Source organism: Aquarana catesbeiana, linkage group LG01 (assembly GCF_042186555.1).
Source record: "Aquarana catesbeiana isolate 2022-GZ linkage group LG01, ASM4218655v1, whole genome shotgun sequence".
Lineage (NCBI taxonomy): Eukaryota > Metazoa > Chordata > Amphibia > Anura > Ranidae > Aquarana > Aquarana catesbeiana.
In genome coordinates this window covers 971,912,699-972,056,877 of record NC_133324.1, presented here as the reverse complement: position 1 = coordinate 972,056,877, position 144,179 = coordinate 971,912,699, and the positions used below count along the sequence as shown (strand labels likewise).

General features: G+C 45.3%; 1 protein-coding gene across 1 annotated transcript; it reads left to right on the top strand.

The window, feature by feature from the left end:
- Nucleotides 1–32,303: 32,303 nt before the first annotated feature.
- LOC141123171 (uncharacterized) lies at nucleotides 32,304–132,555 on the top strand. The gene is made up of 9 exons (XM_073612034.1): nucleotides 32,304–32,570; nucleotides 68,040–68,156; nucleotides 73,776–73,868; nucleotides 83,338–83,671; nucleotides 101,317–101,582; nucleotides 108,644–108,676; nucleotides 113,088–113,242; nucleotides 129,334–129,419; nucleotides 131,836–132,555. The coding sequence occupies exons 1-9, from the start codon at nucleotides 32,513–32,515 to the stop codon at nucleotides 132,017–132,019; spliced, it is 1,326 nt and encodes a 441-aa protein (XP_073468135.1). The 5' UTR covers nucleotides 32,304–32,512; the 3' UTR covers nucleotides 132,020–132,555.
- Nucleotides 132,556–144,179: the final 11,624 nt, after the last annotated feature.

Below are 144,179 nucleotides of genomic sequence, written 5' to 3'. Positions count from 1 at the left end.
AGTGATCGCTGCTGTCTTCTAGGTCCTGTGCCAAGCGACTGCCCTGCTGCATAACACACCGGGAGTCACTTGCTCGGCACAGTCACCATTCACAGAACACCAAACTTTTTTCTCAGTGAATACAAGGTGATCTCCATGGAGGGGTGGGGTGGTGACATCATCATCTCCACCTTGTCCAATCAGAGAACACTTTGCAATCATTGAGAAACACCAGGTAGGTCCACAGCTATGGCATTTGCATACTTACATTGGTCTGAGCTCCATACCAGGAGTTCGTTATTTTTAGGTTTTGGGACAGTTTAAATTTTGTAAGTCAATATGGCAAGAAATGTCTTACCTGTTCTTATGTCTATAAATGAAGAGAATTTTCTGTTTCTCTATAAATCCTGAGGAAAAGACCTGATTGGAACAATTATCAGTTGAACTGTCTAAAGTTAACCTTTCTTCATACCTTTTGACTCTGCAAACTACCAAACGGATCAAATGAGAACCAAATCCTGGATAAAATATGGACTGGGAGGAGATTCTTCTATTTCATGGTTAAATACTTGGGGGTCAATTTTCAAAACATTTGCAGCAAAAATGTCAGAGGCATTGTTGCAAGTTGCACGAAATGTCCAGTATTTTTTCTAACGGATAAATACCTGTATCGTCAGCCCCATATAGTGGCCACCATGCAGTATATACAGTACTTCTCTGAAATACCTCAATGAGGAAAATATTCAGCATTTTGGCCACTAGATGGAGCTGATGATGATACAGACATTTATCTCTTGGAAAAAATACGGGACATTTTGTTCAACTTGACCAATGCTTCTGATATTCGTGCAACAAATGTTTTAGAAATAGACACCATAGCCAGGTTGGAAAAAAAAAAGTTGAATTGAGTTCAAACCTCCTGCAGTTTATTTTAAAGGTTTAGTTCTATATAAATGATCCATTGTACACATTCTGGAATTCCATTCATCTGATCACAGGGAAGTGACATTGATTAGTTGGAGGTTCATCAATAATCTTCATATTGATCAGATCAGATGTCAGATCCTCTCCTGTAACATGTTTATCGAGACAATTTAAATCTTTGTTCTGCTTTTCTGTCTCTATAAATAAATGGCTTTGTATGCCAGTGATCTGTGTGTGTCTGTGTATGAGATATACTGGGCTGGGATATGAAGAAAAGAATCCCTGGGGGGGACACACACAGAAGGACAAATGCACACTCACATACACACCTTGATTTTTTTTATTGCACAGCGTATTGTACTTTGGTAAATGTAGCCAATCTTTCCTTTTAACCTCCCTGGCGGTATGATTATGTCAGATTTTTGCATCTCAAAGCGGTACAATTATTTTGCATAGAAATTTGGCGTTTTATATTGTAGGCCTGTAATTCTTAGCAATAACACACTTAAATCTGTCCAAACCAGAGTCTAGTAGATATCCCGGGTATGATAAAGATTGAAACACGAAATCATAAATTATAATATAATAAAGAACTATAAATAATTATCAAAAATAATAATAATAAAATGAATTTCCCCACGATTCACTATCGCTCAATTCTGCAAGTGTTCCAATTTATTATTTATCGCTGTTTTCTAGCTGGTCTAAAACCACTTTTGACGTAAAGGGACACTTTTTGGTTGCTATGGAAAATCTCCAGTTTCCAGGCAGAAAGAACCGTATATATCATATAAAACTGCATGCAGGGCATTGGGCAAAGCACTGGGGACAAAAGGATGTGAAATGATTTCATACAGTAATGTAATCTGTAAGATCACAGTGTACTGTATGTGTTATGAATTTGAAATTTTTTGAATTTGCCGCCAGGCTCCGCCCCGTGCGTTGTGACGCTCGCCTGGAACGGAGCCCGACACACAGAGCTTCAGGCGGAGGACAGATAAGTAACCTGCACCAGGATCCTGCAATGCAATCCCGAGTGTAGCTCGGGGTTACTGCTAAGGTACTGAAATTTAACCCCGAGCCACACTCGGGATTACCACCAGGGAGGTTAAATAAAATAACTGTGTCACCTTTGGGTTGATTTCCCTTCACTTCCTATCCTGTAGGATTAACAAAAAAGTAAGAGGAAATCTCACGAAAGTAAGGAAATCCTTTCACTGGAAGGGCTGTTCTTCATTGAAAGATTTGCCTTCTATTCCAATTCTAAGATGTGGTGGCTGCATTCGTTTTTCTCTTTTAGCCTTTTTTCCTTTTAGGTCTGCTATGTATTTTTGGGGGGACTTTAGAGGGTTCTGTGTGCTTTCAGAGGACTGATAGTTGGGGCCCTCAGGGGACTCATATTTGGGGTCCTCACGAGACTCATAGTTGGGATCCTCAGGGGACTGATAGTCGGAGTCCTCAGGGGACTGATAGTTGGAATCCTAAGGCAACTGATAGATGGGTACTTAGTGGACTGATAGTTGGAATCCTCAGGGGGGCCTGATTGGATTGTTGCAATTCTCAGGAGACTCATAGTTGGAATCCTCAGGGGACTGATAGTTGGAATCCTCAGGGGGCTCATAGTTGGACTCCTCAGGGGATTGATAGTTGGAATCCTCAGGAGATTGATAGTTGGGCTCCTCAGGGGACTGATAGTTGGAATCCTCAGGGGGCTCATAGTTGGACTCCTCAGGGGATTGATAGTTAGAATCCTCAGGGGACAGATAGTTGGAATCCTCAGAGGACTGATAGTTGGGCTTCTCAGGGGACTGATATTTGGACTCCTCAGGGCACTGATAGTTGGGGTCCTCAGGGGACTTAGAGTTGGGGTCCTCAGGGGACTGATAGTTGGGGTCCTCAGGGGACTGATAGTTGGGGTCCTCAGGGAATGTCCTGGGTAAATGAATCTAATCATACATCTTCTGGTGCATGTGGGTGGCGCGCTCTGTGATTGCCGAGTCCGTGAGACTCAGCTGATCACAGATCGGGTAAAGGGCCAATCACAGCAGGTCCTTTACCACGTGATCAGCTGTCAGCCAATGACAGCTAATCACGGAAATAAACAGATTCCGGGTATCTTTTTTTTTTTTGTTCACCCTGTAAGGGTGAAAGAAAAAAAGCTGTGGCTTCTGTTAGAGGGATTAGAAGGTCCCCTTAGCGCCCACATGTGCTGCTAATCAGTGCCATCTATCAGTGCCCATCAGTGCCCCTATCAGTGCCCACGAGTGCCACATATTAGTGCCCACCAGTGCCACCTATCAGTGCCCATCAGTGCTGCCAATTAGTGCCTCATCATCAGTTCCACCTAATAGTGCCTATTAGTGCCACCTATCAGTTCCACCTCTCTGTGCCGCCTATCATTGCCCATCAGTGCCACCTATCAGTGACCATCAGTGACACCCATTAGTGCAGCCTCAGCAGTGCCTCCTGGTCAGTTCCCATCAGTGCAACCTATCAGTGTCCATTAGTGCCGTTTATCAGTGCAGCCTATTACTGTCCATCAGTGCAGCCTCATCAGAGCACATCAGTGAAGGAGAAAAATTACTTGTTTGCAAATTTTTATAACAAAATATGAAAAACGTTGTTTTTTTTTTCAAAATTTCGTCATTTTTTGTTTGTTTAGCAAAAAATTAAAAACACCAGTAGTGATTAAATACCACCAGAAGAAAGCTCCATTTGAGTAAAAAAAAATGATAGAAATGTCATATAAGTACAGTGTTGCATGACCGTGCAATTGTCATTCAAAGTGTGACAGCACTGAAAGCTGAAAATTGGCCTGGGCAGGAAGGGGGTAAAAGTGCTTAGTAGGCAAGTGGTTAAAGGAAAAAGAGGAAGAGAAAGTCATATAGTAAAAAAGTAAAAATCAGGAAGTGGGGAGGTAAAAAACCGCTGACAGCAATGATAAAAAGTGGAAGAGCTCATAGCGGCAGATACTCTTCATGCTGGATGGTGAAGACTCGGAGAAGACAGACTCATCTTGTGGTCAGCGGTTGGAGGTTTTGATGTAAGATGATCTCATTCTGGATTTCATCATATCTTGGTTGTGATAATCTGAGTTCTAATGTGTTACGTTGTGGCTTTTGGCTTCTTAGTCATTCCCACACATACCGTGTACTGCTGTCCATGTACAGACAGATGTAGGTTATTCATGGTCAGAATTACAGCTCTTGGCCATGTTTGGTCGGTGATGTCACTATCATCCTCACCCTTTCCCTTATATAGCTGTAGAGAGGTTGGGGAGCTGTCATTCATCGATCAGTACCATCAGGATCAGTTGTGTACACCGTCAGCAGGTGGAGGGGAATTGTGATTGACGATGGATTTACAAAGGACCTTTTTGGGGATTTTCATTCTTGACAAGGACTTGTCAAACATTTAGGTGCCTTCATTTCTAGGTCACAATATTTTTTGTGAATGAGTATATACCCCTTACTCATTCAAGTCATGGGGGGGGGGGGGGGGGGGGCTTCAAGCTTTCAATAAGCTCCTTGCCTACAGACCCCAACACCTACCAGGCAAAGGTTGTGATAAGGGATGGGCGAACGGTTCATTGTTCGGACGTTTGACGAACAGCCCAACAAACGGGTCGTTCGCCCGTTTGTTCGCCCCCCATGAAACCAACCACAATGCATTGCGGAGCTGAACAGTGCATTGCAAGCCCTGATTGGCTGAAGAAGTGAAAGTTTCAGCCAATCAGGGCACAAAGCACTGTCCGAGTCATGATTGGACACGGTCATCATGACTTTATCCAATCATGGCTCATTCCCGCCCCACAGTATAAAAGTATTCCTTTAATGGCAGCCACTTTCAGTGTGATTTTGGTGTGGAGAGAGATAGAACAGGGCTCTGTTCAGTGCTATTAGTTAGTGTGCTATACTGTGCTATTTTGCTTCAATTGTCAGATTAGATTATTCGTTTAGTCTAGGGTGAGTGTGAGTGTAGTGAGGAGGACCATCATTTAGCTTTGCATAGTGTGCAGCTAGAGTAGGGATAGCTCAGATAGTTTCACTGTAGTGATGGTTGAACACTGTCTATTTCATTGCGTTACTGCCAGTTTACGCCATTTACTTCTGTGTGCGTTACTGCCAGTTTAATGCCATATAGTTCTGTGTGCGTTACTGCCAGTTTAACACCATATCGTTTTGTGTGCGTTACTGCCAGTTTAACGCCATATCGTTCTGTGTGTGTTACTGCCAGTTTAACGCCATATAGTTTTGCGTGCATTACTGCCAGTTTAACGCCATATAGTTCTGTAAGCATTACTGCCAGATTAACGCCATATAGTTTTGCATGCGTTACTGCCAGTTTAACGCCATATAGTTCTGTGTGCATTACTGACAATTTAACGCCATATCGTATTGTGTGTGTGTTACTGCCAGTTTAACGCCATATAGTTCTGTGTGCGTTACTGCCAGTTTAACGCCATATAGTTTTGCGTGTATTACTGCCAGTTTAACACCATATAGTTCTGTGTGCGTTTCTTCCAGTTTAACGCCATATAGTTCTGTGCGTCACTGTACGTTTGGCGCATTATATTGCAGTATATAATGTATAGTATATTATATCCATGGAGTGTGTCTGTGTAGTGTGAGTACTCAAATTAAAGTGCACCAAACACCTCTTTACATTGATTAAAATGCATCTACGTACAGATTTCAATTTCTTCTTTACATTTGCTTATAAGCACCGCCCCCTCCCTCCCAATAATGTAGGACAACAAGGAGAGGCAGACGTTCCCTTGGCACTGTAAGGGGGCCAGCAACAAATGTGTCCACAGGCAAAAGGTGGACGTGGTGGTCAGTCCTCAGGCAAGGCATCATTTCCTCTGTTTAGTGAGTTTGCCCGTGCTATCCAGGGTGCTTTCAGAGCGGGCATTCAGTGCTGCAGGAGGTTTCGTTACTGATCATAGAATGCGTCTGTCAATAGTCTCCTTGGACCGTTTGACTTTTATAAAAATGAATCAGTCCTGGATTAAAAGCTATGAAGCCCCTGATGCCGATGTCACTGATTAAGTCTTTTTGGGATGTGGAATCTCTGCAGGACTTCGAGGCTGCCTGGCTTTGAGGGTGTTCAATCATTTCATCTGGAAGAATGTTTTTGGTATAGGTTTCATGGGCACAACTAACACCCAAAGACCAATTTTTCAGTACCCATTTGACAGGTGCATATCATTGCATATTTTACAGCTAAGCCAATTCTTGCTTTCATCGGGATTACCTCTATAGGGTTACGGTGGGAAGGCGCCACCGACACTCAAAGACCAATTTTTACACACCCGTCACTTCTATACAAAGTCAAAGTGACACCAGAATGTATCTAAAAATCTCTAATCTTGTTCCCAGTGCACTACATTGTGGCCTCATCATACACACTGGCTCCCCAGATGTTGCTGAGCAAAATAAAGGCAGCTTGCAGGGAAATTTTTCTTTTCATTTTTTTTTGGCTTTATAAATGCAATTATTTTGATGCAGAGGATTCTAGACATGGTACAGATCTGCCACTTTACAGGTAGACTAAGGGGATCTCCCAGGCACATTATTCAAAGGAATTTTTCATTTTTATGCTTTCACTTTAAAAATCTAAAATTCACTGCTCATTTAAAAATGATGTTTTTCACAAACTTTATTTTTAATGATACATGCCCCCCGGGGCAGGACCCGGACCCCTATAACCAGTGTATGCCCAATTACTTGCATATAAGCCTTCAAAATGGGCACTTTTGATTTTTTACGTTCAACTGAATGAGTTAAAAAAAACTCTTATCAAAACAAGGCAGACTTTTTGGGCATATCATGAGGTGGTGATTTCTAAAATATAATAACTTTATTACAAAAATAATTTAAATAACATTAGACAGACAAAGACACCTTAATAACTGACAAAATCAACAGATACCCAATAGAATGGACAGTATGGATCTAAAAATCTAGTACATATAATCTGTGATGGATACAGACACACTATATAAAGATATCAAAAAATTGGAGCTATAGACTTCTCCATGTCTTCTTGTCAACGCGTTTCACAGTTTTAATAGCTCCCTCAGGACATATTCATCACCTAAATGACACAAAATATTTGGTTCATTTTCTACCTCTGCAAACTCTATCTATGGGAAGAATTCATCTTGATCCGTAATCTATCTTATGTGGTGTCACCCCATACCTGGTCTCAAGGTTTATCAGCACCTACCCAGTATGTCCTGAGGAAGCATTTCACTAAAAAACTGTCAAAAATGTTAAAAATGACAAGAGACAGTTTTTGACAATTCCTTTATTTAAATGCTTCTTCTTTCTTCTATCTTCCTTCATCTTCTGGTTCTTCTGGTTCTTCTGGCTCTTCTGGTTCTTCCTCCGGCGTTCTCGTCCAGCATCTCCTCCGCGGCGTCTTCTATCTTCTTCTCCTCGGGCCGCTCCGCACCCATTGCATGGGGGGAGGCTCCCGCTCTTCTCTTCTTCTTTTCTTCTCTTCTTCTCTTCTTCATTTTCTTCTCCGTGCCGCTCCGCACCCATGCTGGCATGGAGGGAGGCTCCCGCTGTGTGACGGCGCTCCTCGTCTGACAGTTCTTAAATAACGGGGGGTGGGGCCACCCGATGACCCCACCCCCCTCTGACGCACGGTGACTTGACAGGACTTCCCTGTGACATCACGGGGAATGCCACAGGGAAGTCCCGTCATGTCCCGTGCGTCAGAGGGGGGCGGGGTCACCGGGTGGCCCTGCCCCCCGTTATTTAAGAACTGTCAGATGAGGAGCGCCGTCACACAGCAGGAGCCTCCCTCCATGCCAGCATGGGTGCGGAGCGGCCCGGAGAAGAAAATGAAGAAGAGAAGAAGAGAAGAAGAGAAGAAAAGAAGAAGAGAAGAGCGGGAGCCTCCCCCCATGCCATGGGTGCGGAGCGGCCTGAGGAGAAGAAGATAGAAGACGCTGCGGAGGAGATGCTGGACGAGAACGCCGGAGGAAGAACCAGAAGAGCCAGAAGAACCAGAAGAATAAGAAGATGAAGGAAGATAGAAGAAAGAAGAAGCATTTAAATAAAGGAATTGTCAAAAACTGTCTCTTGTCATTTTTAACATTTTTGACAGTTTTTTAGTGAAATGGTAGGGGTAAGTACCCCCTTACCATTTCACACAGGGGGGGGGGGGCCGGGATCTGGGGGTCCCCTTGTTAAAGGGGCTTCCAGATTCTGATAAGCCCCCGGCCCGCAGACCCCCACAACCACCAGCCAGGGTTGTGGGGATGAGGCCCTTGTCCTCATCAACATGGGGACAAGGTGTTTTGGGGGCTACCCCAAAGCACCCTCCCAATGTTGAGGGCATGTGGCCTGGTACGGTTCAGGAGGGGGGGCGCACTCTCATCCCCCCCTCTTTTCCTGCGGCCTGCCAGGTTGCGTGCTCGGATAAGGGTCTGGTATGGATTTTTGGGGGGACCCCACGCCGTTTTTTTTTTTTTTTTTGGTGCGGGGTTCCCCTTAAAATCCATACCAGACCTGAAGGGTCTGGTATGGAATTTAGGGGGAACCCTACGTCATTTTTTTTTTAAATTTTGGCCGGAGTTCCCCTTAATATCCATATCAGACCTGAAAGGCCTGGTATGAAATTTAGGGGGACTCCCACGTCATTTTTTTTTTTAAATTTTGGTTCGGGGTTCCCCTTTGGGGAATTCCCATGCCGTTTTTATCAATGAACTTCTATGTGTATTGTCGGCAATGCAATAGCCGCGGGTAGTTTTAAATGAGTTTTTTCCTTCAAAATGTCATTTTGCTGTCAGACTGTTCTAAACACGGGAAACATGCGCCCCTTTACAGGCATACTATAGACACCCCCCAGGTACGAAATTTAAAGGGATATTACACTTTTATTGTTTGACTTTAAGCATTATTAAAATCACTGCTCCTGAAAAAACGGCCATTTTTAAAACTTTTTTTTGCATTGATCCATGTCCCCTGGGGCAGGACCCGGGTCCCCAAACCCTTTTTATGACAATAACTTGCATATTAGCCTTTAAAATTAGCACTTTAGATTTCCCCCATAGACTTTTAAAGGGTGTTCCGCGGCATTCGAATTTGACGCGAACACCCCAAATTGTTCGCTGTTCGGCGAACTTGCGAACAGCCAATGTTCGAGTTGAACATGAGTTCGACTCGAACTAGAAACTCATCCCTAGTGATAGACCAACACAAAGTGGAACATAATTGTGAAGTGGAAGGAAAATGACAAATGGTTTTCGACATTTGTTACAAATAAATATGTAAAAAGTGGGGGGGGGGGCAATTGTATTCAGCCTCCTTTACTCTGATACCCCTAACTAAAATCTAGAGGAACCAATTGCCTTCAGAAGTCACCAAATTAGTAAATAGAGTCCACCTGTGTGTAGTTTAATCTCAGTATAAATATGGCTGTTCTGCGAAGCCCTCAGAAGTTTGTTAGAGAACCTAAGTGAACAAACAGCATCATGAAGGCCAAGGAACACACCAGACAGGTCAGGGATAAAGTTGTGGAGAAGTATAACGCAGGGTCAGGTTATAAAAAAATATCCTAAGCTTTGAACATCTCACGGAGCTCTGTTCAATCCATCATCCGAAAATGGAAAGAGTATGGCACAACTGCAAACCCACCAAGACATGGCCATCCACCTAAACTGACCGGCCGGGCAAGGAGAGCATTCATCAGAGAAGCAGCCAAGAGGTCCATGGTAACTCTTATATAACTCCATATAATAACTTATATGGAGAGATTAAACCTTTGTCTATGCAAGAATTAAAAACAAATGATAACAGTGCGAAAAGGGATAACAATCTAATTTATTCAAACTTACTATTGTACAGAAAAGAAACTGGTAATATTGTTATAAAGGACATTCAAGTGCTATCAGTATATCAGGACAAATTGTAGGATAGGAAACGTTATAGAAAAGAAAAGACATAAGATGATAGATTACCCACACAGCCCTTATGTGACCATGTTATCCAGACCATGAGGCTAAGAGGCAGGCCAAATGATCTGTGTTCCAATATATACACGCTTGTAAAACCCCACCCCTCCTCACCCCCCTTCCATATGCAAGGGTGGGGGGTTGCACATAAGCCAGGTGGCCACACTTGGCCAACTGGAGGTCTTTACATGTCATAAACCCCTCTCTGCCCAACCCCATTTATGTAACATTACTACTCCCAGTCAGTCTCACAACCCCAAAGTGATTCCCTCCAGGCAAGGGCCAGTACATCTATAAACCAGGTGGTAGACGGACACTATAAACAGAGCTTAAACCAGAGCTGTTTTATGATGTCAGCTGTTCTCAGAATGTCCAGGCAATTTCCTGACATACTGCTTTAAGTCATATTGCATGTCCATTTATAAATGTTGATTATCATTGAAGGTGAAAATCATAGGCCTCACATTTCCACATCAATGGGAAGATGGATGGAGCCAAATACAGGACAATCTTAGAAGAAAACCTGTTAGAGTCTACAAAAGACTTGAGACTGAGGAGGAGGTTCACCTTCCAGCAGGACAACGACCCTAAACATCCAACCAGAGCTACAATGGAATGGTTTAGATCAAAGCATATTCATGTGTTAGAATGGACCAGTCAAGGTCCAGACCTAAATCCAATTGAGAATCTGTGGCCAGACTTGAAAATTGCCATTCACAGACGCTCTCCATCCAATCTGACAGAGCTTGAGATTTTTTGCAAAGGAGAATGGGCAAAAATGTTCCTCTCTAGAAAGCTGGTAGAGACATCCCCAAAAAGACTTGCAGAGAAAGGGGGTTCTACAAAGTATTGACTCGGGGGGGGGGGGGCACCATACAAATGTACCCCCCACACTTTTCACATATTTATTTGTAATACATTTTGAAAAAAAAAAAATGATCATTTTCCTTCCACTTCACAATTATGGGGCACTTTGTGTTGGTCCATCACATAAAATCCCAATAAAATACATCTATCTATATCTATCTATCTATAGTACATATATATATATATATATACATATATATAGTACATGTCTATCTATCTATCTATCTATCTATCTATCTATCTATCTATCTATCTATCTATCTATCTATCTATCTATCTATCTATCTATCTATTATGTGTCCTATAGAAGGAGCTCAAACAATACATATTTCATGACAATGCTTATTAGAGGGGGAGGGGCTCAGTGCTGTGACATCACATTTATCTGTATAAATATGTTCCATAGAGGGAGCTCAGGCAGTACATATTTCAGGGTGACACTTATCAGAGGGAAAGGGGTTCAGTGCTGAGTAGAGAATTTTGGCAATCTAGGAAAGACTATGACTGCCTTTAGCCTAGGTTCACATTACAGCGTGTCAGGAACATGTGTGAAATGCGTTCCCGACATGCAGAGAAACGCATTGCTCCTCAGGGGATGCACAGGGGTGCCATTAATTCTTTAAGGCACTCTCACACATCAGCAGCCATGGTGTGTTTTTTGTGCATGCCTGTCAGGGCTGGGCTCAACCCTTGCTTCTCAGAGCTCTGTTTTCAGTTGTCGGTTAATTGCTCTTCCTTCCACGGTGACTCACCTGGTCTTCATGTCCTGCTCCTCAGCTAGAGCTGCTGGTTATATAAACTCCCTGGATCAGATCGTCTGTGCCTGTGCCTTGGCCAACATATCCGGACTCTCTCTGCTGTATTTTCCTGTGATAGACTTTTGCCTGGCTGGCTTCCCTTTTGGTTCCTGATCCTGTTTGCTGCACCCGACTTCGCTGATCTCTGGACTCCTGTTTCTCTTTCTTGTTCTGACTACCCGTCCTGGTTACCAAACTCTGGCTATGTTTTGGCTACGTTTGCTCTGTTTATACCATTTTACCATTTTATTAAATAGTGTGATTTTTACTGTACTTCTGTCTCGGTCTGATTCATGGTTCCTGAAAATGCCAAACACAGAGCCACCAGGCAGTTTGGTGTGGTGTGTTTTCATAAAAAGGGTCTGGGACTTCATCTTACAGGTAGGGCAGCTCATTGTATTCTCCTTTGCAGAGATGTGAACCGAGAGGGTTATAGAGCCGTCTGGCTGTCCCACAGGACTAGTAATGACAAAGGTCGTACTTCTGCTACTGGAATACCTGTCCTATTTTGTGTGCTATTTTTTGGTTTCCTGCCCCCCTAAACCCTCTCTTCTAGAAGTAAGTTCAGAAATAAAAGGCAGAAAGAATGAAAGAGACCAGAGCCGCCCCCCCCCCCCCTTCCCCCATAATACACCCATAACTGGACCCTGAGATGGAAAAGTTTTCCTCCACATCACCCCTAGAGGAAGAGAGCTACACATGAGACCACTACAGGTCACCACTAATACCTCCAGACACCAATGCCTCCAAATTTATGCTCCTTACAGACCGCACAAATGGGTAATAACCAAGGAAAACACAGACTGCAGTCTACAGGGGCACTGCAAGGTAATCCCCAGGCTCTCAGTGCTTTATTCAGCCTGCTCTATACGTTGTGGTGTATTCCTTGTACCATTCTAACACTGCCATTGTTGTAGCTGCTGTAAAAGTAAATTAACAAAGATGACCAGCCGGGATATCATCCCATAAAATAACACTGCATTCCCCAGAAAGCTGAAGGTTCCCATAGGTGTCTATGGAGGGGAGCAGGAGTGATACAATGGCCTTCCATGGGATGAGATAAAGATATAGGAGGACATAAGGATCATTCCAGACAGAAGGATAAGGATGACATATCTGTTTGTAGGCAGGTGGTGCTGTCTATTCTCTCCTCTGTAGGTGGCGCTCGACCACAGCAGAATTGCAGTTGGAGGGGAAGTCAAAAGGAATATGGTTCCTCCATGGTTTCCGTGGTCCGATTGGATGCTGCCTCCGTAAGTGACTCCAGCAACCATTTTGGATCACAGAGGCTATTTAAGGTCCTGGCTCCCATGCTTGGCATGCATTTCGCATGTGGGTAGTGTAGGGATAGGTCACCCATCCAGTAGGGACAGGAATTAGCGGCAGGTTGAGGTTCCAGAAGAGTAGAGAAAGGATAAGGACACGCCAGCCTTCCTGGAGACCTTCTCATTTGGGCAGACCGGCCAGGCCTCATTCCTCTTCTCAAGACAAATGCTGTCAGCACATCAGAGACCTGCTCTGCTATACATAGCAGTTACATCTTGTGAGTGTTCGCGGTCAGGTGCCTTCCCGCCGGGCTTGTTGTCAATTATTGAACTGTGATATGAATACAAGTTCTATTCTCTGCAACTGGAATTGGAGTGCTTAATGCCACTGTTCTGTGCTACTCCTCCCCAGGTTTGTGAACTGCATATCTTCAGGAGAAAATTGTCATGAGACCAAACACTGTAAGGACCTAAATGCATTTGCTGCATGAAATTGTGTTCTGTGTGAATGAGGCCAAAATCGAATGTTTTCAGGCTATACCCTCTGCAGAACAAAACAAACTCTCCTGAATTTATCTCCATGAGAAACTGGCTAGCATCTTACAAGATAAACAATCCAAGTTCAATAAGATCTGGGACCCTTGGCTCTGTCCGATATATGCAGTCTACGGATGAATGGGGGAAGGCAGAAGGCGGGGGGGGGGGGTCCGGCACTGGCAGCACCACTGACTGAGGAGGAACAGCTACTGTATATTAATCTCATCTCTACCCTACTATGCTTTTTTTTTTACATCCCGGGACATGGGTACCTATTGGTTACATTCATGTGTTAAACACTTGTCTACCTCGCTATAGCCGAATGATGGCTACAGCACGGCCGTCTAGTTCTGGGACAGTGCCATTTGATGGCGTCCCGTGATCGCGTCCACTGCGCACCTGCTGCTAGGCGCAGGCGGTATACACTATAATCGCAGTGTCCTCCAGAGAGTGCCGATCACAGATTGAGGTAAAGAGCCAATCAACAGCTCTTTACCATGTGATCAGCTGTGTCCAATCACAGCTGATCATGGAAGTTAACAGATGCCGTTGGTCAGCACTCATTTCCTCAAGCTGATAGCCTCAGAATCAGAGAGGAGAGCTAACCGGCATCTCTAAAAGGGACATGTACACGGATAATCAGGACACTGATTATAAGTGCAGTCCCACCAGTGTCCACCAGTGCTGCCAATCTATGCCCACCAGTGCTGCCAATCTTTGCCCACCAGTGCTGCCAATCTATGCCCACCAGTGCTACCAATCTGTGCCCATCAGTGCCTCCTCAGTGTCACCTTGGTCTGTGATGGGTCTGCTGTCTCTGTGGACTGTGATGTAAGGGGGAGCTCTGTGGACTCTTGTGTAAGGAGGGGGCTGTGGAGACCAGAGACTCCCTTACATCAGAGTTTCCCCCTTATGCCAGACCCCAAACGACAAATCTGCAGCAACTGCGTGATGCCATCAGGTCACTATGGATCAAAATCTCAGAGGAACGTTTCCAACACCTTGTTGTATCTATGCCATGAAAAATGAAGGCAAAAGGGGGTCCAACCCTCTACTAGCAAGGTGTACCTAATAAAGTGGCCAGTGAGTGTATATACAGGGTATATACTTATTTCGTTTTGTCAGTGGTATGATTTATTGGTGAAAATTATTTCAGGTTTGACTGTGTTATCTTACGTGCCCCCTATATATTGTTCCTAGAGTCCCCACTGGTGTAGACTATTTGGCGCCTCTTTCCTTCTTTACTTTCTTTCCCTGAGGAAAGGCGGGGTTGGGGGGCGGTTGGTTGGTCGGGGAGGGTGAGTTCCTGAGAAAGAAAGCCCTGCTTTCCCCAATATGGGAAACACATGATCAGAAGGACAGAGAGAAGCTTTGTAAGATATCAGAATAAAGGAAAAGAGGAAGAGAAAGTCTTAAAGTAAAAAAAGTAAAAATCAGGAAGTGGGGAGATAAGAAACTGCTGACAGCAATGATAAGAGGTGGAAGAGCGGCAGATACTCTTCATGCTGGATGTGAAGACTTGGAGAAAAACTTGTGTTATGGTCAGCGGTCGGAAGTTTTGATGTAGGATCTCATTCTGGGTTTCATCATATCTTGATTGTGATAATCTGTGTTCTAATGAGTTACGTTGTGGCTTTTGGCTTTTTAGAAGGCATTTCCACATGTACAAAATGCTGTAAATGAAGAATGCTTTCCGAAATAGAAGTGTTAATAGTTTATTTTTAGCAATTAACAAAATGGAAATTAAATGAACAGAAGAGAAAACCAAATCCAATCAATATTTGGTGTGACCCCTCTTTGCCTTCAAACCAGCATCGGTTCTTCTAGGTAGACTTGCACACAGTTTTTAAAGGAACTCGGCAAGTAGGTTGTTCTATGTACATCTTGGAGAAATAAGCACAGATGGTCTGCGGATGTCGGCTGCCTCAAATCCTTCTGTCTCTTCCTGTCATCCCAGACAGACTCCATGATGATGGGATAAGGGCTCTGTGGGGGCCAAATCATCACTGTCAGGGCTCCTTTTATTTATTTACACAGTAGATACTTCTTAATGACATTGGCTGGATGTTTGGGGTGGTTGTCCTGCTGCAGAATAGATTTGGGGCCAATCGCACTCCTCCCTGATGGTATGGCATGATGGAGAAGTATCTGCCTGTATTTGTCAGCATTGAGGACACCATTGATTGGGTAACACTGAGAAGCGTAGACGCAGTGGACGGCCAAGGAAACTCAGTGTAGCAGATGAAAGACAAGTCATGCTTACTTCCCTTCCACATCGATGTCCAGCACTACCATCAGCACAGAACTGGCGGAAACCAGTGGGACCCAGGTAACCCCATCTACTGTCCAGAGAAGTCTGGTTAGATGTGGTCTTCATGGAAGAATTGGGACCAAAAACCTCCGACATGGAAACAAGGCTAAGTTACTCAATTATTTAGGAAAACATAGGAACTGGAGTGCAGAAAAGTGGCAGCAGGTGCTCTGGACTGAGGAGTCAAAATGTGAAATATTTGGCTGTAGCAGGAGGCAGTTTGTTGGCAAAGGCCTGGAGAGTAACTGTGAAGCATGGTGGAGGTACCTTGCAAGTTTGGAGCTGCATTTCTGCAAATGGAGTTGGAGATTTGGTCAGGATCAGTGGTATCCTCAATGCTGAGAAACACAAGCAGACACTTCTCCAACATGCCATACCATCAGGGAGGTGTGCGATTGACCCCAAATTTATTCCGGACAACTACCCCAAAGGGGAGGGGCTCAGTCCTGTGACATCACATGTATATATATGTCCTATAGAGGTAACCCAGATAGTACATATTACAGGATGACACTTATCATAGGGGGAGGGGTTCAGCTTTGTGACATCACATGTATCTGTATATATAGTTATACACATGGGGGAGGAGCTCGGTGGTGTGACAATTTTTATATATATATATATATTTATATTTATTTATCCTATAGAGAAGGCTCAGACAGTACATATTTCAGGATGACATCAGAGGGGAGGGGTTCACCACTGAATGGGGCCCAACTAAATATTCTCAGGCACTAATCTCAGCACATTGAATGTTATATTTATATATATATATATATATATATATATATATATATATATATATATATATATATATATATATAAAAATTATGGCCACTAGATGGCACTGAGTATCAAGGGAAATAATAAACAAATATAAATACAATACCCCTACTCTACTTTAAAAGTCAAAAACAATTAAATTTACTAATATGCACAATGCATCAGGATGGAGAGGGTTCTGACGTCACCAACTGCAATTGGACAGATTAACAACCGGATTGTATTGTATGGGTCTTGACTCTTTCTCTATGAAGAGATTGTATATTCATGTATAACTTGCAATTCCTTTGTTAGAAGTTGAATACATTCTGCAGTGAGCACTAAGAGGCTTTTATCTTTTCTATGAGCCCATGTGGTTTTTTGAACTTGAGGGGGGAGTGTGAAGGAAACCTACGCAGGGCCATCTTAAGAGCATTATAGGCCCCCGGGCAATACAGTGCACTGGGGCTCTGTCTACACAATCACGCACGAGAATAAAAATGCAAATTATCAATAAGGCTATATTTATTGGTACTTCCAACAAAATCAGTGTTTAAACATTAACACAACGTTTGGACAATATAACTTTTGATGGGCACAGTGGCAGAGTTTAATGGGCACAGTGGCTGCGTTTGATGGGCACAGTGGCTGCATTTGATGGGCACAGTGGCAGAGTTTAATGGGCACAGTGGCTGTTTGATGGGCACAGTGGCTGCGTTTGATGGGCACAGTGGCAGAGTTTAATGGGCACAGTGGCTGTTTGATGGGCACAGTGGCAGAGTTTAATGGGCACAGTGGCTGCGTTTGATGGGCACAGTGGCTGCGTTTGATGGGCACAGTGGCTGCGTTTGATGGGCACAGTGGCAGCTTTGATGGGCACAATGGCTGTGTTTGATGGGCACAGTGGCAGAGTTTAATGGGCACAGTGGCTGTGTTTGATGGGCACAGTGGCAGCTTTGATGGGCACAGACAGTGGCTGTGTTTGATGCACAACTTGAACTTACTTAAGTAGACAGTGTTAGACTTACTTGAGGCCGTCGGCCTGGTGCAGTACAGTGTGTCACTCACAGCAGCAAGGCAGCATCAGCTATCAATCAGGGCCGTCTTTCCACTCTCCTCCCCCTCCACGCTGTCTGAAGAACATGGCAGAGGTTGGTGGAGCTTGTTCACTAGCCACTATGGGCGGCCACGGCGCGCTATGAATGCTGGGGCGGCCGCGCCCTCTGACTGACGTCACTGGTTGCTAGCTAGACACCCGGCGATTCTAGCAAGTGAGCAACCAGTGCAGTCAGTCAACTTAAGCAGCAGATTGCAGCGCTGAGGATTGGCCCTGGATGGGGCCCTCCAGGTAAGTGGGGCCCCCGGGCAACTGCCCAGCATGCCCAGTGGAAAAAACTGCCCTGAACCTACAGGACTTGGAGTGGATTGTAGATATCGCCACCAAGCAGGAGCCCTGGGGGAAGCCATTTTATTATTATAAAGCTTGTTCTGACCTCTCCTGACCTATCCCTCAAAGAAGAAGAAGAAAAAAATATAATATATAAAAGAGACATATTTTATAACATGATTCTAATTTATACCATAGTCATAAAACATAACGCATGACCTGATCATGTGATACAAACAGAGTATGTAACCTAATCCTAATATAATATAATATAATATAATATATAATATAAGAAATTCTCTGAAATATTGCTTGTGCCATGCGTAACACGGGAAAGATGGGGGAGGTTAGAGAGCTGAATGCATGGCTAAAGACCTGGTGTAAGGAGGAGGGATTTGGGTTTTTAGAGCACTGGGCTGACTTTTTATTGGGTTGCAACCTATATGCTAATGATGGTTTGCACCTAAATGGAAGGGGGTCTACTGTGCTGGGGGAGAGGTTTATGGGAAGGCTGGAGGAGTATTTTAACTAGGATTGTGGGGGAGGGTGAATTTTATTATAATGGGGCAGACTGGTCAGACAGGTGTAGCAAAATCCCGGGCCCCTCGTGGCTCCATATGGTGGGCACAAGTGGCTGTATTTCATAGGCACAGTGGCTGCGTTTCATGGGCTTAATGGCGGCGTATGATGGCCACAAGTGGCTGCATATGATGGGCACAGTGGCTGCATATGATGGGCACAGTGGCTGCATTTGATGGGCACAATGGCTACATATGATGGGGCACAAGTGGCTATATTTGATGGGCACAAGTGGCTGCATATGATGGGCACAGTGGCTGCATAAGGTGGACACAAGAGGCTGCATATGATGGGCACAAGTGGCTGCATATGGTGGGCACAATGGCTGTATATGATGGGCACAGTGGCTGCATATGATGGGCACAGTGGCTGCGTTTGATGGGCACAATGGCTGCATTTGATGGGCACAGCGGCTGCATTTGATGGGCACAGCGGCTGCATTTGATGGGCACAATGGCTGCATTTGATGAGCACAGTAAGGCTGCAATTGATGGGGGGGTTTCAGTATTTTTCAGTTTGTTTGCGCCCCCCCAAAAAATTCTGAGCACCATCCGCCACTGACTCTGGTCATTTCTGATTTTTATATATTACCCCTTTATAACACCAATTCTGGCTCCGTCCCCAGAGACTAAAGCATGAAATCTCTCAAAGCGACTATTTGTGATTTCATTTTCTGTGATACAAGAAACTCTTTGAAGTTTAAAGTCTCTATGAATTTACATTGCAAAACAACAGATGAAGTGAGAGCGGAACCTTCAGAGCACATCTGTGTAAAGCAACAAATGTTTCACTTCCTAAAATGTCTCCATATTTTATAAAAATTCCCCAAAGCTCAGTATTGGTGCAACATGGGGGTCGGCAAACTTTTTCACATCCAGTGCCATTTTTCCAAGCGTGCCAGGGAACAAAGGTGCGCCAAACCGTCACTGGTTCGTAAGACGGCCTAGAATGCACTATCCCGCTTCCTGATGACTTGTTAACAAGACGACGGGTGGCATCCCAGGTGAGGTCATAGACCATATATGGTAATCACAATATTTATTCCATGACATCAGCCAGCTCAAAGAGCAAGAAAAATCCTGGACGGCCGCACACCGATACAACACCTTTATTGTGAAATATAAAATCCAAAACAGTCAGTCCATGCTATGCAGAGGTAGAGGCAATAACTAACGCATTTCACAAAGCAGGTCAGTGCATAACCACTTGCCGCCCGCCATATAGCAATATGACGTCGGCAAAGTGGTTGAGATATCCTGACCGGACGTCACATGATGTCGCCAGGATATCAAGGCGCACATCGCGGCGATCGTTGTTGCTGTGTGCCAGTCTGACACACCGCAACTCCGATCTAGGTAAAGAGTTTCTGACGGAGACTCTTTACCACATGATCAGCCGTGTCCAATCTCAGCTGATCACAATGTAAACAGGAAGAGCCATTGATCGGCTTTTCTTCTGTCTGTGAGATGTGAGTAGAGGAGAGCCGATCGGCTGCTCTTCTGACAGGGGGGTCTGTGCTGATTGATTATCAGCGCAGCCCCCCCGAGGATGCCCACACTGGACCACCAAGGACACCACCAGGACCACCAAGGATGCCCACCACCAGGTTTGCCAATCAGTGCCCACAATGGATGCCAATCAGTGCCCACAATGGATGCCAATCAGTGCCCAAAATGGGCATCATTGATTGGCAGGCATTATTATTTGGCACTGATTGGCATCTATTAGTACCATCCATTAATATACATCAGTGCCACCTATCATTGCCCATCCATGCCCATCCATGTCACCTATTAGTGCCCATCTGTGCTGCCTATCAGTGCCCATCTGTGCCCCTTATCAGTGCTCATCCGTGCCGCCTTTCAGTGCCCATCCATGCCACCTTTCAGTGCCCATCAGTGCCACCTATGTGTACCCATCAGTGCTGCATATCAGTGCCACCTATCAGTGCCCATCAGTGCCACCTATCAGTGCCCCATCAGTGCCGCATATTAGTGCCCATCATCAGTGCCACCTCATCAGTGCAACCTCATTGGTGCCACCTCATCGGTGCCCATCAGTGCCGCCTTACCAGTGCCCATCAGTGCAGCCCCATCAGTGCCCACCAGTGGAGGAGAAAACTTACTTATTTACAAAGTTTTGTAACAGAAACAAAAAAAAACTTTCTTTTATTTGTTTAGCAGAGAATAAAAATCCCAGAGGTGATCAAATACCACCAAATGAAAGCTCTATTTGTGGGAACAATATGATAAAAATTTAGTTTGGGTACAGTGTTGTATGACCGCGCAATTGTCATTCAAACTGTGACAGCGCTGAAAGCTGAAAATTGGTCTGGGCAGGAAGGTGTATAAGTGCCCGGTATTGAAGTGGTTAATCATAGCTAGTGTAACATTGTTTGACTGTGCAGATAAATAGGGGTGAATGGCCAATCAAAAGAATTTTTATCAAGACCGTCCATCCCCCCACACAATCAAGTCAAAGCAAGGAACACATGAAGGAGAACTCTGAAGCAGGAGCAGGCATGTAAGGCACCTTATCAGGGAAACCATCCACAGTCTGCATCCCCTTCAGAGAACATCCCATATGAAACAACAAGACCATAAGTAAATAATGCTTTTATAAGGAAATAAGTGAAGATTTAAACCAATATTATACCAAATTACATTAAATAAAATTAAATTAAAGATTTTGTATGTTTCAATGTGACAATATATAAAACAATTAATATGCAGATCATAAATGAATTGATGAACAGATCATAAATCACAGATAAAACAAAAATGTATACCGTATACACTCGAGTATAAGCCGAGTTTTTCAGCACATTTTTTTTTTGTGCTGAAAGTGCCCCCCTTGGCTTATACTCGAGTCACTGCCCCATCTTTGCCTACCTGATTCAGCCAAGTGTCATGCTCAGACGGCAGCTGACCAGTGTAAAAAAGCCACGCCTCCTCCTGGTCCGTGATAGGCGGAACACTCAGTTTCCCAGCAGTGAGTCAGTGTTCAGTGTTCCGTCCTCGTCCGTGATAGGCGGAACACTCAGTTTCCCAGCAGTGAGTCAGTGTTCAGTGTTCTGTCCTCGTCCGTGATAGGCGGAACACTCAGTTTCCCAGCAGGGAGTCAGTGTTCAGTGTTCTGTCCTCGTCCGTGATAGGGGGAACACTTAGTTTCCCAGCAGTGAGTCAGTGTTCAGTGTTACGTCCTCGTCCGTGATAGGCAGAACACTCAGTTTCCTAGTAGTGATTCTGTGTAGTGTTCTGCCTATTACGGACATCCTCTCGTCCTCATCCCACGGACGAGGACGAGGGGATGTCCGTGATAGACGGAACACTGACTGCTGGGAAACTGAGTGTTCCTCCTATCACGGACGAGGAGGAGGCACAGCTTTTGTACACTGGATGGCCTGCCATCTGAGCATGACACGGCTGATCGGGAAGGCAGATCGGTGCAGTGAAGCATGCACATTTTCGTTCTAGCAGCACCTGTCTGTCACGTACCTGGTGGTAGAGCCCAGAATGCAGGGAGCGGCCTCTCATATACCTCTGACTCAGGAACCCCTGGTAGAGCAGACAGGGACTCGAAAGTACAAAGGGGCACAAGTGCCTGACTGGTTAGCTGATGTAGAGGGCTGGATACTGTAGACAGCAGGGAGATGTATTGTAGTCCAGCAACAGGATACAACAGCAGACTGGATGCAGCAGACAGCAGGGAGGCGTACTGTAGTCCAGCAACAGGATACAACAGCAGACTGGATAGTGAAGACAGGCCGGGTCAAACACAGGTGGGCAGATCAGGTACAGGAACGGTATCCAAAAGAGTAGTCAAGTCCAAGCTGGAATCGGAGGCGGGCAGCAAGCAGGGTAGTCAGGAACAAGCCAAGTCAGATGCGGATCAGGTAAATAGAGTAACGGATAGCAGCGGTCTCAGGAAACGCTGTAGACTGGACAGCAAGGCAGCAAGGCTTCAGCCCCCTTTAAATAGCACATCTGGCGCCAAGTGTTGTGTGCGCGCTCCCGAGCGTGCCGGTGCGCCACTATTTGCGCTATTGCGCATGCACGTGTGCCTATCGGCCCTTCTGCACACAGGTATTCTCCTGACACCCAGATTGCTGGGATGTCTGCTGGAATGCTTTTCCTGACACTGTCGCATAAAACTGATCTCAGCCATTACTGCTAGAGGTAGATAGGTTGCACTGTGCATATGTGCAGTTTGAACTAGCTAGAGCTGTTGCTGCTGAGGGTGTGCTTCTAACCTCAGGCCTGTCCTGCCATTTAGGGGGGTCAGCTATCTGGAAGTTTATGTGGACAGGCAGAGCACGGCCTATGGAAACGGAGTGGAAAAGGAGCACCTGAACAGTGGTATGTTGTGAGCTGAAGATGCTGGAATGCTTGGGGGTTTTGTTGGAAATGTGCAGGAAAGGTGAACTAACCCTTTAAACATACTGATGGGTCCACTTGAACTTTTACTTTAATCACACCTACTAATGCCGTGTACACACAAGCGGACTTTTCGACCAGATTGGTCCGATGGACTATCCAACAGACTATCCGACGGACTTCCAACGGACTTTCCGAATGAATGGACTTGCCTACACACGATCACACCAAAGTCCGACGGATTCGTACGTGATGACGTATGACTGGACTAAAATAAGGAAGTTGATAGCCAGTAGCCAGTAGCTGCCCTAGCGTCGGTTTTGTCCGTCGGACTAGCATACAGACGAGCGGATTTTTCGACCGGACTCGAGTCCGTCGGAAACATTTGAAACATGTTTTATTTCTAGGTCCGTCGGACTTTTGGGGAAAAAAAAGTTCGCCGGAGCCCACACACGATCGAATTGTCCTCGGGAGTCCGGTCCGTCGGACCAGTCTGCCGGAAAGTCCGCTCGTGTGTACGCGGCATTAGAGATGATATCAGATGCTGGCCACACACATGTACACAGTTACGTAGTTCCCAGATGTGTATTCCTCACTGTGTTTTTAATCTTTGTACATCTAGTTATAATTATGTTTAATTTGAATGTGGCCCTGTGAGATACAACATTTCGTTCTACTGTATGTTCTTACGTGCAGTGGAATGACAATAAAGCTTGATTTGACTTGAGTATATATGGTAATTACAATAATTGTTGGAAAAATGTTTTTGTTCCAATGACATTTTGTTACAAGTGGTGAGTCGGCTATAATTGAGCATTGGGTTGCGCCACATCCAATAATATATAGAAAAGAAACAAAATTCCCTTGTGGTGGACTTTTAAGGCACAGAAATCGTTTGAGAAAAATTAATCTGGTTTGAGAAAATGTTTATTCAATATAATAAGTACAAAATATAAAAAACGCACAAAAAAGATGCAATAGAACAAATTTACAGTGCTGTCATCACAACATAGTACAAGTAGTAAACCGGTAATTCTTGCAGACGACGCGTTTTGGAGCACATATGTGTATCTCCTTCCTCAAGGGTAGAGAATACTAAGTGTTATATATATAGTGAGATGACATCCCTTTCAGACCATGCAGATTAAAAACATATGAATGCAAAAAGATGTTCCCAGTTTGCTTGAGCCGGAGATCCAACACAGGTGGCGTGCCTCAAAAAGAGGGGTGCCTGGCCTGAAAACCTGACCCAGTTCTCCCACACATAAACTAGACCAGGAGGGGAGGCCAGGGGACCCACTGGGGCCAAAAAGAGGAAAAAGACCCTGCCAATGGTGAGTAAGAATCACTTGAGTGTGCAAAGAACGTTATTTGTTGTAGAGAGCACAGTCACCACAACTATTGCACTTGTGACCGTTCACTCCAGCAACCAGCCAGTGGGTCCCCTGGCCTCCCCTCCTGGTCTGGTTTATGTGTGGGGGAACTGGGTCAGCTTTTCAGGCCAGGCACCCCTCTTTTTGAGGCACGCCACCTGTGTTGGATCTCCGGCTCAAGAAAAATGGGAACATCTTTTTGCATTCATGTGTTTTTAATCTGCATGGTCTGAAAGGGTTGTCAGCTCAATATATATAACACTTAGTATTCTCGCTTAATTATACCCTTGAGGAAGGAGATACACATACGTGCTCCGAAACGCGTCGGGTGCAAGAATTACCAGTTTACTACTTGTACTATGTTGTGATGACAGCACTGTAAATTTATTCTATTGTATCTTTATGTGTTTTTTTATTTTTTGTACTTATTATATTGAATAAACATTTTTCAAACTAGAATAATTGTTCTAAAACGATTTCTGTGCCTTAAAAAGTCCACCACAAGGGGATTTAGTTTCTTGTTCCAATGACATGTTCACAAGAAAAATGATGGAGAGTGACTATGAACATATTGTGTTTAACGCATAAACCCCCTCACTTGTGGGGGGGGGGGACCTCCGATCATCAGCCAGCTCCCAGTCCCCTTTGTTTACATTCAGCTGAGAGGTCCAGTTGCGATAAGAAGTCCTTCAAAAGCAAATCTTCCGCAATTTTTCCGCAATTTTTTTTTTTCCGACGTGGTCGTTGGGCGTCATTCATCCTGATTTATGATGTATCTGGATCGCTAGATTGATGACAGATTTACATTGTGAATGTAAACATTTTTAGGGTTTTTTATTTTTATTTAACCATTTCAATACCGGGCACTTTCACCCCCTTTCTGCCCAGACCAATGTTCAGCTTTCAGCGCTGTCACACTTTGAAAGACAATTACTCAGTCATGCAACACTGTACCCAAATGAAAATTTTATTAAAAAGTTTTTTTTTATCAATATGACTCTCTAAGTTGCGTTCTGTGAGAGGGTTTCAGGACCATTAATGAATGAATCCATTCATTTTTCATTTTGTCAAATTCAGTGTATATTATTTACTCTAAAACTTATAGCCTATAATCTATGTTAAAAGAAAGGAGATGTAGTGCTAAGAAATAAGCATACCACAGATTTGCATCAAAGGAGTAAAGTATAAAATATAAAGTACAGTGAGCCAATGAGTGCATAATATACTCAATGAGTAACCTTAGGAAAATTGCAAATATTAATGAAAAAAAAAACATGAAGAGTTCATAGTGATGGAACAACATGAAAAAGGTATATGAACCCACAGCAGGTAGAAGATTTAACATATGTTAACAAAAATGGAGAACCGCCTGAAAGCAGAGAATGTAGGTACCGACATACAAACTAAAGAGTCAGTATAGCAACATAGAGTTCATCATAATAGATGTCTCACCTTCAACCCCTTTGACATGACCCCAGAATTATGTTATTCCCAAGGTGTAGTTATATGGCTGGACCATACAGAGGGGTATTATCACACGACACCCAGGATTGTGTTGCCAACACCAGGGGGAAGGGGATGGGTACTCTTATGCCCTGTACACGTGGTCAGACTTTCCGACGGAAAGGGAGGGGGTTTGAAAAACACCCCAGGGACTTTTAAGGTGCTTAAATTGTGTAATAGACGAAATAGAAAGACATGTATGATGTATCCATAAAAAAATATAAATTTTATTGAAAATTTACTTTAAAACACGTGTCATTATAGACAAGACACCATCATAAAACGATAATACATATATCTCAATATTTAAACCCTTCATGGGCATACGATTAGAAGAAAACACTTGGTTCAATAACAATCTACCACTCAACATGTTTCGCTCAATACAAGCTTCTTCAGGAGTTTTGACATGGATTGTAGTGAGCTCTAAACAATGAATAGAAAGAACATATATGAGACATAATATTAAATCATTTCACAATGAGGCTAACACTCTAAGGTTAGCAAAGTGGTGTATCAAAATAAATGTGAACATTAGATCATACATGCACAGGGAAAAAGCAGTCCTTATAATACAAGATATATACAAAGGAAAAATGATAAAGCATTGGTATTTACAATCTTACCAGGCTGTCATTCGTTGGAGGTATATTAAGAATAAATAAAAATAGCTTGCTGCAGCAGTGTCATCACTGTAAAGGCTCTCATAACATGTGTTTTCCATCTTAATATGGCCACAGAGGGATCCAAAGTTTTGTATACCCTTAATAACGGAAAATAAAAATGATCAAAAATTAACATGACGAATGTTTGGGCAAGGCATCCAAACTGACCCAAAATTTATTCATGAAAAAGATTTTACCTTTAATAGAATCAATAATCGATTGCTAGAGGTGGAAACACCTCCTGGGCAAAAGAAAAGGGCAACAGCAGGTAAAACATTTGACCTTCGCATTGCATAATGTATACAATGCCTATTGATTGGCATGTTACTGAAAAATTGGGTCTAAAGAGGCTTCCGAATGGCTGCCTCATTAGACCCAATTTTTCAGTAACATGCCAATAAATAGGCATTGTATACATCATGCAATGCGAATGTCAAATGTTTTACATTGGCAAGACTAAGCGACCTTTCTTCTGCCGGATAAGGGACCATGTTTCTTTGATACATAAAGCTATTTTTATTCATTCTTAATATACCTCCAACGTATGACAGCCTGGTAAGATTGTAAATACCAATGCTTTATCATTTTTCCTTTGTATATACCATATTTATCGGCCTATAACACGCACTTTTTCCCCCTGAAAATCAGGGGAAAATCGTGGGTGCGTGTTATAGGCCGATCCCCGCTGATTTCTGTGTCATCGGAGCGATCGCGGCAATTGCCGCGGTCGCCGCCGACATACACAGCCGTGGGTAGATTCAAAAATGGCGCCGAGACTGCAGGGAGCCGAGATACACATACTCGAGTGTTCTCGGCTTTTTCCGGCGCCGCCGTCACGCCCAGTCCCGCCCCTGGACCTGTGTTATGTCCATCATAGGGCGGGACTGGGCGTGACTGTGAGCGGCGCCGAAAAAAGCCGAGAACACTCGGGTATGTGTATCTCGGCTCGTGTCGGATCCGAGATACACATACCCGAGTGTTCTCGGCTTTTTTCGGCGCCGCTCACAGTCACGCCCAGTCCCGCCCTATGATGGACATAACACAGGTCCAGGGGCGGGACTGGGCGTGACGGCGGCGCCGGAAAAAGCCGAGAACACTCGAGTATGTGTATCTCGGCTCCCTGCAGTCTCGGCGCCATTTTTTGAATCTACACCGAGTGCACAAAGCTGCACTGACATGGCTGGACTGGGGCAGACCTGCACTAACGAAGCTGCACTGGGGAAAGGCTGCACTGGGGCAAAGCTTCACTGACAAGGCTGCACTGGGGCAAAGCTGCACTGACAAGGCTGCACTGACAAAGCTGCACTGACACTGAAAAGGCTGCAGATGGACAGATAAGGCTGCATTGATGGGCATTTTAATGTAAGTTTTTTTTTCCTTAAACTCCCCTCCTAAAAATTTTTTTTCCTTAAAATTCTCTCCTAAACTTGGGGTGCGTGTTTTACGCCGGCGCATGTTATACGCCGATAAATACGGTATCTTGTATTATTTTGGCTGCTGTTGCCCTGTGCATGTATGATCTAATGTTCACATTTATTTTTATACACCACTTTGCTAACCTTAGAGCTTTAGCCTCATTGTGAAATGATTTAATATTATGTCTCATATATGTTCTTTCTATTCATTTTTAGAGCTCACTACAATCCATGCCAAAACTCCTGAAGAAGCTCGTATTGAGCGAAACATGTTGAGTGGTAGATTGTTATTGAACCAAGTGGGTTTTTTCTATCGTATGCCCATAAAGGGTTTAAATATTGAGATATATGTATTATCGTTTTTATGATGGTGTCTTGTCTATAATGACATGTGTTTTAAAGTACATTTTCAATAAAATTAATATTTTTTATGAATACATCAAACATGTCTATTTCGTCTATTACACAATTTAAGTACCTTAAAAGTCCCTGGGGTGTTTTTCAAACCCCCTCCCCTCCTCTATTTTTTTCATATAGTATGGGATGTGGTGCTGTTTGCTGACTATTTCTGCCCTTATTATTGTTTATATTTTATACTTTACTCCTTTGATGCAAATCTATGGTACACTTATTTCTTAGCGCTACATCTCCTTTGTTTTATGTTTTTTATGCAATTACTCTTATTGCTGATGTTGGCAGCTTATACACACTAGTAGCGCAATTTTTCCCCCTCTATATTATACTGTATACAGTATATGAAAACTAATCAATCCTGATTGATGGTCTATCTCATTTCTTGACAAATGAGATAGACCCCTTTTTGCAAAGTAGACACCCCAAGTGACCCCTTTTTGAAAAGTAGACACCCGAAGGTATTTACTAAGAGGCATGGTGAGTTTTTTGAAGTTGTCATTTTTTTTGTCACAATTTTTTTGAAAATGAAGAAATTAAATAAAATTAGGGGTTTTTTCCACATTTTTTTCCCATTTTTTTACATAGTGTCACCAGTGCAGTACATTATCATATAACAGGTGTGGTGGTGATCAGGGACACTGACTGGTGACAGTACGTAAAAAAAAAAAACATTTTATTGACGATAGAGTCTGTAAAGAAACAACTAGAAAGGTAAAAAGGTTTTTGAAATTATTTTTTAGGTATGCTGTATTAGTGGGAACATGTAACAAATATAGCGTGGAGATATAGTGTTCCCTGGCTGGCGATCGTGGGCTTAACCATGACATGGAGTCTAAGTGGCCTTGGTCTTCACTGGGGATGAGCCAAAAATTCGGTCCAAACTTTTTGCCCAGTTGGTTCAGAGCCAGACATCATATATAGAGGTATTCCTACCGCTTCTATATATACGAAAAACTTCTGTCTGTCACTGGTTACTAAAGAAGCATCCCTAGCAACCATTGATGTCTCCATCATCAATGACTTACATGGTTGGGAATGCAAGGCCACATAAAAAAGAGGCAGGGATAGCGGTGACATCACTGTCCAAATATGGCCACTGGCCATATTTGCTCATTGATGTCACCACTATCCCTACTCCTTCCCTTATATAGCCGATGAAGAAAGCTGTCATTCAGCTAGGGGTAGGTTCCAATGATCCACATCATGTCATACTGGGGAAGAAAGGGCAAAAAGATCCCCCCCCCCACAAAACACTGCTCCATCTTGAATCTGTGTCTCTGTTTTTTTGTGAATGTTTCTTTAGTCTAGTGACTACTACCTTTTTTTGTGAATGTTTCTTTAGTCTAGTGACTACTACCTTTTTTTTGTGAATTTTTTTTAGTCTAGTGACTATTACCACCTAAAAAAAATCTATAGTAAGGATTCACTAGCCCAGGACATATCTCCTATGTTAATGAAGCCTTCAGTAGCCTAGGACATGTCTCCTATGTCACTGAAGCTTTCAGTAGCCCCAGGGCATGTCTTCTATGTCACTGAATCCTTCAGTAGCCAAAGAGATTGTCTCTGATGTCACTGAAACCTTCAGTAGCCCACAACATGTCTCCTTTATTATGGGAAGCTGTCAGTAGCCCAGGAAACGTCTTCAATGTGACTTAAGCAGTCAGTAGCCGAGAACATATCTCCTCTGTCACTGTAGCTTTCAGTAGCCCAGGACATGCCTCCTATGTCTATAAAGCTTTCGGTAACCCAGGACATGATGCCTACAGTATGTCACTGAAACCTACAGTAACCCAGTCCATGTCTCCATTGTTACTGAAGCTGTTAGTAGACAAGGATACATCTTCTATGTCACTGAAGCTATCAGTAGACTAGGACATATCTCATATGTCACTGAAACCTTCAGCAATCAAGGACATGTCTTCTATGTCACTGAAGCTGTCAGTAGCACACGGTACATCTTCAATGACACTGAAACCCTCAGTAGCCCAGGACACATCTCCCATGTCACTGAAACTTTCAGTTGCCCAGGAAATGTCTCCTATGTCACTGAAACTTTCAGTTGCCCAGGACATGTCTCCTATGTCACTTAAACCTTCAGTAGCCCAGGACATGTCTCCTATGTCACTGAAACCTTTAGTAGCCCAGGACATGTCTCCTATGTCAATGAAACCTTCAGTTGCCCAGGACATGTCTCCTATGTCAATGAAACCTTCAAAAGCTCAGAACATGTCTCCTATGTCACTGAAACCCTCAGTAGCCCAGGACATGTCTCCTATGTCACTGAAACTTTCAGTTGCCCAGGACATGTCTCCTATGTCAATGAAACCTTCAAAAGCTCAGGACATGTCTCCTATGTCACTGAAACCCTCAGTAGCCCAGGACATGTCTCCTATGTCACTGAAACCTTCAGTAGCCCAGGACATGTCTCCTATGTCACTGAAACCCTCAGTAGCCCAGGACATGTCTCTCGTGTCATTGAAACCTTCAGTAGCCCAGGACATGTCTCCTATGTCACCGAAACCCTCAGTAGCCCAGGACATGTCTCCTATGTCACTGAAACCCTCAGTAGTCCAGGACAGGTCTCCTATGTATTGGAAGCTTTTAGTAGCCCAGGACATGCCTATATCACTGAAACCTAAAGTAACCCAGTCCATGTCTCCTATGTTACTGAAGCTGATAGTAGCCTAGGATAAGTCTTCTATGTCACTGAAGCTATCAGTAGCCCAGGACACATCTCCTATGTTTCTTCCCTCTGCTGTTCCTTTTTTTTATAGATAAACCCCAGCCAGCTGATTAACCCATTGCTCTCATGTGTTCCCATATCTCTGTTCGGTATCCCCATCTCCCTGGACTCTAAAGTTTTGTATTATATATATATATATATATATATATATATATATATATACTCTCCATTTCTGTGATTATTCCTGCAAATTATATTCTACAGACATTATATGAATATGATACTCCTTTGTCATTATCAGTTCCTCCTTCTGTTCTTGTTCCCTCCATTTGGCCCACACAGCTCATCACAGAGCTACGATAGGTTAGTGTTCAGAGAAAGAATCCCTTGGTGTGCTCTGCCGACTTTATAAAGCCACAACCAAATGTTTGGGAAGCAAAGAGCTCAGGAAAATGTCACTAAATCCGTCAGTGGCCAAGGAGATGTCTCTGATGTCATTGAAACCTTCAGTAGCCCACAACATGTCTCCTTTATTAATGAAGCTGTCTCATCAGACCACAGGACATGGTTCCAGTAATCCGTGTCCTTAGTCTGCTTGTCTTCAGCAAACTGTTTGTGGGCTTTCTTGTGCAGGATCTTTAAAGAGGCTTCCTTCTGGGACGACAGCCATAAAGACCAATTTGATGCAGTGTGTGGCGTAGGGTCTGAGCACTGACAGGCTGACCCCCCACCCCTTCAACCTCTGCAGCAATGCTGGCAGCACTCATACGTCTATTTCCCAAAGACAACCTCTGGATATGACGCTGAGCACGTGCACTTAACTTCTTTGGTCGACCATGGCGAAGCCTGTTCTGAGTGGAACCTGTCCTGTTAAACCTCTGTATGGTCTTGTCCACAGTGCTGCGGCTCATTTCCAGGGTCTTGGTAGTCTTCTTATAGCCTAGACCATCTTTATGTAGAGCAACAATTCTTTTTTTCAGATCCTCAGAGAGTTCTTTGCCATGAGTTGCCATGTTTTAAATTCCAGTGACCAGTATGAGAGAGTGAGAGCGATAACATCAAATTTAACACACCTGCTCCCCATTCACACCTGAGACCTTGTAACACCAACGAGTCACATGACACCGGAGAGGGAAAATGGCTAATTGGGCCCAATGTGGACATTTTCACTTAGGGGTGTACTGACTTTTGTTGCCAGCGGTTTAGACATTAATGGCTGTGTGTTGAGTTATTTTGAAGGGACAGAAAATTTACACTGTTATACAAGCTGTACACTCACTACTTTACATTGTAGCAAAGTGTCATTTCTTCAGTGTTGTCACATGAAAAGATAGAAGAAAATATTTACAAAAATGTTAGGAGTGTACTCACTTTTGTGAGATACTGTAAGTAACAGTAGACCAAAAGGGCCCCAAATATAACTGTGAAATATTCTTTTTATAACAAGAATCCTGGTTCTGAGCATTGACTGACATGTTCTGCTTCCCTTTTCAGATGTAGAGTTTGTTTGTTTTGGTGACCTTAGCTGAATTATTTGCACCCACACCAGTGAAACTCACGAACACAGGAAACTGTGCCTGGTATGTAAATCAAAGTTTCCACATGGCTGCCCACTGTGAGTTCAGCTTCACAATGTCTGAAGAATGAAACCTACCCTAAGTATTGGTATAACCACCAGAGACGAGCTGCCATTGATGAGCACAGATGGCTGTGGTCTACGCTGACCTGAGGTTTTCCCGAACTGCCCTCCCACCACAGAAAGGTCAGTATGTTCAAACGGGGCCAGTTTCAGGGGTATTTCTAGTAATACTTGCAGGGGGAGATGAATTGTCATACAAGTGGTTTTCATATTGGGGCCATTCTTCATTGGGATACCAACAAATATCACCAGAAGGTCAGAAGCTGGAAGGCAGATGTTTAGTCTTTAGCTGTAAAATTGATACCAGGGGCGGATCCAGAGCCTAGTCTCGGGAGGGGCACTGCCATAAAATTTTGCGGGCAATTTGTCAAGGCAATGGCTGGTGTTGGCGCTTCAATCATCACAGCACCATGGTTGATGTGGTGTCAGGATGATTGAAGCGCATTATTTATATTATTACATTGTAATGTAAAATGAAATTGTTCAACTCACCATAATGCAGAATCATTGGGAGCCCTGAGCGTGTCACTTGCTACCGTCGCCTGCCACCAGATGCAGCGTGTCACTTGCCAATGTCGCCTGCCACAAGATGCGGATTGTCACTTGCCAATGTCGCCTGCCAAAACATGCGGATTGTCACTTGCCAGTGGATGTGTCCCAGAGTGAGGGCGGGCAGTGAGAGATTATGTAACTCATTTCCTCATGTAACTCATCAGAATATGCATGCAAAAGCATGTTGCATTGCGGCCATCTTGGTACACCCTCACTTGTCAGCAGTAAGACTAGAGTTAGCAGTCGGCAAGCAGACATCTTTATACACCCACCGGAGTCTTGCTTTTCACAGTTATTTTTAACAGTAAACTCAGCTTATTTAGTGAAATATAAGTTGAGTTTACTGTTAAAAATAACTGTGATAAGCAAGACTCTGGTGGGTGTATAAAGATGTCCGCTTGCCGACTTACAAACACTAGGCTTACTGTGGACGAGTGCGGGAGTACCAAGATGGCCGCGACGCAACGTCCCTTCAGTCACATGTTCAGAAGGGGAGCGGCTTCAACACCTGCCTGCTCGCTGCCTTGCTCAGCCTCAGTCACGCGCCAGCCGCCCGGCCCCGCCCCGGGGCGGCGGCATGATTACTCACTCACCCGCCGGCAGGGGAGGGCTGGCAGCCTTAGGCCTGGGGGGCAAGTCCAGTCAAGTGGCCCACAGAACCACCAACCCACAGGCCAGCTCCCAGCAGGACCCACAGCCCATTGGAGTTACTGAATTACTACCAAACTTCCAGTGCTGCAAATCAAATGTACAGTGCAAAGCAATACACTTAAAACAAACAGTCCACAAGAGAGCTACTGCTCTTGTGCACATTGCTGGATCAAGATGAGGCTCAAGCAAGTGGATGACAGATTCCTCCCTTCACACGAGTGGGTGGATGTGGGAATCTCCCCTCACTGGGACATTGTATTCTGACAGTAGGGACTGTCCCCTTTCAGAATACACTGGTGCTGTTTGGCTGCAAGCAGCTAATTGAGCAATGATTTCCAGCAGAAGATGATATAACAATGGGTTCCTGCCTAACAGTGAGGGCTACACACAGATCAAAATTCAGCCCCCGCTGAAACCGGTGAATTCTGATCTGTGTTTACCCAACTTTACCTTATCCCTTGCTTCAGCGGGCTCTCTGCAGTTCTGTCCCCTGCAGCTCCTGTGTATGTTGGGAATGACATTGGTCACACTCCAACCTCCACTTCATATATGTGATGATGTCTAGGGAGGAGAACACTGGAGCTGGCTGGAGCATAGAATCAGGTAAGAAAAAAAAGACTATACCCCTTCTCCCCCTCCCCCACACTGCAAGAGTGGACTTCTGTACTTTTTTGGAGTTGAGCTGGGATATCATCACATCCTTTGCTGTGCATTCTTATATTCTTGAATAGTTTAGGAATTAGTGTGACACTTCAGGTGCTACATAGATGTAATCCACATACACATTATATCTTCTAAAAATAATTATTTTTAGAAGATATAAAGTGTATGTGGATTACATTTATGTAGCACCTGAAATGTCACACTAATTCCTAACCTATTCAGAGAATTTTACTTTCACTTTCAATAAACCTGCACTGAAAAGTACAGAGCAGGCTCACATTACAGTATGCAGGGCAGTGGAGACTTACAGTAGCAGAGGATCCAGCCTCCCATCCGTGCTGTACACATCTTCACTCCGCCCTGGAGGAGGTCCCTGCTGTGTGCTGCTGGGCGGGACCCAATAATCGATGCTGAAGTGTGAGGTTCTTACTGCCCCGCCCACATGATGTACTGCCGCTGGGACTGTACCAGCTCCGATCTGGGAGGGGGGGACTCAAGAAGGGAGCCTGGAAAGGGGTGTATCTGCTGGCACAGAGCAATGAGAAGGGGTACATAATCTTTGTTTTTGGCAGGAAACCGGGGTATACAAGTGTTACAATTAGATTTTGTTGACAGAATTTCCTGCTCACAACCTGGCGCTCCTCCCATTCCTTGTACCGATCCTGCTTGCAGCTATCCAGTGCCCTGCCCAGCCCGAGCCAGTGACTCACGCCCCGCCTCTGCCTGCCTCTGAAGACTCCGTCTCCGGGAGTTGTAGTTTCCGGGTGCTGCGCACCGCTGCTTAGTTCTCTTCACCCATCGCCACCTGGAACTTGAGCGCGGTCCGGACTACAACTCCCGGAATGCAGCGCGAGAGGAACACAGCCAATCGGCGGCCGCCGTGGTCGACCTCCTGCATAAAAAAAAAAAATGTCAGCAGCCATGAAAGTGCCCGTTTTTAAATATAAGTTAGGAGGCCTGAGGGGAAATTTCCACCCTGCCCCCCGGCCCTGCCCGTAGACTCACCTGCTCGTATGTTCTCGGGGGGTGCAATTGCCCCATTGCCCCCCCCCTGGATCCGCCCCTGATTGATACTTTGTAGTTAGATACTTTTTATTATTTTAACCACTTCAGCCCCGGAAGGATTTACCCCCTTCCTGACCAGAGCACTTTTTACAATTTGGCACTGCCTCGCTTTAATTGCTAATTGCGCGGTCATGCAATGCTGTACCCAAACGAAATTTGCATCCTTTTCTTCCCACAAATAGAGCTTTCTTTTGATGGTATTTGATCACCTCTGCCATTTTTATTTTTTGCGCTATACACGGAAAAAGACCGAAAATTTTGAAAAAAAATGATATTTTCTAATTTTTGTTCTAAAAAAAATCCAATAAACTCAATTTTAGTCATACATTTAGGCCAAAATGTATTCGGCCACATGTCTTTGGTAAAAAAATGTCAATAAGCGTATATTTATTGGTTTGCGCAAAAGTTATAGCGCCTACAAACTAGGGTACATATTCTGGAATTTACACAGCTTTTAGTTTATGACTGCCTATGTCGTTTCTTGAGGTGCAAAAATGGCAGGGCAGTACAAAACCCCCACAAATGACCCCATTTTGGAAAGTAGACACCCCAAGGAAATTGCTGAGAGGCATGTTGAGCCCATTGAATATTCATTTTTTTTGTCCCAAGTGATTGAATAATGACAAAAAAAAAAAAAAAATTACAAAAAGTTGTCACTAAATGATATATTGCTCACACAGGCCATGGGCATATGTGGAATTGCACCCCAAAATACATTTAGCTGCTTCTCCTGAGTATGGGGATACCACATGTGAGGGACTTTTTGGGAGCCTAGCCGCGTACGGGGCCCCGAAAACCAATCACTGCCTTCAAGATTTCTAAGGGCGTAAATTTTTGATTTTACTCCTCACTACCTATCACAGTTTTGAAGGCCATAAAATGCCCAGATGGCATAACCCCCCCCCCCAAATGACCCCATTTTGGAAAGTAGACACCCCAAGCTATTTGCTTTGAGGCATGTTGAGTCCATGGAATATTTTTTATTTTGACACAAGTTGCGGGAATGTGACACATTTTTTTTTGTTTTTTGTTTTTTTGCACAAAGTTGTCACTAAATGATATATTGCTCACACAGGCCATGGACATATGTGGAATTGCACCCCAAAATACATTTAGTTGCTTCTCCTGAGTATGGGGATACCACATGTGTGGGACTTTTTAGGAGCCTAGCCGCGTACGGGGCCCCGAAAACCAATCACCGCCTTCAGGATTTCTAAGGGTGTAAATTTTTGATTTCACTCTTCACTGCCTATCAAAGTTTCGGAGGCCATGGAATGACCAGGTGGCACAAACCCCCCCAAATGATCCCATTTTGGAAAGTAGACACCCCAAGCTATTTGCTGAGAGGCATGGTGAGTATTTTGCAGCTCTCATTTGTTTTTGAAAATGAAGAAAGACAAGAATTTTTTTTTTTTTTTTCTTTTTTCAATTTTCAAAACTTTGTGACAAAAAGTGAGGTCTGCAAAATACTCACTATACCTCTCAGCAAATAGATTTGGGTGTCTACTTTCCAAAATGGGGTCATTTGGGGGGGTTTTTTGCCACCTGGGCATTCCATGGCCTCCGAAACTGTGATAGGCAGTGAAGAGTGAAATCAAAAATTTACGCCCTTAGAAAGCCTGAAGGCGGTGCTTGGTTTTCGGGGTCCCGTGCGCGGCTAGACTCCCAAAAAGTCCCACACATGTGGTATCCCCATACTCAGGAGAAGCAACAGAATGTATTTTGGGGTGTAATTTCACATATTACCATGGCATGTTTGAGCAATATATCATTTAGTGACAACTTTGTGCAAAAAAAAAAAAAAAAATTTGTCTCTTTCCCGCAACTTGTGTCACAATATAAAATATTCCATGGACTCGACATGCCTCTCAGCAAATAGCTTGGGGTGTCTACTTTCCAAAATGGGGTCATTTGGGGGGGTTTTGAACTGTCCTGGCATTTTATGCACAACATTTAGAAGATTATGTCACACATCACCCACTCTTCTAACCACTTGAAAACAAAGCCCTTTCTGACACTTTTTGATTACATGAAAAAATTATTTTTTTTTTGCAAGAAAATTACTTTGAACCCCCAAACATTATATATTTTTTTAAAGCAAATGCCCTACAGATTAAAATGGTTGGTGTTTCATTTTTTTTTTTTTCACACAGTATTTGCGCAGCGAATTTTCAAACGCATTTTTTGGGGAAAAAACACACTTTTTTAAATTTTAATGCACTAAAACACACTACATTGCCCAAATGTTTGATGAAATAAAAAAGATGATCTTAGGCCGAGTACATGGATACCAAACATGACATGCTTTAAAATTGCGCACAAACGTGCAGTGGCAACAAAATTAGTACATTTTTAAAAGCCTTTAAAAGCCGTTACAGGTTACCACTTTAGATTTACAGAGGAGGTCTACTGCTAAAATCACTGCCCTTGATCTGGCCTTCGCGGTGATACCTCACATGCATGGTGTAATTGCTGTTTACATTTGACGCCAGACCGACGCTTGCGTTTGCCTTAGCGTGAGAGCAGGGGGAACAGGGGTGCTTTTTTTCTTTATTATTTTTTTGCTTTTTTTATCTTATTTTTAAACTGTTCCTTTCATTTTTTTTTTTTAATCATTTTTATTGTTATCTCAGGGAATGAAAATATCCCCTATGATAGCAATAGGTAGTGACAGGTACTCTTTTTTGAAAAAATTGGGGTCTATTAGACCCTAGATTTCTCCTCTGCCCTCAAAGCATCTGACCACACCAAGATCGGTGTGATAAAATGCTTCCCCAATTTCCCAATGGCGCTGTTTACATCCGGTGAAATCTAAGTCATGAAATGCTCGTAGCTTCCGGTTTCTTAGGCCATAGAGATGTTTGGAGCCACTCTGGTCTCTGATCAGCTCTATGGTCAGCTGGCTGAATCACCGGCTGCATTCTCAGGTTCCCTGTTGAGACAGGAGAGCCAGAGAAAAACACGGAAGATGGTGGGGGGGGGCATTCCCTCCCATTGCTTGTAAAAGCAGTCTAGAGGCTAATTAGCCGCTAGGATTGCTTTTACATGAAAGCCGACCGCTGTCTGAAAAGAATGATACCAAGATGATATCTAAACCTGCAGGCATCATTCTGGTATAACCATTCAAAGTCGTGAATGGCGTACCTGAAGACAAAAAAATGGTTAACAATAAAGCACAGTAAACTGTAAAGTATAAAAAATTGCATACCTGAAAAGCAAACATGATAAAACATAATAACAATAAAACATTGCAGAATAGAATACAGTAAAAAAGAGCAGAACAATAGAGAGAGAATAGAGAGAGAGAGAATAGAGAGAACAATAAAACGACAACTATTTTTTTTTTATTTTATATTTTTGTTTGTGTTTTTTTTTTTTTTTTACACTTTTTTTTTGTAACTGTAACTTTTATAACTGTAACTGGTTCCAGGTTCGGGTCTCTCAAAATGCGATGGCATCTTGGGAGACCCTGTGAAAGTGTGCCCAGTCTGTGCAATGATGTACCCTACGCTAATACTCAACTAGTGTATGGTAGCGTTCAAAACATTCACCAATGCAAAGACCAGGATTGTCAGGACAGGAGGGACAATAATAGCGGGTGTCACGCCTATATCCGCACTTGCTGCAGACACGACATCTTTTTTGGGGGGTTCGTTGGGTAGGGGTACTCGGGAGGACATAAAGAAAATGCCTCTCATGCAGCCGACTGCATTTGGTTGGGGATGTGAATGGGGGAAGTACGGGCGCTGCAGAAGCGGTGGGTTCCCAATTAGGATTGGCGAATGCAGCAGGAAGGGCATTATGGGCACGACGGGCCTGTGTTTGTCTTTTTGGTGGCAGCGGGACATTACTTGTGCTTGCCACCTCACCAGCTTGAACTGCACTTATGGGCTCGCCACGTCACCAAGTGTTACTGCAGTGCTGGTTTGACTACGACCGGGGTGTACTTGGCCACTGATGCTTGCCAGTTCACCAAATGCTACCAAAAAAACTGTTAGCAATCACAGGGATCAGGCCTGACTCTGCGAACGCTGCAGTTATGCGTTTAGTGTTTTGTAAGTGACAGTGATCGATCGATACTGCACTTGGGTGGGCTGGGCTGGGCCGGGCGGAGGGGCAAAACACAGGTGCTAGCAGGTATCTGGGCTGATCCCGCTAACGCTGCATTTTTGGGAACCCTAAACTGCTGGGGACGCTAGTATAGATCTGATCGGATCAGATATTGATCTGTTCAGATACTCTACCACTAAGGGAGGCGTATGCTGCGTGCGTGGGTGTTAGCGGTACTGGCGCTAATCTGACGCTGCCTGGGGCGACGCATATCACCGCCGGGCGTTCAGGGGGCTAAACCTTTATTCGGTAATAAACGACGGGTGCCCTGACACTATAAAAAATAAACGAACTAACCAGCGTCACCCGTAACACTTATACGGTGATCAGTGGTGAAAGGGTTAACTAGGGGGCAATCAAGGGGTTAAAACATTTATTAGATAGTATATGGGGGTCCCTGACGCTATAAAACGCTGACGGCGAACCTAAATATTTACGTCCCTAACTAGCATCACCAGCGACACTAATACAGCGATCAGAAAAATGATCGCTTAGCGACACTGGTGACGGAGAGTGATCAAGGGGTTAAAACTTTATTAGGGGGGGTTAGGGGGGTACCCTAGACCTAAAGGGGGCTAACCCTAACTGCCCTACCACTTCTAACTGTCACAAACTGACACCATGCAGTAATCAGGAAAAAAAAAAAACTGCTTGACGGGGGGGGGGGTGGTGATTGGGGGGTGATCGGGGGGGGGGATCAGGGGTGTAAAGTGTGCCTGCCATGTTCTACTGTTTGTGTGTGTGTTTGTGCACTCACTCAGTTGTCTTCTCTCCTCGGCACTGGAACAGAAACTGCCGAGTCGAGGAGAGATGACATCACATCCTCATTGGCTGGGAGCGATCGCGAGGGGGGGGCCACGAATGGATGGCCTCCCCCTCACCTCTGATCGCTCCCAGGCCAAAGCCGACCGCCGCTGGCACCGGAGGGGGTCCGATCGGACCCCCCGCCCGCGGGAGGCAATCACGTACCAGGTACGTGATTTTGCCTGCCCGTGCCATTCTGCAGACGTATATCTGCGTTAGGCGGTCGGCAAGTGGTTAACGACTGCGAGTCCAGGTTAATTTTTTTTATTTTTTGCCCGTCTTTGTTTGTTTTTTTGCTAGAAAATTACTTAATACCCCCAAACAATTATAGATTTTCTTGGCTTGATAGTTGTCTCATGATATTTGGACAACTGTTTATCAGACTCATTTGGGGTTTTAGAGTACACAAGCACAATGTAACACCCAACTTTTGGGGTAAAATATAAAAGATGGAGTTATATTGACTAAGTAGACTAAACATGCCAAGCCTTAAAACTGTGCATGCCTGGGATATGGGGAAAAACCACAGCACCCCAAATTGTCCATAGGTGACGCTTTACCCACTTAAGGACCGAGCCTCTTTTTGAGATTTGTTGTTTACAAGTTAAAAACTGTTTTTTTTTGCTAGAAAATTACTTAGAACCCCCAAACATTATACATTTTTTTTTCTAACACCCAAGAGAATAACATGGCGGTCATTGCAATACTTTCTGTCACACCGTATTTGCGCAGCGGTCTTGCAAGCGCACTTTTTAAAAAAAAAATACACTTTTTTAATTAAAAAATAAGACAACAGTAAAGTTAGCCAAATTTTTTTTTATATTGTGAAAGATAATGTTACGCCGAATAAATTAATACCCAACATGTCACGCTTCAAAATTGCGCCCACTCGTGGAATGGCGACAAACTTTTACCCTTAAAAATCTCCATAGGCAACGTTTAAAAAAATTCTACAGGTTGCATGTTTTAAGTTACAGAGGAGATCTAGGGCTAGAATTATTGCTCTCGCTCTACCGATCGCAGCGATACCTCACATGTGTGGTTTGAACACCGTTTTCATATGCGGGCGCTACTGAAGTATGCGTTCGCTTCTGCACGTGAGCTCGGTGGGATGGGGCGGTTTAAAAAAAAATATTTTTTTCTTATTTATTTTACCTTTTATTTTTTATTTTTACACTGTTTTTTTTTTTTTTTTTAAATGTGTCTCTTTTATTCCTATTACAAAGAATGTAAACATCCCTTGTAATAGAATAAAAGCATGACAGGACCTCCTAAATATAAGATCATGGGGTCAAAAAGACCTCAGATCTCATATTTACACTAAAATGCAATAAAAAATAATTTAAAAAAAAGTTGTCATTTAAAAAAATAATTAAAAAAAAACGGAAAATGGCATGCTTTTCCCAGCATACCTTTTCAACCTTTACAGAATAGATCTGGGTGCCTTGTCATCAGTGGGCTTCGGAGGAATGACTATTCAGTCTTCTGTCCCATTTGAAAAAATATATATATATTATATATAAAATAATTATTTTGGTTTGTTAAGTAGAACCCACCCTGTCAGCTAGGATATGTATCACTAGTATGCTGCCATGGTGGCGTCAGGAAAATGGAAAATTGAATCATACTTACCGTAATTTTCCTTTCCTGACGCCAATCCATGGCAGCATACTAGTGATAGGCTCCGCCTTTCTCCCCTCCCTCAGGACCAATGAAATAGCATAAATTAAAGGCCAGTTAGGCCCTGCCCCATTCTTCGTAATTAGCTAGATACCAAAACGCACAAGGGTGGGTCCGTATGCTGCCATGGATTGGCGTCAGGAAAGGAAAATTATGGTAAATAACCCCCGTTAGACTTACAGGTAACGGTATTTCCAGGAACCTTCCAGGACAGCTACTTGAGAGATGATCGGCTCCGCCCTCTACAGGAAACACAAATCAGATAGAATTTAAAAGGCCCCTCCCTTTCCTCTGACCCTCAGTTGTTTAGGAGATCAAGTAACCTCCACCGAAGGTGCACTCGGCAGAAAAAAAAAATAGAAACATAAAACACACCACCACCAGGAAAACATAGTTGACCAGTGAAAAAATAGAATAGGGTGGGAATATAGACGCTGTCCTGGAAGGTTCCTGGAAATACCGTTACCGGTAAGTCTAACGGGGGTTTCCCCCCCCTCACCTTCCAGGACAGCTACTTGAGAGGATAAGCAAGATATTATACCTTAGGGAGGGACGACAGCCTGAAGCACTTTCCTACCAAAGGAAAGGTCCTGGCTGGAAAGCATCTGAACTCTAAAATGCTTGACAAATGCATGAGAGGAGGACCAGACGGCAGCTTTAGAGATATCTTCCCATGAAGCTCCCGCTCTTTCTGCCCATGATGTGGCCATGGATCTCGTTGAATGGGCCCTAATTCTAGAAGGAGGGGTGCGACCTGACGCTTTATATGCCTCACAGATAGCTCCCCTAATCCACCTAGCAATAGAACTTTTAGATGCTTTGGACCCCTTCTTGGGGCCACTGAACAAAACTAACAGTTGGGAGGAACTCCTAAACCCACTGGTCATTTCTAGATAAAGTAGAAGACATCTCTTTACGTCTAAAAGACCAAACCTTTCCTCTTCCGCATTTTTGGGAGAGGTGCAGAAACTAGGGAGGACTACCTCCTGGGACCTATGAAAGTTGGAAGTTGCAAATTCTATCCGATTTGTGTTATTTCTGTAGAGGGCGGAGCCGATCATCTCTCAAGTAGCGATCCTGGAAGGTGAGGGGGGAAATGGTACAATTTTCCGTTTTCCTGACGCCACCATGGCAGCATACTAGTGATACATATCCTAGCTGACAGGGTGGGTTCTACTTAGCAAACCAAAATAATTTTTTATATATATATATATATATATATATATATATTTTTTTTTTTACTTTTTTATTTTTTTTTTTTTTCAAATGGGACAGAAGACTGAACAGTCATTTCTCTGAAGCCCACTGATGACAAGGCCCCCAGATCTATTCTGTAAAGGTTGAAAAGGTATGCTGGGAAAAGCATGCCACTTTCCTGTAGAATGAATCCATAGATGCTTTCAACTGGGCCGCCTATGAGGCCTCAACCCCTCTGGAAGAGGATGCATCCTGTCACTGAAGGAGGCTCACGACCCATTTCCCATCTGCACAACCAATCTTGCTAAAGTCCAGTAGGCAACCTCTCTTGCCTGATGAATTCCATCTGGAACAGTGAAAGACTTATCATATGAACTGAAAAGAGCAATTGTGGACAGAAACTTCTTTCAAGCTCTGGGAATGACCAATTTGTGTGGTTTTCTTGCTTGAACGTCTGGAAAGTTAGGCAATGGACAGATGATTGATAGATGGAGGGCTGTCGCTACCTCTGATATAAGCTGAACTACAGGATGCAGCTCTACTGTAACAAAAGCAATATGCTTTTCTGAAGCTCTAAGGGCTTGAAACTCAAACTGACTTCTGTTTGACGATTTGTGCTAAATACTGGTTAGTAAGCGATGTCTTAAACCGAACACTGCCCTGTTGGAGTAAACAGTTGAACTAAACCCCAACAGCATCGAAAGATTTTATTTGTGAAAGATTCTCTCTCGCGGTTGACGAAACCTCCTGACTGTCTTCAAAATTTTGCAAACTAAAGGGCCTTTGGCCAAATTAAACCTTGTTCTTGCTGACACCTGCAACCTCAAAAGAGTATAGGGTAAGGTTCATGTCCAAGAAGACCAGAACAGCTGCCACCAGAGGCGCAGTAAGAATAATATCTTGCCATGCAAAATAGAAAAAAAAGACAAGTTTGTTCCAGATCTTGGCATAGAGGCTGTTAGTAGAGTGCCTTTCGCACCCCCCAAAGTAGAGCTCACTCTTGGAGCAACTCTGGAGCAATCTAGGTTCTGCGGCTTCCCCTTCCCGCTATTATGCTTGCATCTCTGATCTGTGCATGTGTGAAGGGGAATCGACTTCTGTACTCTGAAGTAGATAGCCAGGAAGCACCAAGACCCCTGTGGTCAGAATGGAGGGGTGGTCGTGACTACCATGCTCATTCTTGACAGCTTCCAGAGGAATTTCATTAGGAGAGAAGTTGGGGAAAAACATATACAGTAGGCTTCATTGCAGTTTCATGGAGAAACTCAGCTTCTGTTCTCTGCTTTGGGGAGTGGAAACCGAGTCAGACCTCTTCTTAAATTGGCATTTTCTGTGAGAAGCAAAGAAGCCTGTCTGTGGTAGGCCACCTGTGGACAAGCCTCCCCCTCATGCTCTGGCAAGCTTGCATGATGGACAGTATGTCCGTGTATTCCAGTCCCCTAGCAGGTAACAACAAGTGTCTGGGGAATGCCCAGGAAAAAGCCAAAGTCTACTTACCACCAGCTTGCAGACAACCAAATTGACCTATCTAACAGTAAGCGTTAAAAAAGGGGTTTAGTCCGCACGCATTTGCAAACGCATGCGTGAGCCACAGAGCCACGTCACGGCACCCTTGTATCTGTGGTCCTAACACTAAACTATGAGTGTCCCCACAGTGGAGGCACATGCATTTAATGGATAAATGCATGGTAGGTAAATTGCTTCCAGAATTTGCTGGTGATCTTCCTACCCAGACATTCTGGGTTCTACATCTCTCAATAGCATATTGCCGCAAGATCCTCCCTGGAGCTGAAAATATGCAATTGCTGTCCTGTTGCTCAAGCGCAAGATGATTGGTCACCCTTGATTCTGTGTAGCAAGGTCAAAGTGATAAAAAAGGCTGCCTGACCTTCCAGCGCTTTCGAGACTACCTTCCTTGGCTAGCAAACTCTGCTTGCCTTGACCGACAGACCCTTGCAGTGCGCCTTCCAGGCTGTCTTGCCGATATGATTCATCACATTGATCCAGTCAGATGGTTCGTGACATCCTTAAGCTCTTTCCATCACCACAGACCGCTATACATACTGCGTGACACTGACCATAGCTGCGCCGAATCCTGTTTCCTCCGTTGTAGTTGAAACTAGCAACGGTGCCCATGTACCCAAGGTATTTTTGGTATGAATGACAACATTACGGCCAGGAGGCTGAGACACCTCGAAGTCGTCCAGGAAGTAGAGGCATCTGATCTCAGAATTCTCCTTATGACCACCACCGTCCTTTTCTGATGCAAGCAAAACAGAGGAACCAGTAAAGCCCCCACAGGCACTATAACTGTTGGAAAGCAAAAGTTGGCCTTTTTTTTATGTAGAAAGGAATGAGACCCAGGTAGTGGCGAATCTGGAGACCCTGTTCTCCAAGAGGAACTGACACGGCACTGAAACCTCTGTGAATATTCTTAGAGATATTCATAGGCTAAAAGGTAGGCTGATAAAGTGGAGATGTGTCCAACCAATCGCCAAAATTACTTACTTTGGAATAAAAAGGAAAAGGAAAAATTTTGGGGATGTAAGGCTAAGAATCCTGACGATCTAGCGAAAGCCTCCAGCCATCTGCTGCAAGCGAATGCTTCTCTCCAACCCCCGCGACCTACAAACAGGGGTGGGTAGGAAACCTACAATCTCTCCTGTGAGATGGGACCAGGACAGCTCCCCTCTGAGTCTGAAGTGTCTGTAAGTATTGTAACCGTCGTGGTTGCGGTGGATCTGGCAGCTCTGAGGGGGAGAAAAAGGTCCGGAGAGGGAACAGTGAGGAATCCACCAAAGTGACCATGAGTGCCTATCTTCCAAGGATCTGCACAATCCACTGTCCAGTAACCCGTGATGCGTGCCCACTGGGACTTACCTTAAAAGTCTGGGCATGCACCCGGTAAAAGGGTTTTGTGGGTACTTGTGGTACACCCAAACATTTTCATTTATGGACCTTATGAAAGGTTTCCCCTAGAGGAGCAGAACCTAGCGGGAGAAACACATTTCTCCCTTTATTTATTATTATTTCTTTTTAGTTATATATTTTTTTTTTTTACTTTCCTGCTTTCTGTTATGGGAGAAGAACAGACCCTCCTCCTGTCACTTCCAACATGGCTGTCTCTGGTTTCATATCAAACAGAGATCTTGCACTATAAAGTGACTATTCCAATTTTGTTTCTAGAAAGCCAAACACAGCTCCGGGTCTCACCCATAGGGTACCCCTAGCCGTAACTGAGTATAGCATTGCCTTGGCCAGGCACCAGGTTGAGACTATTGCTGCTTCCGCAGTGAAATTTGCTGATGCCGGTCCCAAGATATCAGCCCTAAGGATTTCCTCTCCAACCATATCCTGGGAGCAGAATCCCAAAGTACCCGTCACCAAGATAAGGGCCTCTGTTGAGTGACAGGCCCTTCCCAGCTGCCACCCTATTGGACAACAGCCAGTCCCGCTGTAGGCATGGATTTCAGCAATGCTATATCCGCCTTGAATTAAACCAGTTTCCTAATGGAAAAGTGATTGCTCATTGAAAGGGTAAATATAACTTTGTCTTTTAACCCATGTAATGGTCTGCATGACTGCCTGGATACACAGTTCTCCAAAGAAAAACTGACACCAAGTAGCTCCAGATCTTCCTCTGGTGCAAGGGAGCTAAAATCATTTGCAGGCTGCACCCCCTCCTCAGGAGTACTGAGAGGATGAGTGATCCATTAGGCAGGATGTTCTGCTAGTGGCTAGACCCGCAACAAGGGGGCTGACTAGCTAGATTAATTACAGTGATTTTAAAACAGAAGTATTGTGCCACCTTATAAGTAATAAGGACATTCGGTATTACCTGTCAGCTGCAAACTTCAACCAGGCTGACTTCACTCACCAGCCTCCTGGGCATAGGCACTGCGCCACAGGTCCTGCGGGACTCTTGTGTGGGGTGCTGGGTCTGGGAAAGAAGAGCTAAGATGTTTTCCTTGGAACCTCTCTCCTGAGTGGGAGTGGCATCCGAGCTATGCTCCTCTGAAGAACGTCCGCCTTTCTATGGCCTCTGGCTCTGGCCTTTGAGAGTGTGGGCGCGCGGAGCTGAAGCAAATCAAAGCAATCCGCATGAGAGGGCACTCTTTTCCTGAAAACTTACCAACACGGTGGTCCCCACCTAAGTATTGAGGGTCTTTTGTATGGGTGGTGACTGATACTCGAACCGTGGAGAAATGGGACGACCAGCTGAGAGACGGACAGCCACAGAAAGACCGAGAACAGAAAAAATAGATAAGGCAACAGTGACTTCGCTTCTCCCTCTATTAATGTATATCTAAATATATACATACACATATATACATCTACACACTCTCTCCTTTCCCCCTTTTTTTTTTTAAAACAATATGCATACATATATAAATACATGCACATACCGCTCCATATAACACCCCCCCCCCACATACATACATACATACCAACCAACATAAGAACACACACATATATACACAAACATATACATGAATAGGGATGAGCCGAACACCCCCCGGTTCGGTTCGCACCAGAACCCGCGAACGGACCGAAAGTTCGCACGAACGTTAGAACCCCATTGACGTCTATGGGACTCGAACGTTCGAAATCAAAAGTGCTCATTTTAAAGGCTAATTTGCATGGTATTGTCCTAAAAAGGGTTTGGGGACCCGGGTCCTACCCCAGGGGACATGTATCAATGCAAAAAAAACTTTTAAAAACGGCCGTTTTTTCGGGAGCAGTGATTTTAATGATGCTTAAAGTAAAAAAAAAAAAGTGAAATATTCCTTTAAATATCGTACCTGGGGGGTGTCTATAGTATGCCTGTAAAGTGACGCGTGTTTCCCATGTTTAGAACAGTCCCTGCACCAAATGTCATTTTTAAAGGAAAAAATCTCATTTAAAACTGCTTGCGGGTTTAATGTCATGTCGGGTCATGGCAATATGGATGAAAATCAGTGAGACAAACGGCATGGGTACCCCCCAGTCCATTACCAGTCCCTTTGGGTCTTGTATGGATATTAAGGGGAACCCCGCACCCAAATTAAAATAAGGAAAGGTGTGGGGCCACCAGGCCCTATATACTCTGAACAGCAGTATACACAAACAAGACAGGGACTGTAGGTTTGTTGTTAAGTAGAATCTGTTTGTAATTTTGAACATTTTTAACGTGTTTAGCTCCAGCCAAAAAATCTTTTCTAAGCTTTTTGGAAAACATAGGGAAGGGTTATCACCCCTGTGACATTTGTTTTGCTGTCTTTCCTCCTCTTCAGAAGATTTCACCTCACTTTTTTGTCCCAATGAAAAATGTTTTTTGAAAATTTGGGTTTTTTTGTGGAACAAGGATTGGAAAGCATCAGTGGAAAGGAGAACTTGTTTTCCCATATTAACTCTTACAGGAGAGAATTTCCCTTCCTAGGGGTAGATTTCATCTCACTTCCTGTTGTCTCCTTCCGTTTGCAAGTAGGAGTCGTTTGTAAGTTAGATGTTTGAAAGTAGGGTCCTGCCCTATATACTCAGCAGAAATTTGGGCCTTAGGTGTTGCTGTGGCCACAACACTGTAAGCCCTCACAGGGCCCTGCTGTGAAATATTAGATCAAGAATTGTAATTACATGCCCCTGTTGAACAGGAGCTGAAAAATTAGGCCTTAGGCACTGGTGCTGGTGCCACAACACTGCAACCCCTCACAGACACTCTAGTTGGAACGCAGGAACGAGCCCTGCTGCAAATTATTGCTTCAAAAATTGTAATTACACGCCCCTGTTAGACAGGGGCAGAAAAATTGGGCCTTAGGCACTGGTGCTGGTGCCACAACAATGCAACCCCTCACAGACACTCTAGTTGGAACGCAGGAACGAGCCCTGCTGCAAAGTATTGCATCAAAAATTGTAATTACACGCCCCTGTTAGACAGGGGCAGAAAAATTGGGCCCTAGGCACTGGTGCTGGTGCCACAACACTGCAACCCCTCACAGACACTCTAGTTGGAATGCAGGAACGAGCCCTGCTGCAAAGTATTACATCAAAAATTGTAATTACACGCCCCTGTTAAACAGGGGCTGAAAAATTGTGCCTTAGGCACTGGTGGTGGCGCCCAGAACCAAAAATGTTCTTACAAGCTATCAGCGTGATGATTGAGGAGGAAGAGGATAATTACTCAGGGATAGTCACTCAGCATCAGCATAGGCAGTCTTTGAAGGGATCTGAGATTTCAAAAAAAATTATTCGGTTACATCAGCATCAGGTGCTTGGTAGCTGGTGGTGATCCAAGACTCATTCATTTTTATGAAGGTCAGCCGATCGACCGAGTCGGTGGACAGACGCACCCTGTGATCGGTTACCACGCCTCCAGCAGCACTGAATGTGCGTTCCGAAAGAACGCTGGATGCAGGACAGGCCAGTAGCTCAATTGCATACTGTGCAAGCTCTGGCCAGTGATCCATCCTCAAGACCCAGTAACCCAGAGGATTTTCGGTGGGAAAGGTGTCCAAGTCTGATCTTGCCCCTAGGTATTCCTGCACCATGTAAAACAGACGCTGGCGATGGTTGCTGGAACCGATCATACCTTGGGGCTGCGGACCAAAAAATTGTCTGAACGCATCGGTCAGACGGCCACCTTCTCCACCGCTCCTTCTTTGACTGACCGAAGCCTCAGCAACACGTTGTCCAGAAACAGGAGTTTGTAACCTCCCAGTCTCTGGGAACGCGTTGCACAGACCTTTCTGCAAGGCCTCCCGAAGATGTTTCATCCTCTGCTCCCTCTGCGATGGCAAGATAAGGTCCGCAACCTTACCCTTGTAACGTGGATCAAGGAGGGTTGCCAGCCAGTATTGGTCCTTCTCCTTGATACCACGAATACGAGGATCCTTACGCAGGCTTTGCAGGATCAGGGAGGCCATGCAGCGTAGGTTTGCTGAGGCATTCGGTCCGGAGTCCTCTGGGTCACTAAGAACGACATGGTCCGCAGCCACCTCCTCCCAGCCACGTACAAGTCCATGTGTTTCTTGGGACTGATCCCTTAAAGACTGCTGCTGATGCTGAGTGCCAGGCTCCACCTCCATACTGACACAATCTTCCTCCTCCTCCTCTTCCTCCTCGTCCTCTTCCTGTGTGATCGGCGGGCACGCAGGAACACTGTCTGGATAAAGGGGGCCTTGAGAGCTAAGGAAGTCCTCCTCTTCCTGCCTCTGTTCTGCCTCAAGTGCCCTGTCCATTATTCCACGCAGCGTGTGCTCCAACAGGTGGACAAGGGGGACAGTGTCACTGATGCATGCACTGTCACTGCTCACCATCCTCGTGGCCTCCTCGAATGGTGACAGGACAGTGCATGCATCCCTGATCATGGCCCACTGGCGTGGGGAAAAAAAACCAAGCTCCCCTGACCCTGTCCTGGTGCCATAGTCGCACAGGTACTCATTGATGGCCCTCTGCTGCGTGTGCAGCCGCTGCAGCATGGCCAACGTTGAGTTCCACCTGGTGGGCATGTCACAGATTAGGCGGTTCTTGGGCAGGTTAAACTCCTTTTGGAGGTCCGTCAGCCGAGCACTGGCATTATATGACCGGCGGAAATGCACACAGACTTTCCTGGCCTGCCTCAGGACATCCTGTAAGCCCGGGTACCTGCCCAAGAACCGCTGCACCACCAAGTTAAGGACGTGAGCCAAACAGGGCACATGGGTCATTTGTCCCTGTCGGAGGGCAGAGAGGAGGTTGGTGCCATTGTCGCAAACCACCATTCCTGCCTTAAGTTGGCGTGGCGTCAACCACCTCTGAACCTGCCCCTGCAGAGCTGACAGAACCTCTGCCCCAGTGTGGCTCCTGTCCCCCAAGCACACCAGCTCAAGCACCGCATGGCATCTTTTGGCCTGCGTACTTGCGTAGCCCCTTGAACGCCTACGGAGCACCGCTGGTTCCGAGGAAGAGGCCATGGAGGAAGAAGAAGAGGAGGGGGTGGAGGAGAGAGGTGTGTCACAATCAGCATTTTGGAGGCGTGGTGGCGGAACAACCTCCAACACTACTGCACCTTGTCCTGCATCCTTCCCAGCTGCCAGCAGAGTCACCCAATGCGCCGTGAAACTTAGGTAACGTCCCTGTCCATGCCTGCTGGACCATGAGTCAGCGGTAATATGCACCTTACCGCTGACCGCCCTGTCCAGCGAGGCATGGACATTGCCTTCCACATGCCGGTAGAGAGCCGGAATCGCCTTCCGTGAGAAAAAGTGGCGTTTGGGTACCTGCCACTGAGGAACCGCACATTCCACAAACTCACGGAAGGGGGCAGAGTCTACCAACTGAAAAGGCAGCAGTTGAAGTGCTAGCAATTTTGCCAAGCTAGCATTCAACCGCTGGGCATGTGGATGGCTGGGAGCAAACTTCTTTCGGCGGTGCAGCAGCTGGGGCAGGGAAATTTGCCTGGTACAATCTGACGTCGGTGTACCAAAAGCAGATTGCCCACAAGTACTTGGCTGTGACACACCTAATTCTACACCTTCATTCCTCTCACTGCAGGTCTCAGAGAGGACTGAAGGTCTAGTGGGGTTGGAAATCTCAGCTGATGAGGAGCAAGGAGAGATCCTCTTTGTTCTTTGGTGTGGGTCTTTTAGATACGCTTGCCAACGAACTGCATGGCAGGTCAACATATGTCTGGTCAAGCATGTGGTACCCAAGCGGGAGATATTTTGGCCACGCGAGATACGCTTGAGACATATGTTGCAAATAGCAGCGGTGCGATCTGATGCACTCGTCTCAAAAAAGGCCCACACCAAAGAACTTTTTGAATAACGCGCAGAGACTGCAGCGCCCTGCACATGTGGAGCTTTGGGGTGTGATGCAGTCAATGTGCTGCCCTTAGGCTGGCCCCTGGAGGGCATCCTGCCTCGTTGGTGATGTGCTGCCGCCTCCTCCTCCTCCTCCTCCTCCTCCTCCTCTCTCCTATCAGGCACCCACGTTGAGTCAGTGACCTCATCATCCCCTCCCTCCTCATCACTGGAGCAAACCTGGCAGTATGCTGCAGCAGGGGGAGCATGACTGCCAGATTGCTGTCCTTCTTGGGCACCCCCTCTGTCCGCGCTCATGTTACTGCCTTCATCGAGCTCAGTATCGTCATCAGAGCCTTCCAAACGCTGGGCATCCTCCTGGAGCATGTACCCAACACTGTGGTCAAACAGTTCGAGGGAATCCTCATGAGGACATGGTGGAGCTAGGGAAGGAGTCACTGATGACATTGAGCTGAGGGAAGAGGCCGCTGCTTTGCCAGACAAAGCACCCTGGGCATGGGTGAGAGAGGATGAGGAGGATGAGGACGGCTTGGTCATCCACTCGACCAAGTCTTCCGCATGTTGCGGCTCAACATGGCCAGCTGCCGAAAAAAAGGCCAAGCGTGTCCCATGGCCACGTGCTGATGAGGATGCACCGTCTCCACGACCAGCACTAGACACAGAGCCTGCTTGCCCTCTCTTATTGGCTTGTGACTGTCTGCCTCTCCTTCTTGGCCTTCCAGACATACTAATGGCCTGTAGCTGCACTAAGCTGGGATAGAACACCTGTAATTTTCTTCAAGTAGCTTTATATACTGTAACCAGACAAGCCTGCCTGTCAGTAGGAAGATAACAGGAACGGATCTAGCTGAACACTGTGAGCAGGACGCACTGTACTAAATGTAAATAGTCTAGCTGCCTGACCGTGGTACTAATAGGATCAAATAGAACACCTGTAATTTTCTTCAGGTAGCTTTATATACTGTAACCAGACAAGCCTGCCTGTCAGTAGGAAGATAACAGGAACGGATCTAGCTGTACACTGTGAGCAGGACGCACTGTACTAAATGTAAATAGTCTAGCTGCCTGACCGTGGTACTAATAGGATCAAATAGAACACCTGTAATTTTCTTCAGGTAGCTTTATATACTGTAACCAGACAAGCCTGCCTGTCAGTAGGAAGATAACAGGAACGGATCTAGCTGTACACTGTGAGCAGGACGCACTGTACTAAATGTAAATAGTCTAGCTGCCTGACCGTGGTACTAATAGGATCAAATAGAACACCTGTAATTTTCTTCAGGTAGCTTTATATACTGTAACCAGACAAGCCTGCCTGTCAGTAGGAAGATAACAGGAACGGATCTAGCTGTACACTGTGAGCAGGACGCACTGTACTAAATGTAAATAGTCTAGCTGCCTGACCGTGGTACTAATAGGATCAAATAGAACACCTGTAATTTTCTTCAGGTAGCTTTATATACTGTAACCAGACAAGCCTGCCTGTCAGTAGGAAGATAACAGGAACGGATCTAGCTGAACACTGTGAGCAGGACGCACTGTACTAAATGTAAATAGTCTAGCTGCCTGACCGTGGTACTAATAGGATCAAATAGAACACCTGTAATTTTCTTCAGGTAGCTTTATATACTGTAACCAGACAAGCCTGCCGGTCAGTAGGAATTTAACAGGAACGGATCTAGCTGAACACTGTGAGCAGGACGCACTGCACTAAATGTAAATAGCAGGAACGGATCTAGCTGAACACTGTGAGCAGGACGCACTGCACTAAATGTAAATAGTCTAGAAGATAACAGGAACGGATCTAGCTGAACACTGTGAGCAGGACGCACTGCACTAAATGTAAATAGTCTAGAAGATAACAGGAACGGATCTAGCTGAACACTGTGAGCAGGACGCACTGCACTAAATGTAAATAGCAGGAACGGCTCTAGCTGAACACTGTGCGCAGGACGCACTGCACTAAATGTAAATAGCAGGAACGGATCTAGCTGAACACTGTGAGCAGGACGCACTGCACTAAATGTAAATAGCAGGAACGGATCTAGCTGAACACTGTGAGCAGGACGCACTGCACTAAATGTAAATAGCAGGAACGGATCTAGCTGAACACTGTGAGCAGGACGCACTGCACTAAATGTAAATAGCAGGAACGGATCTAGCTGAACACTGTGAGCAGGACGCACTGCACTAAATGTAAATTGCAGGAACGGATCTAGCTGAACACTGTGAGCAGGACGCACTGCACTAAATGTAAATAGTCTAGAAGATAACAGGAACGGATCTAGCTGAACACTGTGAGCAGGACGCACTGCACTAAATGTAAATAGCAGGAACGGATCTAGCTGAACACTGTGAGCAGGACGCACTGCACTAAATGTAAATAGCAGGAACGGATCTAGCTGAACACTGTGAGCAGGACGCACTGCACTAAATGTAAATAGCAGGAACGGATCTAGCTGAACACTGTGAGCAGGACGCACTGCACTAAATGTAAATTGCAGGAACGGATCTAGCTGAACACTGTGAGCAGGACGCACTGCACTAAATGTAAATAGTCTAGAAGATAACAGGAACGGATCTAGCTGAACACTGTGAGCAGGACGCACTGCACTAAATGTAAATAGCAGGAACGGATCTAGCTGAACACTGTGAGCAGGACGCACTGCATTAAATGTAAATAGTCTAGATAGAAGATAACAGGAACGGATCTAGCTAAACTGAATACAGTGTATATATATATATATGCAACACCTGGGATGCATATATATACACAATACACTGTAAGTGCAGCTAACTGACTGACTGTTCTGCCTAATCTATCTAACTCAAATCAAATGACACTGTCTCTCTCTCTCTCTCTCTATCTCTCAGCACACCGGAACACACACTACACAGGGCCGCCGTGCAGGCGGCCTTATATAGTGTGGGGTGTGTACTAAATCCCCTGAGCCATAATTGGCCAAAGCCACCCTGGCTTTGGCCAATTACAGCTCTCTCTACTGACAGCGCTGTGATTGGCCAAGCATGCGGGTCATAGTGCATGCTTGGCCAATCATCAGCCAGCAATGCACTGCGATGCCGCAGTGAATTATGGGCCGTGACGCGCCACACGAATTTAGCGCGAACGGCCCATAACGTTCGCAATTCGGCGAACGATCGAACAGCCGATGTTCGAGTCGAACATGGGTTCGACTCGAACACGAAGCTCATCCCTATACATGAACATATATACCTACTGCATAGGGTCAGCCTGGGGCAGGGTTAAGAAGGGGTTAATCGAAGAGGGCAGGTATTTCCCCTTCAGACCTGCTTATTGTCAGCTGGGCTGAAAGTCTCAGAGAGGAGCTGTTTGAGTAGGAGAGAGAGACAGCAGCATGCTGTGTGAAAATGTCCATTGCTGGATGGTGTGCTGGGTTAGCTTAACCACATAAAGACTGTAGCTCTGATTGGAGCCATGAACTATTACCTATAATAGCCCTGTGTGCTGCTGAACCGTGAGCTGTACCTGTGTGCACAACCTTGAGACGAGACAAGTCTGTCTTATCTTATGTTTATTTTGCCATTTTTCTGAATAAAGCCACTTTTTGTTTTAATGGGCCGTCTCTGAGCCAGCTGTTCACCCCTCTGATCCCCTACAATACACATATATACATGGGGCGGACTGACAATTTATGGGGCCCCCAGGCAATAGGAGATTATGGGGCCCCCGGGCAAAAGGAGAAGATTATGGGGCCCCCGGGCAATAGGAGTTTATGGGGCCCCCAGGCAATAGGAGATTATGGGGCCCCCAGGTAATAGATTATGGGGCTACACACACACACATACAGTATACGCAGATTTTTACATACTGTCTCTGGTTTTATTGAGGCTAGCAACCCTGATGGGGCCCCTTAGTGGCATGGGGCCCTCGGGCAGTGCCCGAGAGCCCGAATGGTCAGTCCGCCCCTGCACACATACCCACCTACCCCAAACCTATACATACACAACCTACAAACATAAGCTATACCTACAGCTGGCCTAGGACAGCAAAGGACAGGGAACCTGTCTAGGGGGAGTAATGTACCCAGACCAGTGCCATTGCAGGAGGAAAAGAACAGGAGGTGCAGAAAATGAGAAAATGACAGGAGACAAACAAAGGCAAAGGTAAAAAGGATGCAAAGCTGGCCTCCCCAAACCCAACAAGTGTTGCAGACACCAACCTTAAAGGCAGATTTCATTCCTAAATAGGAAAAACTGCTCAGCTCCATCAAGACCCACAGAAGGAGCTCCCAAGCTACTCTGGTGCTTTTAGCAGCCTGATACTGGGACTTCGCACTGGGAGAGGCTTAACCCTGGAGGCAGAGGGGGGAACATAGTACTGCTTACTCTTCACTGGTGCGTGGAGGTATGAGGACAAAAAGAAGAATGGGGCGGGGCCTAACTGGCCTTTAATTTATGCTATTTCATTGGTCCTGAGGGAGGGGAGAAAGGCGGAGCCTATCACTAGTATGCTGCCATGGTGGCGTCGGGATATGGCCCTTTAAGAGCTATGGGGGGAAGTGACATTTTGACATCACTTCCGCCCTGCAATGTTATGAAGACAGGTGGGGGCCATCTTCCCTCCCACTCATCTCCATGCCCAGCAAGGGTGAAGATCCGATCGCCGCTGCCGACGGCTCCGGTAAGCAGCAGAGGGGGCCCTTTCCCGCCGCAGATAAAAGTGATCTCGCGGCGAATACGCCGCAGAGACCACTCTTATCAGAAAGCAGACCGCCGGCCGAAGAAGAGGATACCGGGGTTATGGCAGCTAGGACGTATATTGGCATGCGGCGGTCTGTAAAGCCTGTACAGGTTATTAGTTTAGAGTTAACCATGAATGATGGCCCTAGACAGTGGCATCGCTAGGGGGTGGCTTTTGGGGCTATAGCCCCGAATCTCAGGCCCATAGCCCCGAGTCTCTGCAGGGGTCCCCAAGGGGAGGGGAGGCTTTCTGGGGACCCTGATGCATGGGGGAGGCTCTCTGAGGACCCCGATTTAAGGGGGAGGCTTTCTGGGAACCCTGATGCAAGGGGGAGGCTCTCTGGGGATATACACACACACACACATATATTATATACATGTGTATGCCCGCCCAAGGGTATGACTTTCTTTAATACGTTGCTATGGGCTCTAGCCCCAGATCTTTTGTAGACCTAGCAACGCCCCTGGCCCTAGAGTCATTACTCTCACTCCAATGTTTGCAGGGAAACCTGACATATGTGGAACATTTCTGTGTACTTATTGGTGGGGTGATTGGGTTGCTTTTAATTTTTTTTTTTTACATTATATAAATTCATTTCTTAACACTTAATTTTTTTATTGATTTAATTACTATCACAAGGGTGGCAACCCCACCTAATTGGCACAGCAGGTATGCAGACCAAGACTTCAGTGAAGGGATAGAGCAATCCCTAATGATGGGCACAGCAGCTGTGCAGACCTGGGAATTTAGAACTCAATGCAGGGATGGCGGGAGCCCTCATAATGGTCACAGCAGGAGTGCAGACCCGGGAATTCAGTACAGGGATGGTGGGAACCCCTCATAATGGTCACAGCGGGTGTACAGACCTGGGAACTCTGCACAGGGATGGTGGGAACCCCTCATAATGGACACAGCGGGTGTACAGACCTGGGAACTCAGCACGGGGATGGTGGGAACCCCTCATAATGGGCACAGCAGGTGTACAGACCCGGGAACTCAGCACAGGGATGGTGGGAGCCCCTCATAATGGGCACAGCGGGTGTACACTCAGACCCGGGACTCAGCACAGGAATGGTGGGAGCCCCTCATAATGGGCACAGCAGGCTTGTAGAGCTGAAAAGTCAGTGCAGGAATGGTGAGGAGCCATCGTAATGGTCACAGCAGGTTTGTAGAGCTGAAAAGTCAGTGCAGGAATGGTGAGGAGCCCTCATAATTATCCATTCATTAGGAGGTGAAGGGATAGAGCAATCCCTAATGATGGGCACAGCAGCTGTGCAGACCTGGGAATTTAGAACTCAATGCAGGGATGGCGGGAACCCCTCATAAGGGTCACAGCAGGCTTGTAGAGCTGAAAAGTCAGTGCAGGAATGGTGAGGAGCCCTCATAATGGTCACAGCAGGAGTGCAGACCCGGGAACTCAGTACAGGGATGGTGGGAACCCCTCATAATGGTCACAGCAGGCTTGTAGAGCTGAAAAGTCAGTGCAGGAATGGTGAGGAGCCATCGTAATGGTCACAGCAGGAGTGCAGACCAGGGAACTCAGTACAGTGATGGTGGGAACCTCTCATAATTATCCATTCATTAGGAGGTGCTCCTTTGGGGGGGAATTGATAATGTAAAAAGATCTCAGGGCTCTTTTGGACCATAGACCTAACAGCAGTATGCATTGCCAGGCTGCAGCTATAGCAAAGCCAGCAGACTACTACATTTGCTAAAGAGATAAAACTATAAAATGACGACTTTACAACACAGTGGTTTAGCCTCATCTTTATTAGGAATGATGTGCCTGAGTTACGACGCCTAATGTACCTGAGTTCGTTTCAAGGTGGGTTCGGCAAACAATACACAAGTTTGGGTGCTGAAAAAGAACCCAACTGAAGTTCTGCCCATTGTCTAGGCTTATAGATGGTATGGATGTCATTGGGGAACCCCACAGAAACCAAGAAAATAAAGCATGAGCCCCCCCCCCCTCAAAATCTATATCAGACCCTTATCTGAGCATGCAACCTGGCAGAACAAGAAAGGAGGGGGGGTGGCAAGTATGCGCTTCCCTATCCTCCTCATCCATATTAGGCCACATGGACTTGACATGGGAAGGGTACCTTGCCTGGCCAAGTACTTTGTCCCTAGCTTGTTGAGGACAAAGGCCCCTTCCCCACAACCCTGGTCCAATGGTTGGGGGGGTCTGCAGACAGGGTATTATTGGAATCTTGAAGCTCCCTTTAACTGTAAGGTGGTACCCAGATATCACCCCCCCCCCCCCATGTGAATGAGAAAGGGATACATAGTACCTCTCCAGCTATGCAGAGCCAAATCCGTCACAATAAACAATGTCTGCCTACTCACCAAAAGCCACCAACAGGTCTAGGAGTCTTCCGAGTGATGTCATTGCCCAAATATGACCATGTGGCCATATTTCATTAGTGATGTCTATACTATCCCTGTCCTTTATTTTACATGGCTGATGATGCCTGGCCAGTAAATGAATGGAGTTGGGTGACATGACTGGTAAAGACACGTAGGGTGCCTCCACCTGCTGCTTCCTTAACAACCATTAAGAGGAAGCCGTGAAATGTTGTAGGAGGAAAAACACCACTACTGCTGTATACATCACGTTCAGCTTCCAACAAACTAGCAAAAGAGTCCAGCGTTCAGGAGAATGCCTGGCAAAGTTCAAACTGAACATTCAATGCATCCCTAATCTTGAGTATGCAATTCAGTTTTGGATACCAGTCCTTACAAAAGATGTCCTTGTACTGGCGAGCGTTCAGAGAAGAGGCATATTAGGTCAATGATTTCACTACTATCCGTGAGCATTGTGATTGATGATAGATTTACAAGGGACATTTTTGGGGATTTGTATTTTTCGGGCTTTTTAAGTTTGTTTGATAGTCTTTATTTATAGATCAGGCTTTTTTTATGCATCAATAAGAGTACTATGTACCCCTTACTCATTCACATGGGAGCTAGTATTTGGCGGCCCCTTTTTTTAACGGGGGGCTTCCAAATTGGTATAACCCCGGCCATGGCTGCAAGAACCCCCCCCCACTCGCGTGAGGCAGACGGCGGACAGGAAGGTGGAGATCGCCGTAAGCAAACCGGCTGCAAGAACCTCCCCCCCACTCGCGTGAGGCAGACGGCGGACAGGAAGGTGGAGATCGCCGTAAGCAAACCGATGAACCCCCCCGGTGTTAGATGGATGAGAAGGCTGCGGCAGAGACTAACCTTAACATAGTAGGCAGGGGGAATGAAGAGCTGGCCCATTCTCCTCTCCGTTCTTCTTCGGGCTGAACAGAAAGTTTGTCCTGAGACACGATTGGGAGTCCTAAGACTCTCTGGCCAATCGGGTCTCAGGAGCTGCTTCCTGATTGGTCGGGAGGAGAATCAGGAAGACAATCGCGAATATTAATTCACTATTGTCACACAAGTGGGCGGGCTCCGGGCGCAGTGCTCTGCGCCAACGAGCCCACCCTTTTTTCAAGCCAATTAGAGCCTCAGGCTCTAATCACGTGCCTCAAGGAAAAAAAAAAAAAAAAACCCCATTGGAATCCATGCCTCCAGCACCCTGCATGTAGATTAGGGACCGGGCACATGAATTAGGGGGCGGCACCACTTCGCCCCATATGGACGGGCTGCCACTGGTAGGGGGGCTGCAAACTCATCCTCACCCTTTCCTGGCAAGGCAGTAGTTTTTCATGTTCATATAGTGGATGTAAAGCCTCAAGGTTTTTCACTTTATAAAGTTATATGCATTAAGGTGAAAAACCTTCTGTACTGCAGATCCCCTCCCCCCCTCCAGACACCCCTTTTTCTTTCCTGAGCCTGATCCGATCCAGCGATGTGCATGAGTGCAGTGGCTCCAGCCGCTGTCTCTCTCCTCATTGGACAGATTGATAGCAGTGGGAGCCATTGGCTCCCGCTACTGTGAATCAAATCCAGTGACACGTGAGTGGGGGGAGTCCAACTGTCTGTGTCAATTGACTCGGGAGCGAGCCCGCGCGCGGGTGCCCCTATGGAAAGCGGCTTTCCGTGGGAGAATCCTGATGAAGAGGAGGAGCCTGGAGCGCCAAGTGAGGCACCCCAGAAGAAGAGGATTGGGGCTGCTCTGTACAAAACGATTGCACAAATTATTTATAAATTATTTTTATACAAAAAAGAAAAAATTTGTTGAAATTTGGCATAATCGTTCATTCGGAAGCATCCGAATGAACGAAAGACTGTTTGACAATTTTTTTCTGAAACAAATTTTTCTAAAAGATGGAAAATCGAAAATCTGAAAATCAGAAAGAACGAAAATCTGAAAATAAGTACGAAAAGCATTTTGGATAATTCCGTTTTTCGTATTTACTATAATAGTTAAATTATTAACCATGATTATAGTTTTTATTATTATTATTATTTATTTATTAATAATAAATAATACTAGCTATAATAATAGTTATAAACTATTAAATTATAGGTATTGAAATTTCCTTTCAAATTTGGCTACTTGTTAGTGAACATAACAAATACGAATTTATCCGAAGTTTACAAATTATCCAAAATAACGAATGCCGCATCTATACGAATGGAGCGCAAGAAATACAAATGCAACCCAAAGTCACAGGTTGGACTTGATGGACTTGTGTCTTTTTGCAACCTCGCCAACTATGTAACTATGTAATAGACTTACCAGGGTTCAAAGCTTATTTATCAGTAACCCAGCCATTATCTTAGCACATCTCCTTCCCTTAAGTTCTTAGGTCTATCCCCACAGGGGAGGAAGAGAACAGACTCATCCCCAGGGATTGGCCAGGCCCTACTTCCCTTAAGTTCTTAGGTCTATCCCCACAGGGGAGGAAGAGAACAGACTCATCCCCAGGGATTGGCCAGGCCCTCCTTCCCTTAAGTTCTTAGGTCCATCCCCACAGGGGAGGAAGAGAACAGACTCATCCCCAGGGATTGGCTGGGCCCTGCTAAATATTCAGGCCAGGCCAATTTGAATCATCCTGCCTCTAAGCTCCAGAAGCTTCTTCCAGAAACAGGGGGAGCTAATCAAACTCCCAACCTGAGAAACTACAAACAGACTCTACTCAACAGAAGTTAACACTAGATTTGACTAACTACACACAATATAGGACAGTGTGTGGCCCCCCGTATAGAGTCTGTAGGAATCTGTTATCAGTTTACTACCTGAGCAGATTTATCTGGAACATTGGGGATTGAACATGGCAAACTGACCAGTTCCACCCAACTGGATCATCACAGATCTAATCATCTCCTATTCTACAGGCTCTTAGAAACAAGTAGAGTTACCAGCAATGTTCAGATCTGTCATTTCTGCTAATAAGAATACAGTTTCCCGTTTTCAGACTTTCACACTGCATCTGTATGTACTTCTTCTTCCAATATCGGAAAGGAAGTGAAAGGATCCGTTTACATAATACATTTCTGTCTAGTTATGTAAAAAGTCTCACATACTGTATGATCTGGAATAACCTCCACTTCTGTATCATGGTCATAGGATAGAATGAAGAAGACCTCAAGCTGAAGTGTAATCACTTATTGTTCAGGGCAATTTTGAAATGTTTTCATGTTTGGAACCCCCTAAACATGATACGTTTTCTAAAAGCAGAGGCCCTGGAGAATAAACTGGTGGCTGTTGCCATTCCTTTTTTTTTTTTGTATGTTGCGTAATATTTGCGCAGGCGTTTTTCAAACATGAGTTTTCAGGAAATATTACACTAAAATGACTTTTAGTGCACACAAATACAATTTAATACTCATTTTATTTTGTAAATTCTAAAAGATAATCTCGCGTTGAACAAATAGATACCAACATGTCAAGATTTAACCGCTTGTCGACCAGCCGCCGTCATTATACTGCGGCAGGTCAGCGCGATCCCGTTAACCGTCGTAGCTGTACATCAGCTTGTGGGGTCGGGATAGAAGGCACGAGCTCGCCGCCAGAGGTGCGCACACGCGCCCGCTGCACTGCGGGGGTGCCGATGCTCGTGGGCGAGGGTCGCCATGACCGCCGGCCAGGAGCGATCGTGGGCACGAGAGGCAGAACGCGGAAGTGTGTGTGTAAACACGCAAACCCCTGTTCTACTCTGTGAAGAGAGACAGATCGTGATTTCCTAATAGCTAGGAATCACGATCTGTCATTTCCTCTTGGTCAGTCCCCCCCCCCCACAGTTAGAAACACACACAGGGAACACGGTTAACCCCTTGATCTCCCCCTACTGTTAACACCTTCCCTGCCAGTGACATTTTTACAGTAATCAGTGCATTTTTATAGCCATGATCGCTGTATAAATGACAATGGTCCCAAAAATGTGTCCAGTGTGTCCGCCATAATGTCGCAGTTCTGATAAAAATCGCAGATCACCGCCATTACTAGTAAAAAAATAATAATAATAATAAAAATGCTATAAATCTATCACCTATTTTGTAGGCTCTATAACTTTTGCGCAAACCAATCAATATACGCTTATTGCATTTTTTTTTATATGTAGAAGAAAACATATCGGCCTAAACTGAGAAAAAACTTGCTTTAAAAAAAAAAATGGGGATATGTATTATAGCAAAAAGTACTAAATATTGTGTTCTTTTCAAAGTGTTGGTCTTTTTTTGTATATAGCTCAAAAAATAAAAACCGCAGAGGTGATCAAATACCACCAAAAGAAAGCTCTATTTGTGGGAAAAATGGACGTCAATTTTGTTTGGGTGCAACGTCGCATGACCGCGCAATTGTCAGTTAAAGCGACGCAGTGCTGAATCGCGAAAAATGGCCCGGTCATTCAGCAGCCAAATCTTCCGGGGCTGAAGTGGTTAAAATTGCGCACACCTGTGAAATGGCAACAAACAACGATAATTAAAATTGTCTGTAAGTGATGTTTTAAAAGCCTTTACAAGTTATTAGTTTACCGTTAATCACAGTGGCGGCCGGTTTAAAAATTTTTGGGGGGGGGCGGCAAACAGTATGCCATTCCCCTCCCCGCTTGGTCGGTCAGTAGCACTTACCCCATCACCGGCGGCCTCCCGTTCTCCTGCTCTCATCACGGCGATGGCGCCATCCGTTTCTTCCCTCCTCCTCGGCAGCCAATTGGGAGACTTCTCTTTTCGTCCAATCTGAAAACGGGTCTCACACCCGCTTCTGATTGGCACGATTGAGGATCAGTGTTTCAACAGCAAAATATCATTCACTGTTGTAACACACCTGGGTGGGCTCCCGTTCGCATTCTCTGTGACCCGAGCCCACCCTATTTTGAAGCCTATTAAAGACTCTGGCTCTAATCAGGTGCTTCATGCCGGACGCATGAATAAGGGGTGAGCATGGCGGCTGTGGCGGCCGTGGATAGATTCATGCAAAGCATGAATCTATCCATTGCTATAGAGGGGTGGGGTAGAGAGAGGGGGCGGTGCCCGGGCGCCACTGGTTAATCATGAATTATAGCCTAAAATTATTGCTCTCGTTTCAATGTTCACAGCAATACCGTACATGTGTGGTGCAATCACCGTTTACATATGCGTGGCGGACCTACATTCTCTTTAGCATTATGCACAGGGGGGGACGGGGGTGCTTTAATTTTTTTTTTTAAAAATTGTAATTATTATTTTTATAGATTTTTTTTTCTTGCACTTATTTATTTACTTATTTATATGTTGTCAATTAACTTTATTTCTATCACAAGGGGGAAAACCAGCCCCCTTGTGATAGTTTGGCCAAGTGACAGGTCCTCTTTATCCAGATATCACGGCTCTATTAGACCCTCAATGTTCTCCCCTACCATTCAAACCAACCAACCCAGCACATATAAATTATCCAAACAGATAAATTTTCAGGTGTTTGTACAAACACCCAAACAGCCAAGGTTCTGACAGAAATTTCTGTTTGTGCTGTGTCAATAAAGAAAAACAAAGGGATGTTCTCAGGGTATATTCTCATGTGAATGAGGAAGATACTGCATTATGGTCACTAGATGGCACCAACTATCATAGGAAATAAGTGTGCTCCTTATCTCCATCTAGTGGCCATAATGTGGTATTTTTTTAATCACACATTTTATCTGCAGAGAATAAAGCTTGGAAACATTCAATTTTGCCCTATTCACACAGAACAGATTGATTTACAGACAGTTTCAATAGAAGAACAGTTATGCAAATTTTAATAAAACTACCACTTAATGTTCCTTGACTGGTAACATAAATCTGTTTTGCCTTTTATTTCTCACCTCTATGTTTATTTAGTATCCACGTCTCGACTGTCTCTGGTTAGCAAAGTCCAACCACCCAGATCCACCCATATCCTACTTACCGAAATATGGTTCCACATCACAGAAACTCCACCCATGGTCTGCCTGCTTCCAAGGTTGGCGCATGGCAGTCATATACATTATGAGTTGGTCCTGCCCAGACCTCACCTCTAAATATTCAGTGATTCCAAATCACGCCCTCATTATGAGTTGGTCCTGCCCAGACCTCACCTCTAAATATGCCGTGATTCCTAATCATGCCCACATTATGAGTTGGTCCTGCTCAGACCCCACCTCTAAATATGCAGTGATTCCAAATCACGCCTACATTATGAGTTGGTCCTGCCGAGACCCCACCTCTAAGTATGCAGTGATTCTAAATCGTGCCCACATTATGAGTTGGTCCTGCCCAGACCCCACCTCTAAATATTTAGTGATTCCTAATTACGCCCACATTATGAGTTGGTCCTGCCCAGATCCCACCGCTAAATATGCAGTGATTCCTAATCATGGCCACATTATGAGTTGGTCCTGCCCAGACCCCGCCTCTAAATATGCAGTGATTCCAAATCACGCCCACATTATGGGTTGGTCCTACCCAGACCCCACCTCTAAATATGCAGTGATTCCAAATCACGCCCACATTATGGGTTGGTCCTGCCCAGACCCCGCCTCTGAACATACAGTGATTCCTAATCACGCCCACATTATGGGTTGGTCCTGCCCAGACCCCGCCTCTGAACATACAGTGATTCCTAATCACGCCCACATTATGGGTTGGTCCTGCCCAGACCCCACCTCTAAATATGCAGTGATTCCTAATCACACCTACATAATGAGTTGGTCCTGCCCAGACCCCACCTCTAAATATGCAGTGATTATGCAAAGGGCGGGCCAACTCAGTATTGAACCCTATGGACTAAGACTGGGTTGCCATTAAATTTCATGCGCGTGTAAAGGCAAGCGTCCCAATACTTCTGGTAATATAGTGTATGTCAGGACTGCTTACATACGGCCCCAATCACTGTAAATAATGTTTTGTTGGTTTACTGCTCATATGGATAAACATGTTTTTTTTTCAACCTGTGTGAAGTTGATGTTGTGATCCCAGGAAACAACATCAGTGGGACAGTGCACCAAAATACAGGACTGTCCCAGAAAATCCGGGACAAATACAAAACAGTTGACTTCTATGGCAGATCCACCCAACCAATGTCTATAGGAGTCACTGAGCTCTATGAGCAGCACTAGTGCAGAATGTACCAACACCTACGGTAAATGTTACATTTTCATTAGATGATCCACATGATGCACCATCCACAGAGGTGTCACTGTGTCAGAAACCATGAAATCAGACCGAGACAGAAGTACAGTTAAATCACACTTGTTTAATAATAAAAGTAACAAACGTAGTCAAAACATAGCCAGAGTTCAGGAACCGCAATGGATAGTCAGACAAGCCAAACGTCAGGGAGCTGGAGATGAGCGTAGTAAAACAGCACGCAGGATATGGAGTCAGAAGAGATGTCAGCCAAGCAAGTCTTTTAACAGTCTTTTAACAGGAATGCAGGAGAGCGTCTCTGTGATGTTGACTAAGGCGAAGGCAGAGATCATCTGGGCTGGACGGCTTAAGTAGGCAGGACTGAAGAGCAGGATATCATCAACAGGTGAGTCACTGTGGAGAGATAGGAGCTAGCAAGAAGGAAGCCCAGCCCTGACACACTGTACAATGCAGAAGGGCTGCTCATTGGGTTGAGGGGAGCGATGGGGGCTCCGGGTTCAACTATGCAGATCATAGCTCTTGGTTACTTCCAAAAAACCAAAGAAAAAAAAAAAAAAAAAAACACTGACCCCAAAAGGCAAAAACTGCTAACATAATAATTGAACTATAGTGTAATGTACAGAAAAAAGATAATTTATAGAAGAAATGGTTAGTTTGGAAAATCAGGGATACATCTGCAAAATATGTCGACCCAGAGAAAGCGTGACATGCAATGGTCATTGGTGGTTGGGAATGCTTTATACCTGCCTTGCTTTAAAGTTATAAATATTATTGATATTTTGACATGAAGGTCCTCACAGCATTGAATAGTGTGAGATCCTCCAGTGAGTGGTGCGAATCCCATAGGACATTGGACTATTCAGTTGCCTTATGACTATGGCTGTAACGAGCCCCTTTGCTCGCTCGGTTCCAATCTCCCGACGCTCCTCTGCTGCTATAGAATCAGATTGTAGATCGCAACATCTGATTGCTCGGTCATCCAAAGCTCCGGGATTAGAACTACAGCTATGTGCCGTTCTAACCCAGTTGTGATAGCTCAGAACAAACACCAGGCAGGCTGTATGTAAGTTCAACCAGGAATCTCCTTTATTCAAAAATACAGGCTCTTTTATACGCTAACAGTGGAGGTTCATACCTCCGGCTCATATTACTCTGAACATACACCTGTAACCTAATTAACCTAATTAACATGGGCTAATTAACTAATCCCTTTAGACAGCCTAGATGACTCAGACATGACCTTTAGGCCAGACTGGCCGTCTTGTAGCTTAGAACCCCCAATCAACATTATCACATTAGCAGAGTTAATTAACACAAACAACAATGGGGATCTAATGACTCTTAGATCCCATACTAGACTTATTTACAATACACATTCTAGCAGGCAACAGACAGACAGGTGGCTGGAATTGACATCAGCATCTCCTAACAGTATTTGTCCCAGCATTATGAATCAGCCACTATTTCTAATATGGAAAATCCAGGGTTCCCAGAGTCTGTGTGTCCTGGGGGACCAGGACCCGAATCCACAGTAATACCGCCTCAAGGCATACAGCTCACAAAGAGCACCGTTCCCCCAAATGCCAGGGCCCAAGATCGATCGGCAAGAGGCTAGCATACAGTCCCCTCCAAAAGTCTCTCTCCTGGCTAGGTCTGTCACAATGGCCAACAATTACTATTTGTACCACTAAGGGAGGGAGATGTGATGGGGTGTTATATCTGGTCTGTGATGGACTGTAGAAGTGTCCTTGAAGTTGAAAGTCAGGAAAAGTAATCAGCTAAACCTTACCACCGAGATGGGGAGACGTTGAGTGTTGTGTCTTTGTGTGATCGGGTCCCTTTTCTTTGTAGATGCCACCCCGGAGTCACCGTGTGATGACTGGGAGGTTACCTATGAGAATGTCACCCCCCACAGGGACATCCAGGGAGGACAAGCAGAGAACCTGCCACAGGCCAAAGGACTAAAAGGTAATACTCGTTATTATTCTTGTTAATATACTGACAGATTAAAGATGTATTCAATAGATGGCCTCAATTTCATCACTGGTCCTACAGAAGTAAATACAATCTACAGGCAAGTCAATTTTTATTTTCTTTTTAATTTGTATTTCTATTTTTTTCTTTACCCTGCTGAACTCAAAGCACTTGGCAGGTGAGGCCGCCATCTTGAATGTACTCAATTGACCCAATTAACTCAATCAGCATGTCTTTGGAGAGTAGGAGGAATCCAGAGTACATGAAGGGCTTTCCAATAAAATGGCACAATCACTTTTGCGGGGCTCTGAAAGAGCAGCCCCCCGCGCGTGCCAGCGGCACCCACGGCACCCGTAATGGTTCCCAAGAGGTTTCCCATTTCTCTGGGGAGTATGGGACCATGGGAAACCACTTCTCCGGTGAAAGCAGGAGGGACTTAGGGAACCATCATTCCCTCCTGAGACTTATGACCCTGGAGGCAGATTGTATTATGTCACCCCCAGTGTCATTCCTTGGCCAGTGTAGTTGAGGATGCAGCTATTCAAACATGATATGTGTTTAAATAGCTGCACTGGAGGGCAAGGGAGATATTAGGAGTTTAACCGCTTAAGCACCCCCCCCCCACATACATATACTGCGGCAGGGCGACCCTTAAGCGCAAAATCACGTACCTGTACTTGGTTTTTTATCCTCGGCTTTGGGGCACACGCACGCACCGCCAAAGCCCCACCTCCGCTGCGATTGGACACAGCGGGAGCCAATCAGCTGGTCCAGTGCACACAATATCCACTGGGACCCGCCGATCTTTCTGAGGAGAGACAGAACGGCAGTCTGCCTCAGTAAACAAAGCAGATCACCGTTCTGCATGAGGGGAAAATGGAGAACTTGTGTTTCTGCTGAGCAGAAACACGGATCTCTGTTTTCACCCAGTCAGAGCACCTCCCCCACAGTTGAAATGCACCCCCTAGGGACACATTTAACCCTTTGATTGCCCCTGATGTTAACCCCTTCCCTGCCAGTGTCATTAGTACAGTGACAGTGCATTTTTTTTACACTGATCACTGTATTAGTGTCACTGGTCTCCAAAAAGTGTCAAAAGTTTCAGTTAGGTGTCCGATCTGTCCGCTGCAATGTCACAGTCCTGCTGATCGCCGCCATTACTAGTAAAAAAATTAAATAAATAAAAATTCCAGAATATATGCCATAGTTTGTAGATGTGATAACTTTGGTGTAAAGGTGGTCAGTGACAGCTGGGGTCCAGTGCTAAGTCCAGTAGCTGAAACAATCATCATGGCTTCTGATCATTCTACAGAGGGCTCTATAGGAATAGAAAATAAACCCAACACTTCCATGTTGTGTTTACATTGGAAGCCGTGTGACATCACAGTACTTCCTGTCAATGGAGCTGTTATAGCGCTATCTCGCCTCCAGTAGATCTCTGCTATAGTAACCAGATCCAGAGCCCCTCCATCAAAAAAAAAAAATTGCAAAAAAAAAAGAAAGAAGTGTAAACATTTTTTTCTCTAGTCCATGTAAGGGTGCCATGGTCTCACTCAAGCCTGAAGGGTCAGCCCAACAAATCGTAAAGGAGTGTTTCTAGAGCCTACTTTATCAACAGACACTCTTGTTCCACAACGGCATTTTTCTCAGCTGGCGTGAGCTTCCAGCTCAGGTACGCGACTGTGCGTTCTTTTCCTTCAACCTAATATTGCTGTTTCTGGGTTCACCATGAACCCACCCTTTGGAGGACATCCAGGACTAACTGGACCTTTTTAAATGACTTTCCCAGTCATAGCTAAAGATGGTGATGTCATCAAGGTAAGCTGCTGAGAATTCTTTATAGGGTCTCAGAACTTTGTCAATGGCTTTCTGGAAAGTGTCCGGGGCCCCGTGCAACCCAAATGACATTCTGACATACTGTCATAACCTCTCTGGTGTGGCAAATGCTGCGTCTTCTTTAGCCTTGGGAGAGTTGAATCTGCTAGTAACCCTTTGTTAAATCAAGAGTAGTAATGTACCGGGCAGGTCCTAATCTTTCAAATATCTTTCAAATATTTCATCTACCTGGGGCATTGGCTACATGTCCAGTTTGGAGACTTTATTTAACTTATGAAAATCATTACAGAACCACCAGGTTCCATTGGCTTGGGCACTAGGACTATAGAACTTACTGGCTCTGAGGAAGAAGGTATTCCTTCTAAATGCATCAGCTAGCAGTGGTCCTGATGTCCTGTCCTGTTTCTGCTGGAGACCGTCAACACCTAGACCGATTGCCACCAATAGTAGGCTTTCACAAAGTGATTTTTCTTCACGTGTTTGTGAGTAGTTTTTAATCTGTTTTTATTAATACATTTATAAAGGATAATGCAAAAGGCCGGTGTGCCCTCTTTTCTTTATTTCTTTTATGACTGCTAGGATACCCCTATCCTGGAGGGCAGCAAGGCCTGAGAAATTATCCCTTAAACACTAGACCATCCGGATATCACACTAGTGCGCAAGAGTATTTGTTTGTTTGGGACTATAGAACTAACCAGCTACTTGTGGACTCCTTGACAATCCCAAGATCCAACATACTTCTAAGCGCTACAGTTTAATGTTTACATGAGCACCAGGGTTTGTGTGAATTGCATATTCAATTACGTTAGTCAGGCCCAGCAGGTTTGGGAACATTTCTAGATTTCTATGTAAGAATTCTCAGGACCACTGTTATTGAGAAGGGAAATGGCTTCTACAATCCCTACCTTGCTAAACTGAGTTTTGTGGTCTTTCTGAAATTTTTGCCTGACTCTCAAAGCCTTTCTTTCCTTACAGGGTTTGATTAGATTAACATGATAGATCTGGTAGGCTAGTGGACCTTATAGTTAACCTTTTCCTACCTTTTTGACTAACTCAAAAGGCCATTGTACAAGGAACTTGCTCTCGATGGTAGACACTAACACAAGAACCCAATCCTCAAGTTTAAACTCTCTGACCTTGGCAGACTGGTTGCACACTTGACTCTTTTGTGCAGCCTGCACATGCTCTCTGACAAGGGGCATCACTTCTGCCATCCGGTTCTTCATTTGTGCGATGTGTTCCACCATGTTCCAATAAAGGGTAGCCTCTTGTACCCACATCTCTTTCACTACATCCATCAATCCACAGGGGTGTCTCCTATAAACCAACTCTAAGGGCAAAAACCCTGTGGATGCCTGGGTTACCTCCCGTATGGCAAACAAGAGGACAGTAAAAAAAAATCGCAGCCATGACCATCTTTTTTAACCACTTTCTTAAGCGTCCCCTTTATGGTTTTGTTACATTGTTCCACTAGCCCATCAGTTTGTGGACTCACTGCTATCACTGTTATCTCCAACCCTTTGCTTAATTGACAGGGATTCCTGGTGATGTCAATGGTTTCTTTTGAAATGGTGGGTCCAAGCACCCGTGGATTCCTTGACACCCATGGAACCACTGACAGTGGGAAGCTGTCATATATAAAAGCAAAAAGAAATACCACTTCTCTATGTAAATGCTTGGCTCTTGCCTAACAAGGGGCTGAACAGGCAAAACTTTAGGCATTCATCCGAACTGCCCAACTTTGGTCTGAATCGTTGGCTCATCCCTAGTCTCTATGTGCCTATTTACACAGATGCCGGCTAATGCTACTTACAGTGTAATTGTGCTAATCCGACATTTCTTTCACACATTTCCGGTTCTTTAAATTAGATGATTTTGTTATTTTGTAGCTGTGTGTTTATCGCCTGAGGAAGGGTGGAGGCTCTCACCTGAAACTGTTACAATGTAATGGAAAGACTTTTTCTTTCCTTTACAAATACATCTTTGAGTGCTGCAGCCCCCCCGGGGACTTTCTATATTTATTATGAGCTTTTGGCAACCTGTGGTTTTCAGCAATTACCTATTGAAATTTGAAGCCTACCATCTTGTTCTTTTCTTCTAAAGTAGTTCTGACACAGCCTGGAGGTATGTTTTGGGTCATTATCTTGCTGACCTTGATGACCCTCTGACCAACTAGGCTTATTCCAGAGGGTATTGCATGACGCTGCAAAATGCTGTGGTATTGTTTCAGAGCAGGCATGTACTGGTGATCAGGACTACCGGGAGTTTCCCAGTGGGCCGATGACTCGGGCCGGATTCAGTGACAGCGGAGGTAGAGCGGGTGGGGACTCCCAAACCCTGTCCACCAATAAGCTAATCTCCCGCTGTGCAGCTGTTTAGAAAAAAAAACTTGGGAGTCCCCATCCGCTCACCTTGCCCCCGCCTCCCCTCCCCTTCTTTCCTCCAGCCCTAGTTACCCAGATCTGTGGTGCCCAGGAGGAAGAGAGAGGACCAGATGTACCAGCAGTGCACAGCTCCAGAGGAACCACCTGCAAGACAAGCAAGGGGCATACCTAGAGCATTTGGCACCCGGATCCTATATCTGACACCCCTCCTCTAACTTTAAAATATAAAAACACCCACAAAAAATTGTAATGTTTCTCTCCAATGCAATTTTTGTGTAAAAAATACTCTTCAATGAATTAAAAAAAAAAAGAAACTAAAGTTAGCCCAATTTACCCCCAGGACCCTACCATGTCCCGGGCTTCCCATGGAGACGGTGGCTTCCCCCTTCAGACTCCTCTGTGTCCCATGAAGACGACGTCCGCCTCCGCCCCCCCCACCCCCGTGTTTACCTGCAAATGTGAACGCATACGTTACTACCGCAAGCATATGTAAACGGCGATTGAACCACGTGTCAGGTATTGTCGCGAACATCAGAGCGAGAGCAATAATTGTAGCACCAGACCTTCTGTGTAACTCTAAACTGGTAACCTGTAAAGGCTTTCAAAGCGTCGCCTATGGAGAATTTTAAGCACCGTGGTTTGCCGCCATTCCACGGCAGACGAAATTTTAAAGCGCGACATGTTAGGTATCTATTTACTCAGCGTAACATCATCTTTCACATTATACAAAAAAATTAGGCTAACTTTTGTGTTTTGTTTTTTTAAATTCAGGAAAGTGTATTTTGTTTCCCAAACTGCCCGAATACCGTGTGACATAAAAAATTGTAACACCCACCATTTTATTCTTTAGAGTCTCTGCTAAAAAAATGAACATATATATATATATATATATATATATATATATATATATATATATATACTTCGCTCCTACATGTAAAAATCTACTTTTTGTTGCTAGAAAATTACTTAGAACCCCCAAACATTACATATATATATATATATATATATATATATATATGTAATGTTTGGGGGTTCTAAGTAATTTTCTAGCAACAAAAAGTAGATTTTTACATGTAGGAGCGAAGTGTCAGAAATGGCCCAGATGGGAAGTGGTTAAACCCTTAGTTAGTTTTAATCAGTCCTAATGAACTCCTTCTTCCCCTCCCCTCCTCTTAGCTATTTTTTGGCTGATTTTGTATTTATTTTTTTTTCATTACCATTCTATGGCTTATTTGTTTGTTGTTGCATAAAAATAAAATGCCTGAAATTTTTTTTTTAAAAGGAAAAAAAAAAAAAAATGGGCTTGCACATTACTATCCAGCCTAGCTTTTAAAATGTTAATCTCAAATGTTTTTAATTGGTTTAAATCGAATAAATTCTCCTCTGTGTTCAGGATTCTGTGCCGGTCGCTCTCGCTATGTCCTCGTCACGCTCTGCGCCATCTCCCTGACATCCCTGACCATCATCATCGCTCTCTCCATACAGTGTGAGTATTTATTACCAGGAGATCAGACTTCCTGCTGGATGCCAACCTGGCCTTTTACAGGTATCTCTGTCATATACAGAAGTGCTGTACAAAGGATGCTAAGCTATTTACATCACAGGAGCTTACACTCTAATGTCCCCCAACCCCATAGTCACACACCATTATTAAAGGGTAATTCCACTTTCCTGGGAAAAAAATAGCAAATAAAAAAAATTAAAAAATACAGCGTATACAATTGCCACACAAGTCATATTATAAATTAATTATTAACCACTTCAACCCTGGAAGGTTTTCCCTTCTTAATGACCAGGCCATTTTTTTACGATACGGCACTGCGTTACTTTAACTTACAATTGCGCGGTCGTGCGACTCTGTATCCAAATAAAACTGATGTCCTTTTTTTTTTTCACACAAATAGAGCTTTCTTTTGGTGGTATTTCTTGCTTCAGTGCCTCTTCATTGTAGAAGTCTATAAGCGGGTAGGTGGGGCTTTGGGTATCCCTTTCCTTTTCCGCTTGAGTTATGTGGAATGGTCGTACGGGGCCTTTGAGACACATTGGGATTTTGATTTTGAGACACTTTTTCTAGTTAGCTTAGTAGTCCGTTTCTTCACATGGTATGTCAGGTTTCCATTCGAAAAAAAGTCCTTCCAGACGAGCTGGTGGTGCACGACATTCTGGGTGAGGCTGGGAAGATTCGGGGTCTTGAGAAGAACAGGTGGCGGCGGGGGCCTGGACAAAGGTGTGGAGGAATGTCAAGTCCCTGTAGCTGCTGTTTGTCAGTCTGTGTGTGCGGCTTTCTTTCTTTTTTTTTTTTTAATTGTTTTTATTCAAAAAATATATCACTTGTACAAAATTGGACAGTAACAAAGCTAGTAATTGGTAGAAACAAAAAGAGCAATCTTAATAAGAAACATAGGCATGAGAAAAACACTTCTAAATGGCTCAGCTAACCCCCGTCACCCCACGCACCCTGAATGGGGGCCTGCTGTGCAAGGGGTAGCCGGGGAGGTCGACCGGAATCCACGAGGAGAGGGCTGTGCCTCTTTCCTTCCAGAAAAATACAAAGTAGTGAGAGCCTTGTCATTTTATTTTACCCGGGCTGGTGAAAGCTAGTGTAAGAAGGCCTTTGGAGACTGTAAAGGAGAGTGTGAAAAGCCCACACTCTTTGTGACTCATACAGTCCATCTTTCGGTAAAACCGTACTGGGGCATTTGCTATCGCTAGGTGATTTGATAGCATGAATCAACTCATGGTTGACCTGAGAGTAGAGAGGGAGAGGAAATGGGGGGGAAGAAGGAAAAGAGGAGCCAGAAAGTATAGGAGAGAGGACTAGTGGGGGAGGTAAAGAAAAGAGGGAGGAACCTTCACGGAGAGCTGGAGGTAAGGTCTGGGTATGTGGCTTACCAGGTCATAGTACGGAATCTTTTTCCATAGGGATGTAGAGACACTCTTATGTGTTTAGCCCAGGGTTCCCAGGTGAGTTTGAATTTCTCGTGTCCAGTATGGTGTTGGATATCTTTTCCTGAGACATTATCCAGCAAATTTTTTGTTTGGTCAAGTGAAAAGAGAATGAGGGGTGTGACAGACCTAGCTGGAAAAAAGGCTTTTGGAGGGGACTCAATGCCAGCCTCCTGCAAAACCGATTATGGGCCCTGGCATTTGGGGGGACGGTGCTCTTTGTGAGCTGTATGCCTGGGGACCCTGGAGGTGGCATTACTTTAGATTCAGGTCCATGTCCCCCAAGACACACAGACTCTGGGGACTCTGGATATGCCATTGTGATGGGAGTCACTAATAGGGGCACAGGGTGAATGAGAACCCCACTATGATCTGTGCTAGTCAGAGACTCAATGCTGTATATGTGTGTAAATATAAAGTGTGCTGTCTCATTGTGTTGTGTACTGTTTGCTGTGCTAGTTTTGGGTGGGGCTGTATTCCAATGTTCTATTGTGTTTGTCTGCCTTGGATCACAGGATGTGTATTGCATTGGAGGGAGGGGGATTCTTCCAACAGCTCTCCCTGCTAACACTGTGTACTGATGAGACATTAAACACAACTGACCTGTGTGTCCATTGTCATTGGACAGTTTAACCCGCCCTCTTTTCCAAGGATGGGGGGAAAGAGTCTCTGAGTTATTTTATCTGTTTTGTCCATGTGTTATAATAGAGGAGTTGATTCCTGCTTGAAACCTGAAGACAGAGCCGTGTCTCGTTTTTGGGGTGGATTATTTGTATGGGTTCCTTGTTTGGCTGATTGGAGTGTTCGGTAGCTGCTTTTGTGTTTGGGTTTGAAATATCCTAAACGACTTTAACCCCTTTCATACTCGGGGTGTCGTTACAAGGGGGATTTCCACACTCGAGCTATTGTTATTTTGGCCCCCAGGAAAATAAAGTGGATTAGGGTTTGGGTTAATTTGGTTCTTCTGGAATTTGACTATTAAGAAGTGTGATTGCGGGGTCTTGTTTCACCGCAAATCCAGTGGATTTACAGATTAGATTAAAAATTCTGTCCCAGTACCCTCTAATTCTGGGGCATTCCCATACGGTGTGGAGGAGGGAACCCAAGTGGCCGCAGCCTCTAAAGGATAGGGGGGAGGATTGGGGGTAAAATTTGGTGAGACGAGTGGGAACTAGGTACCAGCGGGACATAACCTTGAGGTCCGCCTCTACAAAGGAATTATTAAGGATCCCTTTGTATGAGCGGGCAAAGTTAGAGTGCCAGGTGTCTAGGTCCCAGTCAATCTCAAGGTAACGTTCTCATTTCAGCATATAGGTCGCTTTCTCCGAAGGCTCGGCCAAGGCTGAGTAAATTAGGGAGATTCCCCCTTTCGCGTTCATGGCTGAGGAGCACCACAGCTTGTATCGGGTTACAGAAAGTGGACTCTCAAAACTTTTCCACATCCGATGCAGGAAGTGTCACAATTGGTTGTATCGGAATGTTTCCGAGGGGGGCATGTCCAGTTTGGAGATGCAATAGCTCAGGCTGAGGGAGCCATTGGCATTGAAGTATTGTCCTATTCTGTTAAGGCCCTTGTCAAGCCACCACCTGAAGATCTTGATATTTAGTCCTGGGGGGAATTGGGAATTATGGAAGATGTGTGCTAAGGGGTGCCATTCTGAATTCAGGGAATTCAGCTTGTATAGAGAGTCACATAGATATCCAGACATAGACTGGGCAGAGGGAGCCACGCATTCATCTAAGGCTCGCCAGTTCCTAAATGTCTTGCAGGACAATTTCATGGGTCAGATTCACCAACTAGAAATAAAGCGTTACTGGATCTACTGATTACCAACAATACAGACCTGATTGCGAATGTGGAAATACGGGGCAATTTAGGTAACAGCGATCACAGGTCAATTGGCTTCAGTATAAATCACACAAATAGGAAACATAAGGGGAATACAAAGACACTGAATTTCAAAAGAGCCAACTTCCCTAAACTACAAACCTTGCTAGAAGGCATAAATTGGGATAAAATCTTAGGAACGCAGAACACAGAAGAGAGATGGGTTTGCTTTAAGAGCATATTAAATAAGGGCATTAGCCAATGCATCCCATTAGGTAATAAATTTAAAAGAGCGAACAAAAGTCCTGGATGGCTTAACTCCAATGTAAAAATGCATATAAAAGCAAAGGAGAAGGCCTTCAAAAAATATTAGGTTGAGGGTTCATCATCAGCATTCAGATTTTATAAGGAATGCAACAAGAAATGTAAGGGTGCAATTAGGCTGGCTAAGATAGAATATAAAAATGAAATATGAAAGTGAGGAGAGACCATATTGGCCCATAAAGAATGAGGAAGGACATCTGGTTACAAAGGATGGGGAGATGGCGAAGGTATTGAATTTATTCTTCTCCTCAGTCTTCACGAGTGAATCGGGGGGCTTCAGTAACCAAAACTGCAGTGTTTATCCTCAGGACACATCACAGGAAGCACCTCCATGGTTAACAGAGGACAGAATTAAAATTAGACTTGGGAAACTTAACATAAAGGGGAAGTGTCTTTTTAGTCTATCTACTAGGTCCTGGGGAGTTGAGATATTAAGGGCAGTTGATTTGGTCATGTTAACTTGTAGGCCTGAGACTAGCCCAAAATCCTTCAGAAATCAGAGAATATTGGGGGTGGAAATGAGGGGGACACTTATGGGTTGATTGGCCACATCGGACTCCATGGATGTTAGGGTGTTGTCTTATAGCTATCGCCAAAGTTTCTATTGCGATAGCGAAAAGAAGGAGGGAAAGGGGGCAACCCTGCCTGGTGCATTTTAGGATGGGAAACTGGTCAGAGAGGTGACCTTGCATTCTGATTTGGGCTTTGGGGGATGAGTAGAGGGCTTCCAGAGTTTTAATAAAGTTGGGGCCAAATCCCATCTTTGTAGTATGGTGAAAAGGTAAGGCCAAGTGACCGTGTCAAAGGCTTTTTGGAGATCTATGTATAGGAGGTATCCTTCCGGGGAGGTCCACCATCCCATCTCGACTGTATGAGGGACATTAAGTCCACTGCTCTTTTTATCTGGTCTGGCCCCTGCCTCCCGGGAATAAATACCACCTGGTCCTTATGGACGTAAGATCCAAAGAAGGACGCTAGTCTGTTAGATAGAATTTTCGTCATTATCTTCAAATCATTGTTGATTAAAGAGATCGGTCTGTAATTGCCAACTTCACTAGGGTTTTTTCCCAGTTTGGGGATAACAGAAATGAATGCTAGGTTGGCTGCTGGTTCCAGGGGAGAACCCTTGCGTAGGGAATTGAAGAAATGGACCAGATAAGGAGACAGCACCTTGATGAAAGTTTTGTAATAATGGGTTGAGAAGCCATCAGGGCCTGGGGCGGAGCCTTATTTGAGGTCTTTTATGACCGCTCTGACTTTGTTTTCCTGTAAAGGTGATTCTAGAATAGAGTGGTGGGAGTCTGAGAGTTTAGGGAGGGGTATATCTTCTAGGAATGAGTCAAGACTACTAGGAGTATTTGGGTTGTGCACGGTGTAGAGTTTGGAGTAGAAGGAATGGAAAGCTTCCAGTATCCTTTTGGGGTTCTGGGTCAGGGATCCTGTCAGGGATTTGATTTTGGGGAGAGAATAATTTCTAATTCTGGGGGTGAGTTTGGCCTCCAGCTGCGGTCCAATTTTGTCAGCCTGTAGATAGAATCTGCCATTCACCCATATGAGATGTTTATCCACATTGGAGGTAAGGGCCAGATTTAGTCCTACTCTAGATGACTCTAGTTTAGCTAGGGAGTCGGGGGTGGGTTTTTTTTTTGTGGGACGCACTGAGGGATTTGAAGTCTTTTTCAAGGTTCTCTACTTCTGCTTTCTCCTTTCTCATTTTAATTTGGAGGCCAGCTGGATAATTTTTCCCCTCATGGCTGCTTTGTGGGCCCCCTAGAGAGAGCTCGGGGTCGTGTCTCCTGTATCATAAATGAGGAAAAATTCCTGTAGGTCCCTTTCCAGCATGAGGCAGTGAACTGGGTTGGACAAGATGAATTTGTTAAGACGACACCCGGGGGGGGGGCAGGGATCCAGTGGTTCTTAAGACAACTAAGGAGTGATCAGACCAGAGGACTGCGTGGATAAATGCGTAGGAAGCTGTATGGATCTCGGAATTGGGGATGAAGATGTGGTCGATTCTGGCGTATGTCCTATGTGGGGCAGAATAGTGTGTATAGTCTTTAGCTGTGGGGTTCTGTTCCATTCCCTCCAGGCATCAATCAAGCCTAGGGAGTGAAGTAGCCAGGTGATACGGAGACTCTGTTTGGAGTTTTTTTTTAAATGGGGTCTGTCGTGGGCCGATTTGTAGAGGAGGTGGTCAAAAGTGATGTTGGAGTCGCCTCCCATAATAACTCTGCCTTCAAGCAGAGGGCAGAGGGATGAAAGCATAGAGGAAAATAAGTGTGCTTAGCCTTTGTTAGGGGCATAGTATGAAATAATGGAATACATTACTCCTCCAATGTGGCCCTTGACCAGAATATATCTACCATCTGTATCCCTAACTGTGTGTGTATGTGAGAATGAGATCCACTTGGATAAAAGGATAGCTACACCCCTTTTTTTGGATGGAGGAAGAAAGGGGAATAGCTGGTGGGGAAGTGGGCCTCCTGTAATAGGACAACATCAAGGCCCCTAGAGTGGTATCTTTGGAAGGCCTTCCACCTCTTAATTTGTGTGTTCAGCCCCTGCGTGTTATGCAAAGCAATTTTTAGAGTTCATTTGATGGGGGGTAGAGTCAGCCATTAAAGCGTGGAGGGGGTAGCGAGTACATGTGAGGGGTGCCTACCTCAACCGCTGGATATTGGGGACCGTCCTGCGAAGACCTGGGAGTGTTTGGATTCCATGTTGATGGATCGATTGAAGCATTCCGTGAAGATTCCTGTAAAGTACAATTGAAAAGGTTAGATGAGGGTGGACAAGGCATAAGAAAGAGAGGAGAAGTAAGACAGGAAGGGGTGAGAAACGATGAGTTCAAGACAACAATGAGTAAAATAATGGAGGTGCAGGACTGGCAAGCCAAGTCCTGATCCGAGACCCACTGTATGAGTGGGATCGGTAAAGTGGCAACCCTGGTGTAGGGTGCTTTCCTAGTGTCACAAGAGGAGAAGAATGACTCTACCTCACAGCAGATAAAGTGGAATGCAGGGCCGCTCCAGCCGCTAGGCCCCCATGTGATGGAGGACATTGGTGTGGGATCCTGATAGGGAGAAGCTGAGGGGTGTAATCAGGATAGTAACAGCTAACAAAAAACATAGGCAAATGAACCAAGATATTAACAGTAGGTTATGGATTAAACTATAAGGGGAAGGATGGTAAGGGTAAAGGGGGATGGGGTGGGAGCAAATATACATGGTAGAACGGATAACCAGCATAAACAAATCTATGTAGGAACAGTCACTGGCGGGTGGGTAACATGCCCGCTAGGAAAGAAAACTTAAGGAGAAGGTGGCACCACAGATTAGCCATGGGGTGGACAATTAGGGTCTAACAAAATGAGACCATTGGTCCGTTGAGGTGAACTGGTGACCAATTGTGTGTAGAGCAGTCCGCTACACTATCGAGAGGGGTTACTGTCCGGACGAAAAGCAGGGGACAATCGTCCCATTGGGAGCGTGGGAGGTAACTGCTTATCTTAGGGGGGTGAGAGTCTCAGTGTCTCTTCGAGAGTTGTTTGTTCCACAGCGGAGTCAGAGGGCTGTTTGGAGGGGGTCTCTTAGAAGAGTTTGACTGGACGGCTGTTTGCTGGGGGTGTAATTCTTGGGAGATGAATCCAAGTTGAAGGAGGAGACGTTCTCCTTCCTGGAAGTTGGTGAATCCATATGATTTGCCCTTGTACTGGAACTGAAGACGGAATGGGAAAGACCAGCGTTATTTGATGGATCTCTGCGCCAATATTTCCAGAAGAGGTTTAAGGGATCTCCGCTTCTGAATTGTGGTTGGGGAAATTTAAATTTTGTTGCCCTGGAAGGAGAGGTTGTCAAGATTGTGGGTTCTCCTCATGATGTCTTCCTTCACTCCATAATAGTGGGGCTTAACCACTACATCCCTCGGAAGCCCATCCTGGCGGGGAGGTTGCTGAGCTCTATGGGCTCTGTCTAGCTCAAGTCTGTGGCCCGGGATGTCTGGGATAATGTCTTCGATGAAAAGCTTGGCGGTGCCCGGTATATCTGTGACCGATTCTGGGATACCTCTGATGCGGAAATTGTATCGCCTGCTCCTGTTCTCCAAATCATCTAATTTGGCAAGTGCAGTTTCAAGTTGTTCTTGCAGTGTTTGGATCCAGGTGGTGTTTTGGTTAGTGCATGCGGCTGTGTTATCCACTGCCTGCTTAATGGCATCCATGCGGGCTCCAAGGCTCTGCAGGTCTGCCTTGATGGTAGCTGTAATCTGCATGGCGTTCTGGGCCAAGCCTGCAGCCAGCATTTCTGAGAAACTGTGCATTAGCTGGGACATATCGGTGGGATAGCCTGGAGGCATAGGGGAGGCCTGCTGGGAGCTTGCAAGGCCGAGGGGGGAGTTCAGCATGGGGGTGTGGAGGGGATCCGCCATTGTTCTTCTGAGAAGGGATTCAGTGGAGGAAGGAGAGGCCCTTGAGGTTACTCACAGGGGTTGCCAGCAAGGGGTGAGACTGCTGGTGTGGCGGAGGCAGGTCCGCTGTGGGGTCCTGGTCCTCCTGGCCTCTGCATGCGGGAGCCGCGGTGGCCATCTTGGAGGGTGCAGGGGCGGGTAGGCTGAAATCTAGCTGGCGACTGACCTCCTTCCTGGGCTAATCTCCCGACATGCGGGCAGATGCCCTGGGTCTTCTGGAGGGTGTGGGGGTCTGTCTCGGGTGGGTCCCGCTCGTTTAGGCTGGTGTGGGGGCCGTAGAAGGCCGGAGCGGATTGGAGCTCCCGGCTACAGCGTCTTCCTTGAAGTCCCGCGCATGCGCACTCCGTGTGCACCTTTCTTTCTGTCCTTTCAAGTCCCCTAGATTTTTATATAAGATTGTATTTTGAAAAAAGGCTTCATGCATGGGTTACATGTGTAATGGTTTCTTAGCCTGATTAGCCTGAGGCTGTGTTTAGGTGGAGGTTAGGGCTTTTTTAGGTTGGTATATTTAGTTTTCTTTATGGTTTTGCTATGCTGATGTAAGCTATTTTTGATTATATTTTTATTTATTTTGTATATATTGTGAGGGGGTTAGCTCGGCAGCGGGTGTGTTTGATCCCCTGGATACGGTTCACCACACAAAATCAGGCACAGCAGACAGCGTTGCAGGTGAAAAAAACAAAGGTGCGGTTTATTTATGCTATATGCAGTGAAAAATATAACAGCAAAACAAAAAGAAATCCTGATCAGTTTGACCGCTTACTACACATGTAGATTCCCTATCTAACAACTGGGTGCAGCCTTGTGCTGCCCCAGTCCCTATCTCTCTTTTAGAAGTTTGCCACACAGGCATTAACTCACCGCACAGGACAGATCCCACACTCCCCAGTCTACACACAGAACTGGTTCCAGGATGGAGCATCTCCCCAAGCATGCTGGGGTGTTTTCTATAGGTCTTAAGGAGCCCACTTACTTCAGCTGGGCTCATTAACTCTTCCCCTGCAGGACTCCCAGAACTCCCCCTAGTGGTATAAGTCAGCATAAAGCCTGAACCTAGGGCATACATATTTTCCATCCTGGATGCAACCAGGTGATTTTACCTGCCTGCTGTCACAATATGTAAATATGTTTTTATTATGTTTGTAGGATTTTTAATACACAAAAATTTACACTCTAATGTCCCCTCTTCCACAGTCACATACTATTATTATTATTATACATTTATATAGCTCTGACATATACCGCAGTGCTGTACAGAGAACACTGAGCCAGTCACATCAGTCTCTATGCTAGAGGAGCTTACATTCTAATGTCTCCCCTTATTATAATACATGTATATACTATAGCTCTGGCATAATTATTTTATTGTTCTGTTTGCTCCTTACCCCTCCAGTATCTCTGGTGATTCAGCAGTATGATGAGACCTCCATAAAATTAGAGATATTACAGAAGGAACATGATCATAAGAAGTCCAGCCTCACCAGTGACAACCTCAGAAAAGATTTGGTGGCTCGGGAGCTTCAGGGAAGCCTCAAAAGTACAAGGTTGGAACTGGAAAGGACCAAGAATGATCTTTTGAAGAGTCGGGAGGAAGGGAAAAACATCAACCTTAAACTACAGAGGACCCTCCATGAGAAGGCTGGGGTGGACACCACTGTGAGCAATCTTAGAAGAAATCTCCAGATTACAGAAGACAGGCTAGAAGAAAAGAACAGTGCTCTGAACAGGTAATCTAATAATTTTCTGGGTCTTCAAAAAAAAAATCCCAACCTACAAACATTGACAATGGCTAACCAGCCTCACCATAATGTGATCAATAACCATAGGCATGTGCAGGGGGTGTGCCAGGTGTGCCCGGGCACACCCTAAACACTAAGTTCAGATTCCCCCTACTGCTCAGGCTTACCCCTGTGTTGCAAGAAAAAGGGGGAGGAGAACCAGTGACACATCCAAGTTAGCACAGGTCAAAACAAGTTGAAAATTGGCTTATCTATTGCCCACTCGAATATGAGGCCTGTTTGCATTGTCAGCCCTGATTGGAAACAGCAATGGGTTCAACAATCAGGGGGTGGTTGTCCTCTGAACTGAAGAGTTAAACATGAAAAAAACGCTACTCACATACCTGCATCAGGAGAGCTAAGAAAAGAGCTCTCCATACGGATAGACAGTCTCTTTTGACCAATCACACTGGGGGAAAATCAAGAACCCCCAATCAAGCCCCAATTAGGATCATCACCAAATTTGGGGCACAGTGGGAACAAACTAGGAATGTGTTAAGTCGCCACTGGCGTATCATATCTGAGGCCCCCATACTTGGTAACATCGTTGGTGATAGGCCCTTCTTACAGCTTGAAGAGCGACCAATTTAAAGGACTGTTTGGTCCACTCTGAGTACAGCAGACCCAAAAAATGGGATTGGCTTAGCTGCCTTCCACCCCTTAAAGGCATGTACCCCTGTGGTAGGTGCCATATCTGTAGATATGTTGATAGGATGGACACGTTCGCCAGCTCTGACAGTAGCAAACAATTTAAAATCGACAGTTTCATAAACTGTACAACAACACGTGTGATCTACATGTTCACCCGTCCCTGTGGACTAATTTATGTTGGTAAAACTAAGAGACAGCTTAAAGTCAGAATTGGCGAACATGTCCAGAGCATTATCAACAAGGATGATGATCGTCCCCTCTCGCTGCACTTTTTGAAAATGCATGACGGTGAACTGAAGGGCCTTAAATGTAAAGGCATTTACAAACTTAACCTTCCCTCTAGAAGAGGGGACTTTGATAGGATATTATACCAAAAAGAGAAGATGTGGATCTTCTATTTAAATAGTATGCAGCCCCTTGGGCTGAACAATGAATGCAACTTATCTGTCTTTTTAGAACAATAATTCAGATGTCCATTGGGGAAACTATACAATATAATCTTAGACTCCATTGGAATCAGATTTTCATTGCTGTCCCCACTTCTCTCTATTGGTATATATCCAGATGATGGCTGCCCAATACCTGAGTATACCCATGTTGGGGTGACTAATCAAAGTTCGTTGAATAGAAACACCCCCCTCCCGGGGTGAATAAGAAGTGCTCTATTATCAGGTGTGGATCTATGTTTACTCTATGTATCTGTTTCTATATATTTATTTAAGTATTCAGTTATTGGTTCTATTGGTATCCTCTGTATATAATTTTTATTATCCTTCAGTTGCGATCGCCCCTGTACACTGTTGTGTGTTTGCACTATAGGTGAATGACGTTTTTGACTAGGCTGTAGTGTTCTAGTGTTGCATGTAACGAAGGTTAATTGAGTTCCAAATATCTGGTTACTTAAGCATGGACCTTGACTCACTGCGCATGCTCTGAGGAAGCTTGGGATCAAGCGAAACGCGTAAGCATCTAGCCATCACACTGTCGGTGGTTAGGACACTGGGCTCTCCACCAACACCATGATCCACCTCTGATTTTCCCTCATCTCCTTGACCGCACACGGTCGCTTCTGTTGATGTGAACCATCTACTCTGCTGCTTTGGGATATGGCTCTCCATACAGCCTTTGGATACCACCAATCCGGATGATCTGAACCTTGCTACACACCGTACATTCCAGTTGGAATGAAAATTCACTGACATCAGTATACGGACTTTCAGAGTGGACGCATTCTTAATGGTGTTATCGCTGTAAGCCGGGACCTTCAAGGGCTCTGTATCCAACTGCACAAGACGTCAAAGGGTGAGCTGTTTTGCACTCCATGTACCCAGGAGCTATATCATGTATTGCTCATTACGTTTGTTTTCCTTGTGAGATACCAGCCCGAATTGATTTCTGCCTTCAATCCCCACTGCCATTTATATCGCTGTATACACTGCTGTTTTTGAGCCACTATACCCTCAGTTACCACATCAAGGGAACTTTCGTCAACCCCTAAGCACAAGCACTTTTCAGATAAATTTGTTTGGAAGCATGCCCGTGGGACTCTGTCCTATTATCGGCAACCAGTTCAATTATGATTGATTAACCATGCCCCTGTGGTAGACCCGGGTCCCAGATATTTGTCTGTTTGTGTGTATGACGAGTGAGAGAGGTGTGTGTATCAGTTTGGTGGCCACCCGTGTCCCACTAAGATGTTTGTCTTATTTTTAATCATGTTTTGGAGGTGGGTATAATTTTTGTATATATTTCATTTTTCATTGGGATAATCAATAAAGATATTTAGCTAACATCAGTCTGTCCTCGTTGATGAACTGCTGCTGTATTTCTTCCATTTTTTCCATGTTTAACTCTTCAGTTCAGAGGACAACCACCCCCTGATTGTTGAACCCATTGCTGTTTCCAATCAGGGCTGACGATGCAAAAAGGCCTCATATTCGAGTGGGCAATAGATAAGCCAATTTTCAACTCGTTTTGACCTGTGCTAACTTGGATGTGTCACTGGTTCTCCTCCCCCTTTTTCTTGTTATGCGCTATTGGGATCATACTTCCCTTCTGGACCTTTGACCTTCATTTCCCTATACACCCCCTCCTCCAACTCATGTTTTATATTCATGTCTATGTGTACAGGTGTGAACAATATCTGAGGCTTGATTAGGCTTCACTTGGTTTTTTTGTTACGTGCATAGTAGTGTCTTATCCTTCATTTAGGGAATACCTCTTGGAAGTTTGTTCTTCAACTTATTACCTTACGGTTTCCTTACATCCAGTATGGCTTATCTCCTGGCTTAAGATATTGATCTCGAGATACAGTCTGCATTTTCTTGCGATTCATCGGCCTCGCTTTGTAGCGATGATAGCTTGAAAAAATTACTTAGGAACCATAAGAAGCTAACCATTAAGTTTCTTAACAGAAAGTGGGACATTTCATCACACACATTGAGCACAAAGTTATACCTAGGGGTCTGAGGGAAAAAGTCATCCCGGCAGGTGACCTACATACACCACGATTTCTTGAGTTACGGAAAAAAAGTTGTTTGGAACGCGGCCTCGCAATTTTACACATGATTGTTGATGAGGAACAGGTACAATTGGGCAAAATTAAAAAAGAAATAGGCATCAGTGTGCAATTGCTGGAGCCGTATAAAACTGACCAAGAGTTTATCAAAAGTAATGATCTCCTCAAAGGGGAAGTTGAGAAGACACAAAAAATCGTTCAATCCACTAAACAAGAAAAATTCAAACAGAACCTTTTGGATTGGGAAAATGGGGACATGTTTGACCCCACAATACCTAGAGGGAGAAGTAGGTCAAATAAAGGAAAAATAAATCCAATTCTGCCCGCTCTAGATATTCCTCTTCTGACAGTGAAACGGAACGGCAGGACAAATCAGTTGCTTTTTTAGATCAGGAGGGGGACAGTGTAAACAAACGGGTCCCCAAGAAGGGCAAACAATTAGACACATCCACGGGCAAAATACACACCCAGGCCAACAGGGGAAGCCAAGGAAAAGAGAAAGATGCAAAGGGAAACCAAAGGGAACTCAGATCGGGGTCACGGAAACTCTAGGCGACAATATTAACTTAGCTACTCAGGTGACAGATGGGCCACAATTAGATTTGAAGGTGGTTAACCTAACTGACTTTCCCTTCAACCAGCACCACATCTCTTTGCTACAGAAGGGACTGTCATTTTCACCCACCGCCACGATGAGTGAGTTTGAGGTCTTTAAAGACGTGAGTCTATTTCTGCGGAAAGTGATCTTCAGGTATTGGCACTCTGATCGAGGTGATCAATCCGCAGAAATGGATGAGCAAAGTAAGGAGGAACGTGATTCCCTCGAGGCCTTGATTGCACTCCTTGAGGAAAATCAAGAGTTTGACTCAGATGCGGAACCACCCAATGTATCACAAACATGCCCTCGCCCATCTAAATTATCAATTAAATCCCTTAAAATGCCTTCCCTATCTAAACACAAACGTATCCATTTTTTCCTGGAACAGGTGAAAAAAGACCTGTCCAGGATTAACTGGGATTACAGGGGACAGGACAACCTTACCAAAAAGGAAAGGAAGGCTCTTAAGGAATTAAAGGAAGCCTCGGACACGAGGTGGCAATACTGTTCTCCTGTCTCAGACTATGTATGAGGACCAAAATAAAAATAAAAAAGTGTAGCGCTATAAACATTGACCAAGAGGTTTTACGTGCCTAGAGACAGTAAATAAAACCTAATTAACCCCTTATAAACAAAGGTATAAAGTGTTTAATAAAGTGACACTATATGATTCAAAACAACAATTGAAATACAATATAAATATTAGTGACCAAATTATAAAATGAAATAAATACAATAAATCTGGAAAACTGTGAAAGTATGGCAGATCAGCCACTCAAATTCATATAAAAAAAGTCCAAAATATGAATAAATAATAAATTGTGGAAAAGAAAATCACCACCAAAATTCTATGGGGGTTGTGCATTTGAAAATGGTGGAAAATTACTTCCAAATTCACACGTAGATGAAATTTGTCACATCCAACAAGTTGGTGAATAATGAAGGAACCTATGACGTACCTGGTAGGTTGTGAGCCTGAAGTGCAGGGAAAGACCTCCCTTACAGCTCTCACTCCCGTTCCCCTGGAATGGAAACAGAGGGCCAGGAGTGAAGAGTGGTATGGGTGCCTGGCAGGATCAACAGCTGCTGGTAGTTCAGTAGTGGTGGCACCCTCTGGAATCAGGAACCTGAAGAGAAGACTGAAGATAGCGACTGGAATGCAGATAGGACCAGGAACCCAACAGGTAAGCAAGCCGGATAGTGGAGCGCTGGACTGCCCCGGATGCCCCTTTGAGAAAATTTCTCTGGGTGGGATCTTTTAAAGGTTTGTAACAGATCTTCAACATGAATATTATCTTCTGGTTCCCAAGAATTCTCCTCTGGGCCAAACCCCTTCCATTTTATCAAAAATGGATTCTGGTTACCTCTTTTCCTATGGTCCATGATAGCCTCCACCTCGAATTCCTCCTCCCCATCTACCAGGATTGGATCAGGAGGATCCGTACTTCGACCTGGAAATGGGTTGGCAATAGATGGTTTGAGCAAGGACACGTGAAAAACTGGATGTACCTTTAGTGAATCCGGGAGTTCAAGTTCGTATGCGACTTCGTTAATTCTCCGCTTAACAGAAAACGGTCCAAGAAACTTGGGACCCAATTTCTTGGAAGGGCAAGCCAACCTGAGGTTTACTGTGGACAACCATACTTGATCCCCAGGTGCAAGTAAGAGCTCACCTCGCCTTTTCTTATCGAAGGTTGCTTTATTATACTCCTGGGTCCTGGTCATGGTGTCCTGTAAAACTTGGTTGTTGGAGGTAAAGAAATCCAATTTCTCCTGGACTGCGGGTACTGTGCATTCTGGAAGAGAGTTAGGTAAAAATGAAGGGTGGAAACCATAATTCGCAAAAAACGGAGTCTGTTTGATAGCAGAATGAATAGAATTGTTATAAGCGAATTCGGCCAATGGCAGAACAGGAATCCAATCATCTTGGGCAAAAGAAGAAAAACATTGCAAATATTGTTCAAGGGTCTGGTTTGTTCTTTCTGTTTGCCCATTAGTCTGGGGAGGATAAGCCGATGAAAATGAAAGTTCAATGTTCAAGGTTTTACACAAAGCCCTCCAGAATCGAGAGGTAAATTGTACCCCTCGATCTGAAACGATATTAACTGGTACCCCATGGAGCCTGATGACCTCTTTAATGAATGCTTGTGCTGTTTCTATAGCTGAAGGGGTGCCCTTCATTGGGACAAAGTGAGCCATCTTCGACAACCGGTCCACTATGACAAAGATTGAGGTGAAGCCCCCAGCCGGGGGTAATTCTACAATAAAGTCTATAGAGAGCATTTTCCAGGGCCTATCTGGGACAGGCAAGGGTTTTAGTAGTCCCCATGCCTTTGTTCTGTGCCCTTTCCTAATGCAGGTGGTACAGGACTCTACAAACTCTTTACAATCCTTGCGTAGCTGAGGCCACCAGAAGGTACGCTGTACCAAATCGGTGGTCTTAGCTACGCCAAAATGCCCAGCCAGCGCATGATCGTGGCAGAGCTCTAGTACTGAAACTCGTAGTGTGTCAGGTATAAAGATCCTACTCTCATGCCACAGTAACCCATCCTTAACCTGGAGCTCTGTTTTAATGGAAGATTCCAATCCTACGGAAGCCTGTTTAATCTGGGAAAGCAGGTCTCCCTGAAGTAAAAGAAAATTCCCCGGGGACAGAATGGTGTCTGGAGGGGAAATCTCTTGGGATTTGTGAAACATACTAGATAGGGCGTCAGGTTTGGTATTTTTGGAACCAGAGCGGTAAGTGACATGAAAGGAGAACCTGGAGAAAAAGAGAGCCCACCTGGCCTGACGTGGTTTCAACCTCTTTGCAGATCTCAAATACTCCAGGTTCTTATGATCTGTAAAAATTAAGACTGGATGAGCGGCACCCTCCAACAGATAGCGCCACTCCTCCAATGCTGACTTGATTGCCAACAACTCTCTGTCACCTACATCATAATTTCTCTCTGCCGTGGACAATTTACGAGAAAAGAAGGCCACAGGATGCAGCAGGGCCTTAGTTCCCTGTCTTTGGGACAACACTGCCCCTACTGCAATTTCAGATGCGTCCACTTCTAGTATAAATGGCAGAGAGGAATCTGGATGCTTTAGTACAGAGGCGGAGGTGAAAAGGCCCTTGAGAGTCTCAAAAGCCTTTTGAGCTTCAGCAGACCAATGGAAGCGTGTACCTTGTTTGGTTAGTTGTGCGATGGGTGTAATGATGGCTGAAAACCCTTTAATAAATTTGCGATAAAAATTAGCGAATCCAACTAATCGCTGGATTCCTTTCTTGTCTGTCGGGACTGGCCAATCTAGGACTGCAGTGACCTTTTGAGGGTCCATTTTAATGCCCTTACTGGAAATGACTAACCCCAAAAATGGAATACTTTCCTGTTCAAATTCACATTTTTCAGCCTTTGCATATAGACCGTGTTGTCGAAGTCGGCCCAACACACTTCTGACGTGCCTGCGATGGGATTCAAGGGAACAAGAAAAAATCAATATGTCGTCTAAATAGACGATGACAAACAGGTCTAGAAAGTCACGTAACACATCATTAATAAAGTATTGAAATGTAGCAGGGGCATTGCACAGGCCGAAAGGCATCACGAGGTACTCAAAATGTCCATAACGGGTACGAAAGGCGGTCTTCCATTCGTCTCCATCCCTAATACGAACTAAATTGTAGGCCCCACGGAGATCAAGTTTGGTGAATATGGTGGCCGTCCCCAGTCTTTGGAATAGCTCTGGTACTAGGTGGAGAGGGTACCGATTCTTCACAGTGATTTTTTTAAATTTGCGGTAATCCACACAAGGCCTGAGGGTTTTATCTTTTTTCTGCACAAAGAAGATGCCTGCACCTGCGGGAGACGTGGATGGACGAATGAAGCCTCTTTTAAGGTTTTCGTCAATGTATTCTTTCAACGCCCCTTGTTCCACTTCAGTTAAGGGAAAGATTCTTCCAAAAGGAATTTCAGCACCGGGAAGTAACTCAATGGGACAATCATAGGCCCGGTGAGGGGGTAACACCTCTGCCTTCTGCTTACTAAATACGTCTAAAAAGTCATGATAGGCAGAAGGAATGGACAGGTATAGGCTAGGATCTGTATCTAGGCATAGCAGAGTAGGGTTCTCCTGGGTATTCTGAGTTCTGCAGAACTGTTGGCAATAAGGAGAGGGGAAGGTAACCTCACCCGTGATCCAATTAATATCCGGGTTGTGAGCCTGTAACCATGGCATGCCGAGAATTATGGGAAACAGGGGTGAAGCGATAATGTCCAGGCGTAACTGTTCCTGATGGGCGTTGGAAATGGAAACGGGTATTGGGATAGTCTCTTGAGTAACAGGTCCAGACTTGATAGCGGTTCCATCAGCTAGATGGATAGAGAGTCCATGGGCTTTAGGTGACAAAGGTATTTGGTGTTGGGTGGCAAAAAGAGAATCCATGAAACAGCTGCAAGCTCCCGAGTCAATAATGGCGGTGATTTGCAGGGTCTCTCCTGGAAGCTGTAGCAGAAGAGGAAGAGCAAGGTGAGTGGTGTTTTTAACCAGAGGTAACATAGTCAGTAGATAGAGATAAACACTTATGGAGTTTAAGGGGACAGTTCCTGACATAGTGCCCAGGTTCCCCGCAATACAGGCACAAATTATTTGCTCGACGACGTTGACGTTCCTGTTGGGTGAGCGAAGGCCGCAGGACTCCCAATTGCATCGGCTCAGATAAGTTAAACGTGGATGTAGGTGGTGTTGGTGATGAGTGATGAGGAACCTTAGGGGTAACCCAAGTTGGACGAGAAGACCCCATAGCTCTCTCAGACCTACGCTCTCGTAGGCGTCGATCGATCTGGATGGCTAGATCGATTAAAGCATTTAAAGTCTGTGGTGTACCCACCCTGGCCAATTCATCCTTCAGAGAATCAGAAAGTCCCGACTGAAACTGATAGCGGAGAGCCGCATCATTCCAATTCGTGTCCGCACTCCACTTCCTGAATTCAGCCACATAGTCCTCTGCTGCTCTGCGACCCTGTTGAAGGGTGTGCAGAGCCGTCTCTGCAGTTACGGACAGCTGGGGGTCATCATACAACTGACCCAGTGCGTCAAAGAAGGTGGAGAGATTGGTCAGGGATATGTCCTTTTGCTCTAAGAGGCGATAGGCCCAGGTTTGGGGGTCACCAGAGAGTAGAGAAATTACGTAGCCCACCTTTGTAGCCTCCAGGGAAAAAGTACGTGGCTGCAGAGCAAAAAATAATTCGCAGGAGTTGCGGAAGTCCCTGGACTTATGGCGATTTCCGAAGAAACGTTCAGGTGTAGGAACCTTAGGTTCTGGGGGGAGCATGACCACCGTTGAGGAAGGCCCGACTGAAGGAGCAGGAGCAGAGGAAGCTCCCTGGACCCCAATGGGATTAGACAGGGTTAACACTCGTTCCTCCAGCCTGGTGTATCCTTGCTGTAGATTCTTGACTGCTTCAGTCAATCCTGCCAGGTGTGCACAGAGTTCCTCCATGGGAGACGTTCCCTGCTCAGGCTCAGACATGGCTGTCTGCTACTGTCACGTACCTGGTAGGTTGTGAGCCTGAAGTGCAGGAAAAGACCTCCCTTACAGCTCCCACTCCCGTTCCCCTGGAATGGAAACAGAGGGCCAGGAGTGAAGAGTGGTATGGGTGCCTGGCAGGATCAACAGCTGCTGGTAGTTCAGTAGTGGTGGCACCCTCTGGAATCAGGAACCTGAAGAGAAGACTGAAGACAGTGACTGGAATGCAGATAGGACCAGGAACCCAACAGGTAAGCAAGCCGGATAGTGGAGTGCTGGACTGGAGCCGGAACAACAGCAGGTAGGAGCCTGGAACACTGGGCTGGAACCAGGAACAAGCAGCAGGTGATAGCCTGGAACGCTGGACTGGAAACAGCAGGTAATAGCCTGGAACGCTGGACTGGAACCAGGAACAAGCAGTAGGTAGCAGACTGGAACGCTGGACTGGAACCAGGAACAAGCAGTAGGTAGCTGACTGGAACGCTGGACTGGAAACAGCAGGTAATAGCCTGGAATGCTGGACTGGAACCAGGAACAAGCAGTAGGTAGCAGACTGGAACGCTGGACTGGAACCGGGAACAAGCAGTAGGTAGCAGACTGGAACGCTGGACTGGAACCAGGAACAACAGCAGGTAATAGCCTGGAACGCTGGACTGGAAACAGCAGGTAATAGCCTGGAATGCTGGACTGGAACTAGGAACAAGCAGTAGGTAGCAGACTGGAATGCTGGACTGGAACCAGGAACAACAGCAGGTAATAGCCTGGAAGCCGGTATACACAGTGGAGGGTCAACAAGCCGGTGGTCGGTAGCGGTCGGACAGCAGAGGTACCAGGGGTAATGCAGAGGGATGGTCAGGCAAGCCAAGAGGGTCTGGTGCAGGCGGATAGCAGGATGGTCAAACAGGAAGCCGGGTCAGATAACAGGATACACAGATCAGATCAGGTAACTCACACAGAACGCTGTAGAGCAGACAGCGGGGATGGAGTGTGACAGACCGGTTTAAATAGCCCGCCTGACACCAGCGGGAGTGCGCGCGCGCGTGCCTGTGCGTGACCGCACCCGTGAACGCACGCGCATGTGCAGTGGAACCCGTGGCTGTGTTCCCGTGCGCCTGGATCGCTGGTTACTGGCAGGATCTTCATGACAGAACCACATGTGAACAAAGGGTCTAGATGGGTGGCAATACCATCACCGAAACATCAGGAGGCTTACCGGAACTTAATGACTTGAAAAGACCTACGTCTTACAAGTCAAAAAGGCTTGTTGACCAACCTGTCTGGACAGGGTACCTCGTCAACAATCTTCAACTTGCGATAGGAAGAGGGGTATCAGCAAAGCTTTCCACATCCACCAACGATCCAATAGGGCCAAGCAGAAGTTTCATATATCATGCGAGAAGTAAAACTCACATTCCGTGATAACGTTATGTTATCACGCAACATCGATTTATTAAACATCGATTTATCGATTTATTAAATAAAAAAATATAAAATATACACTCACATATTTCGGAGATCAAAACAGCTCAAAATAGTCAAATAGCGGTAATCGTGAGGGATCCACCCAACATGTTTCAGCTACACAGCCGTCATTATGGTGGGCGCTCCTAGATTGAGGCCGTTTCCGGTTCAGTGGAGCGCAGCAGCGTCTCTCATATGAGACGTAATGTGGTTGAAAAAATGAAAGTGAGGCTTGGCTTGCAGGTGGAGCGCATCGACGCCGCACTGGGAGTGCGGAGGTGACGTCATCGCGCTCACACTGATAACGAGGCTTGGCTAAGGAGGTGGAGCGCGGCGGCGCTGCTATACTCCTATAGCCAATGAGGCATGGCCATAATGAAAGCGAGGCTTGGTTTGCGTTCGGGACATTTCCGAACTAGCAAACCAAGGCTTAGCTATAATTATTACATATCACTTTTTGCAATATGCGGGGGACAGTTTTTATTGATTGTTACCTAATACTTTTTATTCTTGTACATGTGGGAGCTTAACATCCATTAATTAGATCCTTACTAAACCGGAAGTGGTTTTATATTTTTATTTTTATTTTGAACCCCAACCTAAGTCTATAGGTGTGTTAGCTGCTAATCGGTATATACATTTTTTGTAATTTTTGGCGCAGCGCTGTACTTACCTTCATATTTGCTTATGTATGAGGATCAAACTATGCGTCTTCTTCGCGATGAAACTACTTATCAGAGGCTTTCCATGAATCCCTTTGCCAAAATTGTGTCCAATCTTAACTTTAAACTCAATATGGCCCTAGAAGAATGCCTCATTACACGTAAGCAATGTAAATACCTTTGTGTTCGTGAATTCAACACTCCCACCTTTTATACAATTCCTAAACTCCACAAGTCCATCACTGACCCCCCCGGGGAGACCGATAGTTTCGGCCATAAAGGGTCCCCTAGAGAGGGTCGGTAAATATGTAGATTCACTAATTAAAGAGTTGGTAAGAGTCCCCTCATTTGTCCAAGACACACGTGATGTACTTGGAAGACTTGACTGGATTTCGTTACCACCGGGAGTCCTTCTGGTGGGAATTGATGTTGAATCGCTCTATACATCAATTCCACACGACTGGGGCCTTAAAGCGACACAGCATTTCCTGGACAATAAATTTCCCCTTTTGGCCACACAAAATGAGTTTATTGTGGATCTTCTACAGTTCATGCTGGACAACAACCGTTTCCAGTTCCTTGGAACATACTATAGGCAAATTAGGGGCACTTCGATTGGTGCCCCATGGCCCCCCTCATATGCGTGTCTGCATCTGGGTATGTGGGAGTTGGAATGTGTGTACCCTTCGCCGATGTACCTTGGTCACTGCCTGCTGTGGCTAAGTTACATCGATGATGTGATCATGCTTTGGGATGGCTCACCTGTGGACTTGGTTTCCTTCATTGATGAACTAAACAATAATGATAGAAATATCAGACTCACCTACACTCACGATCCTGCTTTGTTGCCCTTCCTGGATCTCTCTATTTATATCAAGGAGGGCAAACTTCACACTAAAACATTCAGAAAGGACACGGCAGCTAATACACTGTTACTGGCCTCCAGCCACCATCCCAAATCTCTCATACGGGGAATTCCGGTAGGCCAATTCCTCCGAGCAAGGAGGAACTGCTCGGAGGATGGCGATTTTCAAACCGAGGTACACGACCTGTATGGGAGATTTTGCGACCGTGGCTACTCACATACCTGCATCAGGAGAGCTAAGAAAAGAGCTCTCCATACGGATAGACAGTCTCTTTTGACCAATCAAACTGGGGAAAATCAAGAACCCCCAATCAAGCCCCAATTAGGATCATCACCAAATTTGGGGCACAGTGGGAACAAACTAGGAATGTGTTAAGTCGCCACTGGCATATCCTATCTGAGGCCCCCATACTTGGTAACATCGTTGGTGATAGGCCCCTTCTTACAGCTAGAAGAGCGACCAATTTAAAGGACTGTTTGGTCCACTCTGAGTACAGCAGACCCAAAAAACAGGATTGGCTTACCTGCCTTCCACCCCTTAAAGGCTTGTACCCCTGTGGTAGGTGCCATATCTGTAGATATGTTGATAGGACGGACACGTTCGCCAGCTCTGACAGTAGCAAACAATTTAAAATCAACAGTTTCATAAACTGTACAACAACACGTGTGATCTACATACTCACCCGTCCCTGTGGACTAATTTATGTTGGTAAAACTAAGAGACAGCTTAAAGTCAGAATTGGCGAACATGTCCAGAGCATTATCAACAAGGATGATGATCGTCCCCTCTCGCTGCACTTTTTGAAAATGCATGACAGTGAACCGAAGGGCCTTAAATGTAAAGGCATTTACAAACTTAACCTTCCCTCTAGAAGAGGGGACTTTGATAGGATATTATACCAAAAAGAGAAGATGTGGATCTTTTATTTAAATAGTATGCAGCCCCTTGGGCTGAACAATGAATGCAACTTATCTGTCTTTTTAGAACAATAATTCAGATGTCCATTGGGGAAACTATACAATATAATCTTAGACTCCATTTGGAATCGGATTTTCATTGCTGTCCCCACTTCTCTCTATTGGTATATATCCAGATGATGGCTGCCCAATACCTGAGTATATACATGTTGGGGTGACTAATCAAAGTTCGTTGAATAGAAACACCCCCCTCCCGAGGTGAATAAGAAGTTCTCTATTATCAGGTGTGGATCTATGTTTACTCTATGTATCCATTTCTATATATTTATTTAAGTATTCAGTTATTGGTTCTATTGGTATCCTCTGTATATAATTTTTATTATCCTTCAGTTGCGATCGCCCCTGTACACTGTTGTGTGTTTGCACTATAGGTGAATGACGTTTTTGACTAGGCTGTAGTGTTCAGGTGTTGCATGTAACGAAGGTTAATTGAGTTCCAATTATCTGGTTACTTAAGCATGGACCTTGACTCACTGCGCATGCTCTGAGGAAGCTTGAGATCAAGCGAAACGCGTAAGCATCTAGCCATCATACTGTCGGTGGTTAGCACACTGGGCTCTCCACCAACACCATAATCCACCTCTGATTTTCCCTCATCTCCTTGACCGCACACGGTCACTTCTGTTGATGTGAACCATCTACTCTGCTGCTTTGGGATATGGCTCTCCATACAGCCTTTGGATACCACCAGTCCGGATGATCTGAACCTTACTACACACCGTACGTTCCAGTTGGAATGAAAATTCACTGACATCAGTATACGGACTTTCAGAGTGGACGCATTCTTAATGGGGTTTTCGCTGTAAGCCGGGACCTTCAAGGGCTCTGTATCCAACTGCACAAGACATCAAACAGTGAGCTGTTTTGCACCCCATGTACCCAGGAGCTATATCATGTATTGCTCATTACGTTTGTTTTCCTTGTGAGATACCAGCCCGAATTGATTTCTGCCTTCAATCCCCACTGCCATTTATATCACTGTATACACTGCTGTTTTTGAACCACTATACCCTCAGTTACCACATCAAGGGAACTTTCGTCAACCCCTAAGCACAAGCGCTTTTCAGATAAATTCGTTTGGAAGCATGCCCGTGGGACTCTGTCCTATTATCGGCAACCAGTTCAATTTTGATTGATTAACCATGCCCCTGTGGTAGACCCGGGTCCCAGATATTTGTCTGTTTGTGTGTATGACGAGTGAGAGAGGTGTGTGTATCGGTTTGGTGGCCACCCGTGTCCCATTAAGACGTCTGTCTTATTTTTAATCATGTTTTGGAGGTGGGTGTAATTTTTGTATATATTTAATTTTTCATTGGGATAATCAATAAAGATATTTAGCTAGCATCGGTCTGTCCTCGTTGATGAACTGCTGCTGGATTTCTTCCATTTTTTTCATGTTTACCCCTGTGTTGCACCTTTTGCTCCAGCAGTGCTGCTGACATCCCTCCTCTGCTCTCCCCTCAGCTGCTGTGGGGGATGTTTTAGAATGGAAAGCGGGGAAGGGACTAGTAAATATGTAATTTACCTGCCCCTTCCTTTTCTAAATGAAAACAGTGAACATACTCACTGTGTTCATTCATAACTGATGCATAGTAAAACGTGTTTACTATGCTTCGGTTTCTGAATAAACAGGAAGCCACTCAACACAAAGCGCTTCCCATTCATTCACTCTCCAGTGCAGCTGAAGCTGCAGAGAAAGGCATGTCTGTTTGAGATTTGGGGTGCACAACCTAATACAATAGGTTGCGCACATCTATGTCCATAACCCCGAGGCCTCCATACACGAGTGCTGGATAGGGATGAAATTGGGGTTTGGGTCAGATCTGGGTTCATGGCAAACCCAGCTTGTTCACCGTTCTCAGACCCAACAAACTATCACAGCAGTTTTTAATCCATTCACCCACCCGGAGTTTCATACTGCTGTAATATAAACACAACATTGGAGATACCAAGAGACAGCATTGACCAAATGTGATTTTTTTTTTTTTGCATTGGTACTTGTTCCCCTGGCAACAGCAAGTTTACCTCCTATAGACTTCAGTGGGGTCCAGCTCTAAAGTAGGCCATAGATGGTGTGATGTTCTTTCCTGAGACCATAGGTTGCAGGAAAGAAAATCGCTTGATTCCTCCATCAACACCGACTTCCTTCCCTCAAAGCTATTGTGTTTTCCCGGCGGGAGAAGGGGGGGGGGGGTGTGCGGGAGTCATCCCTTCCAAGAGAACACACTGCTTTCTCCTAGCAGCTATAGCTGCATTCCAAAAATCCAACATGCTGGTTGTACTCAAGTCAATCAATGGATCAACCTGGGTACATTTAGCCTGCTGATTATGGTGTGAATCTTGGATGGTCCCTGCTGAACCGGCCGAGATTCGAGGCATCTATTGCTGGCTTAAAGTGGATGTAAACCTCAAAAATTTTCATAAAAAAAGATACTGTGCTAATAGACTCTAGATGCTAGCACCACAATTGACATGAATTGTGCAATAAACAAATAATAAACAAGCGCTGCCCTAAAAAGTGATTAGAATAGTAATTAAGAAAGTGTTTCACCGCTCAGGTGGATCCAAACCCAGGTGTAAAGTTAATGTGAAGCCTTCAGAGTTGAAGAGTCCCAGGTGCTGGCTAAATGCTGAGTAGAGCAAAGTGTTGAATAGAAAAATCTGGATGCCGCACACCAGATGAAGTAGAAAACTTGTCTTTATTGTAGAAATGGGACCATCAGAAGTACAAGACAATCATGCAAGATGTAGAGGGTCAGCTGGCGCGTTTCACACTCGGAACTGAGTGCTTACTCATAGCTCATGAGCTATGAGTAAGCACTCAGTTCCGAGTGTGAAACGCGCCAGCTGACCCTCTACATCTTGCATGATTGTCTTGTACTTCTGATGGTCCCATTTCTACAATAAAGACAAGTTTTCTATTTCATCCAGTGTGCGGCATCCAGATTTTTCTATGCAACACTTAGAATAGTAATTAGATAACACAATACACTAAAGTGTCAAAGTGCAAAAAATACTGAAATAAACCATGACAGACAGAAAAAGTCAAAAAAATCTTGAAAACTAAAAATATCCACTTTGGATGTCACCGTGATGTTCCTCCAAAGATATAAAAGCCTGTATCGATAACCACCCAAGAGTGTCTGTATGTATTTACACCATGGGTTCCACCATAGTGTAGAGACCTGCCACAAGAGAGAGTATAAGCACCCCTACCAGAAAATATAGACCCAAATACCATAAGGCAATGAGTCAATCGAGCGGGTAGAATTCATCTGTACAGTTCATACCATAGGAACACATCCAAGTCTTCTGAAGGAACTCAGTGTTGATGGACACCGCTTTCACAACTCATGGATACATGTGAAAACTCATCAAGCATCTGCACATAGTGTAAAACCATAGTTAAAAGTTTTATTTAAAATGTATATGTTTTACAATCTTATGGTGTCCCTGAGGGTGGTCATGTCATCCTGGAACATAATTATATGGTCCTATTTTTTATAAAGATTCAGCTCTACCATAGGAATGCACTCCCTCCACTGTAGAGTACTGGCACTCTTATGTGTGATACCCTGACTCTACAAAGGATCCTCCAAAGTCCTCGCCATTAGTCTGGTGTGACACAAAGGGGAGAAAGCCTCCCACCCCGTTTTCCATTTAACAGGGTCACCATCTACTTTCTGGACTGAGATAATGGCCCAAATTTGAGACAACCATGTAAATACGACTACATTGCTTTAATGGTGCATTACTTTTCTTCTAAATCAAGAAATACAAACTGTATACATCACTGTTCATGAAATGCTCAACAAGCACTTTATTAAGCTGGCCATACACCGTTTTCCTGGTGAACAAATTGAAATTTATTTCATGGGTGGCCCTGTTGCCCACCTCCCACCCATCATCCCTCCATTGAAAAATGGAAAAAGCTGGATTGAAAGAATGCAATAGCCCAATAGGGGGATTTGTCCATGTGTACTGCATTGCGTGGATGGAGAATAGAGGCAGGCTCAATGAAAAAAAAATCTATATGTGTACGGCCAGCCTTAGGTTAACATGCACACACCTGCCTATTCATACAACTATCTAAGCAGCCAATTATCTGCCAGTAGCTCAAAGTTTAAAATCAAACACAAGTCTTTGCTTCCTACTGATCATTGTGCAGAGTTATGGTGTTTTACTGTTCCGCTCTATCAGTGGAAAGATGGAAATCACTTGGTTTGTGTGTTTTATCTCAGCAGCTGTTTGGCAGGGTGACTGGACACATTACCTGATATACAGATGACCACTAGGCTAATTTTGTGAACATTATATTGCAACATAGTTTCCCTTTAATTTTCTGACAGTTGTGAAAGTAATCTAAGGTCAGCCAACTTGCAGAAGTCGAAGGACAGCCAGACCATATCTAATTTGAAAAACTCTCTTAAAACTAATGAGTCGAAACAGAAGGCAGCGGAGAACAAGCTCTCCCAGAAAGAAGGAGAACTTTATAATGTAAAGAGGACTGTGAGCGACCTTCAGGAGGAACAAAAACATTCCCAGCTTCAGCAGCAGAAGCTCAATGACCTGGAGGAGAGGCTGAGTGCAGCCAAGGATTGTCTTCCCAAAAGCTGTAAGTGTGCAGAGTGTGGAGTCTGGTGGGATCTTGCAGGTCAAAGAAGAGGTTGAAAAGTTTAATTCTTGTCCCTTGTCAGTTTATCCCTGAACTGAGTTCCTCAGGTATATGCCAAGTGCAGAGGCGTAACTAGAAACTTCAGGGCCCCAGGGGAAGAAACAATGATGCCCCCCCCCCCTTCCATCCGAGCCCCAGGCTTTCAATTTTGGGAGGGTGTCCATGGACATCCTCCCAAAACCGTGCTTCCCGCATGCCCCCTGGGACGTGCATCCAGCACAATCACAGTGGCCCTTTATCATGTGATGTCAGCTGATCACATGTAAACAGACTTGCCGGTTATCCGCAGCCCTTTCCTCCCACGCTGTGTTTGTGTTAGGAAAGGACTGACATTAACTGTCAAGAATGTCAGTAAATTGTTTACACTGATAATCAGTGCCCCAATCATCAGTGCCATGTATCAGTGCCCATCAATGCCGCCTACAAGTGTTACCTATCAGTGCTCATTAATGCTGCCTATTAGTGCCCATCAAATCTGCCAATCAGCACCACCTATCAGTGCTCATTATTGCAGCGTCCATCAGTGCCACCTATCAATACTCTTCAATACTGCCCATCAGTGCCCATCAATACTGCCTTAGTTCTGCCTATCAGTGTTCCTCAGTGCCCATCCATGCAGCCTATGAGTTCTGCCCATCAGTGCTCATCAATGCCCATCAATGCCACCTATCAGTGCAGCCTATCAGTGCCCCCTATCAGTGTCCCCCTTCAGTGCTCATCAGTGCCTCCTATCAGTGTCCCCTATCAGTGCCCCCTAGTGCCTTCTCAGTGCCCCCTATCAGTGCCTCCCTTCAGTGCTCATCAGTAAATCCCATTGGTGCCTTCCATCGGTGCCCCCTATCAGTGCTCATCAGTAAATCCTATCAGTGCCTCCCATCGGTGCCGCCTATCAGTGCTCATCAGTCAATCCTATCAGTGCCTCCCATCGGTGCCGCCTATCAGTGCCCCCTAGTGCCTTCTCAGTGCCCCCATCAGTGCTTCCTATCAGTGCCCACCAGTGCCTCCCATCAGTGCCCCCTATCAGTGCCCCCTAGTGCCTTCTCAGTGCCCCCTATCAGTGCCTCCCTTCAGTGGCCATCAGTAAATCCTATCAGTGCCTCCCATCGGTGTCCCCTATCAGTGCCTCCCATCAGTCTCACCTATCAGTGCCTCCCATCGGTGTCCCCTATCAGTGCCTCCTATCGGTGTCCCCTATCAGTGCCTCCCCTTCAGTGCTCATCAATAAATCTTATTAGTGTCCATCAGTGTCCTCTATCAGTGTCCATCAGAGTACTCTATCAGTGTCCACCAGTACCCATCAGAGTCCTCTATCAGTGTCCATCAGTGCCCTCTATCAGTGCCCATCAGAGTCCTCTATCAGTGTCCATCGGTGTCTATCAGTGCCCATCAGAGTCCTCTGTCTTCTCAGGACAGCACGGTTCTGAGCGGAGAGCGTGTCTCTCCAGTGGCTTCACTAGGGTTGGTGTCACCCGGTGCGGAAAAAATTGGTGTCACCCCCCTCCACCAACTATAGCCCCCCTCAGTACAGACCCCCCTCCACTAACTGCAGACCCCCTCTCAGTACAGACCCCCCAATAAGTACAGACCCCCTTCTCGCAGTATAGATCCTCCTCACTAAGTACAGACCCCCCTCACTAAGTACAGACCCCCTCCATCAGTATAGCCCCCCTTATTGCAGACCCCCCCATCTATCAGTATAGCCCCCATCTGTCAGCATAGACCCCCATCTATCAGTGTAGACCCCCTTAGTGCAGACCCCCATCTATCAGTATAGACCCCCCTCAGTGCAGACTCTCATCTATCTGTATAGACCCCCTCAATCAGTATAGACCCCCCTCTATCACTATAGACCCTAGTATAGACCAACCTCCATCAGTGCAGACCTCCCCTCCCTCACTGCAGACCCCCCTCCATCAGTTCACACCCCCCTCAGTACAGACTCCCCCTCCATCAGTGCAGGCCCCCCCACAATGCAGACCCCCCTCATTTCAGACCACCCCCCTCCATCAGCACACACCCCCCGTCAGTGCAGACCCCCCCATCAATGCAGACCCCCTCAGTGCAGACCCCCCTCCCTCCATCAATGCAGACCCCCCTCAGTGCAGACCCCCACCCCATCAATGCAGACCCCCCTTAGTGCAGACCCCCCTCCCTCCATCAATGCAGACCCCCCTCAGTGCAGACCCCCACCCCATCAATGCAGATCCCCCTCAGTGGAGACCCCCACCCCATCAATGCAGACCCCCCTCAGTGCAGATCCCCCTCCCATAGCGTTCCCCCAGCACATGTCTATTTGGATTTACAGACCTCAGAACAGCGCGGGATAGGCACAGCGGCATGTGTCCCTCGGACAGCTGATTCTCTCCCCCTTCCCCTCTCCTGTGTGCTCTGCGGGCAGTCAAGTGTGAAGCTAAAGAGCCCACATTTCCCGTGGAGCACATGGGGGGGTGGAGGGGGGAGAATGAGGAGAGATCAGCTGTGTGTCCTCTGTCATCCCGTGCGAGAGAGGACGCATAGAGAGAGAAATAAAACAAACTATCGATGCCGGTGTCTCTGTGCTGCTGTTAGATGAGAGACACACTCTCCGCTCAGGGCCCTGTGAATAGCAACCCCACTGGGCCCCCCCACAGTGGTGGAATGCCGGGCCCCGTCGCAAGTGCGACTGTTGCGACCCTGGTAATTCCGCCACTGGCCAAGTGGGTATAGGTTGACCTCAAGCTTTTCAGCCTATGTTGTTCTGATAGGTAGGTGGTTGGGTCACACTTTCCATTCAGCTGCAGAGCAAAGACCCTGAGGATAAACCAAGGTTGTTCAGGTCTCTCCTTGAACTGGGGGGACAGCACATAGTTCTGTAAATCTTTCACACACTGGCTGACCTCTCCACAAAACCAACCACTAATAGCACACAGGTAACGGTGCTGTGTTCTACCAACAATGTCCACGTTTCCTTTAACAAAAACCCATTGTACACAGATTAATCAGAGCCAAGCAGAAACATATTTATAATGCTCAGTGCAGACAGATCACTTAAGACTCCCAACAACTCATAGTCACCAGTACGGCCTGTGGTCTACCTGCAGGTGATCATTCCCTGTTACATGCCTTGTTCTTCAGTGTTTCTTTGTGTGGAAGTGGCCATATTTTCTAGAGGCAGGGCGTGGCTTCCTAATGTCAGAGTCTCCAGCAGCTCCACAGAAATACCTGGCCAATTGTGGATTTCAATTAGGAATGCTTCCACTTAATTCTAGTAAAATACTAGTAGATGGTGAAGATAAATAAAATTGCAGCGCAAATCTATGGAAAATTGACAATTGTATGGACAATTTCAAAAAATATTTTTTTTTTCTAGGAAAGATGGACTTCTTATGGTTCTTAAATTCGCAGCTCCTCTCTAGAACACTCTGCCACTATTTTGTGTGTAAAATTAACATAAATTTATATTTATTAATAATTAGTTCTATGCAGAAAAAGGTGCAACTGTAAATGTCTAAATAAAGTGCAAGTGCTTGTTTAATAAATGTATGTCCGTGTTAGCACAAGAGTGGAGAGCGTGTTTGTCTAAGCATTCAATCCTTTGTAATTGATGGTTTATAATGTTACCAGCCACAGCCTCTGGTGAGTCACTTTAGGACTTTTCTGACGAAAGGAGCACTCATCTGAATAGTTTTTCCAGTTTTTTGTTTGAGAATTTCAATCTGTTGTTTGGAACTTTTTTGTTGCATGCATGCACTTTGGGGGATATTAGGAACTTTTTATTGTTTGTTGCTGGTTTGATATTTTGCATAATTTATAATATTTTTCTACATATAATCATGGCATATATACGTTTCTGCACAGTTTAAGTTGGGGTGCATATTGGTCTGGTCTTAGGAGGTGTTTTCCACATTAATTTTTTACATATTTTTGGCTGTCACAATTCAATTAACAGTTTTCTGCAGGAGTTAATTAGCATTACACACAACATTTCAAAGAGAGTTTTGCTTTTATCACATTGAATATTGTGCTAACACGGACATACAATTATTAAACAAGCACTCGCACTTTATTTAGACATTTACACAGAGAATTTGCAGTTGCACCTTTTTCTGCATAGGACTAATTATTAATAAATATAAATTTATGTTAATTTTACACACAAAATATTGGCAGAATGTTCTAGTAAGGAGCTGGGAATTTAAGAACCATAAGATGTCCATCTTTCTTAGAAAAAAATATATATTTGTTTGAAATTGTCCATACAATTGTCGATTTTCCATAGATTTGCGCTTCAATTTTATTTATTTTCACCTTTAGGCCAGGTTTGATCTACAAGAGGTCTTTATCTGCCCTGTGGTTAGGGTCAGTGGCGTATCCACAGTGTGCACAGGTTGAGCATTCAGGCCAGTAGAGGCTGCCTATGGTCTCTGCTTTGACCTGATGTAAGGAGACACTCTGAAGGGGACTCTGATATAGGGGCACTCTGATGGAATCCTGATGTAAGGGAGCCTCTGATGGGACACTGATGTAAGGGAGACTCTGATGGGACACATGTAAGGGAGACTCTGATGGGACACTGATGTAAGGGAGACTCTGATGGGACACTGATGTAAAGGAGACTCTGATGGGACACTGATGTAACGTAGACTCTGATGGGACACTGATGTAACGTAGACTCTGATGGGACACTGATGTAAGGGAGACTCAGATGGGACAATGATGTAAGGGAGACTCTGATGGGATACTGATGTAAGGGAGACACTGATGGGACCCTGTTGTAAGGGAGACTCTGATGGGACACTGATGTAAGGGAGACACTAATGGGACACTGATGTAAGGGAGACTCTGATGGGACACTGATGTAAGGGAGACACTAATGGGACACTGATGTAAGGGAGACTCTGATGGGACACTGATGTAAGGGAGACTCTGAAGGGACACTAATGTAAGGGAGACTCTGATGGGACACTGATGTAAGGGAGACACTGATGTAAGGGAGACTCTGATGGGACAATGATGTAAGGGAGACTCTGATGGGACACTGATGTAGGGGAGACACTGATCGGACCCTGATGTAAGGGAGACTCTGATGGGACACTGATGTAAGGGAGACACTGATGTAAGGGAGACGCTGATGGGAGCCTGTTGTAAGGGAGACTCTGATGGGACACTGATGTAGGGGAGACACAGATGGGACCCTGATGTAAGGGAGACTCTGATGGGACACTGATGTAAAGGAGACACTGATGGGACACTGATGTAAGGGAGACTCTGATGGGACACTGTTGTAAGTGAGACACTGGTGGGACACTCATGTTAGGGAGACTCTGATGGGATCCTGATGTAAGTAAGACACTGATGGGATCCTGATGTAAGGGAGACACTGATGGGACACTGATGTGAGGGAGACACTGATGGGACACTGATGTAAGGGAGACACTGATGGGACACTGATGTAAGGGAGACACTTATGGGACACTGATGTAAGGGAGACACTGATGGGACCCTGATGCAAGGGAGACTTTAATGGGACACTGATGTAAGGGAGACACTGATGGGACACTGATGTAAGGGAGACACTGATGGGACACTGATGTAAGGGAGACTCTGATGGGACACTGATGTAAGTGAGACACTGATGGGACACTGATGTTAGGGAGACTCTGATGGGAGCTTGATGTAAGTAAGACACTGATGGGACACTGATGTAAGGGAGACACTGATGGGACACTGATGTGAGGGAGACACTGATGGGACACTGATGTAAGGGAGACACTGATGGGACACTGATGTAAGGGAGACACTGATGGGACCCTGATGAAGGGAGACTTTGATGGGACACTGATGTAAGGGAGACACTGACGGGACACTGATGTAAGGGAGAGTCTGATGGGACACTGATGTAAGGGAGACTCTGATGGGACCCTGATGTAAGACACTGATGGGACACTGATGTAAGGGAGACACTGATGGAACACTGATGTGAGGGAGACACTGATGGGACAATGATGTAAGGGAGACTCTGATGGGACACTGATGTAAGGGAGACACTGATGGGACCCTGGTGCAAAGGAGACTTTGATGGGACACTGATGTAAGGGAGACACTGATGGGACACTGATGTAAGGGAGACACTGATGGGACACAGTGACCCTGATGTAAGGGAAACTCTGAAGGGACCCTGATGTAAGGGATACTCTGAAGGGATCCTGATGTAAGGGAGACTCTGATGTAAGGGATACACTGATGGGACACTGATGTAAGGGAAACTGTGATGGGACACTGATGTAAGGGAGACTCTGATGGGACACTGATGTAAGGGAGATTCTGATAGGACCCTGATGTAATGGAGACTCTGATGGGACACTAATGTAAGGGAGACACTAATGGGACACTTATGTAAGGGAGACTCTGATGGGCCACTGATGTAAGGGAGACTCTGATGGGACACTGATGTAAGGGAGTCTCTGATGGGACACTGATGTAAGGGAGACTCTGATGGGACACTGATGTAAGGGAGACACTTATGTAAGGGAGACTCTGATGGGACAATGATGTAAGGGAGACTCTGATGGAACACTGATCTAGGGTAGACACTGATGGGACACTGATGTAAGGGAGACTCTGATGGGACACTGATGTAAGGAAGACTCTGATGGGACAATGATGTAAGGGAGACTCTGATGGGAAACTGATGTAGGGGAGACACTGATGGGACCCTGATGTAAGGGAGACTCTGATGGGACACTGATGTAAGGGAGACTCTAATGGGACACTTATGTAAAGGGACAATGATAGGCATCTTGTAGTAAGACAGAAATGTGATGTAATGTACAAGTTCAATACAGTTGGCTACTTTCAATGAATGTTGGTTGATTACCGAGTACTTGCTGTGTTCCCACCCTACTAACTGTAGATTTACTTAAATATTGTAAGATGGATTGATATTCATTTTGGTAGTGATTTCATCCTGTTGACCGATGTCAAAGTATTATGGTATAACTTAGCTTTTGTTTTTTTTCTAGGTGACAATGGGGAGAACTATGAAGAAGACTTGGGTAAGTTCTTGTTTTAGAATAGCATGTGTAAGGCCACATAGAATATGTGTCCATATGATACATATGGGGTCAAACATTACCTACTCTAGACAACACTACCCCCCCCCCCCCCCCCAAAAAAAAAAGAAAACTATACAGATATGCTTTTAAAGATATGTTCATCTTTTGAAAACAAAATAATAAATGCACAATTAGTGCAGGTAAAAAAATAATGTGCATTTATTTATTTATTTTTTGAGTCTGCAGAACACTGCACCCATGATCAGATTGTGGGTGCAATCTCAGTCTCCTGCAGACCCTCAGCATAGCTGTCTGCCCCAATCTCGCAGGTAAGCAGTTACTTGAGAGCAGGAAGATCAATGAACTATAAGAGCGGTCACCAGCACCCTCGCAGTTCATTGAGAACTACAAGCCGTCAGCCGCAATGGCCGATGAAACTTGTGGGCATTTATTTACAGGAAACTGTAAATGAATGATGTGACCATGTAGGCTGAGCCCTGCATGGCCACACTGTTTTCAAATTGTGACAGCGGGGGCAGAGTAAAGACCCCCTACCCACTGGAGGGGATTGGGGGAAAGGCTGCAGATGTTGGAATCTGTTACATATTTCACCCTAAAAACGGGTGGAACATGCAACATGTTGCAAAGTTGAACTTATCCTTTAATCCCTTTTAAAGAAGATGTGTGAAAATCTGGGAGTTCTGATGTGCAAGATGATATGATGAACTCCGATGGGAGGGGAGGCCCAATGACAAATAGCAACGCTCAGGAGATGAGAGCTAGTTACATATCAGTCTAACCCAGAAGTCCAGATGAGGCTGATGGTGGCTTCACATAAAATCTGATTGAACATCCAGCAACCTGAAGATATCTCTAAACAGAAAGTGACAGGTTTGTATTATAGTTGTGGTTTTAATATAGTTTAATATAGTTTCTTTTAATATGTGCAGCACCCTCCTAGTTAGGCTGCTAGGATCTTTTTGGTGCCTCTATAATCAATGGAGTATTTGTTAATTACTTTGGGTGGTTCTGTGTTTCCAAGGTTGAAGGTTTGATTGTTTCCCCCCATATCCTAGAAGATTCTAGAACCCGGATCTCCAAACTACGGCCCTCCAGCTGTTGTGGAACTACATGTCCCATTAGACATTGTAAAACTCTGATATTCGCAGGCATGACTAGGCATGATGCAAATTGTAGTTCCTGAACAACTAGAGATCCACAGTTTGGAGACCCCTGTTCTAGAATAATATTGGGCTGGGAAATCAAATGAGCTGTCAACATTTTTATAGGGCTTCAGCCAAGACCTGGGAAGGTGTGCCCAGTAAGTGGCTGAAGAACACATAAATAGTTTGAGACCTGGAGCAGCCCTGTCCCAGTCCTGGGTCCAGTCCTGAGCAGATACATGTGTAGGTGGAGACACAGAATAAACAGACACAGGTGAAGGTAGAGACACAGATGGAACAGACACAGGTTGAAGAGACACAGGTGTGGGTAGAGACACAGACTGGAGGGACACAGGTGAGGGTAGAGACACAGACTGAAGGGACACAGGTGAGGGTAGAGACAAAGACTGAAGGGACACAGGTGAGGGTAGACACATAGACTGAAGGGACACAGGTGAGGGTAGAGACACAGACTGAAGAGACACAGGTGAGGGTAGAGACACAGACTGAGAGGACACAGGTGAGGGTAGAGACACAGACTGAAGGGACAAAGGTGAGGGTAGAGACACAGATTGAAGAGACACAGGTGAGGGTAGAGACACAGACTGAGAGGACACAGGTGAGGGTAGAGACACAGACTGAACAGACACAGGTGAGGGTAGAGCTAGAGACTGAAGAGACACAGGTGAAGGTAGAGACACAGACTGAACAGACACAGGTGAGTGTAGAGACACAGACTGAAGAGACACAGGTGCGGGTAGAGACACAGACTGAACAGACACAGGTGAGGGTAGAGACACAGACTAATCATACACATGTGAGGGTAGAGACACTGACTGAAGAGATACAGGTGAGGGCAGAGACACAGACTGAACAGACACAGGTGAGGGTAGAGTCACAGACTGAAGGGACACAGGTGAGGGTAGAGTCACAGACTGAAGGGACACAGGTGAGGGTAGAGAAACAGACTGAAGAGACAAAGGTGAGGGTAGAGACACAGACTGAAGGGACACAGGTGAGGGAAGAGGCACAGACTGAACCACAGACACAGGTGAGGGTAGAGACACAGACTGAGAGGACACAGGTGAGGGTAGAGACACAGACTGAGAGGACACAGGTGAGGGTAGAGACACAGACTGAGAGGACACAGGTGAGGGTAGAGACACAGACTGAAGGGACAAAGGTGAGGGTAGAGACACAGATTGAAGAGACACAGGTGAGGGTAGAGACACAGACTGAGAGGACACAGGTGAGGGTAGAGACACAGACTGAACAGACACAGGTGAGGGTAGAGATAGAGACTGAAGAGACACAGGTGAAGGTAGAGACACAGACTGAACAGACACAGGTGAGTGTAGAGACACAGACTGAAGAGACACAGGTGCGGGTAGAGACACAGACTGAACAGACACGGGTGAGGGTAGAGACACAGACTAATCATACACATGTGAGGGTAGAGACACTGACTGAAGAGATACAGGTGAGGGCAGAGACACAGACTGAACAGACACAGGTGAGGGTAGAGTCACAGACTGAAGGGACACAGGTGAGGGTAGAGTCACAGACTGAAGGGACACAGGTGAGGGTAGAGAAACAGACTGAAGAGACAAAGGTGAGGGTAGAGACACAGACTGAAGGGACACAGGTGAGGGAAGAGGCACAGACTGAACCACAGACACAGGTGAGGGTAGAGACACAGACTGAACAGATACAGGTGAGGGTAGAGACACAGACTGATCAGACACAGGTGAAGGTAGAGACACAGACTGAACAGACATGGGTGAGGGTTGAGACACTGATTAAAGAGACATAGGTTAGGGTAGAGACACAGTCTGAACTGATACAGGTGAGGGTAGAGACACAGACTGAACAGACAAAGGTGAGGGTATAAACACAGACTGAAGAGACACAGGTGAGGGTAAAGACACAGACTGAACAACAGACACAGGTGAGGGTAGAGTCACAAACTGAAGAGACACAGGTGAGGGTATAGACACAGACTGAACAGACACAGGTGAGGGTAGAGACACAGACTGATCAGACACATGTGAGGGTAGAGACACTGACTGAAGAGACACGGGTGAGGGCAGAGACACAGACTGAAAAGACACATGTGAGGATAGAGACACAGACTAAACAGACACAGGTGAGGGTAGAGTCACAGACTGAAGGGACACAGGTGAGGGTAGAGACACAGACTGAACAGACACAGGTGAGGGTAGAGACACAGACTCAACACACAGGTGAGGGTAGAGACACAGACTGAAAAGACACAGGTGAGGGTAGAGATAGAGACTGAACAGATACAGTTGAGGATAGAGACACAGACTGAACAGACACAGGTGAGGGTAGAGTCACAGACTGAAGGGACACAGGTGAGGGTAGAGACACAGACTGAACAGACACAGGTGAGGGTAGAGACACAGACTCAACACACAGGTGAGGGTAGAGACACAGACTGAAAAGACACAGGTGAGGGTAGAGATAGAGACTGAACAGATACAGTTGAGGATAGAGACACAGACTGAACAGACACATGTGAGGGTAGAGACACAGACTGAACAGACACAGGTGAAGGTAGAGACACAGACTAAACACACAGGTGAGGGTAGAGACACAGACTGAACTGACATAGGTGAGGATGGAGACACAGACTGAAGAGACACAGGTGAGGGTAGAGACATAGACTGAACAGATACAGGTGAGGGTAGAGACATAGACTGAACAGATACAGTTGAGGATAGAGACACAGACTGAACAGACACATGTGAGGGTAGAGACACAGACTGAACAGACACAGGTGAAGGTAGAGACACAGACTGAAGAGACACAGGTGAGGATAGAGACACAGACTGAAGAGACACAGATGAGGGTAGAGACACAGACTAAACACACAGGTGAGGGTAGAGACACAGACTGAACTGACATAGGTGAGGATGGAGACACAGACTGAAGAGACACAGGTGAGGGTAGAGACACAGACTGAAGAGACACAGGTGAGGGTAGAGACACAGACTGAAGAGACACAGGTGACAGTGGAGACACAGACTGATCAGACACAGGTGAGGATAGAGACACAGACTGAACAACAGATACAGGCTTGCTGTCAGAAGAGAAAAGTCAAGGAACACCCTTGGTTATTGTTTAATAAAATACTTATAAAGACAGAAGACCCCCTCAATCCTGGAAAATCCCCAATTATCTCTGATCTTCTTATTTAGCCCCCCCCCCTCCCTTGTCTTCTCCAGGCATGGACCCCTATTGTCCCGTGGGTTGGAAGCAGATAAATGAGGCGTGTTACTATTTCTCCAGTGAGAAAGATGTTCGATTTAAGGCAGATGGGGACTGCCAGAAGAGGAACGCCACACTGGCCAAAATCCAGGAGAGTGACTTCACCCTAAAGGTACAAAAACTTAAACCATTATAGGGGAATATGACCAGAGACGATACAATGTAATATTGATCACACATCACTAGCCAGATATGAGGACTATTGCTTATGGGTGGAGAAATGAAAGCAGAAAGTGATCTTTATGGGTGAGCAGACCAAGAACTGGGCAATCAGTGGTCATGTGACCACCCGCTTTTTGGCCTTAGAGCCAGTGTTGGACAGTTACAGAATAGAGGTGAGTATGCGCAATTTTTTTTTGTTTGTTTTTTTTTTTGTGAACCCAAAACTTCTCCTTTAATGATGACACATGTTGATCTCCATTGACAGCCCCTTATTTAATGAAACAATTGTGGGGTTAGATTCAAATGTTTTTTGGGGTGATCAACACTTTCCCGGATTACCATTGCTATAATACCGGTGGATCCGGCCTCTGTGAAAAGTTATTTTACATCTGTGTCTAAGGCTTGGGCAACATATACGTGCACAAAATCGTGACATGCAAAGAAACGCAGTGCCCTTTAGCTCTTTTATTCTTATTGGCACCCCCACCTATCTTCAACTGTGTGCTTGGCATGACCCAATTGTACAAAAGTGTCAGGGACTTCTGGAATGGGCTGCCCTACGCGCAACACATGTGAATGTGCTGGAAACAGGCATGCACCTGCACACCCATAGTAGCGTGAACTAAGCCTTAAAGCCATAGTAAACCCAAAAACAAACATTTATTATATTGCAGCTTTGCAGTTCTTAAATGTGATGGCTGCATTAGTTTTCTTTCTTTTATTTTCATCTGGTAAACTGGCCAATAAATCTATTATTTTGCAGAAAAATAATTTCTCTCTTGCAGATGTAGCAGTTACAAGGATAAGACAGGATAAGACAAACAATTTATTACTGATAGGGGTGCCCAAAATGATCAGCTTTTATATATTTATGTAAAACCTTTATCCCAAAAGGGAAAAAAAAATGTTACTGTAACTGATTATAACGTATGATCTGAAATCTGGCTTCAGTTTGTTAGCGTATCTAAATCTGCTAGTCCATCTAACACCCCCCCCCCCCAGACTGACAATGCTGCTATGGTGGTGCTCTAGTACAGGAGGTTTGTTATTGGCCAGCTCACCAAATGAAAATAAAGGGAGAGAAACCATAAAAAAAATACTAATGCAGCCATCACATCTAGAGAAGCTGCAATATAATACATTTTTGGGTTTGGGATTTTTTAATGCTTTAAAGTTAACTGCAGAAAATACATGGTTCCAGATTAAAATAGTAACACCACAATTCAGCCACCAGGTGGAGGAAGAAAAAAAATCTGTCATCAAAGTTTGTAAGGAGATTTTTTTCAGGCTTTTCAAAGCACACGCTATTACAGCTCCAGCAGTAGAGGTCTTCTGTGAAAGGACAGAGTTCCATTTGAACTTTGACCTGACCCAGGCAAAATCTCTGCAACTCCAGGTGCATTAGGGGGCCCAGGTTTGGTAACCTGTTCCTTGGAAAGACCTGGTAAAATGCAAAGCAGTTTCTAGCAATTAGACTAATATGCAGGGCCGATCCTAGGGTCACCGGAGCCCGGGTGCAAAAATATTTCTGGCGCCCCCACATGGGCGTGGTCATCTTACCAACTCCTCCCCTTTACAAATGTTTCTATGGCAACGACTCAAACACAGAGATGCTCCCCTAAGAAGTCTTTGTTACCCTGGGATCCTCCTGTGATCTTTTAATAAAGAAATACATAATAAATAATAATAAAGAATACAGGAAGAGTGTACACTAATGAGACCTGGAGGGGAGTCTCTCTGATGCACACAGAGAGGGCTTCTGTTAGAGAGTCTGTTAGAAGGAGCCCCCAGACATATTACAGAAGATGGTCATGGTCAAAGACTGCAGACATAATACAGGAGATGGTCAAAGACTGCAGACATAGTACAAGAGATGATCAGAGACTGCAGACATAGTACAGGAGATGATCAGAGACTGCAGACATAGTACAAGAGATGATCAGAGACTGCAGACATAGTACAGGAGATGGTCAGAGACTGCAGACAAGATATAAGAGATGATCAGAGACTGCAGACATAGTACAAGAGATGATCAGAGACTGCAAACAGGATATAAGAGATGATCAAAGACTGCAGACATAGTACAGGAGATGGTCAGAGACTGCAGACATAATACAGGAGATGATCAGAGACTGCAGACATAGTACAGGAGATGGTCAGAGACTGCAGACATAGTACAGGAGATGGTCAGAGACTGCAGACATAGTACAGGAGATGATCAGAGACTGCAGACATAATACAGGAGATGATCAGAGACTGCAGACATAGTACAGGAGATGGTCAGAGACTGCAGACATAATACAGAAGATGGTCAGAGACTGCAGACATAATACAGAAGATGGTCAGAGACTGCAGACATAATACAGGAGATGATCAGAGACTGCAGGCATACTACAGGAGATGATCAGAGACTGCAGACAGGATTTAAGAGATGATCAGAGACTGCAGACATAGTACAGGAGATGATCAGAGACTGCAGGCATACTACAGGAGATGGTCAGAGACTGCAGACATACTACAGGAGATGATCAGAGACTGCAGACAGGATTTAAGAGATGATCAGAGACTGCAGATATAGTACAGGAGATGATCAGAGACTGCAGACATAGTACAGGAGATGATCAGAGACTGCAGACAGAGTACAGGAGATGATCAGAGACTGCAGACATAGTACAGGAGATGATCAGAGACTGCAGACATAGTACAGGAGATGATCAGAGACTGCAGACACAGTACAGGAGATGATCAGAGACTGCAGACATAGTACAGGAGATGATCAGAGACTGCAGACATAGTACAGGAGATGATCAGAGACTGCAGACATAGTACAGGAGATGATCAGAGAATGCAGACATAGTACAGGAGATGATCAGAGACTGCAGACATAATACAGGAGATGGTCAGAGACTGCAGACATACTACAGGAGATGATCAGAGACTGCAGACAGGATTTAAGAGATGATCAGAGACTGCAGACATAGTACAGGAGATGATCAGAGACTGCAGACAGGATATAAGAGATGATCAGAGACTGCAGACATAGTACAGGAGATGATCAGAGACTGCAGACAGAGTACAGGAGATGATCAGAGACTGTAGACACAGTACAGGAGATGATCAGAGACTGCAGACATAGTACAGGAGATGATCAGAGACTGCAGACACAGTACAGGAGATGATCAGAGACTGCAGACATAGTACAGGAGATGATCAGAGACTGCAGACATAGTACAGGAGATGATCAGAGAATGCAGACATAGTACAGGAGATGATCAGAGACTGCAGACATAATACAGGAGATGATCAGAGACTGCAGACATAGTACAGGAGATGGTCAGAGACTGCAGACATAGTACAGGAGATGGTCAGAGACTGCAGACATAGTACAGGAGATGATCAGAGACTGCAGACATAATACAGGAGATGATCAGAGACTGCAGACATAGTACAGGAGATGATCAGAGACTGCAGACATAGTACAGGAGATGATCAGAGACTGCAGACATGATATAAGAGATGATCAGAGACTGCAGACAGGATATAAGAGATGATCAGAGACTGCAGACATAGTACAGGAGATGGTCAGAGACTGCAGACATATTACAGGAGATGGTCAGAGACTGCAGACATAGTACAGGAGATGATCAGAGACTGCAGACATAGTACAGGAGATTATCAGAGACTGCAGACAGAGTACAGGTGATGATCAGAGACTGCAGATAGAGTACAGGAGATGATCAGAGACTGCAGACATAGTACAGGAGATGATCAGAGACTGCAGACATAGTACAGGAGATGATCAGAGACTGCAGACAGGATATAAGAGATGATCAGAGACTGCAGACAGGATATAAGAGATGATCAGAGACTGCAGACATAGTACAGGAGATGGTCAGAGACTGCAGACATAGTACAGGAGATGATCAGAGACTGCAGACATAGTACAGGAGATGATCAGAGACTGCAGTCATAGTACAAGAGATGATCAGAGACTGCATTTCCTATGAACGTTAGTAGATAATGGCAGATCGGCCCTCTCACCTGACCCAGCGATACAGCAACAGTTCCTCTGATCAGGAGTCAGCTCACTCTGAATTGCCCGTGGCGACTCCGCTGGGTAGAGCCCAGATCTGTATTCCGGCAATGACTCCATTTCTTTCTCTGCCAGGGATGGCGCTAGGCTGTGTGGCTTTCCCTCTGGTGACGCAGGTCAGCAGGGTTCTCTCTCTGATGGTGTTCCCTCAGCACTGTCCTCTCCCTCTGGAGTCCTGGGTGTACTTCCCTGAAAGCTTTCCCGGGCTCCTGGCTCTCTCTCTCCCATTCAGCTGAGCATGCTGTGTGAGCTGCAGTTTCCGTGTTACAGTGGGGCTGCCAGTCCTCGGGACTACATGTCCCACAATCCTCTTCTCTGCTCCTTTTCTATTCTTTTTTTTCCCTGGGTATATGAAGGCAGGGGAAGATACATAGTGGGCAGCTGTGCTGGCAAGCGCTGCTCACTAGTACAGCAGCGTGCGCAAGAGGGAGAGGGAGGGGGGAAAGAAGAGCCCGCAGCTGCATTGGCATCACTAGGGTTGGGGTCACCCCCCCTTCCACCAACTATAGTCGCCCCTCAGTACAGACCCCCCCTCCACTAAGTATAGACCCCCTCCATCAGTGCAGAACCCGCACTAAGTATAAACCCCTCCCTCAGTACAGAACTTACTCAGTACAGACCCCCCCAGGAAACCCCCCCTCCATTAGTACAGACCCCCCCAGGACAGACCCCCCTCCATTAGTACAGACCCCCCAGGACAGACCCCCCTCCATTAGTACAGACCCCCCAGGACAGATCCCCCTCCATTAGTACAGACCCCCCCAGGACAGAGCCACCCCTCCATTATTACAGGCCCCCCAGGACAGACCCCCCAGAACAGACCCCCCCTCCATTACTATAGACCCCCCAGGACAGAGCCCCCTCCATTAGTACAGACCCCCCAGGACAGACCCCCTCCATTAGTACAGACCCCCCAGGACAGAGCCCCCCTCCATTACTACAGACCCCCAGGACAGACCCCCCTCCATTAGTACAGACCCCCCAGGACAGACCCCCCTCCATTACTACAGACCCCCCAGGACAGACCCCCCCTCCATTACTACAGACCCTCCAGGACAGAGCCCCCTCCATTAGTACAGACCCCCCAGGACAGAGCCCCCCTCCATTACTACAGACCCCCAGGACAGAGCCCCCCTCCATTACTACAGACCCCCCAGGACAGACCCCCCTCCATTACTACAGACCCCCCAGGACAGACCCCCTCCATTAGTACAGACCCCAAGGACAGAGCCCCCCTCCATTACTACAGACCCCCCCAGGACAGAGCCACCCCTCCATTACTACAGACCCCCCAGGACAGAGCCCCCTCCATTAGTACAGACCCCCCAGGACAGACCCCCCAGGACAGAGCCCCCCTCCATTACTACAGACCCCCCAGGACAGAGCCCCCTCCATTAGTACAGACCCCCCAGGACAGACCCCCTCCATTAGTACAGACCCCCAGGACAGAGCCCCCCTCCATTACTAAAGACCCCCCCAGGACAGAGCCACCCCTCCATTACTACAGACCCCTCAGGACAAAGCCCCTTCCATTAGTACAGACCCCCCAGGACAGACCCCCAGGACAGAGCCCCCCTCCATTACTACAGACCCCCCCAGGACAGACCCCCTCCAATAGTACAGACCCCTCCAGGACAGAGCCACCTCTCCATTACTACAGACCCCCAGGACAGAGCCCCCTCCATTAGTACAGACCCCCCAGGACAGACCCCCCTCCAATACTACAGACCCCCCAGGACAGAGCCCCCCTCCATTACTACAGACCCCCCAGGACAGACCCCCCTCCATTACTACAGACCCCCAGGACAGACCCCCCCTCTATTAGTAATGACCCCCCAGGACAGAGCCCCCCCTCCATTACTACAGACCCCCCAGGACAGAGCCCCCCTCTATTAGTAATGACCCCCCCAGGACAGAGGCCCCCCCTCCATTACTACAGACCCCCCAGGACAGAGCCCCCCTCTATTAGTAATGACCCCCCAGGGCAGACCCCCCTCCTCCATTAGTACAGACCCCCCCCTCCATTAGGGTACAGTACACATGATAAAAACACCCGGGCGGCAGCTGGAGAGGAGAGTGTGCAGCCGCGCTGCCCGGGTGGAGAACAGAAGAGTACACAGCAGGAGTGAGAGACACAGAGAGGAGGAGAATGTGTCAGCACGGACCGCTCCCCCCTGGCACGCGAGACATCACTCACTGCACGGCTGGTCTCTCTCCACACAGAGACCAGCCGCTCTGCCTCCCTTCTCATCTTCGGCTGGCCTGGCTGTTCTCCTTCTCTGACAGGAGGGAGGGGCTTGAGCAGTAAATACAGTGGCGCCTTTCTTCTTAGAACACCAGCGGAGAGGCGCCGCAGGACACAAACAAGAGGAGGAGAAGGAGGGAAGGGAGCACTCTGGCGCTTCAGCGCCCCCACCTCCCTGGCGCTGGGGTGCACTGCACCCCGTCTGGGATCGGCCCTGCTAATATGTCAGATGTAGTGCAAAATTTTGGCCCAAACATAGCCTGTTCGCCGGTCCGAACAATCCACCGAATGCCCCACAATGCATTTTGCCCTGCTCAGTGCATTCTAAACCCTGAATGACTAAAGCCTTGCACCTGACCGTTGGTTGTCAATTAGGGCACAGAGCACTGCCAGAGCCCTAATTGGACAAAGCGATGAGGGTGTCACAGGTTCTTGCAACACATCTGCCAGCAGCATGCCACCAGCTGTAGAGTATAGCAGGCAAATTTCTCTGCCCCAGCTTCTGCAGCGAAAAAAAAAAATACATTCCCTGCCACCCACAAGCCCAGCGTCTAAATTCCAGCTTGTCCAAATTGTTGGCTTTGCAACTCCTGCCTTTCTGTCTGGTGGATTCTGCCTCCTTCTGTGAATTTGTAGAATGTGCTGTACCACAATGGCAGGTTCCCCGTTTCTATTTCTTTCACGTAAGGCCATTCCAGCTCTGTACAATCATGTGGAAGGCAATGTTTTGGTATCGTTGGACAAGACAGTCAGCAGCAAGGTCCACCTTGCTGCTGACACGTGGTCCAGCAAGCATGGTCAGGGACAATATATTTAATTCACAGCACACTGGGTAACTCTGCTTGCAACTAGGAAGGATGCAAGACAGGCCTCAGTGCTGGAGCTTGTTTTGCCACCACCTCTCCATACAGCTGGTGGTGATGAGGCGAGATCTGTCAGCTCCACCCCCTCCTCCTCCATGCCCTCCTCTGCTGAATTGTCCTATGACCCACCATTACCCCCTTAGCTTTCAAGGGGCTATTCAATGAGTCAGGCTAAAAGTTGCCATGCAGTGCTTCAGCTAGTCTGTCTAGGGGACAGGAACCACACCGGAGCAGAGATTCTATCATCCCTGCAGAGGCAGGCCCAGAGGTGGTTCACGTCACGAAAGCTTGAGCCAGGAATGGTGGTGTGTGATAATGGCACTAACCTCCTGTCCACACTTCGACAGGGAAAGTTGACACATGTGCCATGCCTGGCACATGTCCTTAATTTGAAGGTGCAACATTTCTTAAACAGGTACCCAGGTTTGCAAGATCTTCTAAAGCAGGCCAGAAGAGTCAGTAGCCATTTCAGACAGTCATACACAGCTAGTGTTCGGTTGCCTGAGTTTCTGCGGGAACTCTACCTGCCCATAAACTGCCTGATTTGTGACATGCCCACCAGGTGGAACTCAACTTTGACAATACTGCAGCAGCTGCACATGTAGCAGAGAGCCGTCAACGAGTACCTGTGTGAGTATAGCACAACGACAGGCTCGGGGCACCTAAGCTTTTCCCCCCATACCAATGGCTACTGATAAAGGATGCATGCACTGTACTGTCAACATCTGAGGAGGTGACAAGGATGGTGAGCAATGACAATGCATGCATCAGTGACACAATCCCTGTTGTGTTCCTGCTGGAGCATACTCTGCGTGGAATTATGGACAGGGCACTTGAAGCAGAGCAGCGGGAAGAGGAGGACTTCCTTTCTTCTTAATGCCCGCTTTATGCAGACACCTTTCTTGCAACGCTACAGAACACACAAGAGGAGAGGGAGGAGGAGGTGGATTCTGGTAGTTTTGGAGGCATTGAAGCAGAGGATGACATACATCAATCTTTAGGAGATAGTTTTCAGTCCCCAGAAATCTTTGGAGTAGTACATGGCTGGGAGGAGGCAGTTCCAGTGTAATCCTCTATGATCCCAAGGACTCTCATGCCTCTGCAAACTTGCGGTACATGGGCTCCATGACTCTTTAAAGCCTGCAAAAGGACCCAAGAATTCTTGCTATGAAGGAGAAGGATAATTATTGGTTGGCAACCCTCCTTGGCCACTATTACAAGGGGAAAGTCTCGGAACTCATCCCGTCCTCACAGAGGGAGCAGAGGATGAAATATTTTGAGGACACCTTAAAGAAGAGTTTATGTAATACCTTTTCAAACTCTGCTATGTTACAGTCTCATGGAAAAGCTAGTTTTGAGGCTTCTGTTGGTCAAAGGAGGAGCGGTGGAGAAGGCGGCCCCCTCTGACGTCACGGGGAATGCCACTGGGAAGTCCTTGTCAAGTCCCCGTGCGTCAGAGGGGGGCGGGGTCACCAGGTGCCCCCCCCCGTTATTTAAGAACCGTCAGAAGAGGAGAAACGTCACACAGCGAGAGCCTTCCTCCATGCCATCATGGATGTGGAGCGGCCTGAGGAGAAGAAGGGAAGAAGACACCGCGGAGGAAGATGCCGGACGAGAACACCGGAGGAAGAACCAGAAGAACCAGAAGAAGATGGAGGAAGAAACTGAAGGAAGATAGAAGATAGAAGAAAGAAGATAGAAGATAGAAGAAAGAAGAAGCATTTATATAAAGGAATTGTCAAAAATTGTCTCTTGTCATTTTTAACATCTTTGACAGTTTTTTTGTGAAATGGTAGGGGTACTTTTGTACCCCCTTACCATTTCACACAGGGGGAAGGATGGGATCTGGGGGTCCCCTTGTTAAAGGGGGCTTCCAGATTCTGATAAGCCACTCGCCCGCAGACCCCCACAACCACCGGGCAAGGGTTGTGAGGATGAGGCCCTTGTCCTCATCAACATGGGGACAAGGTGCTTTGGGGGGCTAACCCAAAGCACCCTCCCAATGTTGAGGGCATGTGGCCTGGTACGGTTCAGGAGGGGGGGCGCTCTCTCATCCCCCCTCTCTTCCTGCGGCCTGCCAGGTTGCACACTCGGATAAGGGTCTGGTATGGATTTTTGGGGGGACCACACGCCATTTTTTTTTTAAATTTTGACCTGGGTTCCCCTTAATATCCAGACCTGAAGGGCCTGGTATGGAATTTAGGGGGACCCCCACGTCATTTTTTTTTTCTAATTTCGGTTCGGGGTTTCCCTGTGGGAAATTCCCATGCCGTTTTTATCAATGAACTTTTATGTGTATTGTCGGACCGGCAATTCATTATAGCCGCGAGTAGTTTTGAATGACTTTTTTCCTTTGAAATCTCATTTTGCTGTCAGACTGTTCTAAAAATGGGAAACATGCGCCCCTTTACAGGCATACTATAGACACCCCCCAGGTACGAAATTTAAAGGAATATTACACTTTTATTGTTTCACTTTAAGCATTATTAAAATCACTGCTCCTGAAAAATGGCCATTTTTAAAACTTTTTTTTGCACTGATCCTTGTCCCCTGGGGCAGGACCACTTTTTATGACAATAACTTGCATATAAGCCTTTAAAATGAGCACTTCTGATATCACCCATAGACTTTTAAAGGGTGTTCCGCGGCTTTCGAATTTGCAGCGAACACCCCAAATTGTTCGCTGTTCGGCCAACTGGCGAACAGCCGATATTCGAGTCGAACATGAGTTCGACTCGAACTCGAAGCTCATCCCTAATTTGGTACGACACAGACCCTCCCTGGATCAGGACGTTGCTCCAAACTGGATGGAAGAGCCAGGAGGAAACTGGTCAGAGAGGTGACCAAGAGGCCTCCAGCAACTCTGACAAAGAGGGGTCATTGTGTGCATGTGGGACCAATATCACAAATTTTCCACAAATGTGGCTTGTGTGGGGGGAGAGGTGCAAGAAAAAAAGCCACTCCGCAAGAAAGGCCACATGGAGTCCCCATTGAGCTCTGCCAAAACTCACCTGGAAGATTCTGAGGTCACATGGAAAAATGGCAAAGGTGGGGAATGTCCTTGCATGGCCTAGTCAGAGCCCAGACTTAAACCCCATTGAAAATCTGTGGAATGACTGCAGTCCACAAACTGTCACCATCAAATTTAACTGAAAAGGTTATTTATGCAAAGCAGAGCGGGCAAATATTGCAAAGTCTACAGTAGATGTGCAAAGTTATTAGAGACAAATCCCAACAGACAAAAGGCTGGAATTAAAGCAAAAGGGTGTCCAACAAAATACTAACATAAGGGGGTCCTTTTTCCAACTCAGTACAGGTAAATCTGTTTTTGATTTTTTTTTTTTTTTTTTTCTGACATGTTTGTGTTCTATCTTTCACTTGGATGTTATAAATTGCACAGTAAATACAGTTGGATAAAACAAAAACTGTGTCTGTCTTCACTTCAGTAAACACAGCCTGCAGTTTTACACCCATGGCTAATAGGAGTCCCTTGTTCCGATCTCAAAAAATTGGGAGGTATGCTGAGTGTGCTCAATCTTAAAGGGGTTGTAAACCCTCATGTTTTTTCACCTTAATGCATGCTATGCATTAAGGTAAAAAACTTGGTTTATTTTTTAACGAATTTTGACTAATTTGTTAATTCCAAAATTTCCAAATTTCCGAACTTTTCAATTTCCAAAATTTCCAAATTTCCCAAATTACGAATTTACGAATTTTCGAATTTCCGAATTTCCAAATTTCCGAAATTCTGAATTTCCAAATTTTCACATTTCCAAATTTCGGAAATTCGAAATTTCGGAAATTTGGAAATTCGAAATTTCAGAAATTCAAAATTTCAGAAATTCAAAATTTGGGAAATTTGGAAATTCAACATTTCAGAAATTCAAAATTTTGGAAATTGGAACATTTCGGAAATTCTAAAATTCGAATTCGGAAGTTCGGAAATTAGAAATTACGAAATTCTAAAATTCGAAATTAGGAAATTTGAATATTCGAAATTTCATAAATTTAAAAATTCTAAAATTTGGAAATTTGAAAATCCAAGAATAAGAATGAAAATCTGAAAATTCAAAAGATGGAAAATCTGAAAATTCGAAAACCCGAAAATCTGAAATAATAACTAACTAATAATACGTAATAAATTATAGGTATTGGAATTTCCTTTCAAATTTGGCTGTTAGTGAACGTAACGAATACGAATTTATCCAAAGTTACGAATTATCTGAAATAACAAATGCCGTATCTAAATGAATGGAACGTAACGATCTAATAATAATAAAAAACAATAATAGTAATAAAACCTTTTTATTATTATTTATTATTGATTTGTTCCATTCCATTTGTTTATATACAGCATTTGCAATTTTGGATAATTCGTAACTTTAGATAAATTCGTATTCGTTACCTTCACTAACAGCCAAATTTGATAGGAAATTCCAATACCTATAATTTAATAGTTAATTATTTTTTCAAATTTTACTGATTTTCTTTCTTTTTTTCAGATTTCTGAATTTTCTGATTTACGAAGTTTTGAATTTTAGAATTTTCGAATTCCGAAAATTCGAAAATTCGGATTCGGAAATTTGAAAATTCGGAAATTCGAAAATTTAGAAATTCGAAATTGGGAAATTTGAAAATTCGGAAATTCGAAATTCGGAAATTTGAAAATTCGAATTTTCGGTTTTCTGAATTTCCCAATTCCGAATTTCCAAAAAAAACAAAAAAAAATGAAACGAAAACGAACAAATTTTTTGTCAGTACACATATCTACTGTCCCTCTCTCCACGGGGTCCCCGGGCTCTTGATTGGATAGATTGATAGCAGCGCAGCCATTGGCTCCCGCTGCTGTCAATGAAATCAAATGACGCGGCACTGGGGGGTGGGGCCGAGTCTGGCATTCGCGTCTGTGGACGCAAATGCTGGACTCGGGAGCGGGCCCACAAGGAAACCCTCCCGGGAGAAAGCTGGGGTTATCTGATGTGGGGAGGAGCGATGAGAGCCACCGAGGGACCGCAGAAAAGGATGTTCGGGGCTGCTCTGTGCAAAACGAGCTGCACAGTGGAGGTAAGCAGGATATGTTTGTTATTTTTAAAAAGTAAAAAATGATCCTTTACAATCACTTTAAGCCTGAAACACACCACTAGTTTTTTTTTTGTTCAACCTGCTGACAAAACTGACAGCTCTGGTCGGAGCGGCTTTTCTAATTATCCAACATTAGTTCAGCGATCTCCCCTGCTGAGCTATTGTGTTCTGACAGGGGAACGGCGCTGTCCTTGCCAGAACATTCCAGTCAGCGCTCTCAGCCATTGGATGAGAGTGCTGATTGGGAGTCGATCGGCTGCTGGTTTTTCAGCATAATCCTCTGACGTAAGCCGGCCAAGCGACCAGCTTCTGTCGGATCGGCTGCCATACATATGGGCCGAACGTTGGGCAGTTTTTATTGAACCGCCCGATGTCACCCGACATTCGGCTCGTGTGTACTAGGTTTTAGTAGACAATCATTTTGATCTTACACCGACTCCCAGTCTTCACCATGTGAGGCACTCTTTCATCTATGGGGTTAAACTCACCAGAACGTTGAAATAAATCAGCCTTAAACAACCATCTCCTTCAACCAGACTCCCATCATCAACTCAGAAGGCAGGAAAATGTTATGCTCCAAAAGGGTTCATAAAAACACAGAAATGCTGACATAGCATAGTCCTGCTTTATTAGAGATACCCAAAATACAGCCAACCCTACTTCCAATCTATGTACATTTATAAGCTGTTAAAAGAACATTGAAAGAGAGTGTAGTCACCAAATCGCCTGGTCCCAAACCCGCTCGTGTTGCATACACGGCGTTCGCCTTCACTTCCTGGTTGAGAACAGCTGACGGGGGAGCGCACTCATCACTTCCGGTTACGCCGTAATAGTCACGAACTTACGCGTTTCGTCACTTCAGACTTCAACAGAGGGCACCCTCTGTTGAAGTCGGAAGTGACTAAACACGTTTTGTGACTGGTGACTACACTCTCTCTTTCAATGTTCTTTTAACAGCTTATAAATGTACGTAGATTGGAAGTAGGGTTGGCTGTATTTTGGGTATCTCTAATAAAGCAGGATTATGCTATGTCAGCATTTCTGTGTTTTTATGAACCCTTTTGGAGCATAACATTTGCCTGCCTTCTGAGTTGATGATGGGAGTCTGGTTGAAGGAGATGGTTGTTTAAGGTTGATTTATTTCAACCTTCTGGTGAGTTTAACCCCATAGATGAAAGAGTGCCTCACGTGGTGAAGACTGGGAGTCGGTGTAGGGTGCACATGCAATCCACTACCTAGGATCACCTATCACTATAGACTCATTTTGCTACATCATCATATTTTTTAAAATATATTCTTGTGGAGTTGGACATTTATCCAGCATTAGCACTGTTTTAACATTGGACTGTTTATGAATTAGACTGTTTCTCATATGTTTCTTTTTTGATAATTTTATTACTGTACTGTATGGCAATTCTTATCACTGTACTTTAAACGGCTGCTATTTTATTGAGTCCCTGATAGATTCAAAGTATTAATGGGATCATAGCATTATTGCTATTAATATATATCGTATAAAAAACTTTTTTCTGTCCACATATACTGAGAAGGAGACTCAAGAGTAGTAGGATAATTTGGCAGTGAGCAGTGTACTGAAGACCTGATTTGTGCACTCCTTTTATAAATCATTTTGATCTACTGAAGTCATATCAACGAGGCCATTGTCCCTGATTTTTTTTGTTGTGTCCTCCTGCACTTCCTATATCAGTGGTTGCTCTCCGACTTAGGATAGAGATTCGATTTCTGCACAACTACTACAATAAGAAACGTAACACTAACTTATTTGTTGGGTTCTTTTATGAACAGCGTTGTGGTTGCAAAGGTATTTCCACACTGTACAATCCTCATTGGGTTAGGAATAATCACTGATCACCTGCAAAGTCCTGAGAAACCCATATTGTTCAACTTGGTTCTCTACGATTAGGTCAGTTTCTATGTGTGTGAGCTCTGCTCCCGCTTTCCAGAATCTAACTGCATGAAAACTAAGCAGCACAGTGGCTTAGTAAATAATACTTATGCCTTGCAGCAATGGGTTTGAATCTTGGTCAGGATCGGGACATTGTCATCATGGAGTTTGCATCTTCTCTTGTGTCTGTGAGTTTCTTTCATGAACTCTGGTTTTCTCCTACACTCCAAAGACATGCTGGCAGGTTAATTGGCTTTTGTCCCAGTTGACTTCAGTATGCATTGTGACAGTGTGAGACCATGCCACTGTGTAAATGGGCATGAAGGTGACAACCGGAGGTGAATTTTGCATCGGGGCCGAAAGCTTGAAGATGCCAAAGAGTATTGGACAGGATGGCACCTTCAATCCAGTGTCTGGGCTTTGTGTAACTCTTGCAGCATGTGTGAGTGCACAGGTGTTCAGGGTCATTATAACGCAGGTCTGAGCATAGCTCAAGGCTGGTGGAGTTGGAGGTGCAGTTGCTGCAGCCAGGCGGAAGGTGTGCTCCTGTCTGGAGACCAAGGCAATATCCCAGAGACAGCACTCCATGTGAGAGAGGTTCCAGGCCATATGACCAAGAGAACTGGGCCAGTTAGCCCAAAGAATTTCCGAGAGTTGGACATGATTGCACAGATAACCTGCACATGTCTCTGTACACGTATGTGCTCATTGTAGGGTTTTTCTTGCTCAGCTTCACATTAAAATAAATTTGGATATGGTAGTCACTTTTCACATAGCCCCTTCATCTACCAGTCTCTGCTCATGTCTGATTCTTCGCTAGGAAAGCCCCACCTGGTAGAGCCTACAACCAGGCCAAGATGGTGCTGGATGAACATCTGGACCCATCATCCCAGTGTACATAGTCTGAGGTTGTTTGTAGAGTTGATCTTCAAAGGCTTGTGGGAGTCTGTTGTGTTACAGGGTTAGGACCAATACCAAATGATCATTCCACATGACCAACCTCAAGATATTTAAGCATCAGCAAATAATATGTCACGTTAACAACACTAGTAGTCAGACTTCCAATTGGGGGGAAACAGACAGTGCTTCCATACTTAGCCCAGGCCTCCTCTGACCCAATGGGTAGCCCCAGTGCTGTGTTATTTCAGCAGAGGGAAATGGTGCAACATTAGTCTAATTCTCTCCTCTTCTCACTCCTTCCTCCCCGATCCACTGGTAGTGTGCAAGGACAGCTGGGCTGTGTGCACAGAAGAACCTGGGGTAGATTCCAGCCTCTGTGGATGAGGAGTCACCAGGCATGGGAAAGGGGTGACCAGAACTTATGAGGAGACACTGGAGGGGGTTAAAGTACATGAAGAGACACTGGATGGCTTTCAATAGGCTACATGGAGCACCATGATTTTTAATGGTGGCTCTGCTTATGATTTCCTGTTTTGCACTATTTTCCTTATTCAATAACTAGAAGAGAAATGGTTGTAGTGTGACCCCTTTCCTCCTTCTACCTCTACCCAGCCAGTGATATCACTAACAGCCACTGTAAACCCAAGTACAGTTCTTACAACACTCATAGAGGAATAGGCTAACATTCACTTTATGGGGTTTTCTTCATTGTGTTAAGAGGCTCTCTCTATAAATTATAAAGAAAATTTCTCTGGATGAAATGAAATAAGAACTTTCCATGTCACCCTTTAACAACCAACCTAATTCAAGCCTGCAATGTAAAATTATATTTGGAAAATTAAAGTACAAATATGATTGGGTGTGGATCAGTCCAAATAGATCTTATTACAGATGCATTCTGCAGATGTTGTCAGTTGGGTTTCCACCAAATTTACCTTTTTATGGATTTCAGGCAAAGATTCAGAAGGACAAAAGAAGTTTCTGGATTGGTTTGAGAAAACTTGACAGTTCCTGGATCTGGCCGGATGAGAGTGTGCAGTGAGTAATCCTCCCAATAATCATATGTAGACTATACGGTGGGAACTTGGAAGGAGAGCATTTTTTAACTTGAAATTAACATCTGATGTCATTATCAATTCTTGCTTGTATCCAAGATCCATCCCCATGACCTCTGCACTGAGCCCTGCCCTCCCAGCGCAGTAAAGTGCAATGTTTGGATCTTTAAAGGGTTTTGGGTCTCTCAGGACTGTTCTTGCTCAGTTTGGGCCTGGGCCATTAAGCTCTGTAGGTTTGGTCCTATATAGGTAGCTGATCAAATGAGGAATTTTTTTCCGTGTATGCTTATCTGCCACACATCTTTTTCCCGTTATCAGTAGAAGGACTTTTTTTCAGTCATGAGTTTGCTTGAAGTGAAAGTGTATATCACCCGCGCCACAGAACCTGAAAATTAAATGAGTAGATGAGGCCAGCCGCTGTTCAAAATATTAAGTGAATGTAAAGGTTGCACAAAAGACAGCTTGCCCTCCAAAGAGTAAACCCCGTGAAGAAAAGAATATACTGCCGTGATAACTAAATAAATGAATAAATAAATAACATGTGAAATAAGTGTAAATATTGATGTGACTAATACCAATGTGTAGCACCCTGGAGTTTAGTCAGGAAGCTCCTCACAAATTGACTTGCCAAGAGTAGTTATCTTGGTCGATTGATAGGGATCTATTGATTTCTCCCTAAGTTTGGTCTTGTTGCACTTTTCTCTTCTACCACTAGGTGGCCGGGCACTTGGTGGTACTAGATACGAGAAGGGCAACCCAAGGTCAGGTTATGGGTATCTCTGCCAATGGGCAGGTTTTCTTGAATCTCTTGGCCTACTGTGAGAGCCTATATATTCAGGTGAGTTCAGGTGATCTGTGTTCTGTGCCACCTAGACGGCTGTCTGGGTGGACGTGTGTCGTACCCCCCCGGGCTGCTAGGGCAGAGATTGGGCCTATCCCAGGGGCATCTGGCTGCTAGGCTGTGTGAGGGCCTATCCAGAAGTGAGAGAGCAGCGCAGGGTTGGGATTGCGGCTTGCAGTCCAACCAGAAGTGATGGTTCTGCCGGCCGGAGAACCTGTCAGTGGTCGGAGATAGAAGGGAAGCTGTCACCATGAAGGGACCAGTCGCCTTTACAAGGGACCACAGTGAGTAACTGAAGCAAGTATTGGAACCATATTCTCACCGAAAGGGCACGGGGGAGAACCTGAAAACTTCATGCGGTGATCAAGTCAGGGACCCAACCAGCGGAGGAGATGCTTACAGAGCAGCCTTGTGTGTCAAGCCAGGGAAGGAGCCGGTTAGCAGGGGTGAAGCTTGAGAAGTATCTGGAGTGCCAAGCTAGGGACCCAGCAGAGAAGCAGGGGTGACGCTTGAGGGAGACACCAATGCAAACCTTGGAGGAGCTCAAGGGATTCAGAGTCAGTGAATCAGAGGGTCTAGTGGGAGACCAGGAGCTCAGTTTCGAAGAACTACAAGGAGCAGTTGTAGTGGAGCTGAAAGAACTGTTACGTTTGAGTTAGGAACTGTTAATGGACTGTTGCCATAGGAGACAGTATTCCTGCAAGTGCAGATGTGGCTTCTTGCTGGGGCCTTTGCCTGTACGGCTCTCCTCCTATTGAAGTCTTGGAGTCTGCCAATTGAGTTTGCAACAATTTAAGGGTGTCCTGGCCCTAACCCTCTTTCCCTTGCAAAATATAAAAAGGACTGTTAAAGAAATAAAACCTCTTTTGCATCCAAACTGTCTGGCGCCCAATGACATTTACCACCTTTGCACCCACTATGCCTCACAACCCACCACATATTGAAGGATGTCAGCGATCTGTGGCCTTGAAGGTTCTCATTAGACCGGAAGAGGTTCTGCTACAAATGGCATGGGATCAAATGAATAAATTGGTAAATAAATAAATGTCCAAAGAACTGCGGAAAGATGAATCATAAAAAGTCCATAGACGTAAATCTTGTGTAATCCCAGCGGTGGCTTCACAAACATTTATCGGGTAGGTGAATATGTCTACTCACCAGATGGGATGGATCCTCCTACCCTACTGCAGGAGAGATCATACAGGCTTGTGGGGTCCACCCGACCACCTGGGTCTTTAAACGGATCCTTTGATGTCCTACACCTCGGAACAGGATGTGACAGATGGGATGGATCCTCCTACCCTACACCATTGGTACAGTACCACATCAATATTTACACTTATTTCACATGCTATTTATTTATTCATTTATTTAGTTATCACAGCAGTATATTGATTCATTTCTTCATGTGGTTCACTATTTGGAGGGCAAGCGCTGTCTGCTCAAATCTTTTGTGCAACCTTTACATCAGTTTGCTTGCCTTCAGGCCCACAGATAGAAACCATTTATTCCAATGATAGAAATGATGGAAATGAAGACACTTTTTTCTTTTTCACAGGGAAGATTTCAAACCCAATGGGGGACTATGTGCCAAGGCTTCACCTGCCCTGGAGAGCCAACTGTGTAGTTCCTCCTTGCCCTGGATCTGTCAGAAGAAGGCCATGAAATGCAGATTGGAGGCTGAGGATCTGCGCTGCTTTTTGGAGAAGATCCAAGTCTTTGGAGAGAAGATAAATGAATAAGATGGAGCTAACAGGCTTCTTCAATGAGAACTTGTAAACTGTAAGAGCCAACAGCAGCCAATCATAACAAGTGACTGGTCAGATCAGGAAAAAATGATTTCTGATTGGTTGCAGGGCCTGCTGCTCTTTTCACCATGTTTATGGGTAAAGCAAGTCATGTATTATGTCATTGTTTATGCATAATGATGTGTGGTTTGGTCACATTGGGGTTGATTTTTTCTAAAACTGGAGAGTGCAAAATCTGGTGCAGCTCTGTATATAAGCCAATCAGCTTCCAGTTTTCTGGGTTTTTTTTGTCAAAGCTTAATTGAACAAGCTGAAGTAAGAAGCTGATTGGCTACCATGCACAGCTTCACCCTATTTTACACTCTTCCGTTTTAGTAAATCAACCCCATTGCCTCTTATGTTCAGACATTGCTGCTGATTATTCTCCAACTTCTCAGTTTTTGCAGTAGAGCGGTCAAAGTGAACTGTAAAAAATGGCCCCATGTAAAGAGATCTCAATAAGAATAGGAATAAACAAGAGATAGAAAGCATATAGTTAAGTGGTTGAATGAAATTCGACATGTCACGCTGGTTACATGTTAGTGGATGTTGGTGTCCATGCCCCCCATGATAGAAATGATGGAAATGAAGACACTTTTCTGGTTTTACACAGAAGATTTCCAACCCAAAGGGGCGTTTTGGGTCAAGGACACAACATTTAATGCTGGTTGTGCTTGTGTCAACAGGTATTGGTGTCCATGATCACTGGTCCAGGTCCCGTTCTATAAAAAGCTCATATCTATCTTAGGTCACCTGTTGAAGAGATTGTTAGATTGCAGATACACCTCTGTGCCTCACATTGACCTCAATTGAACCTCATCTCCTCTGACCCTGCTGTGATTCCCAATTACATAGAATTCCTTGACTCTGGTTGGACATTTGGTTCTGGTTAACCCTAGCACTGGTCTCTGGTTAATCTTCCAGACCCTGTCTTTGTCTTGACCTCAATCATAAACTTGGTGAATGACTGGCATTGGCTGACTCATGCATGGTTTACTGCAGCTAATACTCATTGAGTGTGCTCCAATACAGTACATGCATGTTACACATACATACAGGCCTAATGGTAGACATCATTCATTCTCCATGATAGAAATAATGGAACATGTCTCTGTTTTCACAGGGAAGATTTCCAACTCAAAGGGTTTTTTTTTGTGTCAATGCCTCACCCTCGCCCACCCTGGAGATCCTGTCCTGTAGTTCCTCCCTGCCCTTGATCTTACTTACCTTAGCTGAATGAAGTTAAATGTGTAACACTGGTTACATATCAGTGAATGTTGGTGTTCATGCCCCCATGATGGAAAGTATGAAAATGAAGACACATTTGTACTTTACAGGGAAGATTTCCAACCCAAAGGGGGCTTTTGTGTCAAGGTCTCATCTGCCCTTGAGATCCTGTTCTGTGGTTTCTCCCTGCCCTGGAAATTTCTCACCTTGGTTTAATGTGCAACATGCTTGTGATGCTTGTTACTTGTCAGGGGATGTTTTCTGGTTTTACACAGAAGATTTCCAACCCAAAAGGGGGTTTTGTGTCAAGGCTTTGCCTGCCCTAGCGGCCCTGTCCTGTAGCTCCTCCCTGCCCTGGATCTTAATTACTTTGGCTGAATGAAGTTCAACATGTAACACTGGTTACATGTCAGTGAATGTTGGTGTCCATGCCCCCCATGATGGAAAATATGAAAATGAAGACACTTTTCTATTTTACAGGGAAGATTTCCAACCCAAAAGGGGGCTTTTGTGTCAAGGCCTTGCCTGCCCTAGCGGCCCTGTCCTGTAGCTCCTCCCTGCCCTGGATCTTAATTACTTTGGCTGAATGAAGTTCAACATGTAACACTGGTTACATGTCAGTGAATGTTGGTGTCCATGCCCCCCATGATGGAAATGTTAAAAATGAAGACACTTATCTATTTTACAGGGAAGATTTCCAACCCAACAGGGGCTCTTGTGTCAAGGCCTCGCCCGCCCTAGTGGCCCTGTCCTGTAGCTCCTCCCTGCCCTGGTTCTTAATTACTTTGGCTGAAAGAAGTTCAACATGTAACACTGGTTACATATCAGTGAATGTTGGTGTCCATGCCCCCCATGATGGAAAGTATGAAAATGAAGACACATTTGTATTTTACAGGGAAGATTTCCAACCCAATGTGAGCTTTTGTGTCAAGATCACATCGCCCCTTGAGATCCTGTTCTGTAGTTTCTCCCTGCCCTGCAAATTTCTCACCTTGGTTGAATGTTCAACATGCTTGTAAAGCTTGTTACTTGTCAGGGGATGTTTTCTGGTTTTACACAGAAGCTTTCCAACCCAAAAGGGGGGTTTTGGGTCAAGGACACAGCATGTAACGCTGGACATGCGTGGGTCAGCAGGTATTGGTGTCCATGCTCACTGGTTCAGGCCAGAGGTGTAGCTCGAAGCTTGTGGGCCCCAATGCAAAAGTTGATCTGGGCCCCCCCCAACTACTTCCAACGTGCGTGCATCCACCGCAAGCCAAGATACTCAAAGTGGCTTAAGTGTTTTGAGTTCCCCTTTACATCAGAGGACAAGGATTACTGCTGGAGAATCAGAGGACAGGGACCCCTGGTAGGTCACTTGGCAGAGCTCCTTTCCCATCCCAGCACTGTATACAGCCCCCCCCCCCACTACACAGGGCTGAAATCACATTACTTTACACACAGTCTGTCAAACTACACAGGGTGTGTCTGGCTTTTATTTTGCCGTTCTGACCTGTGAAATTCTCTAGTCGGAACGGCAGTGTAGTTGCAGTAGGCAGATACATCCTGTGCAGATCATGGCTAGCTGGCTGTGTTGTAAAAGAATGTGATTTCAGCCCAGGAGGAGGAATAGTATAGAGTCCTGTAAAGGAGCTCAGCAGCCGGGCATAGCATGCATGGTGGAGGGGGTGGTCAGGGGGCTTTGGGGGGGGCAACTTAGATCTGGTAGGGCAAAGCCAGGTAACACAAAATCTGGAGCCTGCAGCCCTTCAGGGCCCCCCCCCCCCGAGGAGGTGTTAAGGGATTTGTTTTAGCAATTTCTGAAGGTTTCTCTGTCAGCGTTGGCAGGTGTTGGGGGAAAGTCACCTCCCGGAGGTGTGTGTCTTTTCCCCAGTTGTCAGGGAAGTGGGGTAAGTAGACATCCCAGGTGGGGGGGGTACAGAGAATCCCAGTTAGTGACTAGGAGACACTGAGCGGTGTCATACCTCACCAGTGACATCGGTCCCATCGTGGCTACAGGACGGCACTCTCCTCCTCTTGCCTTGCTGAGCTCGGTTACCATTCCATGTTGCCAGCACATAGCACAGACACTTCCCCATCCTGGGCTGTTCTCATCTCGTGCTCCTCTCCATTCAGGAAATAGCTCACAGCTTCTTCCCAGCCAATGGGAACAGAGGGGTGTGGACTGTGGAAGACAAAGTAGAAGCCCGATACTGGAGTGTGGCTGTGGGGCCCTAGGGAAGATCGGAGCTGGATTTTGTGGAGTATATGATAATATGACAGGGAGGCTGCAGGGGCCCCCTGGAGCTAGGGGCGGGGTTGCAATTGTGACCCCTGCAACCCCTTATGCTACGTCCATGGTTCAGCCCCCTTTCTATAAAAGCTCATTTCTATCTCAGGGCACCTGTTGAAGAGCTTGTTATATTGCAGTTATACTTCACACTACATCTCAAGTAACCCTCATCCCCCATGACCATGCAGTGTTTTTTCTGGCAACATAAGGTTCCTCTGATTTGGTTGGACTCTTGGTTCTGCCTACCCCTAGCAATGGTCTTTGGTTACTCTTTTGGACTATGCTTCTATGCCTGTTTTCTGGAGCCGTGCCCAAGGAGCTGCATGTGACCTTTGTCATGACCACTACTATGAACTTGGCAAATGACCAGTTGAGCCAGTGTCACTAGCATACATACTACACATACATACATGTATTATTTATTACATTTCAATCTGCCGGTCCCAGTGAGGGGAGACCACATCGGGGAGCTCTGTCTTAGCACATACATTCTAATGCCCTGTACATACGGTCGGATTTTCCGACGGAAAATGTGTGATAGGACCTTGTTGTCGGAAATTCCGACCGTGTGTGGGCTCCATCACACATTTTCCATCGGAATTTCCGACACACAAAGTTTGAGAGCTTGCTATAAAACTTTTTGACAACAAAATTCCGATCGTATGTACACAAATCCGACGCACAAAGTGTCACGCATGCTCAGAATAAATGAAGAGACGAAAGCTATTGGCTACTGCCCCGTTTATAGTCCAGACGTATGCGTTTTACGTCACCGCGTTTAGAACCGTGTGTATGCAAGACAAGTTTGAGCCAACATCCGTCGGAAAAAATCCATGGATTTTGTTGTCGGAATGTGCGATCAATGTCCAACCGTGTGTACGGGGCATTTTACTGGATGGGTGCTAGAAACAGATATCACACGTACCAGGGGACATGATTTGTTGTGTGTTGTTCACAGACACAAGAAGCAGCAGGAAGGAAGCTCTTTGTACAGGTTAAAGACAAAAAAAAAAAATAAGATTTTTCTGTATTAGAGAAATGCCTAAAATACTCTCTGCACTAGGTTTGTACAGACGATCGTGTTGAGTATTTTAAGGATAACCTTTCTTTGATACATAAAATTATACTGTGCTATAACAGACTGCGCAATGTAGAATTTATCACAGATGGCCCAGCACAGATGACCCGGGCTGGGATGGAAGGAAATATGACTATATATTGCTGTCAGTCTAACACTGTGGTGACGCTTACAGGAGGGCAGAGCTCAGGAATTGGCTTGCCAGTGTGCTGCTGGGTCTCTTAACATTCGGTAAAAGGCTGGGGCAGTAACATTCAATAGAACAGTAACATTTGTTAACAGCACCCGGCCCCTAATCTACATGCAGGGTGCCGGATGCATGGATTTCAATGTTTTTTGTTTTTTTTAGAAGCACATGATTAGAGCCTGATCCCTTAGCCCACCCAGTTGTGTGACATTAGCGAGTGAATATTTGCTAATGTCTTCCTGCTTCTCCTCTCGGCCAATCAGGAAGCGGGTCATGAAACCCGATTGGCCACGGAGTCTTAGTACTTCCGGCCAATTGGGTCTTAGGACCCACTTCCTGTTCGGCAACAGGAAGGAGAAGCAAAAACTGTTCGGCTGGAAGGAGAAGCAACGGCCCCGGCTCTTCCCTCGGCAAGCCGGAGTGAGGAGCAACATCAGCTTCCTAAGGTAAGGCCACTGATCGCCGCCATACGTCTCTCACAGGGGGGCACTGATCACTGCCGTCAGTCTCCTGTTTGGAGGGGGCACTGATTGCCACCGTCAGTCTCCCGTTGGAGGGGCACTGATTGCCGCCATCTGTCTCCCATTGGGGGGCATTGATCGCTGCTGTCAGTCTCCCATTGGGGGGGCACTGATCGCCGTTGTCTGTTTCCCGTTGGGGGGGGCACTGATCGCCGCCATCTGTCTCCCATTGGGGGGACACTGATCGCCGCCGTCTGTCTACCATTGGGGGAGGCACTGATCATCGCCATCTGTCTCCCGTTGGGGGGGCACTGATCGCCGCAATTTGTCTCCCGTTGGGGGGGCGCTGATCACTGCCTTCTCCTCTCGGCCAATCATGAAGGGGGTCCTGAAACCAGGGAGTCTTAAGATTTCCGGCCAATCGGGGTCTTAGGACCCACTTCCTGTTCGGCTGGGAGGAGAAGTAGTTACCTGAAAACAGTGTAAGGGATAACAGCACAGGCAGAGAGCTCAGGAAGTTATCAGCTCACACATTTTCTGGTAGAATCAACTGGTATTCTGCCAACATAAGAAACAGATAGAACAAAATGCTTTCAAATAATTAACAGACCAAATGGGAACCAACGTGACCCGCGTATGACTAAGCCCCCGGTGGGCGGGGCAAAATACATCAGGGGGCGTGATCTGCGGAGCTCACTGGCCGAAGCTTCCACATATACATGCATCAACTAAGAAATAGGAGGATAGAAGCGGGACTTTGCATGAGGCATGTGGATGAGTATGTTGGACTGAATGGTGTGTGTTGTGGTGTAAATACTAAAAATGAATATAATCTCCACAGATAGTAGTGTAGGATAATCATGGTATAAAAGTTTTCATGGCATGGGTACTTGAGCCAAATACAGTCGTAAAAGTACACATTTGAGACCATAGTAAAACATGTTGACAACAGTATATAAACAGGCAAGGTTCATGTATTGGTTGTACAGTTGCAAGAAAACATATACATTGTACAATAAATAGGTGCATCAATAGATCTAAACTCAACGCGTTTCTTGGCTTGAAACCAATCATCAGGAGTCCGATGCAATTTGGCTGCATTGAAACAATAAGGTATCTATTAATGTATGAACAGATGTTTGTAGAAAAGATATACTGAAAATATAATTTTCTGTGTACTCACAAGTTATGCATTAGTTAGTGGTGATCTATGTGTTACAGTACGGTATTGGTCACAACCCCCCTTGATGCACGATAACCAGGGTGGCAGACACCCGCTTTCTGTGACCTGATCATTCCACCTATCCATGCCTACACATACTCACCATAATTCACCCTTCATTCATGCTTTGTTATCTTGCCTCACTCCCTATTCTACTGTTCACTAGTTACATTGCCACTTTCTGTTTCCTTTCTTCTTTTTTTTTTTTCTCTTTTTCTTTTTTTGTTATATCATAATCATTTTATAGAGACCTACGGTCCTCCTCTTGTTCATTGACTGATCTCAATGCAAGAGTCCTATATATATAATCTTTTGTATATACATTTCTATTCTTTGTAATTGCATTTTCACATTGATCTCATATAGTACAAATCATTAACATTATCTTCTGTCCTACCCATCGTCCTACATTTTCCCCTCTCTTCCTTTTTAATACACTGTTTCAACACAGTACAACATAATTCTGCTTTTGGTTTGTTCCCTACGCCATATTGAAATTTTCATAATCGATACATATATGTTTACTCCTTGCAACTATCTTCCTCCTGTCTCGGTCTTGCTATTTTTCCTTAGCCCAACTTACACTGATTCAATTCAGGGCTAAAACTGCTTTAGTTTTTTTGCATTTTTGTTTATTTTGTTCTCCTTTAGTCAGACAATTACTGATTCAATTCAGGGCTAAAGTTTTTGTTATTTTGTTTTTTTCTTTAGTCAGACAAATAACTGATTCAATTCAGGGCTAAAGTTTTTTATTTGTAATTATTTATTTATTATTTTTGTTGCTTCTCTTTAGTCAGACAAATACTGATTTAATTCAGGGCTAAAGTTATTTATATCCTATACTTCTTTGCACAGTGACTGTATCCTGTGCAAAGATTGAACATGCTACTTCACTGCTTTCTTTGCCATATTGATTTTATTCAAGGCAAAGAAATGCCTGTTGTTGCCTTTGCTTTTGCACTCATTCTTGAGTTGCTCTAGTTTTCTCTCCCCCTTTCCCAGCTCATACATTTGTCATTTATCTACTTTCTATACACTTGTGACGCTGGGATCCGTCTTGTCCACTCCCCGGGGTTGCGACGCGCCCAGCCCAGGATCCACCACCCTCCTGTCTATGATGTGGGTGGGCCCTGGCCTCGGCGCATCGGCGTCATGCTCCCCACATCCCGCCCGCGGCGTCTATGCCGCCACACACGGGACGCTTAGTGGTTTTCCATCTCCGGGCTCAGGCGCTGTATGGGATGGTGGGTGGCCGCATTGATTGGCTATCCCTTCCCTCCCCCTACCGCGTCATCACACCCGCGCACGACGTTGGCGGAAGTGCGCCTCTGACCCGCAGCAATAAAAGGCGGTCTCTGGCCAGGCACCCTGCGATCTCGTCATGCATGCTAGACATCTGGTTCGGTTTGGCACTCACTACACAGGTAATTTCCTCACATCTTGTCACTCTGGTTCATCTATCACAGCAATGGCTTCACTGTTGTACACAGGAAAAAAGACCTCTCCTGCGCTCAGGTGTCCATGAACTGGATATGTGGTGCAGCCACCTATAGAAGTAATGCCTAGCGTCTTGCAGCCCTCATTTGAACAATGGGTATTCAAGCTAAAAAAAAACAGAAAAGAAAGAGGGCGCACCAACCTAGTGCATTACCACTGATAAACTTTAATGCAGCATAAAAACAGTAAAAATTATACTCACAAACGAGCTAGTATAAATAGCTTTCAAAAGGGCGCAAAAGCGCTGTTTCTGTGGATCGACACCCCAGGACCTGTTGCCGAGAGGATAAGACCAGCGCAAATGGCTGATGGCTTACGCGTTTCGGAGGAGCACCCCTTTCTTTAGAGCCTAAGCGGGCAATGGTTGGTCTCTCGAATTGCTCTCTCTATAAATGTATGTTTGTGCCTGTGTCTACCCCACCCAATTAGTGACGACGCCCCCTCCCACAGATATTAGGCACCACCCACCCATTCGGGTTAACCCTCTCTATCCCATCCCTCTGAGTGTGATTCCCCATTTGTAGCCAAAAAATAGAGGGCAAACATCACTCTATGTAATCTGCTAAAAAGATAATGGTAGTAGTAATACTAGTACAAAAAGAAATTGATTAATTGAAAAAATAAATAGATATAAATAAAAATATAGAAACACTGGACCAGTAGATCAATTTCACTCTCACCATATACTATGTGCAACAGGGCAGGATAAGGGGGATTAGGTGCGCCAAAACAAAGACACCTCACCTCCTTCATGCAGCTCTAATTGTGTCCCCATGCCTCCGATCTACTGGGGTGGATGATGCCAGGCTCCTCCGGCTCCCAGGAGCCATAAAAGTGCAGCATGCCATGTGTGGAACGCACGCCATTCAAAAGGCCAGGAAGTGCGATCATGGCGTCATTTCCCCCTCCTCCACAGGCGTCAGAGGTCACTGTGCGCCAGGAACACGGTCCGGAAGCGTGGGTGTGTTTGCGTTCCACCCACTGCTTCCGACCGTCAACCTGTGGTGAGTAATGCGCGCGCATCTCAGTACGGCCGCGCGCTCTCTACCAATCGCTCCACTACCAACATTATCATTGGCAGAGGCGCGATCTGGCTAAGCAGGACAGGCAGCATTCTGGCGGGGGCTACTAGCTGTGCTCAACCCACTTTTCTCTAAAGAAACATTGATGAAAAATGGAGGGGAAGAAGGAATGTATAATTTAAAAACTTAATTAGTTAATTAAAAAAAAAAAAATTATTAATAAAAATAAAAATTAAATTAAAAATATAAATATAAAAATATTTTGATGTAAATCTCGATTCCCAAATAAGGAAGTAGAAAAGAAGGGGATAATGGAAAAAAGAAAGCAAACCTATATGTTGATCATAATATAAAATTGTTAGAAGGAGTCCGCAGAAGTATCCCTCCAAGGTACAGTAGATCATACCATATCCATAAAAGTCATAGATTGAAATATAACATATAATATATAATATTGACCACACTGACGCCTGTGGAGGAGGGGGAAATGACGCCATGATCGGCCGGAAGTTGCGGGTGGAACGCAGGTACGCCCGCACTTCCTGGCCTTTTGAATGGCGTGCGTTCCACACATGGCATGCTGCACTTTTATGGCTCCTGGGAGCCGGAGGAGCCTGGCATCGTTCACTGTTGTACACATACCCTATCCCACCAACAACTCTCACACTTGTTATGTCTCAGTTCCTCTCCATACACTCATGGCTATGCTATGCCGTTTCCACCTATATCATCCCCACCACCACTTTATATCAGCTCACACACTTTCCCTCATTATCATTTTTTTCCCCAGTTCATCCACACTCTCTAGCCTCGCCGGATGTCCCTGCCTGCCGGTTTTCGTGGGTGCCTGCGTCACTTGGGCTGCCGTGGCTGACGGTTCATTGGGGTGTGCTTTCTGCCTCAACCCCCGGGGGAGACTCTATGGACCCAGACCAATACCGTACTGTAACACATAGATCACCACTAACTAATGCATAACTTGTGAGTACACAGAAAATTATATTTTCAGTATATCTTTTCTACAAACATCTGTTCATACATTAATAGATACCTTATTGTTTCAATGCAGCCAAATTGCATCGGACTCCTGATGATTGGTTTCAAGCCAAGAAACGCGTTGAGTTTAGATCTATTGATGCACCTATTTATTGTACAATGTATATGTTTTCTTGCAACCGTACAACCAATACATGAACCTTGCCTGTTTATATACTGTTGTCAACATGTTTTACTATGGTCTCAAATGTGTACTTTTACGACTGTATTTGGCTCAAGTACCCATGCCATTAAAACTTTTATACCATGATTATCCTACACTACTATCTGTGGAGATTATATTCATTTTTAGTATTTACACCACAACACACACCATTCAGTCCAACATACTCATCCACATGCCTCATGCAAAGTCCCGCTTCTATCCTCCTATTTCTTTGTCTATATTGGGATGGAGGCATGTTGGTGCTCTCTGTAAAAACAGTGTGGATTGGTCACAACCCCCCTTGATGCATCAACTAGGATCGGGTCGGGCTAGCGGCAGTTCTCCTTCTTTATAAATGGAAACCAATATTACATTTTTTTATATAAGCAGTGGGCTGGCTTTTGGGAGGAGTTATGCGAATATCAAAATGCCTTAATGGGTGGGTGTCAGTCTGGAGGAGTGGGCGTTCTTAGGCAGACTGTATTTGTAGACCACCCTAGGTAACCCCCACACGTGATGCTGAGCCTCCACGATTGAAAGAACTGAAATCCAATCAGGGACAATCAGGGTGGGGCTGACTCTAAGATGTCATGTGACAGAATTCTGAGCACTGCTAGCTAATCTGACGCCGGAAGATATGAAGAGGTGATGTCACTGGCCAAATATGGTCTTGTCCATCAGGAAACTGCAAAAGAGCACCGCTCTGAAAGGTGAAACCAAGGATGTGATGAATGAACAGCAGCAAACCCACTCCAGGTGCTCTGGCTCGGATGTCCTCCCTTCACCCATAGACATCAGTTCAAACATACAAACAGGAAGGCCGGCAACTCTGAAGATTCCATCTGAAGTCCTTATTGTAACATGATCGTGTTAAAAGAAATACCTAATGCGTTTTGGCAACAAGCCTTGTTCACAGCACCATCAAGGCTTACTGCTGAAATGCGTTAGTCGTTTCTTTTAACACGATTATGTTACAATGAAGACTTCAGATGGAATCTCCAGAGTGGCCGGCCTTCCTGTTTGTGTGTTTGAACTATGGTCTTGTCCATATTTGGCCAATTATCCTGTCTCCATCGGGAGCGGTCGTGTCAGCGTGTTTTTTTTTTTGTTTCGACATACCTCGTTCATTGTGATTGGTGAGGATGTGCATTGCTGGATGATGTGTTTGATGATGGATGTATATGGTGGGACAATTTTTGGGAATTTATTTTTGTAAAGGACTCATCAGTGGTGTGTGTGTTTATTTACACCAAGGGTCTCAAATTGGCGGCCCTCCAGCTGTTGCAAAAGTACAAGTCCCATGAAGCATTGCAAGGCTGACAGTTACAAGCATGACTCCAACAGGCAGAAGCATGATGGGACTTGTAGTTTCGCAACAGCTGGAGGGCCTCCAGTTTGAGACCCACAGTCATTGGGGGGGTCTGGCATCTAGGGGCTCCCTGATTTTAATAATAGCTTTCAGTCCCCATTTCACAGACCCCCCCCCCCACAACCACTGGGCCAAGGTTGTAGGGAAGAGTCCCTTGTCTTCATCAACATGGTGACAAGGTGCTTTGCCAGGTAAACCCCCATGGCAGTGTACCCCCCCCAAAAATTGACTGCATTTGGCCTGGTATGGCTCGAGGGGGTGCACACTTGCTGCCTCTCCTTTCCTTCCTAGCAGGCTGCATGCTCAGATAAAGGTAAGGTATGGATTTTGGGGGACCACATAATTTTTTTTGAGTGGAGTCCCCCCTAAAATCTATCCTAGACCACCGTCTAGGATAAAAATCTGGTAAGGATTTGGAGGGGAGCCTTTATTGTTTATTTTGGGGTCCCACCAAAACTTATACAAGATCCTTCATGTCTGGTATGGACTTTAATGGGTACACCATACAAAAAAATAAACAAATAACATGGGATTCCCCCTAAATTCCATACTGGACCTTTATCCAAGCATGCCACCCCC

Excerpts from the sequence above, each read along its gene's own strand:
- LOC141123171 (XM_073612034.1), top strand. The coding sequence starts at position 32,513 with ATGGCTGTGGTCTACGCTGACCTGAGGTTTTCCCGAACTGCCCTCCCA. Across the intron at positions 32,571-68,039 it reads TGCCCTCCCACCACAGAAAG|ATGCCACCCCGGAGTCACCG; the intron begins GTCAGTATGTTC and ends TTTTCTTTGTAG. Across the intron at positions 113,243-129,333 it reads AGAGTGACTTCACCCTAAAG|GCAAAGATTCAGAAGGACAA; the intron begins GTACAAAAACTT and ends TATGGATTTCAG.